General features: G+C 35.0%; 6 protein-coding genes and 2 long non-coding RNA genes across 32 annotated transcripts in view; 3 read left to right on the forward strand and 5 right to left on the reverse strand.

Annotated features, from left to right (window-relative positions):
• Window positions 1-426: 426 nt before the first annotated feature.
• LOC106051158 (peroxisome assembly protein 26-like) lies at window positions 427-10,400 on the reverse strand. Of its 5 annotated transcripts, none has more exons than XM_056027996.1 (8): window positions 10,256-10,400; window positions 8,190-8,464; window positions 7,633-7,773; window positions 6,335-6,437; window positions 6,089-6,214; window positions 4,293-4,509; window positions 2,967-3,098; window positions 427-597 (listed from the first exon to the last, which is right to left on the reverse strand). In XM_056027996.1, the coding sequence occupies exons 2-8, from the start codon at window positions 8,324-8,326 to the stop codon at window positions 512-514; spliced, it is 942 nt and encodes a 313-aa protein (XP_055883971.1). In that variant the 5' UTR covers window positions 8,327-8,464; window positions 10,256-10,400; the 3' UTR covers window positions 427-511. The 5 variants fall into 5 exon arrangements, with proteins under 5 accessions (XP_055883971.1, XP_055883970.1, XP_055883969.1 ...); XM_056027995.1 differs by lacking the exon at window positions 10,256-10,400 and adding an exon at window positions 10,034-10,115; XM_056027994.1 differs by lacking the exon at window positions 10,256-10,400 and adding an exon at window positions 10,016-10,112.
• A 16-nt stretch (window positions 10,401-10,416) lies between these two features.
• On the forward strand, window positions 10,417-41,400 carry LOC106051150 (uncharacterized). Its single transcript, XM_056027977.1, has 17 exons — window positions 10,417-10,644; window positions 12,022-12,105; window positions 12,250-12,432; window positions 14,000-14,048; window positions 15,067-15,162; window positions 15,560-15,627; window positions 15,804-15,899; window positions 16,009-16,104; window positions 16,616-16,741; window positions 17,288-17,483; window positions 17,590-17,648; window positions 24,893-25,021; window positions 26,184-26,291; window positions 27,222-27,327; window positions 29,612-29,700; window positions 30,428-30,882; window positions 33,999-41,400. Exons 1-17 carry the CDS (start codon window positions 10,570-10,572, stop codon window positions 36,976-36,978), a joined length of 4,995 nt encoding a protein of 1,664 aa, XP_055883952.1. The 5' UTR covers window positions 10,417-10,569; the 3' UTR covers window positions 36,979-41,400.
• Window positions 41,401-41,722: 322 nt separating this feature from the next.
• LOC106051201 (homeobox protein Wariai-like) lies at window positions 41,723-66,025 on the reverse strand. Of its 13 annotated transcripts, XM_056027982.1 has the most exons (16): window positions 65,611-65,876; window positions 65,041-65,211; window positions 58,278-58,498; window positions 56,744-56,839; window positions 55,084-55,305; window positions 54,327-54,455; window positions 53,190-53,279; window positions 52,135-52,242; window positions 51,280-51,399; window positions 50,549-50,620; window positions 50,235-50,306; window positions 48,591-48,665; window positions 46,321-46,374; window positions 44,955-45,068; window positions 44,085-44,187; window positions 41,723-42,411 (listed from the first exon to the last, which is right to left on the reverse strand). In XM_056027982.1, the coding sequence occupies exons 3-16, from the start codon at window positions 58,320-58,322 to the stop codon at window positions 42,290-42,292; spliced, it is 1,422 nt and encodes a 473-aa protein (XP_055883957.1). In that variant the 5' UTR covers window positions 58,323-58,498; window positions 65,041-65,211; window positions 65,611-65,876; the 3' UTR covers window positions 41,723-42,289. The 13 variants fall into 13 exon arrangements, with proteins under 13 accessions (XP_055883957.1, XP_055883958.1, XP_055883954.1 ...); XM_056027983.1 differs by lacking the exons at window positions 65,041-65,211; window positions 65,611-65,876 and adding an exon at window positions 65,917-66,025; XM_056027979.1 differs by lacking the exons at window positions 65,041-65,211; window positions 65,611-65,876 and adding an exon at window positions 65,884-66,008.
• Window positions 66,026-69,135: 3,110 nt separating this feature from the next.
• LOC106067843 (uncharacterized) lies at window positions 69,136-75,774 on the forward strand. 4 transcript variants are annotated; one of them, XR_008777768.1, is made up of 5 exons: window positions 69,136-69,287; window positions 70,646-70,850; window positions 72,343-72,470; window positions 72,652-72,770; window positions 72,938-75,774. It is a non-coding gene; the product is annotated as an uncharacterized LOC106067843 (long non-coding RNA). The 4 variants fall into 4 exon arrangements; XR_008777770.1 differs by having other exon boundaries at window positions 70,761-70,850; XR_008777771.1 differs by lacking the exon at window positions 70,646-70,850 and having other exon boundaries at window positions 69,136-69,305.
• Window positions 75,775-84,702: 8,928 nt separating this feature from the next.
• Window positions 84,703-87,743, reverse strand: LOC106078044 (protein CLN8-like). Of its 2 annotated transcripts, none has more exons than XM_013238785.2 (2): window positions 87,589-87,743; window positions 84,703-87,091 (listed from the first exon to the last, which is right to left on the reverse strand). In XM_013238785.2, the coding sequence occupies exon 2, from the start codon at window positions 87,073-87,075 to the stop codon at window positions 86,188-86,190; it is 888 nt and encodes a 295-aa protein (XP_013094239.2). In that variant the 5' UTR covers window positions 87,076-87,091; window positions 87,589-87,743; the 3' UTR covers window positions 84,703-86,187. The 2 variants fall into 2 exon arrangements, with proteins under 2 accessions (XP_013094239.2, XP_055883138.1); XM_056027163.1 differs by lacking the exon at window positions 87,589-87,743 and adding an exon at window positions 87,301-87,457.
• Window positions 87,744-95,793: 8,050 nt separating this feature from the next.
• On the reverse strand, window positions 95,794-104,339 carry LOC106078043 (protein CLN8-like). 3 transcript variants are annotated; one of them, XM_056027099.1, is made up of 3 exons: window positions 104,181-104,339; window positions 101,388-101,437; window positions 95,794-100,000 (listed from the first exon to the last, which is right to left on the reverse strand). In XM_056027099.1, exon 3 carries the CDS (start codon window positions 99,994-99,996, stop codon window positions 99,100-99,102), a length of 897 nt encoding a protein of 298 aa, XP_055883074.1. In that variant the 5' UTR covers window positions 99,997-100,000; window positions 101,388-101,437; window positions 104,181-104,339; the 3' UTR covers window positions 95,794-99,099. The 3 variants fall into 3 exon arrangements, with proteins under 3 accessions (XP_055883074.1, XP_055883075.1, XP_055883076.1); XM_056027100.1 differs by lacking the exon at window positions 104,181-104,339 and adding an exon at window positions 102,508-102,655; XM_056027101.1 differs by lacking the exons at window positions 101,388-101,437; window positions 104,181-104,339 and adding an exon at window positions 102,508-102,645.
• Window positions 104,340-110,080: 5,741 nt separating this feature from the next.
• The window catches only part of LOC106063317 (uncharacterized), a 56,674-nt gene continuing 22,575 nt past the window's right edge, over window positions 110,081-144,179 (reverse strand). The window contains exons 2-5 of the mRNA XM_056027612.1: window positions 138,318-138,384; window positions 136,670-137,108; window positions 122,004-122,214; window positions 110,081-112,730 (exon numbers count right to left, since the gene is read on the reverse strand). Of these exons, the coding sequence (XP_055883587.1) occupies window positions 110,567-112,730; window positions 122,004-122,214; window positions 136,670-136,952 (2,658 nt within the window). The 5' untranslated portion in view covers window positions 136,953-137,108; window positions 138,318-138,384 and the 3' untranslated portion in view covers window positions 110,081-110,566. The remainder of the gene's footprint in view (window positions 112,731-122,003; window positions 122,215-136,669; window positions 137,109-138,317; window positions 138,385-144,179) is intronic.
• Window positions 123,811-128,782, forward strand: LOC129925996 (uncharacterized). 3 transcript variants are annotated; one of them, XR_008777696.1, is made up of 5 exons: window positions 123,811-124,799; window positions 125,107-125,274; window positions 126,451-126,576; window positions 126,922-126,990; window positions 127,351-128,782. It is a non-coding gene; the product is annotated as an uncharacterized LOC129925996 (long non-coding RNA). The 3 variants fall into 3 exon arrangements; XR_008777695.1 differs by lacking the exon at window positions 123,811-124,799 and having other exon boundaries at window positions 124,981-125,274; XR_008777694.1 differs by lacking the exons at window positions 123,811-124,799; window positions 125,107-125,274 and having other exon boundaries at window positions 125,300-126,576.

The following is a 144,179-nucleotide window of genomic DNA, read 5'->3' on the forward strand; positions in this document are numbered from 1 at the left end:
GTCTAGGTCTTAACCTAAATCTACATTAGTAGAGTTAAAATATTGAAAACACATCATAACAGAGCTCTACAGAACATAAAAAAAATGAAAGGGGCTTTATTGGATTTAAATGAATAAATAGTTTTTGTAATTGTCTGTGAAAAAAGATTTACATTTACCACATCAAGACCAATGACCTCCAGTTGTGAAGTGACGATCATCTCATACATGACTTGTCTTCAAGTCCGAAGATTAATGAGGAATGCAGTATTTCCCATGGTTGCACAGCCCCAGCTGTGACCTACAAATTTCGCCACATCCAGCGCAGGCACCATTGTCCGCCGGTGGTAGATTTAGATTTTAGGTTACCTACCCTTGTAGGTACAGGTAATTAAAAATTAACATTACATAAATTTTGTAAAATTCAAGCAACACAGATTGCATGCATATAATTTAAACTTTTAATTCACAAAATGTATAGGTCTAAAGTAGGCACGCTCTATAATACATGTACCTTGTAACAATTTTCTGGTTACTTATTGAAAGAGAATTGTTTCAATCTAGAAATAAAAAATTTCCAAAGTATGACTAGTCTACCAAGACTTGAGACAGGATCGGCTGAAAAAGAAAAACGCAGCTTTGTAAAAATTTTTTCTCAGGTTTAGCTGAAATTTAATAGCATGTAAGAATGAAAGTCTGTAATTTATAAGCCGGAGGATTTCCAGCTACCCGTCGCCTCAGCGTGGCCCTCTGGTGGAAACATCCAGAGGTGGATCTAGACAGGCAAAGAACGAGTAGCGAACCAGGCCTTCTAGCAGGTCTCCCTGGGTGAGCTTTTGTTTTTTTTATCTCACTCGGGGTGGGGATGGAACAAGTAACCTGCAACCCAGTCCAAAAAGTCCGCCACGCCGTTCCACAAAGGGGGTCGTCATCAGTTCCGGATTGCTGGATTGGCGGCCCTTGCACGGAACAGTGGCGGTTACAGTATAGGAATATGAGACAAGCTCCCCGCAGTTAGCGCTGTCCCTGACACTTATAGCGGGTGACTTAAGACTCGGGGACGGTACGCGGCACGGCCCGGTCTGGCCCAGTCAATCGATATGGCCGTCTACCGCTGGGTGCCCTCAGACAGGACAGGGGTGAAGAGCCCCATGTCCAGGCCTGGTGGTTGGATAAAAGCCTTTCTAACCATCAACGGGATAATGGCGCCTCCGGCGCCGATTCCCTACTGGACTTCATCGAAGGTAATTTATAAGATACCAGTAACAAGATAAAAACAAAGAAGCCTATTTTCTGCTTAATTATTTCAAAAATAATTTAGTAATTAGTTATTAATTCAGCACTTAATACAATTGGGTGACTAGATTAAAATAGGTAATTTATTAGCCATAAGATCTAAATATAAAAATGTATAGTACACAGTGCCCTGATAACACTAGGACTTGATGAAATGAAAAACTCAGTAAGCTTCTCCTTCATTGTCAAATATGTTAGTTTGTTTTGGATGTTCCTTCAGAGTTGAAGATAATCTACTTCCTAGTCCAAACCTCCCAAAGGACGACAGGAGATGGTTGCAGGCAGGGTAGGAACCAGAAACCATCAAGACGCCTGAACGACAGTTCAGCGCACATACCGAACGACCAGGCAGCCCTCCACAGATGAGCACAATCTGATTACCGGTATCTATGAACTTGAAGATGGCAGTGTATTCACACATTGCCTGGTTGGGCCTATTGAATTATTGTCTCCTTTTTTTTTTCTTTGTTTTCAGCTATCCTCAATGAAGTATATGGCTCCTTTTGTCTCGAAAGGCAATGGATGCGCCCAAATGAGTCACTGGTTTTGGCTTAATCTTGAGACGGGGCAGAATCTGGTGTGGCTAATCAAGCCAATTCTAGAACGGCAGACTTTGCTACAATTCGTACATGTGTATGCCTCTGATTCAGGGCTAGCGGACAGGGCAGCTTTCTTTTTTTCCCTCTTGATTAAGGCCGCTTCAATTCTTTTGTTCTCAGCAAGGGTTGTCCCAGCACGCAGTCTGTCTCCATGCACTCCGGTCTTTGGCTATGTTTTCCTACATACTTTCGCTGATGCCTGTGGCTCTCATGTCTCGCTTGCAGACATCTCTATATGTTAGTCTTGGGCGGCCCTTGGGTCTGACTCCTTCCACAAGCTCAGCATATAAGATATCTTTCGGGATTCTACCATCTGGCATGCGGGTGACATGTCCGAGCCAGCGTAATCTTCTTTGTGTCAGGAGAGCATACATGCTGTTCATATTGGCCAATCTCAAAACTTCCTGATTGGAGACATGGTCCCTCCAAGAGATGCCCATTTATGCGTCTCAGGCATATAAATTTTGATATAAATGAGTGTTCTAAAGCATGTTCAAAGAAGTTATTGTACAGAAATAGTTGAAAAAAATTGAAATAGAAGCTTCTAAACTACACACTACCTTAGATATGATGCAGTTTTGATACATATTTGAGATATTTACCATCTATAATGGAAACCGAACACTGAGCGTGTCCACACTTTATATCATTATAAACCACCTCTAGTCCTATCAACAGAAAACCAAGCCTAGAAATGAGTAATTTTGTATTCATTTGTGCTATGAAATGCTTCTAGTTATTTACTTGACTTCCTCTTTTTTTTATATTTAAAATTACTTTTGTAAAGCACATCTCTGGTCAAATCTCATTTCTGTGTGGAATAGGGAGTATCTGGGAAGAGGTTTTAGTGCTGCCGTTATACACTCAGAAAACACAACTCATCCAGATTGAGATTCAAACTTGAGCTCCATTGATAGAGCCACTCAGCCACACATCCAAACCTGAATAATTGGAAACAACATGCACCTTCAATTATAACCATTTCCATGAACTGACTTGATACCAGCATCTCAAATTTCAAGTGAAACCCATTTAATCCTCCAGTAGGAACCTAATCAAAACCCAAGTAAACAAGATTTAAAGGGATCTTACCGCTCTGTGTTTGTATGATGGCATAGAAAGCTAACATGCCCATGATGATCAATCCTATGGATTTCTGTGATTCCACAAAGGTTCTGGCAGTAACAAAGATTGTCTTGCACAAGGTTGTCAACATAGACACTCCTGAGGCAAAATAAAAATGTGCAACAGTTGATTTTCCTTAAGCCAAATGCAGAATACTTAAGCCGTTAATAATAAGGCTTGTCTTCAAGTCTGAAGATTAGTGAGGAATGCACTATAAATTATAAATATAAATTAAGCTGTTAAGTTGTATTGAAAACACATTAGGATGTCTAGAAGCTCATTAATGCAAGCCATTTAACATTTCAATCATATTTTGATGAGGACGAGGCTGTGCCGGCGGGACCAGCGTCTGGTCTTACGACTCCGGACCGGACACGGAAGAGTGCGACGGTGCATGTGCCGGAGGCTCAGGGTTGGAGCCAGGGAGGTCTGCCCATAAGGAGTATCACCAGAGAATGCCGACCACGTCCTCCAAAACTGCTCTCTTTACCAAGAGGCCAGTGTGAGACATTGGCCCCAGGTCACCCCAATAGAAAGAAAACTATATGGAGAGCTCCCTGATTTGGAAACCACTGCGCAGTTTATCTCATGTATTGGTCTAGTCATCTGAACACTCCAACATAACAATGAGAACGAAGAAGAAGAAAAAGAAATCATATTTCCTTATTGTCAACAAAGTATTCAATTCAAACATTCTTGAAAGCAGAAATTGTTGTCGTGGGTCACTCGCCCACTTACAGGGGAAATACAAAATTTCATAAAAAAATATTCAGAAAATAGAAAGAAGATACAAGCAAGATCCAAAAGAAGAGAAGATAAGCATTATGCATAGAAGAGCTCAAGAGAAGGAAAGACAAAGTATTCAAGACTGTAAGACAGAAACACTAAATTGAAGATAAGCAGTAAGGATAGAAATTTCAGGAAGCAATTTATATTGATTTAGCTATCAGTGTGGGCAACAGGTTTATAACATGTTACATCGATGCTCTACCTATCCATTCATGATAGACATATTCTCAAGATATAATGAATAGAATTTTAATTGTTAACTGAGATCTAATCTTTATTTAACCCCTTCTTTTGACATATCAAGTTGAAATACTGTAGAAGATGCATTACAATGTGTCCAAACTTCCCCTTTTCAATCCATCACAGATTTTAAGATATAAAACTAAAATTAGTTTTACTAATACACAAAAGGAGAGTATCTCATTAACAAATTCAAAGTGGTAACGAAAGAAACCTTAAGCAAATTATAACACTTAAAATACCTGTGGACAGTGTATTTCTCACCTTTAGATGGTAGGTCTGCAAAAGTGCTTCTACTTTTGTCCTTCTGGTTTCTAACAATATTTAAATTACATTTTGTGTCTGTGTTTGTATCTGTGAGGTGAAATCTAGCTTTCTTTTCCTCCGCAGGAGAAATTTCCTGTATGGAATGGTGGCCAGGATGCATTGTTTCCTTAAAATTTTCTAATGGCAACGTTTTAGGAGATTCAAATCTTCTTGCCTAGAAGTAAACAATTTAATTGAAGATGAAATGGTCTCTAGTAATCCACCTTGTTAAAAGATGAAACGCAGACTTAATTTATTATACCCCAGAACTACACAAGTAATGCTATTTGTTACAATGGATTTGGGTGGTGAATACATCTAGATAGATATTTTCAGAAGTTAAATCTGGTATGCTGGAGATATTTAATTTCTGGTACTAGAAAATTTTACAAACTTTCTAATTGAAAAGCTACATATAGAGAAGACAAGCTTATTTCAGGGTTAAAAAAATCAGTATGTTCAGTCCATAAATTTCAAGCTTCATATCAAGTCTACTACTATGGATATATTATTTAATTTGGATTATAATATATATTAAGGCATGTTCTATTTTTTTCATGATTTCTACTTGAAAGATTCAAATATTTTATTTCATAACAAGGAACCCCCTTATTGCTTCACCTAAACAAGGATTTCCCAGCATACAACTGGATTCAAAGCTTCCTGTTTACATTTCTATGGCAAACTTGATGAGAACACCACATGATATTAGCACATTTTAAAATCTCATCTACAAATGACTGTTTACTTTAGCTGCTTAGTTTTCAAATTTATATTTCTTTTTACATGCTTACATTTTAATTGTAGTAGTATAGGCTGATAGGCCTACTAGATTTTATCATAGCGAGTGGAAGGGACATAAAGACGGCAGGAGAGATTGAGTTGAGATGACTAACTCCAGAGAGAAGAAAATCCTGAATCATTTTACGAGCAGCCATTCTACTGACATTTTAAAATCACTTTGTTCATGTTTCAAAACAGGCTGACTGCTCGCATGGTATGTACTTCAGCCTGTCATTATGATGGTCCCAAGTTTGAACTCTGTTCACTTCCATTCCCTGCAGTCCAGTAGGACATTTGCACACAATGTAATAATCCTAGTTTCTGAAAGAATGTCCAAAACTTATAAAGCAATAACTAAACATGAATGGGGAAACTATTGATTTAGTCTGCAAGTATCAGTATACGAAATCTTTTCCAAAATCTTGTTAATATTTATTCAAGCACATTAAAACTAGAGTATTTTTATGAAAATGAAACCGAACATTGCTATTTTCATTAAACTATTATTAAATTTTCCAAATCATGGTCATAAAAGGATTTCCTGTATCTTCTTTGTCAGGATTAATCCCAGAATCCTAAAAATGTCTATTCCAATCAATATGTTAATTCGACATAAACAGTTGCAGAAGGCACTCTAAATTTTTTTTAAAATAAATATTCAGAATATCTTGTTGCAACAGACACATTCAATGTATTAATTCTGTAGTATTAATATTGTAAGACATCTCAACACCAGGATGTCTGCACTCTGGACAGTCTCAATCTTCTTATGTTCAAACCCTTCCTACTAACATTCGCTGCTGTCCTGCGAGTACTTTATTCTTCATGTATGAAGGACATCTAAAACATTGACAAACAAGGAGATGTTGTTTTTTTTTCAGCTCAAGGATTATTGTTCATTTCGAATTTTTCATCAAACTGCGACATGTTTAGTAAAACTTAAGTAAATAAACAAACAAACACTTAATTACTTGTGGTAATTTTTGAAGTGCTGCCCTATCTGAATCACTGAGGGATGGACAGCTGTTAATAACTTCTTGTAATGTTTCATAGGATCCAGTTGGACAAAGAATGTGATGGGCGTAAATTCGCACAACCTGTTCAAGAGATTCATTACACAACTAGCTCAAGTATTTGGAAAAAGATTCGTTATGACAGAATTTTAAGATTAAAATATTTATTTTAGCCTCTTGAAAATATAAGAAAAATGATCTTACCTTAGAACACTGACTGTGATTCAAATTTTGTGGATTTTTCAACCACGTTTGTACTAGTTTGTGACAAGGCAAATATTCCTTTACATGTGCATGGAGCAGGATACTGCAGGAATACAATAAATATCTATGCATCTTAAACAATTGTGAAAGCTTCACTTTCATTGCTAAAACAAATAAATACATTTTTCTTCCCATGTGCTAAAAGATTGTGAAATTCATTTAATAAATTTGTATAAATTTTAAACTTAAATTGACCAAGGGACACGAAAATAATAATCTTCATCTCCCTCTCTACCTAATAAAAAGTACACATGTAATCAGAGCAATCAAAAGTTATTCTCTTATTTCAGACGTTAAGGTCAACAAGTTCTATATTTTTGCCAGACAATGGTTTATTAGAATGTTATTTGATTAGTGCAATGTTATGCTACCCTTAAACTCTTTCTCTCCTAACTGACGATAGGTACCAATGTTGATTTAACACCATTAAATTAAATTAATTTTTGGTTTTATAAACTTAAATTTGTGTTATATAAAAAGAGCATGTGTTCTTCTATAATTATATACCTAACATAACATTTTCTGATTACATACAAAAAAAAGTTATTGAAGTTAAATTATAACAGGGTAGTGAAACACAAAGTGGTTTGAGTGCTGAGAGAAGTCCCAAAAAGCCTGTGGAGTCTGGGAGCGCATGAGGCACCCTGACCGTATTTCCCCATGGTGGAGGCTGTCCAGGCCTGAGCAAGCTATTATAGCACAGTGCAGGACAGGCCACTGTCCTGTTGGCTCATATTTCTCGCGGCTATGGCCAAATTTTGATTCATGGTGCCCCCGCTGTGGGGAAGAAGAGGTAACCATGCCTCATATTCTGTTTGACTGCCCCAGACTTGCTGATCTCCGTCTCGACAGGTCTGGGAAACCCAAAATTCTCAACCTGTATGGCGACATTTATACACTACGCAAGACAGTAGGGTTTCTTTACAGGGCTTTTGCAAGAGAGGATTTGAGCCTCTCAAACCCTCACTCTAATGGAGTTTGATGATGATGATGATGATGAGTGAAACACAAATGAACAAAATGAATAGTTTCATTGGAACATGGACAATAATTATGGAGAGAAAGAGTTAACAGATATTATATAATCAACTACTGAAGATAAGTGGACAGAACATTTTCATAATGGAAGTAAAAGACATGATGGTCACAAGTATTGAAGCCTGTGACTAAAACTTTAAAGTCTAGGATACAGATCAACCTCCAAACAGAAAAAAAAAAGATACTGGTAAAAAGTTTACCAGACTTGAACAATTCTTGGTGGGCAAAGTTCAATGCTCCCATATGTGTCAATGATAAAGCTGATCACATGATGCCAATTGTCTGTTTCTGCCAGTGCCTGGATCCCTAGTGCTATGGCAGCTTCTATGACCTCTTCATTGCTGTGGAAAGAAAGAAATTTTTGAAAGTTAAAGGGCTCAACAGTTTACAACCCAAGTTGCATCTGACAGTAAAAAAGAAAAAAAATTTGTATAGAATAAATTTCTTTAAACTTGACTTTTCCCATATAATTATATACAGTACCTGTATATAGCCCTATAACTAAAACAAAAAAAAAACTTAAACGAATCAATGAATCAAAAAATTTGTAGAATTTCTTTACTTATAGAAGTTATTTAAAAAAAAAAAAAAGAAAATTATTGACTCCATTGTACTTTTTTGAAAAAATAAGGATACTCATTTGCTTTATGTACCGTATTTTCAGGTTTTCATGCATTAAGTCTAGTCCTTCGTGTTTTTTGTGTTTCGAGATTTCAATTGTGCTGACAAACTAATGGAAATTGAAGCAACAATATACCTTTGATGTTGATGTTCTGGCTCAAACTTTGCTGTTTTTATAACATCTGCACAAGCATAAAAACAATCAGCAAATTTAGCCATAACAAACAAGTCCACTGCATCTGAAAGTTGCTTGTTTAAATGTAACTGATTCATTTTGCTAGACTATTCTTGAGAAAAGCATACACAGTATCATGCACCCATCACCAAAAAAAACAGCCTTCTAAAACTTGAAATCTGTTTTCTAGAGCTGGAATCTATTCCATGTAGGTAACAAAAAGTTTAATGTCCTGCCTGGAGAAAACAAAAGATAATATCTGAAAACCTCATAAACTTAATAAGCTAAATAAAACTACAGCTTTTCAAATTTAAACAAAATTTCCAGAGTATAATTTTTTACTAGAAAGGCAATCTTATCTTATAAATAACAGAAGTTCCTTCAAAAGACAATATAATTTTGTCCTACGTGTTAATCTTTTTGTACATGCTAATTAGTGACGTAAATTCTGCTAAATAATTTGTTTCCTGTCTGAATCAGGCAACCTGTTTCAAGCTCTCATGGCACCAGGGAACAAGACGATTTTGTACGAATCAGTCCTAGAATAAAAATATGCCTTTATCTTTGTGTCTTCTAAGGTTTTGTTTTGCATGTGTAAGTTATGTTTCAGTGTTTTATTTATTATTAGTACTTCTGTCCTCGAATGTTTCTAAATTTAGTGATTATACTAATGGTGTTATCTAGTCCAGTGTTTTCCCAAACTTTTTCTTTAACAGAACAGTTTGCACAATCAGAGAATTTAGTGGAACACTATTATTTCCTATTTGTTTAGGTTTTAAAAAACAATAATTAAACCACATTTTTAATTTAGCATTATTATTTTATTTCAATTATAAAACTATAATGAAATAAAGACTTAAACGGGAAAAAAATAATGTTATGACTTTGATGGTATTGTGTTCTTAAAGAATATATAAAGTCTTGATTCCAGCTCAATATTGGTAAGCTGAATTATAATATCTCCTGTGGTTTCTAGCTTTGACTTTAGCAACATAGAAAGGACAAACCCATTTTACCATCATAACACTTTAGTTTTGATGTTTTGTACAAAACATGACATAAACAGTGCTTTTGCTGAATTTTGGATGCATTTTAGATCAGTTCATAGTGATGGTATAGTTTTCCTTTTCTTTTCTGCATTTACTTAGAAACTAATTAATGTGTAGTCTACACTAGGCCTAGGGAAGAAGGAGCATTTCTACAAATTTGTCCTTGCATATGATATTATCATATGGAATATAATGGAACGAGGAATGTGCCTTAATATTTGTGACTTTCTGAGTATTTTATTAGATTTTGTTTTTTTTATTTGAAAGTTATGCCTTTATGATTTATGGTTAGTTCAGTGTTTTTTTTAATAATTTATGTATGATTGCTACTTTACTTTTAATTTTGAGTCTTCTCTAATAACATTATTATTTAGGCTTTCTAAATACAACTGTTACTGTATTACAATTATGTATGAAGTGAAATAATGAATAAAAATAATAATGAAGTCCATTTGGGCCATTGGCATTGAAGTAACATTTAATAATTTCATTTGTCATAATTAAAACAACTTTTAGATTGAAGTTTTACTTTAAACTAGTTTAAGTTTAAACAAGTCTTTGGTCTTTAAACTCTTTACTCTTTCAATTTTATTAAGACCATTTATTTTTTTTAGCCTAAATTTAGGGATTATTTCTTATATTATATAATACAGACTATACTATTAGGGCATGATCCTTTACCATATTATATCTAGATATCTATTATCTATATAGATCTATTCTATAGTAGTATATTACTATTAGATCTTATATTACAAAATCATAAGTCATGATAAGTTGTTGGACCGATAAAATCTGCCATTTTAAAAGTACAAATGTCACATGACTTTTCTTTAGTTCTATTTTTATCTTAGGCTAACGCAAGATCAAGATTCTTTCTCTCAAAACTCTTGAATTTCTAATCTGAAAACATCTAATCGATATAGATCTAGATCTTGAACCTAGATCTAGCATACAAATGTATTAAATGGTTCATACTTTAAATGTCATGCCTAAAATAATCTGCAGATCTTTAGCATAAGTCTAAGTCTCTACTATAGATCTAGATCTATATTATATTATATAGACTCTAAATAGTGTCAAGAAAAATCCTGAATATTTTATTTTTGCGAGTCATAGAAAGTCCAGATCTAAGGGAGCCTACTCGTTAAACCAAGGGCGGAACCTAAACAAAATGGTGACTTCAGTCGCTATTTGTTTAGAGTCTAGATTAGATTTAGCTAGTCCAAGACTCTAATCTTGGTGTTCAAATTTGTCTAGCAAACCGATAATGAAATCTCTTGAACATCACAATGGCTAACTTTGGAAAAGATTTACAAGACAGATGTGTTCACATACGCTCGGCGGAACAAAATGAACATTTCACGGTAAATACTAAATTTAATAATTTAATATCTAATACTTAACTTAATAACTTAATAAATAAATAGATATCTAATTACTAACTTTCTAGTCTCTTAGTGATAGTGATGTCTTAGTCAATTAGTTGAATTAGTATGAATTAGTGACACTTATTCTTAAGTCTTAGTCAAGTAACTAAATCTAAAACTTAGTTAGACTCTTACTTAGACGACTTTTACAGTTTTAGTAATACTAACTATACTTGCAGTTGCAGATCTAAAACGTAGTTTAGTCTAGATTCCCTAGAAATGCCTAGATCATAGTAGATCTAGACTAGACTCTAGTCTAGAAATTTTAATTTTATTTTTTTATTTGGTGACGGTTTACAAAAAAACTGCAAGCAGATTCTTATTCTGCAACTAAGTTTATTAAGTCTAACTAAAGGACTATAAAAATAGCTGTATAATCAGTGTATACATTCCTTTGAATGACCACTGAGCTGTCCACTCATAGTCAAGATTTTATTTTAAAATAAATTGGGTTACTTCATGCTCCTAGAATTATATTCAATATTCATATTGAACGCAATTTTTGTGCTTTCCCCTTCAGTGCACACAGAGCACCATCATTGAACCCCACTATGTAATTGCTAATAAATTATGTCTGTGTTAATTAAAAATTATTTAGATTGTTATTAAAATATTGTATAGGAATACAGCCATTTTTATTGCCAAATAGTTGAAGAATAAGAATCTGCTTTCAGTTTTTTTGTAAGTTTAAACCTTCACCAAATAAAAAAATAAAATGAAAATTTGACCTAGATGTAGTTCCCGAAAGTCGGTGTCCAGTTATAAGAATCTACCATAGATCAAGTAAAAATCTAGTTAAATTTTTACCATGAGTATGAGTAATTGAGTTATGATATGATTATTATTTACTATGATTACTAATTTTATGATTATCATAATCATGATTATGACTATGATTAAAATATTTAAAATTAATTATTAAATTTAAAAAGTAGGCCTAGATCTAGATATACATCTCATCACATCATGATTGACATGCACATGAAACATGATCATGAAATGATTATGACATGATAATTACCTAGCCTAGATTGGTTAGATGGTCATATCTAGATCTATACAATCAAGTAACTATTTAGAATTTAGATCTACTAGACTAGATAGATCTACTCATCTAGTTAAGATAGTTACTGATAGTTTTACTTGTAGAAAGTCTATTTGTAACTTTACAATCATACAATGATTATCATTATTATCATCAGTTTCATTATGAATATTAATTATTATTATTTTGAATTTTCATTCCTCATAATATCTCTCTCCATGTATTATACGTCTCTAGAGATTATTTATTTTCCAAATTTTTGTGTCTAGGTTTACATAATATCTGTAACTGTTGGATCCTATGCATGGACAGTGAAACATCGTTACAGCGAATTTCATGATCTTCATGAAAGGGTAAATCATGTTTTAGGTATAGAAAATCCATTAGTACTAAAAACAAGTCACAATGACCCACCCCATACTACATATAATGTAGTATTTAATTTAAGCTCTTTTCCTTCTATACTAATGAACAAATTTTGGTTTCTCTTTGTATAGCTGTCAGCAAGCTACAAACTTGACAAAACTCTCCTACCTCCTAAAAAATTATTTGGAAATCAAACAGAAGCTTTTATCAAAAAGCGTCAGAAGGAATTGGAAATCTATTTGCAGACTATCATCCTTTGTTTGGCTCAACACATTCCTTCAAGTCTAGCCTACTTTCTTGATTTTGATAAATATGTAAGTAAGCTTGACTAGCTTTTGATAATCATTGGTAAAGCAAAAATAGAGAAATATACTATGAAGTAGGTGTGTGTGTTTCTAGAGCAGCCAATATAAACAAGAGATTAATATCATGTGATAAATTTGTATAACATGCATTTTTTTTTAAGTGCAGTTGCCCTTTTCTTATTTTAGGTTGTTAGTTTTGATGTTTATCATATTCTATTCTGATAAATGAAATGTATAGATTTTTTTTTTTTGCCAAATGTATTTTGTGTAGCATAGAAAAAATATTGAACACCCTCTAAATATGCAGTATGACTAGACCAATATATGAGATGAACTGCGCAGTGGTTTCCAAATCAGGGAGCTCTCCATATAGTTTTCTTTCGATTGGGGTGATTTGAGGCCAATGTCTTATACAGGCCTCTTGGTAGAGAGAGCAGTTTTGGAGGACGTGGTCGGCATTTTCTGGTGATACTCCACATGGGCAGATTTCACTGGTTCCAATTTTGAGCTTCCGGAACATGTGTTGTCGCATTCTGTTGTGTCCGGTCCTGAGTCGAAAGATTAGACGTTGGTCTTGTCGGGATAGCTTATAGTAAGCATCATCTTTCTTGTGATTTGGATGGGAGCTCGTCCATTTCTCATTTATTTTATCTACTATTAATTTCTTCATTTCTTCTGGATAGAGTGCAGAGTTTACTTGTGAGTTTGTTCTCCCACTCTTGGCGAGTGTGTCAGCCTTCTCATTTCCTGCTAGTTGTATGTGAGCTGGTATCCATTGAATAACAGTTTTTTTGCTGTTGTTGTTGAGCTTTGTAAGTGCTGATCTGAGGTTTTTAATATAAGGGGAATCAGAGTTTTGCAAGCTTTGGAGGGTTGTTTTTGCGTCTGTTAGAAAGACAATCTGACTGTGAGGGGAACTTGGATGATTTGCTAGCATGGTAGCAGCTAGTGCTAGTGCTTCCCTTTCTGCTCTGTGACTGTCAGAGAGCTCTCCAGTTGCAAAGTAGCAGTAGCACAGTTTCAGTCACATTCCAATAGTGTTGCTAAAATATATATTAAAAAAAAACCAAGCAGCTAAAAAATAATCGCCTCAAGGATTTTTAGTAGCTTGAAAAAGTTTTCTTAAAATTTATTTTGTATTTATACCACATTCATTCACCAGCCAGATTAGTAATTTTAAAATACCACTTGCCAAAATAAATTGAATAATAGACTGAAATCTAATGATATCCCTGTACATTGCAATGTGATGACTAAAGTAGGTTATACAAATATAAACTTGGTTACTGTTCTTTTTCTTCTTTGTTCTCATTTTTCTTATATCTGAGTTGAACTGTACAGTAGTTTCCAAATCAGGCAGCTCTCCTTATAGTTTTGATTCTTTAAGGGGGGGGGGGGTTGGGGGAGGGCCATTGTCTTGTAGGGCCTCTCGATAGAGTAATATAGCTTTGAAGGACAGGTAACAGTTCAAATTTTATCATGTTAGCTAATACCAGTTTCTTTTAGAAATTGATAAATTTATACAAATATTGTTCTTGTGTTCATATTAAGTAACCTTTTTAAAATCTTTTCCTAGGAGATCCATGGAATTACTCAGGCTATGGCAGAGGATCTCTACAATAGAGGTAAAGATGATTGAAACAAAAAGCATAATTGTGTCATTTTTTTAAAATTATTATTATTATTATTAGATTGTGAATGTAAAAATACTTGGTATTTTTTTTTTATAGTAAATAATTTATGCTATTTAAGGGACAGAAAGGTAGAGTGATTAAGGATTAAGCTGTAGACCTGTGGGATTTTATTTTGGATTTTAGATCTGGACCTAAGCTGAATTTACTTAGCCTAATCTCATCTCTGCCTGTGGTCCCTTCTGGGGCATAGGCCACCTATCAGCCTTCTGTAGGCATCTCAATGCTGGGCGAGTCTCTCCAACTATCCTCATGTCTTGCCCATCTGCTTGGCATCTGCTTCCAAATCGCGGCGCCATGTATTCCTGGGCCGTCCCCTCTTCCTCTTTGCTAGGGGGTTCCAGGTTAGGTCTTGCCTTGTTAGGTTAGGTGTGACCTATCCATCTCCAGCGTCTCTGAAGGATATCTACTTCAATGGGCTGCTGCTTTACTCTTTGCCACAATTTATCATTCGACATCTTGTCTGGCCAGCAGACCTTAAGAATCTTCCTCATAGGTCATAATTTTTTGTGTTCAGTAAGCTCCTTATTTGTGAAAAAAAAATTTTTTTTTACATTTTCGTCCCCATCTGTTTCTAAATACTCTCATAAAAATGTCAGTTAAAAAGTAGAAAGGTAGCTGTAGTCTGTTTGGTTAACGTTTTCTACTGACCAGTAACCTTTAGTATATTTGCTGTACAGTCTCACCTAGTCTGAAACCCAAATTCTTTGATGATGTTTTCCTCATCTAGTTTGCAGATATTTTGTCGAGTAATAGTATTTAGCCTTAAAGAATAAAAGAAAACGAAGAATGCATTTTTAGTGTACAGTATTCACATTTTTGAATCTAAGTGAGGAGCTTTGGTCTTTGCAATCACTGCCCTATAGATGAGATTCTGTTATAAATCTTGTTAGCTAAATAATTGTTCTACATTGCACTAATTTGTCACCATAATTTATGCATTCTGTTATAGGTGAGAGTTTGTTACAGACCAAAGATCAGTATGAAGTCACTTCACTCCAGCTTTACTCACTTACTGAGAGACTTAAACTTCCTGAGCCGACATGTGGTAAGGAAAACTTCTTTTAGAACAAACCAATCATTTTTATTGCCCCCCCCCTCCCCCATCCCCTTTTCCCATTCACCAAGATACTTTAACTTCCTCGTCTTTATTGAGGTCAAAAGTCTCTTTCTAAACCTCCATTTAAATAAAAAAAATTTTTTTAATGAAAATCCTACATTTTAATTTTACATCTAATCCTTAGGAGAGTACAAGTCATGGAAAATAACACTGGTTTGATTTTAACTTTAAAATTGTATTTCTTGTTCTAAAAATGGTACATATTAGTGATCATTGATAGAATGCAAAGTTTAGGAAACTTATGTTTAGTGTTATTTCTTTTTATTTTATGAAATTTTGTTACAAAAAATGATTAATAACGGGGTGTCTTTTTTTTTTTTTTCAGATAGCGGTGATCTTAAGAAAGATTTAGGCCATATTCTTGACTTCATTACCAGAAGTAAACATTTAAAAGTAAGTTATCTGCTACCTTGTTCTTACTCTGGTGTTAGAAGTGTGTCACCCTTTTTCCCATGTATGTCTCAGAATAGAACTATGTTTTTATCCTAGACAAATACAAATGACTTTATTTTTACTCAATACGCTAATATGTTTTATCTGGGTTTTTTTCTTGCATTACATTTGTTTAGGTCGTGAGTGGTAAAAAACCAGTTGGCACTAGTAATATTATTATGAACAAGCTGCCATTTGATTTGACCTTGTTTAAGTCATTGCAAACATTAGAGGTAAGTAAGAATGCAGAAATATTTTAAAAAGTATTCAGTATCAAGAAATAAAAAAGCAAATAAAATTTTAAGTTTTTCATAAATAATTAACTTTTTTTTTTCTCCATAGATCACTGGGTGTAATTTTAGACTCATCACTGGTCTTGAAACTGTGAAGCAGACGTTGACTCGATTTGATGTGCATGAGTCATCATCTTCTTTAAAAGTAGGTCTATACTCTTTTTTTTTTATTATCACATAAAAATTGATACTTCATCTTACATTTCATGGAAGTTTTATGGAATAATTATCTTTTCGTCACCATATTTAACCCCATGCATAAAGATTGCAGGCATCCCAGCAGTCTTTGTTTCTGCAAGTCAGTAAGGTGGAGATCAATATAAGTAGTTAAAGATAACAAACATATAATTGTTTATATTAGCTTTGGCATTAAAAAAAAATGAACATTTTCTTAGATGTATTGTTTTGTGAATTTGTTATCAATGAGTAACACTTAGGCACCCCAACAGGAGTCTTGGTTTGCTTCCTTTTGGCCTAATTGACATCTCTAATAACTATTACCACCTGGGCAACACATTAAGGCTAAGAAGTGATGCTTGGGACAATATTTATATAACAGTATTTGAAGAATAGGTAATAAAAAATATTGCGCATAAATTAATTGCTTATTTATGTAGTAGCACTAACCTATATACATTGGTCTCGATGATTTCTAGGAAATCTTATTACAAGATGCACCTCATTGGAAAGCAGAAGATGGTTCTTTGATTGTTGGCTATTGGGACTTAGTGGTAGAAGCAGATTTGAGTCGGAACTCTTTCTCGGATATACCAGATTGCATTGTAAGTTTTAAATTGAAGACAATTTCTTTGAAAAAAAAACAACTGCTTGGTTATCTTTCAAAATTTTGAAATCAAAAAGGTAATGTATTTTCTTAATAATGTTGACAATGTTAGTTTATTTTTTAAACTTTTTTCTGGTGCAAAAAATGTGTTGCAACATATAAGATAGATATAGATTAACTTTTGCATTCCACTGAAAGAGACTGAATTAAAATTTTGTTTTTCTCATACTCAGGTGTGCTTTTATAGGATGTTATAGCAGCTTGAAAAACTTTCTTAAATATAGCCTACAACTTAGTCCAGAAATATTCACTAATTTAATTTAGACCAGAGAGTAATTAGCAGGTTAAGAAAACATGACAATACTTTAAATGAAAATTCTAACCATATAACTATAATAGCATTGTTTAATTTGTAAAAAAATGTACAAAGATACATTTGAGAATTATAATTTTATAATTATAATTAGTGAAATTTCCCAGCTATAGCATCATAGTATCAAATAACTAGGAATGTAAAAAGTGACACATATATTTCTACCAACAGCAACTGATGCCAAATATTGAAAAGTTGAATTTGGGCGACAACCTGATTGAGAGTATTCAAAATCTGCAGTGGCTTAGCCAGCTTACTCATCTGGATTTGAGTCACAACAACATCAAACATGTGGATTCACTTCACACAAAGATGGGCAATGTCAAGGTCGTCAGAGTAGCTCACAATCGCTTGGAGAGTCTCCATGGTAATGTTCCTCTAGATATTATAGAACCAAACTAGAAGTTTGCAAGCTGTGAACTGCTAAAAAGAGTTGTTTTTATATAAATTTTTTTTTCTCTCCTACCAACCAGGTTTTGCAAAACTTTTCTCGCTGGAAACGCTTGACGTGTCATTCAACAAAATTGCTTCAGTAAGTGGATAAATAGATTAAATTTTCTTTTAAAAAAAGAGTACTGTCACAGATTACATTATAGAATTGTGTGTACATTTCACATTTGAAAGAAATATAAGCCCTCGACATGAGCCTCGGGATTTACCCCTCAAATTTAGACACTTGACAGCACAGCAGGATTTACCCAAGGGACGTGATTATGATGTTTGAAATCTATTGGTTAATTTGAAATTAAACAAAGACATTTTTTTAAAGAGTTAGCGCCAGAGAATTGGCGGGGGTAAGAAAGTAACGCCAGTCGATAAAATAATTGGTTAGTAGACAGTCACGTTTCTAAGAGCTCTGTTTGAAAAGCCTCTGTAATATGTTTCATGCTCATTGATTTGTAATTTGTACATAAGCTGTACTTACGTTATATTTGAATAAAGTTCCAGAGTTTTGTTTTATCAAAGAATCGTCAATTGTGATTCTAGATCGTCATTTTTTAAAACTATTGAATTCAAGTAAAATCCCCGGCATAACAACACATCGTACCATCTTCATGTTGTTACATCTGGCACTCTCCGACTAATAAAAGTCCATGGACAACTTTTAACGAAATTTATTCAAGATCTAGGACCAATTTCTAAAACTCTTCAAAGGAACTTCATTCTTATTTAACGGAGGACAGAATTTCTGTGTTTAACAGGTCAGTTGGTTATCGATAATTCTTTTATAAAGATTTTCGTTAGAGTTACGTCTAACTCACGAAATCCATTATTATATGTAATTGGCAAAAGGAATAAGACCAATATACATAATAACTGGCAATATAAAAGACCAGTAAAGCAAATAACTGGCAATATAAAAGACCAGTAAATCAAATAACTGGCATTATAAAAAAGACCAGTAAATCAAATAACTGGCATTATAAAGAAGACCAGTAAATAATCATTTGTGCAGCACAAAGTAAACAGAAGACCAGATTTAACCAACTGTTAAACCAGTAAAAAGTACTCGGCTCAATAGATCTATATATTCAATCATACGACTCCAGTAACTACAAGTCTACTGTCAAGCATTATTAGCAAATTGAGGCTTCAAGAACTTTGTCACTGGATCTATATTATTATTATATCTGAGATAAAGCCAAAATCCAGATATTGAACATTTTGCTCCAATACAAGAAATTAACAAAAGTTAAATATGGCCTCCAGTTCTAGAACACAACGACTCTTCGAATTGATAGAATTAGCCAAAGAAAAGCAAATCACAAAGCCATACCAGTGGGCAGAGAAATAAGAAGAAAAAGAATATCAAGAGCAAGAATCTGAAAAACAAAGGCAAGAATCTGAAAAACGCATGCAATTAGAAGAAAAAAAATTGCAAGACGCTGAAAAACAAAGGCAAGACGCCGAGAAACAAAGGCAAGACGCCGAGAAACAAAGGCAACATGAAAAAGAAAAAATGGAATTCGAAAAACAAAAGAATGAAAATAAAGAAAGCATTCCAATTCAAGGTCACTCAAATATGTTTGACAAATACAGATTAATGAACAAAATATCGGCTTTCAACGAAAACATTGACAATATGGACTCGTATCTCATAAGATTTGAAGAAATAGCTACAACATCCGGTCTACCTGAAGCACATTGGTCAAGCTCACTCCTCACCCTTTTGACTGGCAAAGCTGTCAACATTTGCTCACAACTGTCCATCAATGAACGCAGCACTTACTCTGATATCAAGGAAGCTCTACTGCGCCAATACGGAGCAACTTCAGCCAACTATAGAAAGAAATTCTATAATGAAAGGCCACAGCAAAATGATGATCCTCAAATTTTTGTAGCTAATATGTCAATGTGGTTTGATAGATGGGTATCCATGGCAAAAATAGAAGAAAGTTACCAAGCTCTTCGTCAACATATTATTATCGACAACATCACCCATGCTCACTCAGAAGATATTCAATCCTACATTATTGAGAGAAATCCTACTGATATCCAGACATTAACCAAGATCATCAGACAATATAAAGCAGCCTATCCAAACAAGTCAGTCAAACCATCTGTTGAAGAAAATTTTGTCTGCTTTGCTCAAGACAAAAATGCAAGATATAAGTCAGATGACAAAGTCAAATGCAACAAATGTCATAAACTAGGGCATTTCACGTCTCAATGTCGCAGCAGAACCACAGAATGTTCATTTTGCCATAAAAAGGGTCACCAAACTCATGAATGTTGGAAAAAACAGGCAGTCTCCAAAAATCCAAATTTTGATAGACCCACATCACCAACTCAAAGATACAGCAATAGAGAGCAATACAATCTCAACAAAGCACCTGGAAACAATAAACCAGATAACAACAAACCTCGCTACAGAAGTCATTCACAGGACTCCAGACCACAATATATGCCAAACAGAAGCTCATATGACAGAAGCTATTACAATGAGCACTCAACTATGACAGTCATTGCAAAGTCCAATGGTCTCAAATTTTATCCAGGCTTTGTAGGAGACAAGAAGGTGGAAGTTCTTCGTGACACCGGAAGCACGTCCACATTAGTACATGAACGCTTCGTACACGCAAACCGTTTCACAGGCAACCACGTCCAAGCCACTGCATTCAACGGAACTGTCAGCAAATTACCTGAAGCCATCATTTATGTTACTACACCATTCTTCAGTGGTCAAACAAAAGCATTAGTAACACCCAATCTACCAGTGGACCTAATCATTGGAAACATAGAAGGAGTTAAAGAATGCACTCCTCAAGAACTTACTGAATGGACAAATGCCATAGAGCAAGGTCAAAAATGTTTGGCAGTAATGACAAGATCCATGTCCAGACAACAAGAACATTTGGCACCTGAACAAGTTAGCCAAAATAATCACATGGCTACCTCAGTTACGCAAGTTATGCAGAAAGCAACAGAACCAGTTACTAGTCCAGTAGCCAGCAACAATCAAGAACATTCAACATGGACACCCCCAGTTACATCAAGCCCATCCCTACCGGTCATAAGTCCACCTCCAATTCCCGAATGTCCATTGTTGAACTTTGAAGAACAAGACGACATGCCCAGAGTCTCTAGCAATGATACAAGAACTCTAACTGGTCAAACTGAAGTCCATCAAGACAAGTCATATTTCACACATGATGACTTCAAAGAAGAACAGAAACGAGATCCAACATTGCGAATACTTTATCAGAAAGCTCAAGCAAACAAACAGCTGAATCTACCAAATAAACAGATGGCCTCCTGGTGAAGAATGCCATGCACAAAGACAATACCATTCAGCAAATAATAGTGCCACAGAAATACAGGAAAGAAATACTGGCAACAGGACATAACATTCCACACGCCAGCCATATGGGTGTAGTCAAAACTAAAGCCAGAATCCTCAAAGAATTTTATTGGCCAAGTATCATCAAAGACGTCAAGAAATACGTGAAATCATGTCATATTTGCCAAGTCAAAGGACCTAAGAACAACAAATCACAGGCACCTATTCAAGATATGGAATTGACAGACAAGCCATTCCAAAAAGTCTCAGTTGATTTGATTGGTCCTATGCCAGTAGCTTCAGCAAGAAACCATCGATATGTCCTGACATTGATTGACACATGTACAAGATGGACAGAAGCAGTACCTCTAGTCAACATTACAGCGCTTGACATCACCAGAGCTTTGTCAGAGATATTTTCCAGAATTGGTTTCCCAGAAGTTATCCTCTCTGACAGAGGCACACAGTTCACAGCTGACATTACCAAAGACTTCATGAACATGTACCACATCAAGATGAAGTTCACAAAGCCATATCATCCCCAAAGCAACGGGCTTTGCGAACGATTCAACGGTACTTTGAAGAGGTGCATTTCAAAAATAGCACGCGACAATCCGCAGAATTGGGACTTATTGCTACCAGCAGCTCTGTTTGCATACAGAGAAAGTCCTCAAGAAACCACAGGATTCTCACCTTTCGAGATGGTTTATGGCGCCAACCCACGAGGACCGATGGCAATCCTCAAAGAAGCTATTATTCGCCAAAACTCAATCTCATCAGAAACCAAGACAGCGTTTCAACATGTGCAAGATACCAGAAACATAGTCATATCTGCATGTGAAAAAGCAAATGAAGCCACAGCCATAGCAAACTCCAATACCAGAATGAGAGTCAATAGAAACAGAACACTGAAACAATTTGAACCAGGAGATCAAGTATGTCTGCTACTACCAGACAAAAGCAACAGACTATTCATCAAATGGCAAGGTCCATTCTCCATACTCAGAAAGATAACAGATGTTGACTATGAGATAGACATACGCAACAAAAAGAAAATCTATCACGTCCACATGTTACAAAAATATAACACAATAACAGAAGGTACCACAAGCCCAGAACAAAATGAAAGAGCCATATCATGTCTTGCAGTCATACCAGAAGAAGATGAAAACGACACGTCCGAATTTGACGACATCAATATGCCACAAACAACTACCAAACAAACTGAATTTTGGCAAGACATCAAACTCAATTCAATGACACCGCAAAAGCAGAAAGAACTGACTACCATTCTCAAAGAAAATTCAGACATATTTACAGATATTCCAGGCAAAACGTCAATTGCGGAACACAATATAATACTTACTGATTCCAAGCCTACAAAAGCAAGACCTTATCCATTACCAGTACACTACAGAGACTTTCTTAAACAAGAAATTAACCAACTATTAGAGCAAGGAATCATTGAACATTCCAACTCTCCATATGCTGCACCAATAGTTCTTGTCAAACGGAAGCAAATGACAACTCCAAGAATGTGTGTCGACTTCAGACAGTTGAATAAAATAACCCAACTTGACTCATATCCTATGCCAAATCCTGAAGATCTTATGACCAAATTTTCAGAGGCTAAGTTCTTCACCAAAATAGACCTATCCAGAGGTTATTACCAAATACCAGTCAGACAAGAATGCAAACAGTTTACGGCATTCACCACAGCTTATGGACTATTCCATTTCAACTTCATGCCATTTGGTCTAGTCAACGCCAGCAGCACCTTTAATAGAGCCATTCACAGCATACTAGGCAATCGCTCTGACACAGTGTCATATATAGATGACATTTGCATATTCCATAAGACATGGAACGAACATATCAAAGGACTACAAGAAGTTTTCAGCATACTGAAACAACATGGTTTTACCATAAAGCCTAGTAAGGTAGAACTAGCCATGTCAGAAATATCCTTCCTGGGTTATAAAGTCAGCTACAATTCGCTGAGACCTCAAGAGAACATTATTCAACGCATACTAGACATCAAAGTCCCCACCAGTAAAAAGCAAGTGAGAAGTATTTTGGGTCTGTGTAATTTCTACAGACATTTCATACCAGGTTACACAGCACTCATAGCTCCATTGATTGAACTCACTAAGAAAGGACAACCAACGAAAATTCCATGGTCTACAAAGTTACATACCACTATTGAGAACATTAAAGCTGAATTCTCAAGAGACACTATTCTCAAACTCCCGAATCCAGAGAAGCAATTTTACCTCGCCACAGATGCTTCATCTTCAGCTATAGGTGCATGCCTAATGCAGAATTACCAAGACACTTCACAGAAAAGCCAAGAGACTTTGCACCCAGTATTTTTCATCAGCAGGAAATTGTCACCAGCTGAAACCAGATACTCAACCATCGAACGGGAATGTCTAGCCATTGTATGGGCCATAGCCAAGTTCTCCAGATATCTACTAGGGGCTCATTTCACACTCCTAACTGATCATGCACCACTAGCATTTCTGAACTCAAAGAAGTTAGCGAACAGTTGTTTAACTCGTTGGAGTCTACAACTCACAGACTACCAATTTGAGGTCAAGACAATTCCTGGACGTGAGAATGTCTTCGCTGACACACTTTCCAGATGTATTTAATTCTTAACATAATTGTATATATATTTTTCTTCCACAGGTGTAGTATATCAGTTTTGTATTGTCATATTTTAATTTCATCATAAGGCACCATGAAGAGAAGTAACCTATTCAATTCAAGATTTAATTTATCCAAGTATTATGCTTTGTACAACTTTTGATATTGTTCATGACAAGCATTGTCTCATTTTCATAACCACTTGAATAGTGAGACAGGTGTTCAAAGTCATCAATAATTTTATTCACTGCATTTACATTTTTTTTTATTATTGTTGTTATCTCCAAGTTGACTTTATTTTGTCATATGTTACCTCAACCATTTTTCTATAATTTCATGTATGGTATTTTGTGTATATTTAAATAATTTTAATACATATGAGCATTTCTATTACCATACAAATGCTAAATGGAGGGGGGGGGGGTAATATGTCACAGATTACATTATAGAATTGTGTGTACATTTCACATTTGAAAGAAATATAAGCCCTCGACATGAGCCTCGGGATTTACCCCTCAAATTTAGACACTTGACAGCACAGCAGGATTTACCCAAGGGACGTGATTATGATGTTTGAAATCTATTGGTTAATTTGAAATTAAACAAAGACATTTTTTTAAAGAGTTAGCGCCAGAGAATTGGCGGGGGTAAGAAAGTAACGCCAGTCGATAAAATAATTGGTTAGTAGACAGTCACGTTTCTAAGAGCTCTGTTTGAAAAGCCTCTGTAATATGTTTCATGCTCATTGATTTGTAATTTGTACATAAGCTGTACTTACGTTATATTTGAATAAAGTTCCAGAGTTTTGTTTTATCAAAGAATCGTCAATTGTGATTCTAGATCGTCATTTTTTTAAACTATTGAATTCAAGTAAAATCCCCGGCATAACAACACATCGTACCATCTGCATGTTGTTACAAGTACCTATGAAACAGTATGGAAATTGGCCAAAACTTATTGCTAAAAAAGGTTTAAAAGTTGTCCAGGGTGGTTGATTTAAAATGTAACATATTTCACACTCGTTAACTGTAGGTCATAGATACAGATGATCATTACATCATCTGCCTTATAGACCACAAGGTCTGAAAGGAGAACTTTACTTTAATTTATATTTCACTTAAGTTATTTTAATTCTACTTGGTTTTCAAATAATCGCTGAGTCTACATTTGTAAGCATCAACTCAGAGATAAAAAATTGCATCTTGTAAAAAATTAATGATCATTGCTTACAACTCGCTATTTTGTAAGCCATTAATATATGGAGCTTTGCTTTGAGAGATTTTTTAGTTTACTTACACATTGAATGCAAAACTTTAAAAAAAAAAATCTTGTTTTTGATTTTCTAGATTGATGAGCTTCGCTATGTCAGTCAACTTCCATGTGTTGAAGATTTGTTGCTGGTGGGCAATGCTGTAACGAATGCCTTAGATTATAGGACTAAGACATTGGAAATGTTTGGCGATAGAGTGAGGGAAGTAAGTATTGGTGTGCTCTTTTTATAAAACAAAACTGTGTCGAGGAGATACACTTGACACATACTTCATCAAGAGGCCCAAACAAGACTCTGGCCCCAAAACCCTCCTTTAGAAGAAAAACTATATTGAGAATTGCCTGATCTGGAAACCACTTCACAGTTCATCTCATCAAAAGGATTACTGACCTGAACTCTCTGACATGAAAAATGAGAATTATGAAGGAGAACACTGACACATCCTTGTTATTAAACTCTTTAACTCCGTAATTATTTTCCCACGTTCTGACAGATATGTTCATTTTCACATTTGTACATTCTACCCTCTTATGATAAAACTTCAATAATATTTTTGTTTGTAATCAGGAAACGTTACTTTTGGTATAGCATTATAGGACAATGCATGCACAAAATTAAAGTTTATAAAAATAAAAATTAATTGAATTTAATGGGGTCAAATAAACAGTATCATTAATTAGGAGAGAAAGAGTATAGATGCGTATTATGACATACCATGTGACATTAAGATGAAAGATGTTTTGTGTGACATTTAGAGACCAAGACACGTGTTGTTACTGGTCGTCGACTTATAGCATCAAACTGCTGGCAGATAACTAAACGTTGCAGGCTTAATATATCTTAACCAATAAAAATGGAAAAAATTGAATAACTTACTTTTGTGAACGAAACTAAATATAACTTTATTTATAATGTAGACAAAATCAACTTGTGATACATGAAATAAATGTACTAGACTTTAGTAATAATATTTCTTAACAAAATGTAACTCACTTCAATAGCACAACCTTTCAGTCTCATATTCATAACCAATCGCTAAGCTCTTCCCACCGTGTTATAAAAATACACACAAACATTCCATAAAAACAAATCAGTTGACATTAAGTTACATAGGCACACACTTTGTTTTGGTTTTTAGTTTGGATAGAAATGGCATAGAAAAAGTTGAAAAATATTTTTCCACTTTGAATTATGTTAAAGTAAGAAAACTATAATTAATTTAAATAAATTGAAGCTTATAATTCATTTAAGCAAACAAAACTCTATTATAACAGACGTACATTTTTGTGTGTGTAAAATACAGTTTGAAAAAAAAAATCAACTGAAAAGCTAATTTAAAAAAAAATAAAAACTTGTGTGTTGAACAGATTGTACTGGACAACCAGCCCCCAGATCAAAAAGAACTGGACACGGTTGCTGTGTTGCAAGCTTTACGTAAGGCCAAGGATGTGAAAATTACCAAGAGGCCTAAAAAGGTATGTAGATCTGTATAGGTGAATCTGTGTAGATAAATCTTATGTTAGCCTATGTAGATCTGATTAGATAAATCTATGTAGATCTGATTAGATAAATGTTGATCTGTGTAGATAATTCTATGTAGATCTTTGGAGATAAAACTGATATCTGTATAGAGAAAACAAATCTTGTCTAAATGAAAAATACATGTATGCTTGTTTTTCTTATAAATCCCCTTTTAATCAAACATGGAAATAAAATGTATCATTAAATACAGTCACAGTTGTGTCCTGTTCTGAGAAAAGTGAATAAAAAATAAAATCAATTTGAAAAATGTACAAGTTTTCTTGTTCTTTTTTGTTTCAAGTTTGGATTTCCATATATTTTCTCTAACACTAATTTCTTAATCAAGAACTAATGAATTATTTCATTAAAAGATTGTTAAGTTTTTGAATTAGCATTGCTAATTTGTTCTGCAATTTTCTCAGTATTCTCAAAATAGTATTCTTAGTTCCCACATCAAAGAGACCTTGCGTCATCAAAATTATTTTAAAGAAAGTTTACTTTTAGAAGATGTTACTGGGTCAGACAGAAGCAGAGACAGGCTTGGCTTGTTTTTAATTTCCATTGAGTCTTCTGTCTTGTGTTCATGCCAAGTATGAATGAATGATTTCTAAGTGGTAGTTAAGAATGCTTAGTATTAGAACTTATGTTTTGAAAGTTAGGGAGTAACCTGATCATTGTGATGGAAAGCTACAATGAGGATAAAAGTCTAGTGACAAACCCAAATTAGATTTCATAAAATAAAATTTGTTTTTTAATTTGCAAGTACCTTGAAAAAAAAAAAATCACAAACAGAACAAGGTATCAAACTGTTTCACGAATTTAAATTTAGCAATTATATATTTATTTTGTTTCTTAAACATTTTGAATTTTTATACTGTCTTTAGAATCCATCTGTTGTTAGTCTCTCAGAGTATGGTCAATGTTCACCAACCAACTCCCTCAATAGTACCAATGAGGGCAAAGTCAGCAGAACTGAATCTCCTTTGCCTGGTAAATCTTTTTTTCTAATTTGTGTCTGTGTTTGCGTGTGCATAGAATTAAAATTTTTGTGAACTCTGGCTATGTACATTTTTTTTCTAGTTGAGATATGAAATATCAGAACATGTTCAAATAGCAACAGTGATTCTTTGCTATAGAATAATGAAGGCTATTAAAAAGACCTCAGAGCATATAGACAATTTATTTTAACACATAGGAAAACTAAATCTAGATTTAGATGTGAACTAGTCTTGGGAAATGTTCAGTTTGGATTCAGCCTAATGGGAAGATGCAAATGCCATTTTTTTTATATGAATTTAAAATATAAAGTGAAATAAAAACTTTTGTTAACATTAGCACACAATACGCATGGCATTATAATACTCAAGATGATCACACTTCACTTATCACACTAAAAGGGCTTGTACTAACAAAATGTTCACACTACACTTTTCACCCTAAAAGGGTGCTTATACTACACAAGATGATCACACTACAATTATCACACTATAGGTGTTTATATTACACAGGATAATCACATAACACTTATCACAGTAAAAGGTGCTTATACTACACACTTAAAACACTCTTACTGCACAAGATGATCACATTAAAAGGGCTTGTGGTACACAAGATGATCACACTACAATTATCACTTTAAAGGGCTTGTGGTACACAAGATGATCACACTACAATTATCACACTAAAAGGTGCTCTTACTATACCAGATGATCACACTAAAAAAAACACTCTTACTGCACAAGATGATTACACTAAAAAAACACTCTTACTGCGCAAGATGATTACACTAAAAAAACACTCTTACTGCACAAGATGATTACACTAAAAAAACACTCTTACTGCACAAGATGATTACACTAAAAAAACACTCTTACTGCACAAGATGATCACACTAAAAAAACACTCTTACTGCACAAGATGATCACACTAAAAAACACTCTTACTGCACAAGATGATTACACTAAAAGGGCTTGTAGTACACAAGGGACTTACACCACTCAAGCTTGTGGGTGAAAATAAACTGCATGAAGATTACATTTTACTAAATGACAGTCATCTCATCATCTCTGCCTGTGATCCCTTCTGAAGCATAGGCCACCAACCAGCTTCCTCCAGGCATCTCAGTTTTGGGGCGGATGAAGACTGACATCCCATTGGTACATAAGAGCCTGAAGCTGTTGGACCAAATAACAGCCGACCGTAGAGATGTCACCTTCATCTGGGTCCCCTCCCATGTTGGCATTGAGGGAAACGAAGCCATAGACAGAGAAGCAAAGAGAGCCCTAAATCATGCTGAACCCAGGTTCCCTGCTTGGACCTGAGACAAAGTATTGCCTCTGCCACCTATAGAGAGTGGCAGAACCGATGGGAGGCTGAAACTCACAGTAAACTCAGGCAGATTGTGGCGGATGTCAGGTGGCGGCCCACATCTAAGGGTCTGACAAGGCGTGGTAGCACGACCATGTCCAGACTTAGGATTGGCCATACCTACATCACGCACTCTTTTGTGCTGAAGAGAGAGGAGCCCCCACTTTGTGAGTACTGTGACTCTCGCCTCACCGTGGAATATATCCTCGTTGATTTCCCCAGATACCAGGATGTCAGAGAGAAATATTTTAGAGCCACTAATTTAAAAGCACTATTTGATAATGTTGACCCTCGGAAGGTACTGGGCTTTATCCGGGAAGTGGGGCTATCTACGAAGATCTGATTTATGAGTTTGTGGACATGTACTATTTACATTAGATTTTTACCAAATAATTAAATTTTTACTACCTTTACTATTTTAACTGTGAATAGACCTTGATTTTAATGATATGACTGTATAGAATCTGGCCCTTGTTGTTTAGAGAGAGAGTAGTCCTTAAGGGACTGCAGGCACGACATGGCCTAAATTGTGCCGATGTGCCTCAAATCAAACCAGGCATCTCAGTTCTGGGCGAGTCTCTCCAACTGTCCCCACTTCTTGCCCATTTGTTTGGCATCTTCCAAATCAAGGCGCCATGTATTCCTGGGCCTCCCCCTCTTCCTCTTTCCTTGGGGGATTCCAGGTTACACCACTCAAGCTTATGGGTGAAAGGAAGACAGCATTACTGAATGACAGTCCAAGTTGAAAATCTTTTAAGAGCTCTACAATAGCCCATCAGCTCTGCCTCACTACCTCAGTAACAATGTCAAGAAACTTTTTTTAAGTTTCACCTATCTAGGTTCCTTTAAAATATGCTGTTTTCTATTATTCCTTATGTAAGTAATTTATGTTTTTTTTTTATGACAGGTGTAATCAGTCGGTCAGTTCCCTCAGCTTCCGACTGGTCTAGAAAAGAGCAGCATGGTGTTGTACGCAGTTCCAGCCCCTGTAGTCAGGTAATACAGAAACGGCGTGAGACTTTTTAGTTAATACTTTATATAGATTTCTGCTTTGACTTTCTGGACTTACTTTCAATAAATTGGTTCTGAACTATGGATCATGCAGGATATTTCCCCTAATAAAATGTTAGCTTGATCTGTGTTAAAGGCTTGTTATAGGATGCTTGTTAGACAAACACTGTGTTGTCGAGATCACTTGATGATATACTAACAATGCATGAGATGGTCATGCTGCAATAATGCAGTTTTTATTAAATTATTATCTTTTTTTTTAATCAAATATGTAATAACACACCCAACAAAAGAAACAAAAAAAGAAAGTATTGAATGCGTGAGAATATTTAATCCAACATTAGAAGGGGGAAACAACCATATGTTCTAGCTATACCTAAGTCCAAAGTGTCTATAGTAAACAAAACATGAAATGGTCCTGTGTCCTCACTGTACCTAAGTCCAAAGTGTCTGTAGTAAAAAAAACCCATCTCTTTACTATTTGAAATCCTCTGTGTAATGACTTATGTTTATGCTATTTCTGCTACCTATTTTGTATTTTTGTTAACATCGCTACCTAAGTGTCATTCATTTCTGCACCAAAGTCTAATTCTATTTAAATGTTATCTCCTCTTCTATCTTGATTAACCAATTCAAGTATATAATTATTATATAGGGGACATAATGCAATGGAAGATAATTAATTACTCAGATAACTATATTTTCAATTCAGGAGTCTATATCATCACAGAGTGATGTCCATGAGGCGGAAGTCAGTCATGATGGTCAGTCTCAGCAGCCACCATCTCAGACCAATGCTGAATCTTATTTCAACACTAACAACAATAGTGACAGTGATGGCCTCACTGAAGTTTACGCTCATGAACTTGTTCCAGAGGCACATCCGTTTGACTTGAGCTCTGAAAACCCTGCCTCCTATACGTATAGCCCACACTTGTCCACACCCAAGAAAACCTCTAATGTGGGAGAAGTCAGGTCTCCCTTAACGACCGGCACGTCACCGCAACCAGCATTAGTCTTAGCCTCTGCCAAAGCACTAAACTTAGAAACAGTGTGCAGCCCAGCGGTAACAAAATCAGGCTCCGAACCACTGGAACCAAAAGCCATCATTTCAAGTTCAGATCTGTCACATTCACTTCCTGCTGTCACTGGACCTTCGGAAAAGAGGTCTGTTTTAGAAAAGGTATTATTTACTTGCCCATTTGTTCCTATTCCTCTAAGCATGCTGGCATCCAGTTCATATCTCATGAAGATGGACAGGGTTTTGTATGAACATTAATTGCTGTTCCTCCTTATTTTTAGTGTCACACGAACACCTTTTTTTGACATCCTGGTTTTATTATTAAACAAATATTTTAATCCATAGACCTTCATGGACCTACAATATTTAGGCATTCTTATTATTGACAAATCTAATGATTAAAAACATTTGGTTTAAAGTAATTAAATATACATATGTACAAGTGCATAACAAAAGTGGTCACCTATATAAAACTAAAGTAATGAGTAAACAGAAAAAAGGTGTTTTTAAATTTCATCTTTATTCTAATTTTAACATTAACAATAGTTTATACTATGAGCCTTGAAATATAATTCTTATCTGAACTTCATTTCTTTTCTACCCTGTGTGCCCAATTTCTTTTCTTTTTTCTTTTTTTCTTTTTAACCTAAATTTCTTTTGAATGACACCAAGCCTTAACGAAATTCCAATGTTATCAGCATAGAACGCATGAAGGGAAACCTTGTATACAAATATTTATAATTGTGGTAATGGCCTACCTTGCAGCATGAAAGCTGACAAAGTTGGTGATTTAAAGCCATTAAAAAGATCAGAACTAAATTACTAATGGTCTCTGAGTTTCTATGTAACAATATATGTTTACAAATTTATGGTGGGAAGCGTGGTCGAGAGGCCAAGTGCGCTTGAACTTGGCTTGGCTTGGCTACCTAGAAGGGGGCTCGAGGTTCGACACCCGACTCGGGCAGAGTTGTGTTTACTGAGCGCCTAAAGGCAGCACGGAAAACCAACTCCTAGATACCCCCTCCCCCCCACTGGTCCACAAATGAGATTGGACCAAAAGCGCTCTGAGCATGCTATAAGCATGAAAGTGGCGCTATATAAAAGCTATAATAATAATATATAGAGCTTCAATATAAAAAAAATTATATCTATCTATATATATATATATATATATATATTGTATTTTATAAAATACATTCAAAGTACTTTGTCATACAGATATTTTATCCTTGTTTTTCTCTCACAATGTATTACATTCTTAACCAAAATTCATAAAATTATTTTTTACCTACTTAATGAATGTTTTTTCAAGTCAATTTGTTTCCCAATTAGGAAATAAATATACATATAGTGGTCATCATCACTATTATAATTCAAATTATATTTTTTTTTTAAAAATGAAATTTTAATTCTTATAATCACAATTTAAAAAAAAAATTTCTTTCTTTCTGTAAGCATTTAGTTCTGATGAACTATTAAGTTACGTGTCTAATTTATGTTAGCTAGAGCGGAAGTTCATGTAAAGTGGAATAATTTTTGCTGAAAAAAATTGAAACATCTCTATTGCTCCTTGTTTATTGCTTCTATAAAAAAAAAAAAACAAGTTACTTTTACATTTTTATTGCTGATAATGAACCCATTCTAAGCACCAACCTTTGACATTTTTTTAGGAATACAATAAGTTACGTTAGAATACACTAGGGGAGATAGTAAATATTGATGAAGGTTATACCTTATGGCTTAAAAAAAATAATGGTAGCTGGTGTCATGAATATCAGTAGATCATTGTTCATTTAAAGCAATGAGAAGATTAGTTACAAGTTTGTTTTAGTTTTTATGAGAAAATTTTCATTTTCTGTTATATAAGTTTAAAAATTATTTTTTTTTACATGAATGGTGATGAAAAAGTGTTGATAAATTTGTTTTGTATTACATAAAGTGACAAAATATGCAGGTCACAGTTGGGGCTGTGTAATATTGCATTCTTCCTTATTCTGTACAATACAATCCCTGTCTAGACATAATAAAACACCTCTTTAAGAACTATTCTGCTTTACTGGTGGTTACTGTAATTACACCATCTTGACTTAACTTGACTTCCAGTGGAGGGTCACAACAGTATTTTGCCATCAGACACTGCTCTGGGTAATTCCCCTCACTTGTCCTTGTTCCACCTGGTCTCCTCCGTGTTTGCTTTGGTCTCCCGGCATTTCTCTTCCCCTGTGGGTTCCAGTCCAGAGCATGTTTTGCAATATTTTCCTTTGTTCTTGGAATTGAAGGCCCAATCCAGTCCCCATTTGTCTTTTACTAACACAATTTTAGTAGGATTATAGAACCAAAAGTATGGCTTGTTTAACTATTTTTCTATGAAGTAAAATACAATATCAAATTAAAAACTTAACTTTAAAAATAAAAATATATATAAAGGTTAAAATAAACTCGTACCTTCAATTGTTTCAAATCAAATTTATTTGTTTTTACTTGTATAAAACAGTTTTGGATATTATTTATTCCTTTAAGTTAGAAATCATCAAAGTGCCTATGACTCTTAGTCACTAGCTACTTTAACTCTTTATCTCCTAACTGACGATACCAGCGTTGATTCCACCGGAATGTGGTAAATAATTACGGAGAGAAAGAGTTAAAGAAGAGCTTGTACAAGCTCATTATTTAGACAGACTCAAGTTCTCTGATGATGTTCTTATTTAGCTCAGAGATTCTTTCACTCTTTAGATCATTGATAGAGAACAAAATATTTTTTTTGGTTAGAAATCTTCACATGCCATGATCCTGAATCACTAGCTCCTTTTACCTATCAACCAATACTTATTTGTTTTGCACCTCTCAGCAGGTTCAAACTGTTTCTATTCAAATGAAATTGTTGTCCTATCCATGTGAATAATTATTCTTCTTAGTGTGTAAGAATTTAGTCTCATCAATATCTACTAACAATTGAGTCAAATTACACAAAAAAATATCTTTATCTTGAAATAAAAGTTTAAAAAAATTCAAACATTGCAATAACAACTCCTCCAAAGTGAGTCTTGGAATATTGTTATAAGAAAATAAGTAATGCGCTTAATTGAAATAAGAAAATAAGTAAAGCGCATCAATTTAATAAACTCATAACTAACGTCAGGACATTTTTAAAAAAACTTTGATAGTCATGATAAGTTAATGTTATCAATGTTGTCATATTATAATAAAATAATTATGTAAACATTATATTCATTTTTACCCAAAATTTTATTTCTACATCCAGGAAGCTGAAGCTAACTTACAATGTATCTGACTTGCCGACAACTTCATCAGAGAACTTTGTTGCTTGGCTGAGTACCCAACTGTTTGGAGACATGTCGCCCACTTTCCACCCTGGCAAAGAGAGAATGAGAAGTGAGCAAGAGTCTGTCCTGGACATTCTCTGGTGCTATGTCGAGCAGCTCTCCAAGCCTAACCATCTTCACCCCTGCTGCGTTGTGGTCACCAAAAGTAAAATTTTTATCGAGGAGTTGGTCGCCATGCAATCCTGTTATCCCGCAGTGCCAGTCTTGAGGCCCCTTAGTATTATGCCCATTGGAAACATACAGCAAGTAGTGATTGGTCCCTGCCATGCCTATCTAAGACTGGAGGAAGCCTTTGTTGGGAAGTGTGGCACGTTCACCCTGTTTGCTGTGGAGTCACTGGGTCTGAGGCGGTTTTTGTCCAAGCTGCAAGAAGCTTGTTTACATCTACACACCACTTGCTGTCCTGAGTACGTCAACCTAAGTCATCAGTCAGATCTCTTGGATGAAGTCATCACCCTGGAGGAGAAATGCTTTGGGATGCCCTCTGACAGGCTGTCGATTGTTCTTCTTATTAGGGTCAAGGACACTCCTGGTTTTTGTCTCTTGGTGCTGTCAGAGAATTGTGTTTACTGTTTGAATCCAGCGCTTGTTCATTGGCCCCCAGCATCATTTGAAACTGACCCAGAAGAGTCAATGAAGTTTGAGGTTTGCCATCAATTCTCTATTGTAGATGCTATTTTTGATATCAAAATTCATCCCATTCCAGATTGTGAAGTGGAAGACTTTAGAACACCTGGATCAGGCCTAAATGTTGATTTTAAGCCTTATGAACTGTCACTGGAGGTCTCTTTTCCTTCCGATAGGTCCAAAAATATCTCTACAAACAATTGCAATGCATCGTCACCCTCCTCTGTCCTTGACCTTGGTCAAAGAAAGAACACTAGTATCTGCTATATGTTCCCATCTTCTGCTCACAGAGATGTGTTCTTGGACAGACTTACCTGTTTAAGAGCAGAACAAGCCAACAGAATGTCACCAACTGTCAGGGAGGAGCCTGAGGGGGGGAATGAACTGCAGTCACTAACAGATAACAACCTTGTGGGGAAAGTCATATCTACATTGGCGCCAAAACGTTTAACATCAAATCATAAAGATTTAGGGGTAAATATGACCAAACTTGAAGTCTCTGGCTCTACAAATCCATTAAAATTAATCATTAAATCTTCAGAGACTGAATCAGAAATAGGAAGTCTGTGTTCAAACAAGTCAAATTTAAGAGCTGAATCAGCAAGTAATAGCGATGAAACCTACCAGGATGATACAGCCTCCTTGGACAGGGAATTGTATTACTCTGCCTCTCCCAAAGATGACCTTTCTGTTTCACCAATGTCCAACTTTTCCAGGGCAAGCATTAGTCCTCCAGCTGGGCAGCTTCAGGGGCAAAAAAAACCTATTGCCCTTACCTCTTCTCAGAAACTGACCTCAATCAAAGCTGATTCCCTGCCGTCTAGTTTTGATTGGAAAGAATATTACTTCCAGCCTGCGCACAGTCAAACGTCAGAGAACTTTTCCGAGAATGCTGCTTACCCTTCCTCTTCTAGGACAGCAAGTATGAGAAGTAATCTTCTTATCAAGATACCTGGAGTTTTGGAAGACCTAGAGTCCAGTGCAGAGTATAACCCTACTTCTTTAGAAGAGACAGAGCATGAGCTTTACCTTAGGCAGTGCGTCAGGTCTTATGACCTCATCAACCCGCTTCCCCGGAAGCTCAAGCCTCTCTGCCTCATGAATGGGAGAGAACTGCTTCAATTTTTCCGCAATGTGATTGCTCAAAACTCAGCTGACTACACTGACAGGCTGTCTGAGGAACTTCACCATGTCTTGTGGTCTGTAGTCATTCCATACACAAACCCTAGACAGGAAATTGTCACTTTGATCATGTTGAGTACCCATAACATTTATCTGGTTTCTGACACCAGCCCACAGCCGACCCCCAAGTCCAGACCTTCCTGGATGACGCATTCACGCAATCGTTCTGACTCTGCTATTTCATGGACATCTCAAAACTCAGGGTACGTCTCATCTGGGAAAAAGCCTGTCACCTCCTATTTTGTATTCAGGTACGGTGACCTGCAACAGGTTAATATCGGATTGTTTGACCAGTGTGTTAGGCTTACAGGTAATAATGAGAAATCTGTCTTTACCATAGCCACTAGGGACAGCACGGTTACTGAAGTCTTCATCCGGAAACTGAAATATATTTTATCATTTAGAGTTTCCTCCCCTATGGTAGACAAAAGCAAGACTGAGATTGAGCAAGACTTCTATGGTTCGGCCCATCAGCGGGTGAAGTCCACTCTGGATGGCATGGTGTATACCCACCCAAGCAAGGTCAACTTTGTGTATCCTGGAGAGGATTCTGTACATGACATTCTATATCTTGTGAAGGCCAAAGTAACCAAAGGTGTCTCTCCCAAGAATGCACCCTCCTCCTTATGGTTCTACATGCAGTGCTATCAAATTTTGGCAGATGAAAGGGGCTCGGAGAGAAATGTGCCCAGAACATTTATTGTTACCCAGACTCACATTTGTCTAGCGGAGGAAGACTCTGTGACCTATCCTCTCCCAGATTTTGTAAGGGGGTTGCCAGAGAACCCGTGCCACGAAATGAAAGAGTGCCGCTCTATAGACTGCTTAAAAAGAGTCACACTATCTCATAGCAACTACCACTTTCTCAGCCTGACCTTCTCAGAGGAAGTGGAGGACATAGTGGTTGATGTCTCTGTTGAACACTTTAGTCCTGCCAGTAAAGGACGGCTGGACATCAACCCAGAGTTCACTCTTAAATTCTACGTACAGAGCTTGAAGGAGAGAGACAAGTGTATCAGGGTATTAGAAAAACTCTGGAAGCAGCTCGTCTCCCAGGTTGGTCTCATTCTGGATGTCAATAAAGTTTGAAAAGAAGGTAAACGCGGCTTTGTGTATCTATTTTTTTTTTTAAAGAACATTCTCTTGTCTGTTGTAAACTGATAATGAAAACTTGGATATGAAATTTGACACACATACGCTTATAGTTTCCTCAAAAAACTTTATGGCTTTTGAAGTTTTTTTTTAAAAAGTAATTTGTAATGTTTTTATTGATATCAGTTTTTAAATGATACCAGCTGACTGTAAAATATGAAGCTTTGAATATTTATACAAACAACTAAAAGATAAGATGATTTATTTGCAAGTTAGACCTGATTGTTGTATCTGAATTTACACCACATTTGTTGGTCTAGAGACATGAACAAACAAAAATCTCGTTTAAATTATTGATTATAGTCGCAGTTTTAAGATAGTGTCCATGAAGAAGATTCTCACGCTAAATGTTTTGTATAAAAACTTATTCCATATTAACCTGTTATTGTGAGAAATGTTCCATTAGCATTTAGCTTCATGATCAATATTAACTTTTTTTTATTTTACCTCTTAGGAGACGTTTTTAAGGATCATTTTGTTATGGATTTATTTCTTTTTAAAAGATAATTTCTTTTTTTTTTTCTTTAAAAAACAGTGAGAGTCCAAGCACAAAAGTACAATCTATATTTGTTTTGAGACGTGTTTTATCCAATGACTTCTTGAGATTTTATTTCATGATTAGAAATTGGTTTCAGTTGCTTGTCTCCCGTGAGTCTTTCACGAGTTTTGTTTTGTAAAGCCTCATACAGAATTTATTGTTGCGTAGATTAGACTGAAGAAATGGACAGAGGCTGAAAGAGAATGTTTGATTGTGTGTTTTACTTTATGTTAATTCTGTGATGAAACTGTGATACACTTGTGGTCAGGGCTGAGAATTATTGTATAATCTAGCCAGAGTGTCAGATATGTGAGCACCAGGGAACTGCTATAATGCTAAATCGTTTGACAGAGCTGTATTAATATCATCACAATGGCTCTGATATGATTGAACACTATTGATAGATGTCTGGTCATGAAATGGATTGTTCAATGAACTTCAGCTCATTGAGTACTTCATGTTTCTTTTTTTTCTTAGTTTGAATCTTGTGTTATTTGTTTGGCCTGTTTCCCCCTTCCCATCACACAGACAAGTCCACAGTAAACATGGTAATATACCAGGGTCATTCTTTTTTTTATTATGATAATGAATGCTTGACTAAAGTGTTTTTTTTTTATATAACATATAAAGTTAATTTTAAAAATAAAAAAAATCTAAACTTTTGTTTTATTCAGAATACATACAGTTTTTTCTTAATTTTATTTTAAAGAGTACTTAAAAGATGCAATCTTAAAAAAAAATAGCATTAGAACTTCATAAATGTATGTGTGATTTTTTGAAAAGATTATCGTTTTAGATGTTTGAATTTCACATGTAATGCCATTTGTCATGATGTAAATAAACTTTTTTTCAGTCATCACATTTCATGAACAATAAAGATTTAATGATCATATTCATGTATTTAAATAACAAAGTAACAGCTTCTAACTGCTTTAACATTTTGTTTTCATGAGGAGTGGAGATGTCTTTGTGTACAGTAGTAAATAGTTTCAGGCAGTGATTGTCCTCTTCTTTGGTATTTGTGTCATATGCAGTAGTTCCTCTTTAATCCTTACCAGTATCCTTCTGCTTACATAGGTGAATCCACTAAGTAGGGGCTGTGGCATTTTTAAAATACCGTATATCTTAAGGCTTTAGAAACTCCTGATTCTTTGGTATATCTTCCTTATTTAACATTTGATAATAATAAGAATTTCATTAATAGAGCCTGTCAACAAACAAAATGTAGGCTCAAGGCACTGTGATAACATTACAAACATAAACACCAGAGCTAAAGGGACAAACTAATCTGTAAAAAGTTTTTCTTGTAGTGAAGCATGTTGTCTGTCTGAGATCATTGGGGAGTGAGTTCCAAACCTTTGGTCTGTGTACTGAAAAAGCCAGCAGACCTGAAAAATCCCACAAACTAACTTATGAAAGAATAATTTAAACCTTTGGTCTGTGTACTGAAAAAGCCAGAAGACCTGAAAAATCCCACAAACTAACTAATGAAAGAACAATGTGGCACAACTGAAAGATATGAGTCCTTTGCAAAAGTAGAGAGGTTGTAGTATATAATTTCTAGTCTGAATGTCAAACTTTCACACCTTCTGTTGTAAATACATTGTCCTAGTTTGTTGCTTGTTAACGACATTACCAATTTGATAACACAACTTAAAGGCTACATTATGTAGACTTGTGTTGCACAATTTTTGATAATTCATCAATGCATATTTTTTTCTTGTTGTTAAGCTTTAAGAAGGGAGTTATGTCCCATTCTGTACATGTGATAAATATCTAATGAAATGTTTAGATTGGTTCAAGGATTTGAACAACTTGGTACCATTCTGAACTTAAAGGTAAACTCTGATGGTTTAGACAATTTTTGAAATGTGTTTTAAATTACAGATTAGTAATATATTATTCTTTTAATTTTATTTTCAATAATAACTTAGCAATTGATGTTTTTCTGATGTAATTTTTCTGCGCATCCAAAACAGTCAGATTTTTACTGGGTTCCTATGTGACGTCAGAGTAACCAAATGTGTAGCCTACATATATGTGACCAGGTTGTTAATAGTAGTCAGACTCCCAGTCTATTTACTTTTTCGGCAGGGAGGAGTGTGAAAGAAAATGCTTTTTCCCCCTAGAGTTAGTTATTATAATGCTTTGAGATCTAAATGATTGTAGATGTAAACCTAGATCTCAGTAGTATTGACTGTTAAAATACTATCTATTATACATACCTATAAAAGATGTTTGTTTCTAACAAAATAAAAAAGGATGTATTTATATATGTTTATTTTTCCCTCCTTTGACTAAAATCTTCATAAAAGTGTCTACTTTCATTTTTTAAAAATTTTATTGACTTATTGTTTAATGGAAAACCATACAGTAAAGTTTACATGCTCGTAATAGAAATAGATCTTGGTCTATGCTGTTAAATCTAGATCTTAAAAGCAAAGAAAAAAATAGGTGTTGAGAAAAGATTTACTTGCTTGACTATGTCAGTGTGTACTTTCTTATCTGAGCATTCAGCAGACTACAAACAGTATCACATGGTCATCTTGTCATGACCAACTACACATAGCCTACTAAAGTTAGCTAGCCTTACACTTACCAGTTTGTTAAAATCAGTCAGACACTATCTAGTTACTTTTTGGGACAGGGAGGGGTATGGATGAAAATATTGTTTTTTTCTCGAATTGGTTATCCTAATTCTATTAAATCTTATATATTACTGTGCTAGTGACTAACAAAGCTATGGACTAGGCCGTCACTAAGCCTAACAGCCCCTGTAAGAATGAAGCAATACGATTGGTTAAATCTAGATTCGATTTCAGTATTTTTGGGGGAAGGGACGTATGCTAGGCCCAAAAACAAAGAGCCCAATTTTTTTTGTCAAGAATTTAATGACTAATTTATTAAATGTAAATGTTTCTAAGCCTTTAAATAAAAAGTGGTAAAATGTTTACTATTACAAATGTTCAAACAATCCAAATATGTCAATAACTCAAATTTAAAAAGCCACCAGAGTTTCCTTTTAATACACTCGTAGGACGTAATCATCTTCTTTTTTGAAGTAACGTCTGTATTTTATAAGATAAGATAATAGCTTGTGAAAAAGAAACCAGTCCAGTCTGATCAAAGCATTATTTGTATATGTTTTTTTTTTCTCTTCAATTTACTGTGTAAATGATTTGGTGTTTGAAGACTATGATTTATTAGACAGATATTTCTTATCAAAATGCATTGAGAGTTTTAAAGTGTCACCAGTGAATTTATTTCCCTACAAAAAGTCTCCTGTACAGATTGATTTTATTTGTAGACATTTAGTTCATCTAGGAGACTTGAGCAAGTGTGTGTGTGTGGGGTGTAGCTTTTAAAATTGCCATTATTTTATAAAGTGAACAAAGCAATGAGTATACACGATTTTTTTTATATTTTTTTGGTTGTTGTTGAAAGAAATGACTTTATTGATGGGACTTTAAAAATGTAAACAGCTGAAGGTATTTCACAAAATGTTACACTCGCAGTTTAAATTCTTGTAATTGAATGAACTCTTTGTAGGATATTAGCTGACCAAAGAAATAAAAATTGATTGTGATATGATTATTATATTATGGTGTAAGCTCTTTCTAAAGGGCAGAACTAGTATCTAGAAACAAAAGTTACTTTCCCAAGTAGTTTAAACATAGTATGGAATCTCGTTGTGATCTATAAGTCATTCTTTTTTTTTTTTTGCCTTTTATTATTCCTGCAATTAAAATATTACTTCACCATTGTCACTTCAAATGTGAATATTTTTTTAAAAAAACTGAAATAAAACAATGACATGACTATTTTTGTGTTGAAATAATGTTTTTTGTTTTAAATGTTTGGGATGTGATTATTTTATGTCCTAGTCCAAACCTGTCGCATGATGGCGGGGATGGTAGCAGGCATTTGTTTGAACTCAGGACTATCAAGATGACAGTGTGGTGGGCATACCATACAACCAGGTAGCCATGTTTATTTTTTTTTAGAATGAGATCAATACTAACTTAGTATTGATTGAATTGGAAAACATTTGAGTTTGTAAAACCTAGAAGATTTATGTGAAGCTTAGGGATAGGTTGAAATCTTCATAAAAGAACTAAATAAAGTAATCATGCATTAAGACACTTCTATGTCAAAACACGCCTTTATTACAGTAAGACCTGCAAATGAGGTTTAACTTCATATTTACAACAACATGTTGTTCTTAAGAAACACAATCTCATAACTAACTAAATAGAACAAAGTTAAACATTGAAATAGAAATATTCTGAGATCTGAACTAAAAATTGTGAAACTGTAATGAAATAAAAACAACACTTCAATACAAGCTGATAAAGTTTTTGAATATGCGTTTCACTGTCTTCAAATTGTATAAATGTGAACTGAAAACACAAAACCCAATCTTATTTAGAAATAAGGTAACTTACAAAGCAATAATTGATTACAGCTATTTACAACTAGTACATGAGAATTTTAGTAACAGCTAGTTATATTATAACAATGTAGGTTTTTATATTATCTTTATTTTTTTTTCCCTATAACACACTATAACAAGTTTTTATCTTATTTTTTGTTCTTACTGATTGCCATTATCAAAATGAAACAATCCCCACCCACCCCCTTATCTAATAATAATAAGGCTTGTCTTTTAGTCCTAAGATTAATTAATATTATTTACATAGTTTGAAAATGTCATAAAATGATGCAAGCTGAAGAGTCTTGGGCTGAAGAGTGATCTTTCTTTTGTTTGTCAAATATTGCTTTCATCACGGGCGTGCTTTTGTTCATTCTGGCCACAACGTAAGCTGTTTGACCTGTTGAGCAAGAGGGGGAAAGTTGATGAGCGACTGTAACAACAGTCCTATCCACTGAGCTGTATCTTTTCATGGCGATGAACAAGATGAATATCAGAGGGGAAAAGCTGACAAGTATAAAAGTTCTAAGTATTGTGGAGACAATAAAACAGACTTGAACTACTAGCCAGAATGGCTCAGTCCAACGCAGCACTTGCAAAGCTAAAAACAATTTGGAAAGTCAAAAGGAAGAGCACTCAGAACAAAAATAAGACTGATGCCCTTTTTGGTAGTGGCAACTTTCTTGTATGCTTGTGAATCATGGTCTGTAATTGCAGAATTAGAGAAGAGTGTCCTAGCCATGGAATCACAATTGATGCTACAGAGGGTCCTAGCCATGGAATCATGATAGATGCTACAGAGGGTCCTAGCCATGGAATCACGCTTGATGCTACAGAGGGTCTTAACCATGGAATCACAATTGATGCTACAGAGTGTCCTAGACATGGAATCATGATAGATGCTACTGAGGGTCCTAGCCATGGAATCACGATTGATGCTACAGAGGGTCCAAGCCATGGAATCATGGTAGATGCTACAGAGGATCCTAGCCATGAAATCACACTTGATGCTACAGAGGGTCCTAGCCATGGAATCACACTTGATGCTACAGAGGGTCCTAGCCATGGAATCATGCTTGATGCTAAAGAGGGATTCTAGATATCACCTACAAAGACTGCACCACAAATGGGAAAATACAAAACCAGATCACAATGGCTATTGGTCACATTCTAACCACTGTCAAAAACGCAAACTAAGACTGTGTGGCCGTATCATGAGGTCCACAGGGCTTGCAAAGACCATTATACAGGGAACAGTAAAAAGAAGAAAAAGGAGATGCTGACAAAAGAATATCAAATATATCAATAAATGGACAGGTCTGTCATTGAAAGCAACTCTAATCCTGGCAAAAGACAAAGAGAATGGAGAGAGATTGTCAACAGATCATGTGTGGTATCCCACTGGTCCCAAAAACTAAAGGACAAGGTAATGGTATCAAGGCCAGACAAAAATACTCTTGGTGGGAATAAAGCAAACTAACATATATATATTTCCAAAATACTTCACTTCACTGCAAAAAATGGTTGAGTCCTATGGAACTGAAGCACTACGGCTACATTATATGCCATGGGTAGTAGTTTTGAAAGATCAAATATTGAATGTGAGCCCTAGTTTGAGCATAGCTGATGTTGCACGTACATTTCTTTCACAATGTGGGGCTAAAAAATTGTAATCCCACATCTCCAGAGAAATACTCTCATTATTATTATAGCTTTTATATAGCGCTACTTTCATGCTTATAGCATGCTCAGAGCGCTTTTGGTCCAATCTCTTTTGTGGACCAGTGGGGGGAGGGGGTATCTAGGAGTTGGTTTTCCGTGCTGCCTTAAGGCGCTCAGTAAACACAACTCTGCCCGAGTCGGGTGTCGAACCTCGAGCCCCCTTCACAGGCAGCCAAGCCAAGTTCAAGCGTACTTGGCCTCTCGACCACCCTTCCTACATCATATCAGCTCTCCAGAGAAATACTACACTCATATCAATTTACCATGCTATGCTTATCTATATATTTTTGTTAGGTTAAATTTTATAAAAGTTAATGTAATTGATAAATATTGTATTACTGACCAACTCACCTTTTTTGTTCACTAGTTTAGAATCAATATTGTGGTCTAGTAAGAGCTGGGCAGTACTCCCATAGTTCCTCTCTGCGCATATATGTAGGGCAGTGTTCCCCGTCTGGTGAAAGGTTTGACAATGTCATAGAATGATACATAATATTGCTGAGTTATTTGGTTTCAATGTGATATAGTATATAGTCTAATTTAAACTTTAGGAGTTTAAAGGCTTAACCAAAAAGTCATGTGAAAAACAATAAAGATTAATTGCTTTGTTCTACAATGATACAAGCAGTGCTGGAATTTAGTAAGGGGAATCCCTGGACATGACTTTTGTGGAGACCACCTTCTTCAAAATTAAATATAAATGCACCTAACAATTTAAAGTCATATTTATGTAGGAAGAAACTTATTTTCTTTATATTTAATATTTTGTAAAAAATTCTAATTTTTTAAATGTGAAAGTCCTCCTTAAAGGTGAGGCCCTAAGTAGTTGCAGTTTTGTTCTGACATAAATCCATCCCTGGACACAAGACATCATAAGCTAATGAATTTAACATTAAACACATTTTTATAATACATTTTCTTAAGCCATAATTTGCAAATTTCAAGTTCTTAATACTGGCTCATGCTTAGTTTACTATGAAACTGTGTCATAATGTAATATACAAAGCTAATTGAAAGGGATAAGCTATTTATAGAAATCCACACAAATTTGTCATGAATACTTCTTAAATCATTCTGTAGGCTGTGAGATATGTTACAATTTTCTGTGAACTTAACTAATCTTAGTTTTGTCTTCTATAAACAAGGACTAGTATAAATATATTCTATATACCAACATTTCACTGTAACTCATTTAAACCGAAAATCTATACAAAAACTCACAGACTCCTGTCTTTGGTTGATATCAACTCCCTTGTCTAGTAAACTTTTAATCTCTTTGTGTCTTTCATTTTCATCTTCCAACAGAGTGACTTCAGGGAGGGACTTGAGAGGCTCCTGTTTAGAAACAAATAACAATGACTAAATTCTAAGGCTATAATTCCATTTTTTAATAAATATTTTTTGGTCCTTTCAAATTGAAGTTTTAAATTGTGTCTTCATAGATTATGCAGCTAAAATTTGTTTCAATGGGTATTGAAAATAAAATTTTGTTGAGAAGTCTGGTCATGATTGCATAAAAAAGTAAAGTAAAATTCCCATTCAGACCTTAAGATCTATTGTGCTGTACTGTTTCTTTGTCCAATGATTAATGAGCAGGAAGTCATGTGGCAAGCACAATGACCTACAGCCTTTATTTTCTGCAACTAAAGACAGGTACCCATTAGACTCTAGGTGTGCCCTAAAAATTCTGAAATTCGAAATCCCAGTCTTCACCGAAAAGTGAACCCAGGACCCCAGGTTTGGAAGCTAAGCACTTAACCACTCTGCCATCAGGCCCCCCATGATTGCCTAGTTGTGTGATAAGTGCTTCTAGCAGTAGTCACAAAAGTCAAGAGTTTAAACCTGCCTGCTGTCATTGCCTTCCTTTCTGCTAGAGGTGACTTAGATCCTAACCATAACATATGACATCATAGTCTACATTTCTGAAAAAGTGAGATGTGTGGCTGAAAGGTTTAAGCCACTAGGGGTTTGAGTTTGAATCTTGACTCCAGTAGAGTTGAGGGCCTAAAGGCAGCATGGAAACCTTCTCCCTGATACCCTATCCTCCACAGGATTAACAAAAGAGTTAGGGCCACAGTACACTTAGTAAGCATGTAAGATACAAAAGCAATAAAAAAAATATTCCCAGAAATACATAAGACATAAAAGCAGTTTCATGTTTAAGAGAAAATAAAATTGTTACAAATAAAATATTTACAGAATTCAGTAATTGTAAGAGTTAAATCTGCATATGAAAAGAGGTGAAAAGGAAACTAAAGTTTCCCTTTTCAGACCTTGAAATCTATGGGGCAGATGATGTTAAGGTTATCTCTATCTTTGGCCAATAGTTAAAGATCAGGGTGCCATGTGGCTGGCACAATGTCCAAGATAACCATTATGTATGTTGTCTATAAAGAGTTATTAGATCTACAAAAAAACAACCCATTAGAGCTGGATGACAGCAGGGACAAAAGAAAAACAATAAAAAAACACTTCTAAATCTTAAGAAATCCCTAAATAAATCTGCCTTTCTGTTATTGTGATAAATAACAAATCGCATTCTTCACTGGTTAAATTGTGAAACACTAGAGCTAGTAAATTTACTAACCGGCTTAGGCTCATCTTTCACTGGTGCCGGCACTGGAATAGGTTCTGGTTCCTGCTAGAGTTGAAAGTGTACAATGAAATTATCAGGAAATGTTCCCACAACAAAGCATTATTAATATTTCAATTTTAATAATATTAAAGAATAGTGGCGCTTCTGTTCAGTATTTATCACATAAAACAAATTTCAGAAACACTTTAAATTTTTTTTTTTTTTAGCAAACTAAAATAATGAAAAACATTATCACCCAAACCTTTTTTTTTTCTTTATACCAGAAAACATAAAAAAGTACAAAAATAACAGGCCAATAACAATCAATGAACTATATTAAAGATGAGCCTAAAACTTAAGTTTGTATCAGAAAAATACAAATAGCATGGGTGTAAACAACAGTGCATTAGAGTGATGGTTCTTTCAGTGATGACTGTTTTATCGTTATTTTTAAATGTGGCTGTTTCAGCTCATTTCATTTACAAAACATTAAAAATACATTATTTCCATTTTTTATGAATTCATTTGACTTACTAACATCCTAAGATAAAAGATAAAAGCTTCAACTATGTGAAAAAAATATGAAAGATAATATTAATACACAAGAAATGAAAGTTACAAAATGTTAGTTACATCATTAGAAATTTTTTTCAAAGACAATTCTAAATTTTCTTAATTTCAGAATTCATGTAGTTAAAATTTATTATTAAACATTTTATTATTGTCAAATTAGAAAATTACATGTAAAATGTTAAAATTTCTCAAATATTTTTTTTTCACTATAAATATTTGTAGATAACACTAAGTGATGAATTATTTGACTTTATTTACTCTTGTGACTAAATGTTTTAAAATATCAATTAGAAAATTATTAAAAGAATTGGAATTTTGTTAATTTCATTACATATATTTATATATAAACTTAAAATGGTGACAGGTCATTTCATCCCCCGGTCAGTGACTGAGGAGGAAATGACAAAGAACTCCTTAAAATACCACTCACTCATTGACTGACTGATTTGTGCAACTATGTATCAAGAGATTTCTTAAACTATTGAATGGATTCACATGACATTTCATACAGAAGTTCCTTTTAGCTCTTGCTAAGACACGGTTTTGACATTCACAGCATGAACATTGCTATTTACAAATTTTTTTTTGTCAAACCTTCATATTTTGTAATAGCCCAAATCTATTAATCACAGCTAAAAAGTATCTAAGGGGCATCATTGAAGTGTGGCGTGTTTATTAAAAGTTAAAAAAAAACATGAAAGGAAAGGATGTTCTCTCTTAAATAAACACTATATAGCCTGGAAACAAATCAGCAGGTGTAGCCAGTGTATAATGCTAATATTTAGATATTTAAAAAAAAAATTATTTTTAAAAGAATAGCAGAAGAAAATCTAATTATAATTAAATCTATTTAATTATGAGAAGCAAGGCTTGAGATGAATACTAAATACTTTATATTACTTCATACAATGCCAAAGGAAGTAACTATTTTTAACATCCCGGTGAAAGATATTGTTATTGAAAAGCTTTAGCTCTAAACTTTTAAATGCTTTTAATAAATCCTATATGAAACAGTTGTGGTGATACAAGTCTTTAATTGCAAGAAATTAATATTAATATAATGTACATCAAACTAACATTTATACACAAGAAATCCGCTAGATGTTTTTTTTGTTCCAATTGTTGACAACACATGACCGGCACACCTCTCTTGACCATGTAGCACGGTCGGCCACCCACGTCGCACAACAACTGTGTCACCACAATAACATTATTTGATGACTTCTTTGAAAGGAAATATTTCTGTGATCAATTTTTTAAATAATGAAGAAAGAGCAATTGATTTGAATTCCTCATGAAGCAAACCCTATGTTATCAAAACCATTAAAAATTAGTTCCAATCAGAGATGTAACTAAATCCTTTGTAATAACTTATCCATTTAGAATCAAAGATGGCTACTCCTAAATGAAAAGGCATAAAGGTACTGCTCATTATATAAAACTTCATTGTTTGAGAATCAGCGTTGTTTGTTTCATTTTAGATTTATGTTAAATATATATTAAATTTTTTAATTCATAAACTGGGAAAGGGAGGAAACACACACATATTTTTAAATAAAGTAGTTAAAAACCAATGGAGTAACGACAAACTATATCATTTAAAAATACATTGTAAAATATTTAATGAAAGCCACAGAAAATACACATTAACAGCAGGGTTTATCACTTCAACTCAACAAGGATAAGAATCAAAGCACACATTTGGATACCTCTGGTAGCTCTGGCAACTCAGGGCTTGGTGACTTCTCTATGGGAATATCAGGTGTAGGTGTAGGGATAAACTCCTGATCAAGTCATTGAAGGATATAACATGATACAAGAAGCTACATTTATTATATGAATTTGTTCTGAATTTTCTAAAAGAGAAAACTTATAGAACAAACAAACAAAACCTAAAGCCTAAAAACAAGTACATCCAATTCCAGTTGTTTGAAGTTTCAATGAACCAATGTGGTTTTCTGTTCTTTTGTTTCAAATAACAGGTAGGCCTGATGACATGAACATGTCCTGTAGGTCATGTCATCATACCAAAGACAGGTTTGGTATATAGTCAGTCCAAATAGGTAATTCATCTGATTGAATGTTAGCCCAATTTGAATGTTAGTTAAAGAAGTTTAATAGGTCAGTGACAAATCAAAGGGAAGTAAAAAAAAGTGTTTAGGAAAAAAAAATTCTATTTTGATTTAGAGCATAGAAAAAAAAATGTTTATTATATAAAAAAGATATTTTAAATATAAAAAGGCTACAGCTGTTAATTCAAAAGAAAGTTAATAAATGTTAAAAAAGTAACGAATCAAAAGTAGAAATACTGTGGCGCTAAAACTGTACTGCTAATCTAAAAGAAAGCTTTTCACAGAAAAAAAAAGAGAATTAAAAGTGACCAAAAAATAAAACAGAAATGCTTTTTCATTCACATATTTGTTTTATTATTATCTATACTAACGCTTTTCAATGTGTAAAAATGTTTTTTTGTGTGAGATGTAAAACATGAAGAAATGTAGACCACATCTTTCTAAACCTTAACATTATAGAAGCAGATTCCAATAAGGATCTAGACGAGGTTCCAGTGAATTATTCTCAGCACTAATTGTAATATGACCAAAGTCAAGAGAAGAAAAAAGTTTTTTTCCAGACACTGTTCAAGGTATTTGGCTCTTATTTTTTCAGCCAAGAACAATGAAGAAGAGTAGAAACAAGCAATAGACAACATCAAACAATCAGGGCATTAGAAGAGAATAGACACTTTTTTTTGGAGTGGATTCCTGGATGGTCATGTCATGTTAGTTTTTGAGTTGAGGCCTGGATGGTCATGTCATGTTAGTTTTTGAGTTGAGGCCTGGATGGTCATGTCATGTTAGTTTTACACTGCCTATTAGTGCAACTCCGCCGGTCCCAAGCCCGGGTGAGAAAGGAGGAGGGTTTGGCGTGAGGCTAGCGACCCCACCCTGTAATACCACTATTGCTACAGAAACGTCAAACTTGACAGATCTTTATGGAGACAGCTTTGCCTCCCAATGCGCCGAACGGCACGGGAGAACCTAAGTCCTAAAGCTAATTAGTGCAGCAGATCAGCATCCATGATTTGAGTACTAGTGGCAGCCTACCTAGGCTTTAGTGTATTTTCTTCTTACTATTACAATTAGACTCTAGTGGTGTTATTGATATATTTACATGTTGAGTTTCTTCATCACAAGACATGACTAGCAATGATGAAAACTGGTAAATAAACCAGTTAAATGGCAATTGCTGCAGTACTCAATTAAAATGGAAACACTATTTATGAACTCAAACCTACTGTGCGCCATGAAATGAAAAGCATTTCTGTTTCTAAAAACTGTTGGCAGCCCACTTACGTGTTCTGAGTTTATTTCTTTAAATACTACATTTTTCTTTCTTTCAGCTTTGTTTTGGCTGATTTTTCTAGGCTGTTATAGATACAATAAAATCATTTATCTCCCCTCAGCTATACATGTACAGCTGACAATTAGTAATGTTTTATGAAAATATTTCATACAATGCAGAAAATGACTGAAACATACAAATACTATTTACAACAGTTTAACTATATGTCATTGATCTGTAAACTTTACACAAATGATTTAGAAAAACTTTTTATAAATCTTTTTTTTTTGTTTCTCAGAGATATATAAATATATTTATTTTTAACCTTTTTCTTCAGAACAGCTGCTACATCTGTATAGTTTTTCTCCAAGGCAAGATCATGGGCATTCTTTCCATCCTAAGAATAAGATAGAATAAAAAAGTGTACTACATTGACACATGAAATGCGTAGGACATATAAGAATAACACAAAAAACCTCTCTGCATATTCTTGGAGTGTTATGGAGTGTGTGTGTGTGTGTGATGTAATGTGATATAATTCATGTACTGTAATGCGCATATTTAGCTTAGCATAGTTGACAGACTTTGAAAGTGGAATGTAATGACATCATGGAAAGGGGGGGTCAGTTTAGGTTGTTTATATATTATTTTAATCAAATGGCATTATGACTTTGAGGTTACAACATTTATTAGTGACAGCGACTGTGGCCCATTCTGTATAAAAGTTACTTTTAATTGTTCAATGGTCTGGACTTGTCTTTCACATGTACATGCCTGCAGTGAGAGCTTTAAGTGAGATGAGAGTTATACTGAAATTCTTTTAACATTTGTCCTTTAATATATCTTTTGAGATTAAAAGCTTGTAAATAATTGTAATAAGAAATAAGTTTATTTAGTTCACAAAAGAGGGCTTCAAGCTTTGATTCACATTTGGGTGTGAGTTAATACCCCTCCATGATTAGATATGTTGCCAGAAGCCACAACCCAACATATCAACAACTGGTTCAATGTTTAGCATTATACCTTCTATCACAACAAAAAATCAAAACTGCTCACCACATCCCTACTTTCTGCCAGAGCACCCCAATCAATCAACAGCTGAGCACACTGGACCATGACGCCACTGTTTCTTAACTTGGTGTTCTTGATGACTAGATTCAATGCACTATCTCCTTCTTACAGAGACAAAGAAAACATAAATCTTATTATGACAATATGAGAGGCTGAGACATATTTTATTGTGCAATAAAAAAAGGATTAATAAAAAAAGAGGTTCGATAGCTTTTTCAACGCTAGAATATTTTTGACTCTATTTTTGCTTTATCCTTTCCATATTGACAGAAGTTGACACATGCGCACAAAATAATGCCCTATTTTTTAACCCTAAAAGCTGCAAATGGTCAATGCTTTCTAATAATAAAAATATAGCTGCACAACTAGACTGTCACATCTAAATACAATCTAATTTGATATAATCAACCTAATGTATACAATACTTCTGATTCATTAAATAGAGAAATAGGCACTAAGTTTAATTTCAAATCATGGTAAGGTAATTTTAATTACAAATATAATGAAATGTGCATCTTGGATCTTTAGTAAATTAATTGGCTGACAGATCAAGAATTTTGATTGAAATTTAATTTATGATTTAGGATATTATCCAGCTCTGATAGCTAGGAAAAGTCAAGGTAATTGGTCATTGTTAAGATACGTGATACTGTAGTTAATGTTAACCACAGAAACAAATGAGCTATACATATAACTGCTCATACATAGACTGCTAGGTCTCTAAGGCAATTTTTTTATACACTAATGTGTGTAATTAAATGTTTATTATTTGTTTCAATAACACAGTAGGATAATACAATACCAAAACAGAAATTACAGCTATATAAAATATACTCTTATCTCATCTTTCAAATTGGCGTCTGCTCCTGATTCTAACAGCAACAGTAAAGTATCATACACCGGTAGTTTACAGTGAGTCACTGTGTAATGAATGGCACCTGCTCCATGCTGTCAGATAAAAGAAAAGTGACTCAATATCAATAAGTTGAAAACAAAAAAAAAAGTTTTGTATAAGGAAGGATGACATTGTTCACATAGTTCTATTAAAAGTTTCTTTTTAGAGCTACAGACAGAGTTGATTGCTTTAATGAAAACTGTTAATATAATGTCTTTACTGATCATTAGTACAGTGGTTCTCAACCTTTTAAGCTCAGCGACCCCTTTTTACAACCCCTCACTTTTCCACGACCCCCACTCACCCACAGCAATAGAAGAATTGACAAAAACAATCCATTTATCGATGGTCTTAGGCGACCCCAGGCAAATCTTCAACTGACCCTAAGGGGGTCACGACCCACAGGTTGAGAACCCCTGATTTAGTAGTTTAAAAAAACTAGGACCATAGTTTTGCTTGAAAATAATTTAAGTTGTTAACTATGAACATTTTGAAATTGTTTTTTAAGTTCTAGACCTTTCATCTTTTAAATTATTTTTTAACTGGAGGATGTTGTTGACGGTCGTTGACTTGCAGCACCAAACTGTTGGTAGACAACTAAACTGCTGTTGGCGTAATATATCTTAACTAATAAAATTTGAAATAATTTGAATAACATCTTTCCTGAACAAAACTAAATTTAGCTTTTATGATAATATAGACAAAATCAAGTTGATATTAGATAAAATAAATGTACTATATTTAAGTAATAATATTTTTCAACAAAATCTAACTCACTACAATAACACAGCCTTTCAGTCTCACATTCTGGAGTGGTCTGTCCTAACTAAGACCAATGATGACAATGCCACCTATCTTGCATCATTCACAACCATCTTCCCACAGTTACCATAGAAACATACAGACACACTCCATGAAATAGAACAGGGAGCATTAGGTTCATTCAGAAACTAAATGATGTAAAATTTTTAAAAGAAAAACGATGCAGTTGGTAGCATACCTTATTCAGTACATTAGGGTCACCACCAAGTTCTAAGCAGTGCTTCAGTTTTGTCCCATTACTTTCGAGTATAGCTTGAATTATTTCAGGCTGTGAAGGAATGAAAAGAACTGTGATTGTTTTATGACTAAGTTAAAGAACTTACTGTGAAAATGTAACTACAAATGTTATATATAATTTATCTTTGTGTTCATGTCTAACTATAGCACATGTTTCTTACTTTTGTTTTCTGTACAAGTTACAATTAACTTTGGTGTATTAATCATTAACTAAGTTACATTTATGTATATATATATATATATATATATATATATATATATATATATATATATATATAAGTATATTACTATCTCAAAGGTATAATTATTAGAGATATCATTATGAGGATCTGAGACAGGTATGTTTTAGGTAGAGCATCATTGTCACAGATGAACGTGTTCATAATTTATTTTTACTAATATATTAAATATAGGTCATTTGGGAACTTGTTATTAACAATAAAGTCGCATGGAGATAGTTATTGACAATACATCTGATAGACTACTTTTAGCTTTACCTGCTACAAGGTAACATTAAAAGATCACATTGCTTCATAAATGGGTGCTATCCTTAGAACCAACACCATTGTCATGCAACATGGGGGCTCGTTTTATAACTATTGTCCACCAATGGTCAATTTTGATTCCCATTTTGCTGTTTACATCTGCCCTCTGACATTTGATCTCAAAAGTGTATCCAGCAGCTTTTGAAAGTGATCTCCAGCTTATTCCAAAGCGGCCTGCAGCCAGGTGTTCTCTTCTATATCAATTAAAGCAAGTTAGTGCCTAAGCTGGTCTTTAAAGTGTTTATGCAGAGCACCTCTGTTATGCCGACCACCTTTCTACTCACCAAAGAGACTGCCTTTGCCATACATTTGTCCCCCATATGGGATAAATGCCCTGCCCACCGTAACTGTCAGACTATAATATTAGTGATGCATGTGATACCTTATTGAGTCATCATGGAAAAAAGGATTTTGTGGTAGTAAAACTCAAACTGATGACAAGATAAAAAAAATGAAATGACTTAAAAGCTGTTGCTTAGATCCTGTTTGACAGTTGTTTGCATTGTGCACTTATAAAGTGTATAAATACTCACCCCATATTTACTCCTACACTTCTGAAGATAAAGTTCTTTGGCCTTATCTGGTGGGACAGTACCATTTACAATTCCAGCAAGTTCATAGTGACCATTGGCTATTGCACAATCATAAGGTGTTCTGAGTTTCTTTGAGGAATAAAGTAAAGGAGGAAGTTAAACACTGACCAATGTCTCTAACATTTGATTGTGTGTGATGCAATGAGGAAAGTTTAAAGCTAGTAAGTCAAACAAAAAATGTAGATGTAGCTATGAAAGATATTGTGCCTTAGTGATTCCAAAAGAAGAGTTATGGTCAACATAAAAATCTTTATAGGATAATCATGATGAAATATTCTATAGGCCTACCTGGCCTAGTTATGTGCAGCTCTACAGTTTGGGACCAGGAGCTAAGCGGAGGTAAGATCACAGAAAAAGCTTTATCTTCTTATATTATAAATTACAGACGTAACTTCATCATATTAACAAATACACTAGAGATTTATCATTTACTTTGATGGAGTGTGGAGAAGGGAGGTAATACTTAAAAAACAAAAAAACAAACTTTATGGTTCATTTTAATCTTAACCATAACATGATGCCCATTTTATTTAGACTGAATTAAACCTTAAAATATCTAATAGAATTTTTTTCAGCACATTTAACTTAAACTACAAAGGTCGTATGTGTCTCTTTATATCTAATTGTATGGATAACTTGTTTTCTTATAGATCTAGTCACTAGTGTGATCTAGTAGATTTGAATATGATTGCCGAACCTTATTTCTGATATTCAAATCTGCTTTCCTCTCCAAGAAGAACACTATCGTGTCGACATCTCGTGGAAAAACTCCATGCAAAATAACAAGGTGTAAAGCCGTGTTTCCTTCCACAACCGTCTGGGCGTTTATGTCCGCTCCGTGGTCTAGCAGTATACTCATCACCTCGCACACATCTTTCCTTCCGCTTAAAACAGTTGCGTGTAAAGCTGTTTCTCCATCCTAGAAATCAGACAGAAACAAAAGTAGAGTCCCAAACCCAGTGAGAAGATGCGATAAAATCTTTAAAAAATCTTAATATAAACAAAGTATACAGAGATCTATGTGGCGAATGTAATGTGGAGTTTATATGCCTTCTAGTTTTACGTTGCCAGGAAAAAAAAACACCATAAAAACATATAATTTTACAGAGATCTCAGAATAAAGTACTAGTTGGTAGAACAAGAATAATTTTCGAATGTCAAATAAAATTTATTTTCTCCTTTAGAGTCAGCCAGGAAAACCAATGACTTGACCAATGAGTTTAAGCCATTGATTAACATGCATGACTAGATTGACCTAGGGACACGTGCATTTATTTGTTTGTTTGTTTGTAAAATGTTTTACATGTTTCGGATGTTCCTTCAGAGTTGAAGATAGTTTACTTCCTAGTCCAAACCTCCCGCAGGACGACGGGGGATGGGAGTGGGCAGGGTTTGAACCCTCGACTATCGATAAATCAGAACGACAGTCCAGCGCGCAAACCGCACGACCAGGCAGCCATTCATTTAACTTCTTATTGTTAACAAACGTTAGTTTGAAAAATGAAGGTATATTTTCCCCTGTAAGTTCAGTCTTCTCGAAGGTCCCGGGTTCAATCCCTTCCCACAGCCATCTCCCATTGTCCTGCGAGATGTCTGGACAAGAAAGTACATTATTTTCAACTCTGAAGGGACATCCGAATTATGTCAAACATTTGGAAACATTTTTCTTTCAGAGAATGGGCGGAGGAGCATATAAGGACGATAGCAAATCTTTTTAAAGAAAAAATATTTCAGATTTAAAATGACCTGATTGATTTCTGTAATAGATATAACCAATCACTTACATAATACCCATGCGATCACTTGCATAATACCAATGTAATCACATATAATACCAATGTGATCACTTGCATAATACCAATGTAATCACATAGAATACCAATGTGATCACTTGCATAATACCAATGTAATCACATATAATACCAATGTGATCACATATAATACCAATGTGATCACTTACAAAATACCAATGTAATCACATATAATACCAATGTGATCACTTGCATAATACCAATGTAATCACATATAATACCAATGTGATCACTTGCATAATACCAATGTAATCACATATAATACCAATGTAATCACATATAATACCAATGTGATCACTTACAAAATACCAATGTAATCACATATAATACCAATGTGATCACTTGCATAATACCAATGTAATCACATATAATACCAATGTGATCACTTACAAAATACTAATGTAATCACATATAATACCAATGCGATCACTTACATAATAGTCATACCCATGTAATCACTTAATACCAATGTAATCACTTACATAATACCAATGTAATCACTTAATGATATCAAAGTAATCACGTAATACCAAAGTAATCACTTACATAATACCAATGTAATCTGGATCCACGAGGACTAGACTGTAAAAACGTAATGATCTCTCCAAGAGAACTTTTCTGGCACAATATGTGCACATCATTCTAGAGGCAACAAAAGAAACAAAAATATAATCAAGTAAAAACAATAATACATTCAGTTACAAAGGTATTACTATAATATCTGAAGGTTAAATAGAAATTTAAGTTTTCAAACGGAAATGTCCCACCGAATCCTATCAAGAGAACAAAAGGATTGGCATGTTCAGAAATACAGTCGAATAAAAGTGTAAAAAATTGAAGAGCTACTTTTGAAACACGCGACGCTGTTTTTGAGTTCTGTCAATGTTTTACTTTAATAAAGTAGCAACAACTCATTATGTTTGCATTTTATTTCAGCAAATCTTGGAAAATAATCTTACTTCTACAATTTCAAAATCGTGGTTTATCAAATCAACAGTGTAATCATCTTACAGAGGAATGTTAAAAATACCAGGGAATTATGGGAAATAGAACAACAGAATACAAATGAATTGTTCGTGACCTCGTAACTATTTATGTTTAAGCCAACTCTTTACCGTTATCTAACTTCATAAAATGAACGGAATGATATTTTTAGCATTCTTTTTATCACCTTGCAAATTCTTTATGTGCAAAACCTAAGACCTGGGTGGACCCAGGTATCGAAAACGGCTCTAGCGATTTTCTCGAAATTTTACAGCTTATAAAAAAAAGTGGGGAAAAAATACTAGCTAATTAGCCACATTGGTTTGACTTATAATTTTTCAAAATAATATCATCTAAAAATTCAATTTGGTCCGGAGATCTTATCTTCTAAAATACAGAAGTTACTTCAAACTATCAACTATATTTACTAAACGTTAAATCACTGGATAGTCTATGGCGCCGTCTATGGGTTAAATAAGTATAAATAGACGTTCTGGAACGTTTTGCACACCGTCTTAAATTTTTTGTTTGTTTGTAAAATGTTTGACATGTTTCGGATGTTCCTACAGAGTTGAAGATAGTTTACTCCCTAGTCCAAACCTCCCGCAGGACGACGGGGGATGGGAGCGGGCAGGGTTTGAACCCGGGACCATCGATAAATTCAAACGACAGTCCAGCGCGCCAACCGCACGACCAGGCAGTCATCCTGGCTTATGTCTTATGTGGGAATCAGTCTAAACTACTGTCTTTTTACATTTCTAAGTCTGAATCTATATCACTAAACTAGAATGTTATATACTCTGAGTAAATTTATACATTTGTTTTTGGTAAAGAAATGTATAAGGGTGAGAGAATGGAGTTGGGATGGGGTAAAAAAAAGTTCCCTTTTTAAAAAAAATTATCATTCGTTATTAATAGCAAAGTAATAACTCTTTCAAAAGTCATCAGCTTCATAATGAAAAATATTGTCTTAAATTTTTTTTATTTTACTTTTTTTAAAATCATATTTATAGACAGCTTTTTTTTTTTTTAAATCAATATTTGCGATATTTTTTATAAACTTATTATTAGAAGCTTAGTTTAAATTAATACTGACCTGTTCATCTTCATATCCAGAGTCGTGTCCCCTTTTGTTAGACATAGTGGTGTTTTTAAATATCTTATCTGTCTATCCAAACGAATAATGTGTCTCACTTTGATCAAGTTCCATGGTTCGTATTTCCCACCAACCTATAGCTGCATAGCTCCTTCAGTACCGTTTTGGCACATTATTGAACAAAAGAACACACCCAAAACTTGGAGTCTATTGGGCGAACTCTAATTAACAGAGCAGAAAATAAATCAATGTCACATTATTAGGCTATACAATTGGAATTTAAAACGTAATTTCTTTAAAATCGATAACAAACACAACTTTGAATTTTTTTTCAACATTATTTCATCAAGTGAGTAATAAAGTGTAGGGCGTTCCTGCCATGCAATGATTTGTTTACAAGTAGAGGGCATTTGTATTCATTTGTCCTAGGATGTGGAATAAAAAATGTGTCTTTGTGTCTGAGAATTTTATTAGTTCCTCTTTCAGACCTTGCAGTCTATAGAGAGATGATGTAAAGGTCATCTGTTTCTGTGGCCTACGGTTAACGAGGGTGTCATGTGGCCAGCACAACGACCAACCGCCTTTACTTTTCCCTAACTAATGTCAGGCACCCATTAGAGCTGGGTGGACTCAGAAGCGCTCCAAAATCCCAGTCTTCACCAGGATTCAAACCGGGAACCCCGGTTCGGAAGCCAAGCGCCTTACTCCGCCATCGCACCTCCCTAGTATTTTATTATGTTGTGTTTTGAAATGTGTAAATTTTGGTTTAGTGTTTTTATGATATTGTTTGTTTGTTTGTAAAATGTTTTACATGTTTCGGATGTTCCTTCAGAGTTGAAGATAGTTTACTTCCTAGTCCAAACCTCCCGCAGGACGACGGGGGATGGGAGCGGGCAGGATTTGAACCCTCGACCATCGATAAATCCGAACGACAGTCCAGCGCGCAAACCTCACGACCAGGCAGCCACCTACTACTTGACTTTCAGACTTCTCTTCTCTCCAGAGATTGCCAGAGACTTTGAGGAGACAGCTTGCCGACCAATGGGCCGAATGGCGAGGGAGGATTTAAGTCTTCTGTCTTCTTATCTTATACATTACAGACAATACTTTAAAGGAGAAGATAATTATTTTCTACGCATATTCCTGTGTTAATCTAGTCATGCATGTTAATCAGTGACTTAAAATCCACCAAGTCGTTGATTATCCTGGCTGATTTAGACAACTCTAATAGTACTAGGGAAGAAGGAGCATTTGTACAAATTGTTGTAGCATGGAATGATTCTAAGTTTAGTGATTTCCGTAACTCTTTCTCTCCTAACTGACGCTACAATCGTTGATTCCACCAGAATGTGGTAAATAATTACGGAGAGAAAGAGTTAATGGCGTTACTCTTGTCTCTATGAGTGTGCTTTTTTTTTTTTTTCGTCTGTTCTAGTTTCTTTTTCTGTTTTAGGTTTCCCAAACAGAGGACGAATATTCTAATATTAGTCTAAAGAAGTTAAATAGTATTTTAGTTTTATTTTCTTGTCTGATTTTTTAATTTAATGCTATGTTTGAGTTTTTTTTTAATACCACCTCTACCAGTATACACATATCTGTTCACCAGTGTGTAGATCTTTCGACTTAATTTCCGAGTTTCAACTTCAAGTGTTTTCTAAGTGTTTTACAAAGTGTTTTCTAAGTGTTTTCCTAAGAACAATTAAATTTACAACCATTGGCGATTTATTGATTTATAGATATCGGCTCTCAAAATAAAGCTCAGTTATTGCCTCTTAACAGCTCGTGGCTCTTTTTTTTTCCAGGAATTACAAGTCAAAAATCGATTGTGGCTAAAAATGATCACATTTTAGATGAGTGGTTCGTATGTTGATTGTAGGAAAAATAAATCTAAAATTTGAACTATTTCTAAGTTGATAGAGAAGGCATTTGAATTTAAGCCTAGGCTACAGATCTATGTCTAGAATTTCATAACATTAAGAAAAGTTTTTGTTCTGGAAAAAAATTGAGTACATAAAGAGAGAAACAAGACAAGTGATAGGCGTGTGAAATATGTGACGAGAGAAAGAGAGAGAGAGAGAGAGAGAGTTAGAGAGAAAAAAAGAAAGAGAGAAAAAAAGATAGAGAGTTAGAGGGAGAAAAAGAGATAGAGTTAGAGAGAGAGAGAGGGTTAGAGAGAGAGGGTTAGAGAGAGAGGGTTAGAGAGAGAGAGGGTTAGAGAGAGAGGGTTAGAGAGAGAGTTAGAGAAAGAGAGAGCGCGTTAGAGAGAGTTAGAAAGAGAGAGAGAGAGTTAGAGAGAGAAAAAAAGAGATAGAGAGTTAGAGGGAGAAAAGGAGATAGAGTTAGAGAGAGAGGGTTAGAGAGAGAGAGTTAAAGAGAGAGAGAGAGAGCGTTAGAGAGAGTTAGAAAAAAAGAGAGAGAGTTAGAGAGAGAAAAAAAGAGAGAGTTAGAGGGAGAAAAAAGATAGAGAGTTAGGGAGAGAGGGTTAGAGAGAGAGTTAGGGAGAGAGAGTTAGAAAGAGAGAGAGTTAGAGAGAGAGTGAGAGAGAGAAAAAGAATGAGAGTTAGAGAGTGAGATAGGAATGACTAATAAGATAAAAGGAAATAAACAAAGAGTGAGAGAAAGAGAGAGAGAGAGAGAGAGAGAGAGAATGGGATATGAGAGAGAGAGAAACGTCTGAGATATAAAGAGGGTGATAAAGAAAAGTGGAGAGTAGGCTAGAGAGAGATAGCAAGAATATCGTCATAGAGTATGTCTACAGCCTGATAAATGTAACCTACTTTAGCGCACATATTTCCAGCATCCATTATTTATTTATTTATAGTGTTTTGAATTTTTACCAAGCCTACTATTGATTGATCGTTAAACCACAATTATCCTTATCTGAGAAAAAAAAATCTTTGCTTAAACACAATATTTAATGCCAAGGGGAAATCAACGAAAGAAACTATATCAAGCACAGTGATTGCTTCCCTTTTGTTTCCTTATGCCAGCAATCGATCCCCTGATCGCGTGATCACTTCTTAAGGAGATTGATTAACCTTTCGATCAACTGATCGGGCTCCTCTTTATAAGTTATAGTTATTGTGTTAATTATATCGATTTACTACTCAAAGGAAACTAAGACACCGCCGTTCGAACTCATGGACCGAGACATGAAGATTGAGACATGAAGGCCAAGACATGAAGGCCAAGACATGAAGGCCAAGACATGAAGACCAAGACATGAAGGCCAAGATATGAAGACCAAGACATGAAGACCAAGACATAAAGACCAAGACATGAAGACCAAGACATGAAGGCCAAGACATGAAGATCAAGACATGAAGGCCAAGACATGAAGGCCAAGACATTAAGACCAAGACATGAAGACCAAGACATGAAGGCCAAGACATGAAGGCCAAGACATGAAGGCCAAGACATGAAGACCAAGACATGAAGACCAAGACATGAAGGCCGAGACATGAAGGCCGAGACATGAAGACCAAGACATGAAGGCCAAGACATGAAGGCCAAGACATGAAGACCAAGAAATGGAGGCCAAGACGGTCTGCAAAGAAAACGATACCAAGTGAAGTCTCTCGAGACAAATCAATCACGTATACAAGAGACATGGACTACTTTACAGATATTGCATTAGAAATGCCCCAGATAAAGTCTTTCAAACAAAGTATAAAACGAATTTTAATCAAGCAAAATAAAAAAAATAAAAATGGAAGGTTTTATGATTATCTTTGGTTATTTACAAATTTTAAGTCAACGAGCCAATTCTCTACCCTTAACAAGTGGTCTCTATATAAAACAAAATTATTGATTTACGACTAACAGAGCAGATAATCGGTCAATTTTTCGATTAATCATCGGCCATGAATAATTGTGTAAAGTTTCAACTTCATCAGAGAATGGGAAGTGGGAGAAATAAGATTTAAAGATTTGTTTTTGGTGTAATAGGTTAGGTGAGGAGTTTGAAAGACTTGACATTGTCAAACGTTAAATTGAGTAATGGAAGAGCGCACGAGGAAAGGGCGAGTAACTGCATCAATAAATGACATCATCATCATCTCAATGTGTCCCTTTCGTCGTATGGGTGCTGTGACAGTTCACGTAAACAAATTCCCTCCACTTTTCCTGGTCAGCAGCTTTTCTTAGCAGGATATCAAGAGAGAGAGGCTGGTCATTCTTCTACCTTATCCAATACCGATGGGTCGGTATTGAGGGACCCCGATAGATTTGGGTATGGGGCCCTTATAGACTATCCAGACCGGACAGAACCAGATCGGCTCTCTGGTCCATGAGGCTGAATTAACAGGGATAACTCGGGCATTCGAGGCTATTAGAGCCCGAGTGACCCAACATGAAGCTAGCGCCACTACTGTGGTGCTAATCACCGAACTATGACTCCCGATGCCGTCACTGTGGAGAGAGCGTCGAACCAGTGTCGCATATCTTGTACGAGTGTCCCCAGCGCCGAGAGCTAAGGGGGGACGTGTCTGACCAGTCGCTCGACTTGTATGGTAACTACGAGGCATTACGCCGCACGGCCCAGTTTCTTGCCAGAGCACTACGGGAGGCTTGAGTCCTTCCTGCTCTGATTTTTCAACAGGAGTTCATCTCTACCTTATCCAACAAGCTTTTCTTTGGACGACCCTCTCTTACGTGTTATCTCCCCTGTACCTTGGAGGAGGACTTTTGACAGTCATGTCTTACACTAGGACCCAACCAGCTCAGTTACGTGAAAATAAAATTAGGTCACAAACTGCCTCGTAGGTTGCTGAAGAGAAACTTATATTTGAATGTCTTCTCTGTCATTGGTTAATATGCATGACTAAATGCATGACGCGTAGGACGTAATCATCTTCTTTTTTGAAGTAACGTCTGTATTATATAAGATAAGATAAGAAGATCTTAATGTGGTTTAATAAAAAAAAATCTATGAACTTTTTTCTACAATTAATATGGAATCAATAGTTTATAATTTAATCAATTTTCCCACATTCTTTTTTTTTGTTCAATTTATACAAAACAATGCTATTAAAGTCATTCGTAAAAAACAAAACCCCCATTAGGGGCAACTGATTGAGAAAAACATTTATAAGAAAGCCAAAAGCATTTAAGAAATAAAAAAAAAACTGGGTCAGGATTTTGTGATTTTTACCATCACAAAAGGGATACAGGATACCGATTACAGAAACAAAGAGACTGTTGTGGCTCTTCCGCCGTGTCAAATACAAACAATGAAATAAACAGGAGGTAACCTCCAAACACTACTTTTTAACAAACTTTACGTCATCGACGCTAAGTAAAACTTTCCCCCTATTCCCGAAACAAATAACTAAATCCTAATCATGTCATAACAAGACACAAAAACTCCTTTGTTCCCCCCGGCAATGTAATCATTAAATACAATTCAACTATCTGTTATAAACATTTCAAAATGTAACTTTTGAGTGAATCTAATTTGGATGTATACTTTGTTTTCTATAGTTATAATGTTTCGTTTTGTGTAATACACACATTATAAGACAAATTTACTTTTGGATAATAAATAGTATTATTATTATAAAAGAGCGAGTATTCATTCTCTGGCCAGGGTCGAGTTTCGTTAAAGGGAAACAAAATTCATCGTAGTCCCTTTAACAGTTTCCACCGAGGAATTTTCTGGTGATGTGGCAGGTCTGCAGAAGTACCGCCCTCTGACAGGCAACGAGAATGTTCCTAGGAATGACAAGGGCCTTGAAGGTATCTGTGAGGTCAGTTGTTATTATTCCCTCGGTTGATATGACAATAAGAGTTTTTGCCTATAACCTGGGAGAGGTTTATCATCACAATTGTTTACACGGAAGAACGATTTGATTATTTCTATTATTATTATTATTATTATTATTATTATAAGGCAGTCTTTTTTTGGTGAGCTAAAAGGTGATCGACGTAACAGAGGCGCCCCACAGAAACGCTCCAAAGACCAGCTTAGGCGTCAACTTTCCTTAGCTAACATAGAAGAGAGCACCTGGTTGCATGCAGCCTCAGAACGAGACAGCTGGAGGTTACTCATGAAGGCCTCGGGTTGCACATTTGAGACCTAAAGAAAATCCACTGCCGAGGACAAGACGGCGAAAAGAAAATCTAAATTGACCACCTGGGGACAATGGTTATGCTTGCCCTGGATGTAGTAAAATATGTAGGTCACAGCTGGGGCTGCGTAGCCACGGTAAATACTGCATTCCTCACTAATCTTCGGACTCGAAGACAAGCCGTTTTATTATTATTATAATATAAGAAATACAAAGTATAAGTAGCCCAATTCGACTTTTATTTCATGAAATTAAATACCCTCCCGTTAAAGTAGGCCTGAACACAAACCAAGCGTTAAAGTATATCTGAACACCAACAAAGCGTTAAAGTAGATCTGAACACCAACAAAGCGTTAAAGTAGACCTGAACACAAACCAAGCGTTAAAGTATATCTGAACACCAACAAAGCATTAAAGTAGACCTGAACACAAACCAAGCGTTAAAATAGATCTGAACACCAACAAAGCGTTAAAGTAGACCTGAACACCAACAAAGCGTTAAAGTAGACCTGAACACCAACAAAGCGTTAAAGTAGACCTGAACACCAACAAAGCGTTAAAGTAGACCTGAACACCAACAAAGCGTTAAAGTAGACCTGAACACCAACAAAGCGTTAAAGTAGACCTGAACACCAACAAAGCGTTAAAGTAGACCTGAACACCAACAAAGCGTTAAAATAGATCTGAACACAAACCTTATAGTAGGCTTTAACACTGACCGGCCTGAGACGTCACAGCCTGTGGGCCGTGGGAACCAATAGCTCGTTGTGGGCCGTGGAGATCAATGCCTAGTTGCCACGTCTCAGGTCTGACATTCAAGCCTACTTAATGATCGGCCTCGCTCCAACTGCCCGCAAAACCTGCTCCTAATTATTGATATACGTAACAGTAACAGGAATTATTAGGCCAATGTTAACACATTCTCTCCTAATTGACGATACCAACGTCGATTTGACCCAATTATATTAAAATTAATTTTTAGTTTTATGAACATGAATTTGCATTGTGTAAAATGAGCATGCAATTCTGTTTCATTCGATACCAAATAAAACATTTTCTGATTACAAACAAAAAGTTACTGAATCAAAATCAGGGTAGTGAAATACAAATGAGTAAAATGAATAATTCCATTGGAAGATGTAAAATAATTACGGAGAGAAAGAGTTAAATAGTAAATTTTTAAAATAGAAATTATACTATGACACAAACGTATATGGCTGTTACAAACCAGTTGTGATATATCTTCTGTAACACTGTTAACTTACAACTATCACCATATCCTATTAGAACAAGTGTGAATAGAGCAGTCTATATCAGGAACCAGAGTCTCGTATCTATATAATACTTATCGCAATGTTTAGATCACATTAAGAACCACAAACGAATTACTCTTGTCTATCTCATTGCCAGACCTACAACATACTGTCTACAGAGAAGACATAGAAACACTGATAGTCTTCCTAAATATTACAATAGCTCTACAAAGACACAATTCTTTGAAAGTCATTGACGATAAAGAAAAAAAAAAAGTAACACACTATGTTAAGAGAGTCAGAACCACAGATCCGAACCTGACTTCGGTGATTATCTCCCTTGATCTCAACCTAGATTAAAAACAAACAAAACAAAACCCGAGGACAAGATTTCTCGCACTAATAGGTTATTCCCCCTTTGTTCTCTACCAAATTGACGGTATGCATGGTCGACCCAGAAAACTGGGGCTAACATTTTAACCACACATTTTCACCGCAAATATCGATTATTTAAACAAATATGAATAGTAATAAAAGGAACAGAGGAAAAAAAAAACTGGTTGAAAAAAAAATTTAGCCTGTTAATAGGACTCGAGTTTTTGAATCGAAATAACCTCTGAGATTACGAAAGCATTTTCTTTTTCGATTTCATGAATGGATTTGCTTACAGTGAACTGGATATATGTCTACCGATTGTCAATTAAAAGCAGACGTCTACTCAGTGGCGTAGTGGGGGAAGGAGAGGGGAGAATTTGAACCCCCCCCCGGCCCTTCACTGGAGTGGGGCCCCCCAATGAGTGTTTTTTTACATTAAAAATTAAATATTACGCAAAATGTTGGGTCCCCCAAAGAGGTCAAGCCCCCCCCCCGGGCCCCCAACGATGGAAATTTCCTAGCTACGCCCCTGCGTCTTCTTTTGCAAACGATTAGATAATTTAAATGTTAAGGCCCTCTAACTCGTGATTTGTTTACACAGATAGTTGTGTGTATGTAGAAAAAAAACGGGGGGGGGGGCACAGTATTTAGAACTGTTAAAAATCTAAATCCAAACTTATGGATGGCTGCCTGGTCATGCGGTTAGCGCTCTGGACTGTTGTTTGGATTTATCGATGGTCCCGGGTTCAAACCCTGCCGGCTCCCATCCCTCGTCGTCCTGCAGGAGGTTTGGACTAAGAAGTAAACTATCTACAACTCTGAAGGAACATCCGAAACATGTAAAACATTCTACAAACAAATCCTATAGTGAACACTGAGATTTAATTCGGGATTTCTATGACGCAGCTGAGTCCATCCAACTCTGATGTGTACTTGACATACGACGGGCAAGTAAAGGCGATGTGCTGGCCCTCGACCATAGAAAAAGATGATAAGTTTTACATCATCTGCCCTCACAGTTCGCAGGGTTTGAAAAGGTACCTTGTGTGCTTCTATGGTGACGGTGGGAAGAGGTTAACCGTGCATCGTGAATGATGCAAAATTAGCGGATCTGTCGTCAGCGGTCTTAGGTAGAACAGACGACTCAAGATTGCCAGAGTGAAAAGACATGTTTTGTAGTGAGTTGGATTTCGTTCAGTATACCACTTTATATTATTATGAAATCCTGCTATATTTATTACATTTCATCTCAAGTTGACTTTCTTTACATTGCAATAAAAGTTATATATAATATTGTTCACAAAGAAGTTATTTCAAATGTTACTACAGCGTTTAATTTGTCTACCAGCAGTTTGGTGATACAAGTCAACGACACACGTATTACTCAGTTTGATCAAACAATTTCCCCCCCCCCCTTCCATCTTTTTAAAAATGTACAAACGTGTCATGAAAGTTCAAAAGTAGAGATGTTTTTTTTTTAAAGTTTGTAGTTCATAAAATGAACTGTTCATTTGTAAACAATGAATAATATTGGAAATGTATTATTTCTTACAGATCTTACACTTTGATACAGATCGTCAGCTACATATTAGATCGCCTGCTACATATTAGATCGTCTGCTACATATTAGATCGCCTGCTACATATTAGATCGCCTGCTACACATTAGATCGTCTGCTACATATTAGATCGTCTGCTACATATTAGATCGCCTGCTATATATTAGATCGTCTGCTTCATATTAGATCGTCTGCTACATATTAGATCGTCTGCTACATATTAGATCGTCTGCTACATATTAGATCGCCTGCTAAATATTAGATCGCCTGCTACATATTAGATCGCCTGCTATATATTAGATCGTCTGCTACATATTAGAACGTCTGCTACATATTAGATCGTCTGCTACATATTATATCGTCTGCTACATATTAGATCGCCTGCTACATATGAGATCGTCTGCTACATATTACCACGATATATCCCTGTTGGCGAACAACCTAATTCTCTACAAAAGACTTATCGCTTCTAAATTAATAGCATTTGCTAAATAAAACAAAATTACTACTAATTGATTAACTAATTAGTTAATTTTTTAAATTGATTCATGTGTTGACATCGATATTGAATAATTCTGTAAAGTTTCAACTTGATCCGAGAATGGGAAACGGGAGAAATAACATGTTAAAGATTCCACCCAGACAGACTTACAGACAGAGTGAGTTAATATAAACTTTATAATTGAAAAAGTTTCAATTTTCATTCACTCGATAATTTACTTGAGCTAACTAAGACTAACAATGGCTATCGTATCTTATATAATACAGACGTTACTTCAAAAAAGAAGATGATTACGTCCTATGCGTCATGCATCTAGTCATGCATGTTAACCAATATCTTAAATTCTTCAAAGTCACTGGTTTTCTTGGCTGGCTCAGGCAACCCATTCCATGCTCTAATAGCACTAGGGAAGAAAGAGTATTTGTACAAATTTATCCTAGCATATGGAACGAGGAATGTGGCTTTATCTTTGCGTCTTTCTGAGTATTTGCTGTCGAAATTTAATTTAAAAAATAGAGAGAATATATACAAGTTAATAAAAATGCTTTTTATTTTGATTCTGTCTTTACAGTATACAGATGTAGGCCTATAAAAGATATTTTTTTGGTCCTATCAAATGGAAATTAAGTTTGACTACAGTTGTCCACCTCAGCTAAATTAGGCCTACTACCGCTACTTCTGTTATTACAATAACAATATAGATCTAGACAGAGAACACAACGCGTTTCCCGTATGGAGCACGAACATATGCCAAAGGCAGCCTTTTTTGGTGAGCTGAAAGGTGGTCGGCGTAATTGAGGTGCCCCACGGAAACGCTTTAAAAACCATTAATCATAGGCCCCTACGGTCTCGAAAATAATCAAGCCAGATGCAACAAAAAAATAATTATATTAACAAATTAGATTCTCTATTTTTTCTTACAAATAAGATCGTTAAAAAAAACAACAACAATTAAATAAATGCACAATCTTGTTTTGCTATCACGGGACTTTTCCCCATTAAAAAAATCAAAAAAAAAAAACAAAACGAATTTGGTAAAATTTAAATTTCGCCTTTTTAAATGTCTTTATTGAAACTTTAAATTTAGGAGAGCTAGCCGAATTACGATTATTTACAATGGTTACGGCTAAGCCTCAATCACCCAGTTTTGACAATGACGACGTGAGGCATCCTTACCCATTATTATATGGTCTACATATTGATTTAGATATTGCATAGATCTAACCAATGCTACATCTACGTATCTTATTAATGGTAAAACAGTTACACAGGGTAAAATCTCAAAATACGAGCTAGATCATCATCTGATGACATCATCATGATGAAGATCATCTGGTCTAATCATTATGACTTAAATCATTATCATTTTGATTTTATTTAATCAAATCATCATTATCATCGTGATGTTAAACATTAACATTATGATAACTAGATCTAGTATAAGATAAATAAATCATGATTAAGATAGATTAGATCTGTTACTATGGTTAGTCCTAAGTACAGGTAGTGTAGATTTATTTATGTTAGTCGTTCTAGAATAATAGACTGGTTGCCTGGTCATGCACTCTGGATTATTATCTCAAACCCTGTCTGATGCCATCCCTTGCCATCCTGTGGTAGGTTTGGGATATTAAGTAATAAATCTTCATTTCTGAATCATTAGAATAATGTAAAACAAAACAAATAGACTACAAAATAATAGAATAATATTATAATAAACACAGAATGAATAGCAAATTACAAAAGAGTTTTATTGTGTAAAAGAATCTTTTGAAGGTAATAAGGTTCATTGTTAAATTTCAAAGGTAATTTAGTCTCATCTAGATCTCTAATCTTAGTCAATAAATTCTTTTTATTGATTCTAGTGTTCATCTTAGGGAAAAGATGCTGTTGTGTTTGTGGATTTGTTTATTGATATATAAATCTTTTAACCACAAAATTAAACAATGTCACAGTTGTGTTCTTGAAGCTTAAAACTGTTGACTACTTTAAGTATACTTAGTTTATTCACATATGCATAAACCATAAACAAAGTTTGAAGAATGACATTTTGTGTTATGCACAATATTATATGAAATCCATTGAAACTTGTTGAAAATTCAAATGATCTATAATCTTCATCATGTTTAAAATAAGCGTAATGGCAAATTAGGTCTTCTAAAAGCATAATCATTTTTTATATATTTTTTTTTTTTTCAAATTAAGTACATCTATGGTATACCTACAAACCATCTTCTAAACAAGATAAAGCAATTCTTGTTATCCATGGTCTAATCTCAAAAATGATGTTATTGAGAATGAAAGTCCTATTTCAATATCATTTTCATTGTCTTCAAAATGTCTGAAATGGCTAATTAAAATAATACTAGATAATGATTTTTATTTTAAAATGAAAATAACGTATAGCACTGTAGCTATATTTTAGGCTTACTATTTGAACAGAAAAAAAAACAACTTTTTTTCTTGAACAAAAGGTACAAGTAAAACTAAAAAATACAAACTAAACAAATTCATTTTCAACAGAAACATAAACGAGTTTATCATGTCTAGACTATTTTTATGTTCACACTTCACTCAAAAGCCATGATCTTATCTTATCTTGTAAATTACAGACATTTCTTTCAAAAAAGAGAAAACATCCTATGCGTTTCATAGGTCAATCTAGTCATACATGTTAATTAGTGACTTTAAGTCTGCTAAATTGCTGCATTTTCCTGGCTGATTCAGGCAACCCATTTCATGCACTAATAGCAGTAGGGAATATGGAGCTTATGGAATGAGGAATGTGCCTTTATCTTTTTGTATTTGAAGATTATGGTATGTATAATTGCTACTTTACTTTTGAGTCTTTTACCCTGAATGCTTTCTAAATTTAGTGATTTTACTAAAGGTGTTACTCTAGTTAAATGTGAATGTTTGTTTGTTATAAATCTCACTGCTCTATTTTGTGTCTGTTCCAGTTTCCTAATGTTTTCTTTAGTTGAGGGGTCCCAAACAGAGGATGCATGTTTTATTATTGGCCTAACCAACGTTCAGTGTTTTATGAATTATAGCTACTTTACTTTTTATTCTTCTGTCCTGAAGTGTCTCTAAATTTAGGGATTTTACTAATGGTGTTATTCTATTCAAATGTGAATATCTGATTGTTATAAATATCACAGCTCTATTTTGTGTCTGTTCTAGTTTCTTTTTGATCTTATTTAATTTTATCTACAACCTAAGAGAATAAGATGCCTGTAAAGTCTTCATTAGAACTTTTTAGTTTAAAGTCTAGTGCTTGAACACAACAATGAAATTTTTCTGTGCTTATAACCAGTGGTGTAGCTACAAATATGTATAGTATGAAATCTATTTAAGTGAGGTAACTCATACTTTGTCATTACAGTGTTTCACTAAAAATGTATATGTGGATTTTTAAAAATATAATAAAAAATTAACATAATAATCATTTTTTTTAAAGTAAAGAATTTGAATGTGCTCTACTAGATAAAAAACAACAACTGTTGCTCCTTGCTTAATATTATTCACATTTTTGAATGATTTTTTACCTTTTATGATACATGAATTACTATTACAAGTTGACAGTAGGTAGTAGTTTTTATTATTGGTCTCTTTAGGGGTATGTTGTCTGTACAGGAGATTACAGTGATCCACAAGGTCATGGTCTCCTTAACCAAGATATATAGCAAAACCAAAAACTAATAAAATATATTTGCCGCCTTTACCTCTACAGGCATTTAAACAAAAATAATTACAGTTGTGAAGCTGCAAGGTTTCCATGTAATCTATATTATGCGTGCAAGTGTCATTTTAGATTGCAGCTTATAAAGATTAATAGGGTCTATGTTACACTTTTGAAACTTACACCCTGCAAGGTGCCCTGTAAGGTGGATGTCAGGGATGAAAGAAAACTTGAAAAAGCATAAAGATAAGAAAAATAACCTTTTTGACAGAACTATTGTTGCATTATTTCTTAGTTACATAACTTGCTTCATAAAGATGCTGCTAGTTTTTATTTCAAGTGGAAACAAAAAAGAATTGCAGAATGTCATTAAGCTTTTAGTCTCATCTTATACTGATGGTATTAACAAAGAATTTTGTTCAGAGAAGTAATCTTTCATATAAACAATTTATACATATATAAGACTGTGTTCAATACAAAATTCGATTTTTGCTTTTTGTGATACTTAAGATACTTTTTTATCATCAGTTTTTCTAAACCTTATCACTGCATGTATGTAGGGGCACATAATCTAATAGGCTGTATTAGTTTGTTAATCATTACCCCTTTTTTTTTCTTGACTTTCAGGTTGTCAATTTTAAATAGAAAAGAAGTGATTGAGTCTCAATTGTCTTAATACTTTTAATCAGATTGAAAGATATGCATCAAATATATTGTGATGATTACATCTTAAGACATGAGTTACTTTGATTGTGGTGCGTGTTTTTTCTTATTTTTTTGTCTATTTGTTAAAAACATTGTGATTTTTGTAAACAAATTAAAAAAAAAAAGTTTAATGTTTCCAAATATGTGAATAAATTAATCTTATTTGTCAAAATCTTTGATTTTTTTTTTTTCCGAATTCTGTTACAAAAACAATTGACATGTACTTTCCAGAAACGGAGTATCTGAAAAAAGAATTATCTGTCTGCCTTATTGACATTCTGACAAAATTGGTGAAGATAAGACCTAGAGATCCTATCGAATATGTAGCCCTTTCATTGAAGCAATTTAGGGTAAAAATAACTTCATTTTAGTTCAATAATATATTTCTATTTAAAAATAAATAGACTTTAATATGTGCAACGCATATGTTAGTTTTTTTTTTCATTGAACCTTAATATAGAATGTCATTGAATAAATTATTCATAATCCAATTGAAATTTTTTTTTATCTTCCTTAGACTTTGCATCCATTTATAAATCAAGGGAAACAACAATGTGATCTTACATCTGCTACAGAGAATGCACACATTATCTCCCACTTTCAATCTTCATTGCCAACAGAAAGTTATCCTACAAGGTTTACTAGTGTGTTACTCCAAAGGAATTTCAAAAGTTGTACTACTACTACTCTTGATATAGAATCAGAAAGTAGTGCCTTAGAAAGTAGTTCCTTAGAAAGTAATTCCTTAGAATGTAGTGATATTTTTGTTCATAAAGAATTCCTAAGTCAAACAATACTTGAAGATCTATTTGATGATGAGGATTTGAGTTAATTTAAGAAGATAAAACCTTTTTTGGGCAGTTTGCATTATAATTATATTCTACTTTTATTAAATTGGTCAAAAGAAAAAGTTCCCCTTTCAGACTTTGCTGTCTATAGGGCTGATGATGTGGGAGATAAAGGCATCTGTTTCTGTGGCCCATGGTTAACAATGGTGATGTGGCCAGCACAATGACCATCCACCTTTACTTTACCCCAACAAGTGTCAGATACCCATTAGAGTTGGGTGGACTCAGATGCTCCCTAAGATCCCAAAATGAAAAATCTCAGTATTCAAACTTGGGACCTTCTGGTTAGTAAGCCAAGTGCTTTACCACTCAGCCACTGTGCCTCCAAATTTGGTATGGCCTTCGATAAGAAAAGGTTAAAAGTAGCAATTAATAATAAAATTCAAAGTAATATTTATTTTCATTTTTAGACATTTTTGTGTGTGGTGTATGCTTCAGAGTGTGGTGACGAAGGTTCTGGGGCCAAACCACCATGTCATCCCCTGCCATCCTGCAGGAGGTTTAGGTAGGACAATTGGACATAATAATATTCATTTCTGAAGGAAAGCCTTAAAGTCTATTACATTTTTTATGTAGACCTGCTATTTGATAATATGATACTAACTTGAACGCCCTGACTGTTGTTTTTTTTTGTATCACAATCTATCTCTGAAGTCTTTTTCTTAATCCCTATAACACTTATCTTCTATATGATTAATAAATTCATACTTGCAAGATTTTTTCTGGACATTATTTAAAAGTTGATATTTCATTATGGTCTGTGCTGGATGTGTCAAAATATGTAGGTCACAGCTGGGACTGTATAGGCGTGGGAAATACTTCATTTCTCATTAATCTTTGGTTTTGAAGACATGCTTCAAAGTTGATAATTCATGACTCAAAACTATTCCTCCGACATAATCTATTTGATGTTGAATGAAATGAGATGACCTCTGTCGTTGTTATTGCTCATCAGACATTAGCTACTTTCATATTGTATACCCATAACATTATATGTACTAACATAACTTTATTCTAAAGAATACTTTTGAAAAATTGACAAATTATTTGTAATTATTTGTTGCTAGAAAACATACTACTTTTAATCTTTGAGAATAGTTTAACTATGAATTGTGAGCCATTGAAAATTGTATGCCAGGTGTGTAGCAGAACATAGAAAAGAAACTATTTAAAATCATTCATAGGTAAATTGTTTAAAAACCCAAAATATGCATTTAAAGAACCATTGATATCATAAAGTATAGTTCTCTATAAATTTCATGTCTCGATTTAACACAAATTTTATATGAAATTAATACATGTTTTATAACTAATATAAAGGGAAAAAAAATATATTGACATATTTTAATCTTTTAATAATGGCATTATTAATATGTCAAAGTGAATTATTGTTATTTGTTAAAAAAAAAGGTAAAATGCCAACTTAAATTTTTTTTTGGATACATTTTTATATTGTGAAATTTATTTTATATTTAGTTATTTAAGAAAGTATATTGCTGTTAAATTTGAATGATCTTAATGTCAATCTTGTCTATTTGAAAAAAAAAAAGCACACACAAAATAAGCTGGATTGGATGGGATGCTGTTCTTTACCACTTTTTTGTCATTAATTTTGTAAATGTTGTGCATTCAAGTGTATAATCATTTAAGTTATTTGATTCAATGGGAAATGTATCTCATTTGTATTGCTTGTTTTTATTTGAATATACTTTTGTTGATGAAAAAGATGTGCCTCAAATAATATTTTTGTTTATTAAAATTAATTTCACTTTGTTGAAAGGCTTTATTAAGGATTTTTCTTTCTTTTTAACTAAAGAATAAAGAGCAATCTTCAGGAGGATATAAAGAAGTAATGAAAATATTTTTTCTTGTGTTTTTCTTGTGTTTTTCTTTCTTAAATAATAAGTAGATCCAAGTATACAATTAATAATATAAACTATTGATCATTTAATATCTAAAACAGCATCTCATCTTTTAAACTGTTACACTTTTATTACATTTTTCTTTGCCCTATACAACTACAATGACAAAAGTATTTTAGGTTTCAATTGCAACATAGTCAATTTTTTTTACAAAGCTTATACTGACTCACTCTGGGAAGAATCTTGTACACATTATTTCTTCAACTTCCCATTCTCAGATCAAGTTGAAACTTTGCACATTTATTCTTTGCCAATGACAATGCATGAATCAGTTTTAAAAGTTTACTAATTAGATGATCAATTATTTGTTATTAATTAATTTTGTTTTATATATAAAATGTATTATGCTAAGGGGAGAGATGCCTTGTTAAGAGTCATTCAGATTATATGGTCGCAAAAGAAAATAATTAATTAAACTAACAAAAGACTTCTTTTTTTTAATAAGTATATACTTGAATAGCTTAGTGTCCATCTTCCACTGTGGATGATTGAGTTGAAATTCAGACACAAGCAACCTTTCATATTTTTTAAAATTGCTTTTAAAAAAGCAGTTCCCTTCTTTCCGAAATGGTCTATTGATATGAATTACGACTTCATTCAAAATAAATCATGCTATTACATTCAATATTAGCTTCGAAAATGTTTCTTCTTTTTTTTTCTTGCCTCTTGTTTTGTTAGTAATCTGCCCTTGGTCTTTAGGTTTATTTTTTCCACAGAGTAGTTTCCTCTTTCTATTGGCCTTACCTCTTGCCTGACATCAAACTGCTTGTCCATTTCTTTCCAATGGTTACTTTTTAAAATTCACTTTCCTGAAATATTTTCCATAGATCTTTTTTTTTTTTTGTTTTTTTTTGCATCCTACATCTTGACTTCTTGTCAGTAACATAGAAGAGAGCACCTGGTTGCAGGCGGCTTCAGAAAGAGACAGCTGAAGGTCACTTACAAAGGCCGCGAGATACCTAGACGTAGACGTCGAAAAGAAAATCTAAATTGACCACCTGACGACAATGGTTATTCCTGCGCTGAGTGTGGCAAAATATGTAGGTCATAGCTGGGGCTTCGTAGCCACGGGGAATACTGCGTTCCTCATTAATCTTCTGACTCGAAGACAAGCCTTATTTTTATTAGAAATAGAATGTCTAGATGTAATTGTAATATTCTACAATTTGTGCAGACTTCATACCACCTCTGTCCTCTTTTTTTTTAGTTTGATAAATATACCAGTCTTTCTTCCAAGAATCGTTATAAAACTTAGCTGTCATTCCGCTTACTCCAACCTGTCCCTTCTACCTTCTGCATTCTTGAACCCTCAATTCACTGCAAGCAAAATGTCACCGGTGATTCTTTTCTTCACTATGTGCTTGTGAAGTTTGTTCCACACATTTTCTTAGATCCCAGTTTTGCCTTGTCACATCTCTGTTACCCAGATATTGCGCGTTCTTCTCCAATAGTTTTATTGTGTGTTGATTTGACGAACGCAGGTAGAGTTTACATTTCCTCTTTCTTGGAAAACGTAGGCCTACGTAAGTTTTAAGAATAGATACCAAAAAAGTTAAGAAAAAAATATTGAATATCAAGGATAAGAGGAAGTAGAAATGATTTTGGAAAGCCGTTTAGGCAGACGATCTAGAATGCTAATGTCAAATATATCTTCCTTTTGATAAACGTATTCTTGTCTGGCATCAAACTTCTTGTCTGTTTTTTTTCCCAATATTCAGTTTTGTTTATTCACTTTCCTGGAATAATTTATTGACAGAAAATTTTCCATAGATCTATTTTTTCCCTCCATCCTACATCTTTCTTTGACTAGTCAGTAACTAGATCTAAAAGTCTGTCTGGTACTGGCTCCCCACCGATCTCAAACAACATGCTTCATGCTACATACTAGAAGAACATAAGGACCTGTCTGTTCAAAGCTTTTTTTTTTTTTAGAATAGTTTGTCGTTTTGACTCCTGTATTCATGTCAGTTGTGTTATTATAGCATTGAGGCCACGTCATGATTGTTAACAGCGCTTTATAAATTAAATTATTAGTATTATTCCCTAAAGCACTCGTTACCGAGTCGATGCACCATTTTACACAGAACTTCTTGGGCCTGCCTACAACATTAAGATCATTTACGTTGTGTTCTATGTATGAACATTATGAGTTGATATTGACGAAGGGGACATTATGAGTTGATATTGATGAAGGGAACATGATGAGTTGATATTGATGAAAGGAACATTATGAGTTGATATTAATGAAAGGAACATTATGAGTTGATATTGATGAAGGGAACATTATGAGTTGATATTGATGAAGGGAACATTATGAGTTGATATTGAAGGGAACATTATGAGTTGATATTGATGAAGGGAACATGATGAGTTGATATTGATGAAGGGAACATGATGAGTTGATATTGACGAAGGGAACATTATGAGTTGATATTAATGAAAGGAACATTATGAGTTGATATTGATGAAGGGAACATTATGAGTTGATATTAATGAAGGGAACATTATGAGTTGATATTAATGAAGGGAACATTATGAGTTGATATTGAAGGGAACATTATGAGTTGATATTGATGAAGGGAACATTATGAGTTGATATTGATGAAGGGAACATTATGAGTTGATATTGAAGGGAACATTATGAGTTGATATTGATGAAGGGAACATTATGAGTTGATATTGATGAAGGGAACATTATGAGTTGATATTGAAGGGAACATTATGAGTTGATATTGATGAAGGGAACATTATGAGTTGATATTAATGAAGGGAACATTATGAGTTGATATTGATGAAGGGAACATTATGAGTTGATATTGAAGGGAACATTATGAGTTGATATTAATGAAGGGAACATTATTAGTTGATATTGATGAAGGGAACATTATGAGTTGATATTGATGAAGGGAACATGATGAGTTGATATTGATGAAGGGAACATGATGAGTTGATATTGATGAAGGGAACATTATGAGTTGATATTGATGAAAGGAACATTATGAGTTGATATTGATGAAGGGAACATTATGAGTTGATATTGATGAAGGAACAGGATGAGTTGATATTGATGAAGGAACAGGATGAGTTGATATTGATGAGGGGAACATTATGAGTTGATATTGATGAAGGGACATTATGAGTTGATATTGAAGGGAACATTATGAGTTGGTATTGATGAAGGGAACATTATGAGTTGATATTGATGAAGGGAACATTATGAGTTGATATTGATGAAGGGAACATTATGAGTTGATATTGAAGGGAACATTATGAGTTGATATTGATGAAGGGAACATTATCAGTTGATATTGATGAAGGGAACATTATGAGTTGATATTGATGAAGGGAACATTATGAGTTGATATTGACGAAGGGAACATTATGAGTTGATATTGATGAAGGGAACATTATGAGTTGATATTGATGAAGGGAACATTATGAGTTGATATTGACGAAGGGAACATTATGAGTTGATATTGAAGGGAATATTATGAGTTGATATTGATGAAGGGAACATTATTAGTTGATATTGATGAAGGGAACATTATGAGTTGATATTGATGAAGGGAACATTATGAGTTGATATTGACGAAGGGAACATTATGAGTTGATATTGACGAAGGGAACATTATGAGTTGATATTGACGAAGACATCTCAACTAAACAAAATTTTGGGATTCCGGCTTAGAAAATGAAGAGGTATCACATAATTTAATTATTTTATTAAGATAAGATCAATACTGAAATATGAATTTATAATAACTGCAAATAAAACAGATTCTGTAACACGTGGAAAAAAAAAACAACTTATTCGAGCATCCCCATTTGTCATTTGTTTAGGCGATGATAATATAATCACGACACATATGGTTTCCTGAAAGTATCAACCACTATTTGAAACCGAGTCGTAAGTGGTCGTGTGGTTTACGTTTCGGATTGTCGTCATGACGGTACTGAGTTCAAACCCTGCCCGCTACCATCCCCTGCCGTGTTCTGCAGAGGCAGCCTTAGTGAACGGGGCCCCGGGCGAGTCTCATATCAGGGCCACGAATATTTGTACGAAGGGCTGACGGTGACAAAAGATTCTCTTTATCGCGGACCCTGGGGCGGTTTCCCCACTCGCCACCCCCTAGCGCCGGTTCTGCAGATACGTAATGATCGTCCCTTCTAAAAGAACGCCTGAATGTTGCTAAACAAACAATGCATGAAATCAAATCAGCCGGAAGTTTATGTCACATAAAATACTATGGATTGCACCTTACAGAAAGTTTTAAATCACGTGATGTTTTAGGCGTTATCACACTATAGACCTACATAACAATGAAAGCATTAGTCATCTAGCACCTCGTGCTTTCCAGCTTATGATCAAATGCAGTGGCGATGTAGAAAAAGAAGGGGTGGGGGGGGGTGAACAAATCGCGTTTGGTGGTGAGGGTGGCGGTTGCATTTTCCGTCCCTTTGAGACGAAGCTACACTATCCACCCATTTTGTTAGCGTGAACATAATTTCTTTCCTAGACGTAAAAACTTAACTCCCCTGTCCACAAGTGTCTGATATGTATATAACAGGCCAATACAGATCTAGATGTACATCCCTTCAAGTCATGACTAGCACTAGCTAGAAGCTTTTCGAGCTGCTGTGGTTTGTTCATGGTTTGATTGTCTTCTCATTCTTTGCACAATTATTCATTGTCGATGACAACACAGGAATCAATGACGCAATTATCAGCTAGTCGTAATTATTGAATTTTGATTTATTTAGAGGCAATAGGGCTTACTAAACTAAGGGTTAAGGGGGAGATAGGCCTTTTGCAGAGAATTAGTTCGCTAAAATGTGTAAACTAACAATAAAACCTTCTATTTTTACAAGTACTTGGATTGCTCATTGGCTAGCAAGTCGGCCTTCCATAGTGGAGGCTCGAGTTAAAATTCAGAGTCGAGCAACTTTAAAAAAAAAATGTTTTTGAAAAGGGGAGCTCGGTAACCTCCCAGATAATCCGCCCCATTCCCACCATTCCGCCATTGGTCCACAAAAGTGATTGGAACATTTAGCACTGAGCGTGAAAGTCTCAAATGTATTATTGTTACTCTGGTTTAGACCTACTAAAAACTAATTATGATTGATTCAAACTAATTGATGCAACTTCACTCATTATAAGCTTTATGATTGCTTTTATAAGTTTTTTAAAATATATATTTTATTTCTTTACACATTTTATTGTTCCAATCCAATCAAATCAAATGCTACTTCTTCCCTAGTGCTATTAGAGCATGGAATGGGTTGTCTGAGCCAGCCAGGAAAACCAATGACTGGGCAGAATTTAAGTCATTGGTTAATATGCATGACTAAATGCATGACGCGTAGGACGTAATCATCTTCTTTTTTGAAGTAACGTCTGTATTATATAAGATAAGATAAGATAAGTTTGTACGTGTTTAATCCTACTACTACTACTACTAATAATAATAATGATGATAATGAAAAAGAATATTCTCCAACGAGTTAAACGACCAAGTAAGAACGTACAACTTGACGTGGATACGAAGGGACCCATGTGACCTACGTAATTAGTGTTTTTCAGTACAAAATAAAACTTTTTTTTCTTACTGTAACCATATTAAATGACTCAATCTTTGATAAACCATGGACTCATATTTAGGACCGTAAACTTTTGCCTCGTTTAGAGTTACATTTTGGACACCTTATAATAAACGTAATAAACGTATTAACAGATAACCATACACAAATATTTGGACACTGTCGAGTTCCACAATTAAGCTTCGCTGGCCAATTAGAGCAAAGGAAAAAAAAAAGTCTATCTACCCTCTCTATAAGTACAGTTTTATCTTGTGATGTCAGCTACAGCCAGATAGTCCTGATAGACTGATAACTGAAATGTGTTATAGCAGAGCCAGGGTACGACTGGTCAGGCACTGAATATAAATATTGTAGCCATTGGTCGGTGTGGTATCTGATAGTGACAAAATATCAGAAGAACTATTTAAACTTGCACTGTAGCGATACGGATGAATTATTGGATAGCTTAGCGGTTTTCTTCCACAAAGCGTGTAGATTAACTATATTACTATAAGAGTCATGCGCTTGACTTCTGTACCAATGAGTCTTGAGTTTCTGTGGCATTTTACGTCTCGAGAGACGATCTTTTCCCTTCGCAACTTCTTGTGTGACTAAAGAGGCCAATCCTTGATACACAGCTGCGATCGCAGGTTGGGCATATATACCAATGAGTCTTGAGTTAGAATACTGTTAAAGACTAGAAGTTTGAACAACAATATTTTTAGGACCCCACTTGACTCCACCCAACCGAGATCAATCACTTTAGAACGCCTGAACACTGGCCTACAACGCTAAAACCTGTAGGCTGTTTAGACCAATAGCTCGTTGCCACCTCGTACAAACCTGTGACGTGTCAACGAGCTATTGGTCTAAACTGCCCACAGGATGTGACGTAAGAGGTCAGTGTTGAGGCCTTCTGTAACGAATGGTCTGGACCAAACTCTAATGGGGGGAGTAAAAGCGGTTGGCTTTAGTACTGACCACATCACACCCTCGTTAACCGTCTGACATGAAGTCACGTGGGCCTTTACCTCACTTGCCCCCGTAGATCGCAAGGTCTGAAAGTGCCACCTTTAATTTTTGAAAAAGAAAAAAAAAAAGGAAGGGCAAAAATAAATACTTAAGTTAAATGAATGAATGAATGAGAGAGAGAGAGAGAGAAAGAGAGAGAGAGAGACTGAGAAAGAGAGAGAGAAAGAGAGAGAGAGAGAAAGAGAGAGAGAGAAATAGAGAGAGAGAGAGAGAAAGAGAGAGAGAGAAATAGAGAGAGAGAGAGAGAGAGAAAAAAAAGAGAGAGACTGAGAAAGAGAGAGAGAAAGAGAGAGAGAGAGAGAGATGGAGGAGATTAGTAAATGAAAGTCCAAGATAATGAGGAGACAAAAGAAAAAAAAAACATTAAAAAAAAATGGCGAAAGATAAAACATTTCTTTTGTCAGCTATTAGTTTATCACATTAAAGTAAACTTAAATGGCGAAACATTTTTTTTAAAAGTCACTTTGCATTTAAGATCTTCTTCTCGATCTGTAAGTACCTACAAAATAACATCCTTTGAAGAAGTACAAGCATTGCCTTTCGTATCCATAGTTAACAAAATAAATAGGTCCATGTTCACGTGACCCTGCTTATCTAATCAGAATTAATTGGATAGGAGCTGTCCAGAGTACACGAATTAGGTCTTTCCAATCGAAGGACGCTTTTAATCCAGCTTTACTTTGTGTGTGTGTTTGTGTGTGTGTGTGTGCTTGTTTGTTTGTGTATTTAAATACTTTGTTTAGACATTGTATTTATTTTTTTTAAAGGTCTTGTGAGCCAAAGATTAAATTTGGTCTTTAAAACATTTTTTGGAAATTTAAAAAGCTACGTAAAAACATTTAATAAAAAAAAAACGACGAAGGCAAATACAAACCAAGAATGACGATCTGTTTGTTTTTCAAATCTTTAGACATTTTTGTCGCACAGAAGTATTTTCCAAGTCTGAAAATACGGGGGAGTTATTGTCCTTCGAAAACATGTTCCTGAATAAACACTGAATAATTCTCTTGAGGTTTAAAAAAGAATATTTGAAGAAGATTCCACTTAAAAATGTTGACATATTGGTTCACTAATAATGTATTGACATATGGGTTCACTTATAATGTATTGACACATGGGTTCACTAATAATGTATTGACATATGGCTTCACTAATAATGTATTGACATATGGGTTCACTAATAATGTATTGACACATGGGTTCACTTATAATGTATTGACATATGGGTTCACTAATAATGTATTGACATATGGGTTCACTAATAATGTATTGACATATGGGTTTTCTTATTTCCTTTTTAACATTACACCTTCACAGTCAGATTGCTTCTGCATCCTTAATAATAATAATAATTTTATTTATAGAGCGCTGTTACCAAACAAAATGTTGGCTCAAGGCGCTGTGATAACATTACAAACATTACCACGAGAGCTTAAAATGACAAACTACAAATGACAATGACAAAATGACAAAATACAAATGACAAACTACAAATGACAAAATACGAATGACAAACTAATCTAAAAAAGTTTCGTCTGACGATTCTTTTCTTTTCTAATCACCATCCATCTTCGTCCCTTCATTCTCTTCATCATCAAAATGTCTGACTCGAGACTTGTTTTGGGGACCCCTCAACTCAAGAAAACATTAAGAGATTGGAACAGACACAAAATTGAGCAGTGAGATTCATAACAAATGAATATTCACATTTGACTAGAATAACACCTGTAGTAAAATCACTAAATTTAGAAAGCCTTCAGGACAGAAGACTCAAAAGTAAAGTAGCAATTATACATAAAACACTGAACCATAATCTTCAAATACAAAAACAAAATTTCATAAAATACTCTGAAAGACACAAAGATAAAGGCACATTCCTCGTCCCATATGCTAGGACAAATTTGTACAAACACTCCTTCTTCCCTAGTGCTATTAGAGCATGGAATGGGTTGCCTGAGCTAGCCAGGAAAACCAGTGACTTGGCAGAATTTAAGTCATTGGTTAATATGCATGACTAAATGCATGACGAGTAGGACGTAATCATCTTCTTTTTTGAAGTAACGTCTATATTATATGTTAAGATTATTTTGCATGTACTCGATACTTGTTTTGCTTGTACTCGATACTTGTTTTGCATGTACTCGATACTTGTTTTGCATGTTACAGACATTCTATCAGACAATGAACATTACGAAAGCCTGGTTCAAATCTACTGAGGGATGACGGGGGGGGGCAGTGCTCTAACTCGGGACCACCGTGAATATAATTATAAGGTAATAAGAAGCTGACATAGGACTCTTTATTTTATTTACCACATTATACTTACACATTTTGTTTTTGTTTTTGAATTCCGGAAAAGCAGGAAAATGGCACTGTACTCCTTGCATTCAATAAAAATGTAATGCTCGTATTTTTGTTAAAAGTCGAATATTTCTTTGAATGCTGTCCCCTTTTCTAAGAAAATTTATAATGTTGGAAAGTGGAGTTTCGAATTTCGTGATTTTTGTGGGGACGTTCATGAGACCACGTGACATACGTCGGGGAAGTGAAGGCGGTTGTGCTGGTCACATGACACCCTTGCTAACATGTCGGCCAAAGAAAAAGATGAGCTTTACGTCATCTGCACCACAGAAAGGGGAACCTTACCTTAATATTCCGGTTACATTTTTTAACATAGCCATCTAAGACCTACATATGTATACGTTGTAAAGAACATCCGGGCCACTGTAATGGAGGCCAGCACTAGTCACATCATTGACGGTTGAAGCAGTTCCGTGACTTCCGTCTCTCTCCCCCCCCCCTCCCATTTCGTTCAACTAGTCCCTTGATAGTGTTACTGAGAAAAAGGTAATAGAAAGGTTGGCTCAGAAAATGCTGACAATTAATTATGAAGAAAACACCCATTTATAATAAAAAGTTTATTGACCATATACAATTTAATGACGTATTCTTTATACATATAAATACATAATCAATTTTCATTCATCTGTAATTTATTGCAGGCAATTATGCAAACCAGTATCACTATGTATCAGTTGCTAATTGCTATGGTCTAAATATATCACAAATAATATGAACATTATAATTGTAACACCATCTCAAAATGAATATATTTCAATGCATTAAGGCTAAATGATTCGCTGTAAGATGAAATTATTTCAGTGAAAGATTCTGACATTCCGCTCCACACACTAACATAAACACACACACACACAGTCACTCGGCCAATCACTCTCAATAAAAACAATGGCTTGCAAAATAAACCCTCTCACTGCCTACATGTTCAATTCTTATTCGTAGAAATTAAAAAAAATATATGTATACATTAACCAATTAAACAGCAATTAATGACACTTTACAATATCTCAATTATAAAATTATGCTTACACCGCCGAGTCCGATGCAAGTCACGAGATAGGCCTTCATAGAGATTAAAATCTATAAATACCAACCAAGGCCCAATAGTTTCAGGGAGGTTACTGATATGGTTTCTGAATCGATAGACAAGGGATGGGGCCCAGATGAGGGAAACCCTTCGTTGTATGAAATGTTTCATTGACATTAAAGTGATCAGTTATGTACATAACCAATTCAACATTAGTGCTGTATATTTCAACCAGTTATATCCCCCGAGACAATGGTCCGTATGATGGGGAAAAATAGGTAACAGAAACAATCCAAATCAAATCGCAGATGGCAAAGCGTAGAGATATTGATGTACCCATAATGGCTACCAAGAGTCAAGGACGAGGGGAAACTTAGACAATCTCCAATACAAGCCTGAAATAAGAATCAATACAGGACAGGCATGATCCGAACTCGTGACCTTTAGTTTATCGTCCTCGTACTTTCCCTACGACCACTTAAGTCAACTGTAAGCCTGTTGCATGCAAAACTATTTATGACAAGTAAGTAAATGTTTCCAAACGTGATACCACTTACATGACAACATTAACTGTTATAATTTCCTGTTACACATAATTAAAAAAAGACACGAACATACTTAACTAAATACTCCTAAAATAAATACACAATCAAGAACAAATATAATAACTTCACAATCGGATAATTTCTCCAAATTAACTTCCTTTCTAACTGTAGACTGTCTGTACGGAAACGGGATACAAAACAAATGTTTAGACAAACTTCCTGGTTTTAAAGCAAAGTTAGTCCCCTTTACTCTTTGTAATTAGTTCCAACATAGCAGATCTAAAAGGAGTAACAAAAAAAACACGGCATCACTCAAATGTTACACTTTTTAGTTTGGACCATAAGTGATATTTTGAACTAGCTTTTTTAAACTTCTAAAGCAGTCCTGAAGAGAACGCAGAAGAAAGTAAATTAAAAATATCTACGTCTCATTTCCGGGTCACGGAGACTGATTTGTTTCATTCCTTTTTGGATGCTAACTTGTCCGTGTTTTTTGTTTCCTGGAAATTCCAATCCACCGGGTTGAAGAGTTGCTGTGTTTTTTTGTAGCCCCAGTATGGCGTCATCAAGAAGGTGACCAGAACGAGGTTGGCGTAGAGCAGAGTCAAGAGGGGCACTGGCATGTGGTGCCAAATGTTACCCCAGTTCTGATAGGTGACGTACCACAGGTAGCACTCTACCACGCTCCTCAGGTGGAAAGTGTGAACCAAAACCATTTGGTTGACGAACCAGGATCTGGAGTTCTCCATGCCGGCTTTCAGGAGGACATAACACAGGCAGGAGAAAGGAGTGCTCATCTCGAGTATCATCCCCTTGCTCCCGTAAGAGTAATTGGCCTCGTAGTAGATGGCCAGGCTGTAGGCCGTCAGGGCCAGGCTGTGGTGCATGATTAACATCCTGGAGAATGTCCCGAAAGCGATGTCGGAGATGACGACGGCTAGGATCTCGAAAAGAAAGAAGCCGACCGAAACACACATGGCGAAGGCGCTGGTGGCGGTGGTCCCGAAGACAACATCCCTGTCCAAGTTGGTGGTCTTGAATATGGCGTAGACGCCCACGATTAGACCGAAGAATCCGTACACGCCCCTGACCACAGCCAAACACATGAACACCTTGTGTTTAAACACCAGGGCCCTGAACGCCGGGAAGGCATTGCAAATCGCAAGTGTGATAAGAAATATGAAGGAGACGAAGGTGAAGGCTGCCAACACCACTTCCGCTTTCACTTTCCTTGAGGTGTAGTCCAGCTTCAGAAGCGATGGACATAAGTATTGTAATATTTCCTCTTCCGGTATGACCCTGGTCACTTCTGCTGAAGACGTATCTATTAAACTACTAGTATTCATAGTGGGCTTCAAGTTACTGTAAAAAAAAAATGAAAGGAAAAAAATGTATTATCATTCTGAAGTTCAATATTTATAACAAACATAATAATGATTAAAAAAGATTACCACACAGCACGTTGCTATTAAAGAAAAATTCAATACAATAATATCAATAAAAGTATCTTCTGAAACAAATATGCAAATTAAGTAAACTTAAAATATTATAATTGATTACGACGTTTCAACCTTTCACTATGTTACTCAAAAGTGTGTAGCACACAATCGTATAATTGATTTCGATGTTTCAACCTTTCACTATGTCACTAGAAACAAACAGACCACGGTATGAGAATTTATAAACATCTGAAACACAAAGTAAGTGTATATTTAGCTATTCAAAATACCCGATATGTTTATATATTGCTGTAAAAAAAAAACCCTCCGTATTACATCTTTGTTAATATGTTAAACTTATATGCATATACTTATTTTTGCTAAAAATTATAGAAAGTTATTTTGTTTTTAAATAAATACCTTGGAGTGAACTAAAAAAAGTAACCAAGATCAATCAGTGCAAGGAAGACACGCTATTATACGTTGTCAACGCGCATTATATAGCACACAGATACATTCTTATTTAGAGGTCACACGACGTCACGGTGAAGCAGTCCAGATCTAGGTCAGCTTATCTCCCCCTCACGTGCAGGGAAAGTATTTGGCTGATTGATTACAATCAAGGGTTCTCCAGTTTAGACAAAACTTATCACCACTTCATATGGGCGGTTTCAATGTCGGAGATTCGGGAGAGGGGGGGTTCTAAAGTATTTTCCGGAAAGTCCCATCCCCAAGACAATTCGCTATTCACTATTTTTTTTTTGGGTAGGGGGGGGGGGCTGAATTTACAGTTTTATAGTTGTAGAAAAAATGATTCAATCGCACTTACTAAACAATTGAAGTCACGTGATGTAATACGACTACTTTAAATTATGGGGTTTTATTTTTAGAGACACCGGGAAAACACATTGACAGGGGAGGGAAATCTCCAGGATCTCCGCTTCCATACCGAACTTTCTTTTTTTTTTTATGGCACCGTTGTTTGGAAGTAGGCCTACTTGTAAGATCTTACCTTATCTTATAAAATACAGACGTTACTTCAAAAAAGAAGATGATTACGTCCTAGGTCAATCTAGTCATGCAAGTCAATCGATTTCTTAAATTCTGCCAAGTCATTGGTTTTCCTGGCTGACTCAGGCAGCCCATTCTATTCTCTAATAGCACTAGGGAAGAAGGAGCATTTGTATAAATTTGTCTTAGCAAGGAATGTGCCTTTATCTTTGTGTCTATCTGAGTATTTAATTAGGTTTTAGTTTTGTATTTGAAGATCTGAAGTTCAGTGTTTTATGTATAATTGCTATTTTACTTTCAAGTCTGTTATCCTGAAGGCTTTCTAAATTTAGTGATTTTACTAAAGTTGTTACTCTAGTCAAATGTGAATATGTTTGTTTGTACATTTTTTTTTACATGTTTCGGATGTTCCTTTAGAGTTGAAGATAATTTACTTCCTAGTCCAAACCTACCGCACGTCGATGGGGAAGGGAAGCGGTCGGGTATGAACCCGGAACCATCGAGAAGTCCGAACGACAATCCAGCGCGCATATCGCACGACCATGCACGCATTCTTGTGTTAAATGTTTAATTGTCCTACCATGATCCTACGAAAAACAAGAAGAGATTCTTGCGCACACTCCATTGGCTTCCTGTGAATGCAAGAATACAATACAAGTTCATTGAACCTTACAAATTGCAAACTTCTACAGCTTTATATGTTTATATTTTTGTTACTGTTGCAAAGTTTTATTCCAGCACTTTCGTGACTTTAAAACTAATAAAACAAAAAGCGAATCTTGGAATACATTTCAGAACTCTTAAATCCATAAATTCAGCTATAATTATTTTATAAATTGTAATAAATACACACTATTGCTAATCTCATCAGATGGATTTAGCAAAAACCCAATCAACCTTCTTTGTTCTCAAGTAGGCTCTCTCCCTTTTCAATTTCAAAGCACCAGACTCAAGCGACACTTGTTGACATACTAATTTCCAAAAGTATGACCTCACCATAATATTCCCAATTAATCTGTACGATTTAAATCTTATTTTTTCCCCATGACGTCACAATTCTATATCACAACCCCCCCCCTTTTTTTTTAAATAGTGAGTTATTGGAGATTTTCACTATTAACTTAACAATGTCAAAGACACTAAACTGCAACGTCACTGTTATCAATTAGAAAGAAAAAGAAAACGCATTGAAGTTTTTGAACTTTAATATTGACATCTTACTGGTAAGTTAGCGTGTAGTGGTTCATCCTCGTATCAAATATTTCTTTATTACCGCTAGTTAGTTGCCCCATTTGGCTTTTAACTAACTTTGTAAGTCATAGATTGAAAGTCTAGTGCTTACTCCATGTTGAAATTATTCTGTCCTGTAAACGGAAGCGTTTAGAAAATTTGATTCTGCACGGCTAAAAAGTGCACAAAAATTGTCATATACCCATAGACATATATATATGTCTATGCATATACCTTTAAAAAAACACAATCACAGACCTATATATATATATATATTATATCTAGACTGGACTTATTCTTTAACACTACAACAAATGTCGAGAAAAACTTTTTAAAAAAAAGGTTGAAACAAGGCGTTGTTTTGTAAAGTAGTTATAAGAAGTAAAGTTGTTTTTTTTTTCAACCCTAACCTATGTAACACATATTTAATGTTTAGATCTAGAGCTAGTAATTAAACATCGAAAGTAAGAGCACTCTCGTCTCATAATTATTGTTTTGCATTATCTGGACCAGTTTTTAAAAAAAAAAGGGGGGGGGGGGGAGAAAGAAAGTATCTGGGTAAATTTTACCGTAATTGTTTTTAAAAGCGTTAATAAAAAAAAAAGGGAGAACGACCTAAATTCGATCTCATGACTCCAACCTCATTAAGCCAATATTCTAACGACTCTGCTTGTGAGGAGTGTATGAAAAACGAAGATTGATTAGTTATCTATTGTTTGTTTCAAACTTACTTTAATGCGGCGACGTATAAAGGGGACTAAATCAGATTTTACCACCATCTCAATCTAGTACAATTTCTTTTCCCATATTCGAGATACCAAACAAAATAATTAATTACCAGTAGTTAAATAACTAATTGGTTATTTTTAACAATTGATTCTTGTGTCGTCAGGTAAAAGAAATAATTGCGCAAGATTTCAGCTTGATCCGAGATTGGGTGTCAGAGAAATAGGAGACAAATAAGCTTTGTAGAATAAATAATACTGTGAAAACCACACTTTAATTAAACTTGGTCTGGAAGTGATTCTGTTATCTATGTCTAGGAAGCTAGTTTTCGGTTTTATATGTGTATGTGTGTCTGTGTTTTGCTTGTGAATATAAAATATGAAAATAAGGGCGCTCACAGTTTAGAGATCTAGTAGGTTATAGATTTAAAAAAAAAGCTTATCTAAGGGGAAAAACTCTGCAATTACAACTATATCTCTCAATATTGTAGAAGTAATTTCCCTTATTCGATATCAAGTAAAATAATTAATTGACTTATAGGGTAATTTTTAAAAAATCGATTCATGTTTTTTTTTTATGTACAATAAATAATTGTTGAAAATTTCAATTTGATCCGATTTACATGTGGAAGAAATAATGTGACCATTTATATAAGGGGGTCAAATCTCTACATAATTAGCCAGTAGGTATCTGTGAATACAGAAGCATCAATTTCACTAGTTGGTACTGAAACGAAATAATTTATTACCAAAAGCTAATTGTCTAATTTGTTTATTTTTTAAAATTGATTCGTGCCTTGTCTATGCTAATGAATATTTGTGCAAAGTTTCAACTTGATCCAGGAATGGGCGTGGGAGAAATAACGTGTACACTCTTTTTACCAGACAGACAAACATTGCCTCCCTCAAGAGGCATGTCAAGTGATGTCACCCTACTACGACACTAATGACATTAACAGGCCTACGTTGATGTCACTTCGGAAAAAAATTGCAAGACTTTAGCCGAAGAGAGGAAGTTTTTTAAAATTATTATTTTCTTCCTCAATTCTAGCATCACATGTTGAGACATTCAAGTGTGGATACACAAATTCAATAAAACTTTTATAAATTATATTTATAGTTTCACTGGAGAACCCTGACATTGACCCAGTTTCAACACTTAAGATCTTGAGTGGAGTATAGTAATATAAGGACAAGACAATACTGAGCAAATAGATGCTACTTTTGTGAGACTTTTTAAGGCTTTTGACCAAAATCACCACAATAGCTTAACTTGGTTAAAAAAAAATATTACTGTATAACTGGTCCATTACATTAGTGCATTTAAGATTTCTTAATAGAGAGAGAACAGACTGTAACAATCAAATAATAGTTAACTCAGGTGTACCTCCAGGAACAGTCTTTCCGATGCAACCAAATTACATTAGCGCAAGAACAAAAGTTAGACTATTTGCAGACGATACAAGATACATTACATTTTACTAAGAGAATTAGATGAATTACAGTAATGGGAATAAAATTGGAGCATGTCTTTCCACCCAGAAAAAAAATGTCAATTACCAAGAGTAACAAAAAATCTAAAATAAATCAACACCACTTATCTCATTCATGGTAAACACAAACTAAAAACTAAAAAAAAAACTAGGTGTACAAATTATCAAGTGTCGGGGTTGTATTTTTGCGTTGTACGCACCGGTAGCCCTAACAGTTTATAACTTAGTAGGCCTACGTTACTTAAGTAAACAAGTGAACAAGAGAACAATTAAACAAACGAACAAGTTATGTCAATCGGTTAACGTATTAACGGTTAACAACAAACGATTACATAACAAAAAACTAAGTAATACGAAGGCGCACAATGCTAGCGATACACTCACTCTAGGCTCACGCTGCCCACAGTCGAAAACGGCCCGTGCACAATGATCAAGTATGGCCCATACAACACAACAGTCTACGCTCAGATCAAGCTTGACTATCACAGAGTCCTAAGCCCAATACAGGGGAACAATCTCTATATTTTAATTCTCTTCATGGCTCAACCATTCCTGACACCAAGAAGTGGAGGAAAGATCACTCTTTTATTTCTGCAAGTCGCACTAGAGTTACTCCACGTAACTTTAGAGGCGAAAAAAAAAAGAAAAGGGGGGGGGGTGGAGAACAAGTAATCTACTCTGTACTCACCCGTCACTAAATAACAGGGCCGGACTTAATAATTTTGGGGCCCTATGCGAAACGGATTTCGTGGGGCCAAGTTTGGGTAGGGATACGAATAATAAGTGAGAATTAAGAGTTTGTTTAGAAAATAATTCGTCTATATATTTACTCATTCTTTACTACGTACATAATTACTTTACGAGCCTTGCGTGTAGCAAAGTCATACAGTACATCATTATAATTCTGTTTCCTACATAGATCACGCTCAGTAGCAAGAATTACTAAAATGTTTCAATATATCTTCGAGAATTGTTTACCTCAAGTAATTCTTCATTAGTTTGAGGCGCGAAAAGCTTCTTTCACCTGATTCCACAATTACGGGTATTGCATAATGCCTGTTTTTTTTTTTTTTCAATCGCGCGTAGGATTGGCGTTATCCATATTGAATGACACCCTAAAATGACAATTTTTCGTCTATATATTTCAGGAGATTTTCATGAGTTTTCAAAAGATTTTAATAATTACCGGAGATTTACAGATTTATATATATTATGCAATTTCAGGAGAGCTCTAGGAGCGCCTGGTAAATCAGGAGACCGCGGGAAATCTGTTATAAGTTATAAAATGGTTAAATTTAATAATTTACACCTAGAATTAGCGCGGGTTCAATGAAAGTGCGGGTCCCACTGCGGTTGCATAGGTTGCAGTGGCCTTAGGCCGGCCCTGCAAAAATAGCGGCGTATGCTACGCCGTGGGTCGACTAGTATAAAAAAGAAGCTCCATCAAGAACCAGCCACCCAAGCCAAAACATAAACCAAAGCGTTAGGGTTCATTAAAAGAATTTGTTTTGTTTTTTTACAAATCAAACAAGACCATAAATCTAAAATTTTATTTACCCTATGTTAGGCCAGTATTAAATTATGTCGTCCTCTGTTGGGGACCCTTGAACTGAAGAAAATATTTTAAAAATTAGTACAGACACAAAACAGAGCGTAAGATTTATGACAATCGAATATTCACATTTAACTAGAGTAACACCTTTAGTAAAATGACTAAATTTAGAGACCCTCCCCCCATGGATTGGGTTTCCTGAATCAGCCAGGAAAAGCAACGAGTAGACATGGATAACCTACGTACAGAACGTAGGTATCTTCTATTTTGAAGTAGAGTCTGTAATTGATAAGATAAGTCTTAAGAACGTTGACTTCTAAACAAATGAGAAGAAAATATAAATAATTAACACACATACACACACATTTAGTTTAGCGATAAATGTCTCCAGGCCACGTGACACAGAGTCTGTAAGTCACAAGATAACGTTTAACTCTTTCTCTCTGTAATTATTTACCACATTCTGGTGGAATCAACGCTGGTATCGTCAGTTAGGAGAGAAAGAGTTAATCTTGTTAATGTTTATTTTACATGTTTCGGATGTTCCTTCAGAGTTGAAGATAATTACTTCCTAGTCGAAACCTCCCGCAGGACGACGGGGGATGGGAGCGGGCAGGGTTTGAACCCTGGACCATCGATAAATCTGAACGACAGTCCAGCGCGCAAACCGCACGACCAGGCAGCCATCCTACATTACATTGATACGGGAGACTTAGATCTAGACGAAGTGAGATCTAGATCTATAACGCATAACGAATGGTCTCGGATGGAGAATAGCCAAACAAAAACATGCTGGTAATAATTTCCTACTGCAAGAGACTGTACACTCAACAGAGAAAAGCTCTTAGCCTATGCATAGGAGTTATCATCCCCATTCTGAAATCGACATCATCATTGCTTTGACCAAACGATGACTGGTTATTATGTTAAAATACCCATTAAGTCTTACTAAGCCAAATTTAGTATTTAAATTTATTAAGTTTTTTTTTTTTGGGGGGGGGGGGGGATGGAGTTATTCTTATCCTATCCTACAGATGCTGCTTGATGATTAAGTCCTACGCGTGTTCCTAGGTCAATCTCTAGTCATGCATGTTAACCAATGATTTAAATTCTGCCAAGTCTTTGATTCTCCTAGCTGGCTCAGGTAACCCATTCCATGCTCTAATAGCACTAGGGAAGAAGGAGCATTTGTGCTAATTTGTCCTAGCATATGAAACAAGGAATGTGCCTTTTTCTTTGTGTATTTCTCTGAGTATTTTTATTAGGTTTTGTTTTTGTAATTGAAGGTTATGGTTTATTGCACTTAAACCCCAACGTCGCTGCTATATACGAAACTTTTCGGACATTGTTTAAATACTTTTATGTCAGAATTTGCCAGAATATCTAGAATCTCTGAAATAACCAGAAATGAATACTCTTATAGTAGTGGCTAGAAAACAGGCCAAAAATATCGAATCTCAAAAGTACACTCGGAAATGAATGTGAAGACGAAACAGTTGTACTTGCAAAGACCTGTGTGTTGAAAAAGAAGCTATACGTCCAATGTCCATTGAATGTTGCTAAAGTGTAGAGAGTGTACAAAGACCGTTAGCAAATCATTAATAAAGCTCGTCTCTGAAAATTGAAGAATAGTTCAGTATTTCAAGCAGCTATGCAGTCCTGGGTCTAGTATTACATAAATCCGGTGTCACCAACTACATTAAATGAATGTAACTTTGAGATCGTTCAGAAAAAAAAAAAGTTCGATAAAGCCTTTCAATAAACTGTACAACTAAACGTTTGTTTACAATAAAATGTTACTTATAAAGTGTCATCTCCGAATTGTAAACTACAGTATTACTGTCAACTATTTTATAGTAAATTATAGAGAAAAAACAACAACAACACTTCTAGTACTTACACACACACACGTGTTACTTAAAGGAGATAATGAATATTTTCAGTATATTACCTCCCTTACTTTAACAAAACAAATAACACCAGTTACAGTTACTTATTTGAAGCCACTAAATAATCCTATCAGATACCAGTAAGACAATAGAAAGAGACTAGAAATTGAGACACAAAATAACAACACAACAAGCAAAAGAAAATAAATAAAAAAAAAGCTTATTTAAGGGAAAGCACTGCACAATTACTGCCACATCTCCAAATGCTGCAATATTCATCCCCATTTTTGATATAAAACAAAATTAATTCATAACCACTATTTTTTTTTTTCACATTGATTCATGCACATGGTCATGAACAGTGAATAGTTGTGCGAAGATTTAACTTGATCTGAGGATGGGAAGCAGGAGAAATATATATATATATATATGATATAGTCAAAAGGACAAGGCTCAAACTAGATCGGGCTCTTGGGATGCCAGGAGGAAACTGATTTCGTGTCACAATATTTTGCCCCAACACGACACTGGAAGGGTAGCAGACAAATATCATGAACAACCCTAAAGTGTATGGCTGCCTGTTCATGTGGTATGCACTCTGATTGTCATGAACATGGTCCCAGATTTGAACCATGGAGTTTTAGGCTAGGATGCGACAATTTTCAACTCTGATGGAACATTTGAGATGTATAAAACAAACTTTAAAAAACAACACCACAACAATATGCATGAAAATATTGTCTACTTTAATTCTAATACCTACAAATAGTGCTGTACAACTGTCTACTTTATTTATTATAAAAAAATTTCAAAATGAAAAAGTTTTAAGGAGAACATATTTATACATCAAAAATAAATTAATTATTGAAAAATAGAAATTACCACACAGTTATGTTCATTTGAGTATTGCTACCAAGAATATCAACAGCTAAATATAAATATTGGTACATACATTTTCATAAAAATTCAGTCACATACATCTCATGACTATCATTGTTTAGGTTGATTCTAACAAAATACAAAGGTACCAAAGTTTGTAATTTATATGAGTATTTCCTAGAAAGACAACGTCTTAAATCCAGATATTCAGCAGAAAGCCTATTCAATTAGTGTGTATACACTTCTGACACCATTAAGTTTGGTCACATGTCAAGTAAACAAAGTTCTAGCTGCATTTTGACGCAAATGTAAACAACAGTAAATCTCCTTCACCCAATTCAGCTCTCATCCAAATTGGAAGAAGACACAGATATCACCACACTACAAGTGACAACTCAAAAGTTTGTGGATAAGCCAGTTTCAATAACTTAGTCTAGACGAATTCCAATACAAAGTAATTACAAAGTAACAAATGTTATACTAATACCAATGACATATGTAATTACAATTGATTACATGAATAAATTAATTACAATAATACAGTCAGGCTAATGTAAGTAATAAACATTTTAGAAACCAAATTTTACTGTAGTGACTAATTTATATTTAATGCACATTGAGCCAAGTCTAAGTAGAGATGCCAAAATTTGTGAAAGTTTGAATTCAGTGGTAAATAGTAAATGATATTTTAGACACACTACCATACATGTATTTTGTTCAAAATAATTTATCATCAGTGAACTTATATTACCTTGCACATAGAATAATTTAAAAAAAAACAACATACAATAAACTTGAAATAAATTTCTTCATCAGATATTTTTTGCTTCATAATAAGCAAGACTTGTGTTTTTTTTCAATATCATTTGAAAATCAAGTATATTGGATTTTATAAAATCAGAACAATAACTTCAAGTTTTCTTAACACTAGAGATCAGATAACACATGATGAGATGGAAACCTGGACTTGAGCTATGGTTGGAATGACATTGTATACTTAGGAGTGTTCCCTTTCTAAAAGCAACTTGTTGTAGGTTGCCCAATCATTAGAGAGATGTGTGAACGCAAGAGCATCTTAGCGACTCATGAAAATCTCAACCTCTAAATGGATTTAAACTTCAGACTCTAGGCTGGACAGCCAAGCACTCAACTCTGCGACCACATCCCGCAAGTTTAAAAAATTAGGGGGTGATAAACTATAAAAATAACCATCTTTTATTCAAATCTTGAGCCGAAAATGAAATATTTACAAACGCCTATTTGCAAAAATTGTATGCAACAATTAGAACAATTACAGGCATTGACCAAACAATCAAAATAAATAATGTTTAGCTCAGAACTAAAAATAATTAGACATGGAAGGAGTAAAAAGACATGATAGAAGAACATGGTGCTTCCAGAGCAACTAGTGCTGACTTGATTGTGTAAAAAAAGAGTATTTTAGGACTTACTGAAAACAGGTATAAACCCTATTCCATGTTATTGCTAGAAAATTGAACAGCAATTTCTAACCCTTTCTTTCTTTACAGATATAAAAAAAAATGATAAAATATTTTTCAACAATAGCATTTTACTGACATGGTACAAATTTTAAGAGTAGTAACAAAATTACCTGCTCAGGTTGTGTGCTCCTGATGTTTTGTATGTGAAAATGTACAAACAACTGTAACATTTCAATATGTATGCTCACTAAGAGTACATCAACTATTGTGGCTACTAAGCATTGTAAACATTTCTTATTAGATTTGTAAACTATTAAGCTATGACCCTGCATCCACACTCAAATACAAATATAAAAAAAAAAAAAGCAACAACCCCCCCCCCAAAAAAAAACAAAAAAACTCAATAATATCAAACATAGATTTGGGTATACAATGAGCATTAGATGTATTCATGTTATTGTAAAGCTATTTTTACATCGATAATAAACACTCTTTAAGTCCTTAACTACTTAATTAGATTATTTTAAACATTTTCAAACAAATCTAAAGATTATTTAGCAAGTGTAATCTGGAAAAAATACTGCATCAAAACAAAAGCTTTAAGTATAAATAATATTTTCAATTATTAGATAAATATTTTTGTTCTTTATTGATAAGTCAACACCAAGCAGTAGAAATAATAATTGTTTTATTTAAAGAAATACTTAAGAAAATAAATATTGCAAAATACACTCTATAATAAAACATTTGTAAAGTGATGAAAAAAAAACATAGTTCTTATACAAAATGTGTGTCGAGACTGTAGTCGTAAGATTCTGTTTTTGAGACAGCTATGGTAAACTCTCTCAATTGTGAAGATTTTGACTTCTCCTGCAGGACAGCATGGGATAATCCTAATATCAGACAGAGCTGAAAATTGGGACCATCATGAATATAGTTAAAAGCTCACAACACATTATCAAGGAGCTATCCATTGCCATATTTAATAGTTTGTATAATGTTCCACTTTACTGTTTAAAATATCAATTGCAATGAAGAAGGATTCTAGGCGTCACAGAGAAATACCGCATTATAAACATCGAAAACCGAAACAGGAACACAAAGGCAATTGGGCCCCATTATCTTATCTTAACTTATATAATACAGACGTTACTTCAAAAAAAGAAGATGATTACGTCCTACGCGTCATGCATTTAGTCATGCATATTAACCAATGACAACTGTCAAAAAAAACCCCCACAAGTTAAGACTCTAGGGCCATAATAATCTGTATAATTTTAAGGGTTGGAAGTCCATTTAAATAAAAATATGACATGCAATTTTGTTTTTCTAATCTACTTGTATGCTATAGATTTACATTTGAGTTATTTTTTTCCCTTAGCTCAATATATTCCTTTTAATGCTTGGAAAACATAAAAAACAAACACAAAAAAAAAAAAACCCGGTAATGTAAAAGAATTTAGAGCCCATGGTTGAGTACAAGACTAGAAAGTTAATATCCACAAGAAAGAAAACAAAAAGAGAGAACGACAAGAATCAACGAAAAAATAAATATTTTGAAGACATTTTTGAAAGTGAAAATCTCAAGCAAAAATACAAAATTAGCTTATAAAAATAGAACCCTGAAATTATAATGAAGAATGAGTATATAATAACTCTGAAGTTATAACAAAGAGTAAGTATATGTATATGACTAGGTTAGCACAATTCTTAATCCGTTTTCTTCACTGAGCCATTGCTTGTGATACCGTCTGTGTTGCGCTCCTCTTGAAAGTTCCAGTCCACAGGGTTAAACAGCTGTTGCGTCTTCTTGTATCCCCAGTAAGGCGTCATGATGAAGGTGACGAGAGTCAGGTTGGTGTACAGCAGGACAAGGAGAACAGTCGGCATGTTGGAGTAAATATTTTCCCAGTTAAAGTATGTCACCACCCACAGGTGGCACTCCACCACACTCCGCAGGTGGAAAGTGTGGACCAGAATCATCTGGTTGATGACCCAAGCCTTGGAGTTTTCCCATCCTGCTTTTAACAGGACATAACACAGGCAGGAGAAGGGTGTGCTCATCTCCAAGATCATTCCTTTGCACCCAAACGCATAGTTAGCGCCCAGCTTTACAGCCAGAGAATATGCAATCAAAGCTAGCCCATGATGCAAAATGAGCATCTTGGAGAATGTCTTGAAAGCTATATCAGACAAAACAACAGCTGTCAGTTCAAACAGGAAAAAGCCCACAGTTATGCACATGGCAAATGAGCTAGTAGCATTTTTACCAAAAACAACATCCCTGTCAAGGTCAGTGGTCTTAAAAATAGCATAGACCCCAATGACTATACTGAAGAAACCGTAAACACCTCTGACGATGGCTAGGCTCATGAAGATTTGGTGTTTTAGTACCAAGGCCCTAAAGGCAGGAAATAAATTACAAACAATCAAAGATCCTATAAATAGCACTGTGACAAAAATGAATGCAGCTATGATGATCTTTATTTGGATGACTCTGTCTGCATAATCTAAACTGAGTAACTTTGGATCAATATACTGTAGTAACTCCTCATCCTCAGTGACATTAAAGGTCCATAGATCTACTGATATTGCCATTTTCTTCATATATCTAAAAATTAGAAAACGAAAAAACAACGTTGGAAGAATATTTTGTGAACAGTTAATTGACATCGTTAAATATCAATAAAGACAAACTTACATTTATTAAGTGCTAACTTTGTTTGAATAATAATCTCAATACTTATGCATTGTAAAAAAAAAAAGCTTATGAATAGGAAAATAGCAATGACCTAAAATGAAATCTAGGACACAAGCTCTAAATGCTGTTTTAAAATATTTATTGCTTGACTTAAGTCGTAAAATGACTAAGGCTTCTTCCTCATTCTCATTGTTATGTTGGAGCATTCAGATGATCAATATACAAGATGAACATCGCTATGGTTTCCAAATTAGGGAGCTTTCCATATAACTGTGGCTTATCTCAAAGAATATTTTCTTTTGTGGCTATAGAACCATATTTTGAAGAGGCATTCTTGTCCAAATAGATCACATGTCAAAGTAGCTCCAGAATGTTGGAAGAACCAATCTCTTCTGTTAGGCTCGTCTTTTGTGTGTTAAATAAGATCATTGCTACTTTACTGTCTATTTCTAGTCTTGCTACCACTTCTCTTCTCTGTATAGAGCAATGTCTTACCAACAATATAAATCTATATCCATCAGTTTTAGTTTGATAACATCCAAATAATAGAGATATTATAATTAAATAAAATTATAAATGTTTTCTTTTTAATCATTAATGACACATCCATGTGACACACCCATCTGTTTGTGAATAGAATTTAATACCTATAGCAAACAATATGTCAATACCTCTAGATTTATGAGGCATAGTGGTTAAGTGGTAAAGCGCTTGGCTTCTGAACAGAGAGGTCCAGGGGTTGAATCCTAGTGAAGACTGGGATTTTTTATTTCAAGATCCCTAGGGCGCCTCTGAGTTCACCAAGCTCTAATGGATACCTGACATTACTTTGGGGAAAAGAAGTGGTTGGTCATTGTGCTGGACACATGACACCCTCATTAAGTGTGGGCCACAGAAGCAAATGACCTTTACATCATTTGCCCCATAGATCGCAAGCTCTGAAAAGGGAACAGTCTAGATTAATAAATCATTGCTGAATATAATTAGCATGCAAATATGGCCAAAAAAAATATGTCAGATGGTACAAAATATTAAATGCACTGGATTTGTATATAACATTTCTTTTTCAAGTTTCAAATTTAATCAACAGACAAAACATGATTATGATTCCTTGTTAAACTATACGTTTCCCTTCCACTCAGAACTATAGTTTAATTGTTTATTTTTAACAATAGTTTTCTCTCTATCAAAAAGCATCAAGAATTAAAGAATGAATATTATGCTGTCCTTAAGCCTAATGAGCAGTTAGGACACAACAAATAAAATGTTTACCAAAGAAACAAAACAGAAAACTTACTCTACTCTGTCAACAAGAAATACTTTTATAGAGTCATCTGTTAATAGTTCCTGATTTGAAAATAATGTAAATAAATATGTTAATGTCATTATTGAATGAAGCATTAAGATCACTACAACACAAGGCAGTACTGTACAATAACAATTTGATCTAAACTACAAATAACTATTTCTAGACTAAATCTAGTAACTATTCATCAAGTGAATGAAAAAGATGTTCTCATTTATTGGATAGATCTACTCAGAAGTGTAGAACGTTAGCAATCTACCGGTGGTGTGGGACAAAGTTATGATGGCACATTTTTTACTTTATTGTTCAGTCACTGGTTTCATCTTGATCTAGATTTTATAACTATACCTCTAGACTCTGGTATTTTCATTTAATTATGATTCCTTTTAGTTTTAGTTATTTCTGAAAGAATGCACTGTTTCTTGTCTTTTGTTATGTCAAAATTTTCAACTCAGGCATCACCCTAACTGGCAAAGCATAGCGGAACATAGCTGGCATCAGATGGCCTCTGAGATAAAACATTTGGAGAGCTCTCACAAAGGCTGCAGGAAAAACATTTGAGACTCAAAGAAAAGCAATTATTGAAGACAGGCAAAAAAAAACAGAAAGAAAACCTAAATAGACAGCCAGCGACAATGGTTGAAAAAAGTGATGTGATTGTCAGATGTGACAACAGGAAAAAAAAAACTAGAACTGATGCCTATTAGTCAATCAGACAATATTACAGGAAATATTGGATTTGAAGAAAGTTAAGAATAATTAACTTTAAGTAATGCACTTAATTGACTTAATGTGACTTAAGGTGGTAGATCTAGATGAAGCTCAAGTGACACTACAAGTGTACCCCTTTTCCTTTTCAGAACTTGCCTTCTATCATATACTATGGGGTGGATGATGATTTTGCCAATGGTTAACGAGGAGGTTGCCATGTGGCCAACTAAAGTCAGGTAGCCATTAGACAAAACTAGAACTGGGTGGACTCAAGGGCATCTTTAAATATCAAAATAAAAAATCAAAAGTGACAAAAGCCTGCCCTTGGAGACTTGGACTCCAACTTGGAGAAAAATTTAACTAATAATAATAACCTAAGCATCTATTTGCTCACTATTACCTAAAGCATACACCTTTTAAAAAACCTAGATGAAGAAGAATAAACTAAGAGTCTAGATCTAAATATCCAATCGTGTAAATCTAGCCAAAGACTACCAAAGCGTGAAACTTTTGACAGTGTTGACATAAACAAAGTGTTACATTGGATTAGTTAGTAAGCAGTTTGCAGCAGTGAAAAAGGAACGTAAAGTATAAGTAGACGTTTTTTTGTATAGGCTAGTGAGGTAGATCTATTATATACGGTTGTCAGCTGCTCTTAACAATCTCATTTTTTTCCGCTTTATTCAAATTGGGTGTGGATATTGTTTAAAAATCGTTTATGCATGACTAGATTGACACATGTAATGCATAGGACGTAATTATCTTCTTTATTGAAATAACGCCTGTAATTTATAAGATAAAAATGTGGGTAATTACCAAAATCTAAGTGCCAATGGACATTAATCCACCAACACTTTAACACTTCTAAAAAATCTGCACAGGTCTAGTCTAGTTAAGTCTAGTAGGCCTACTTTCATATGTATTCAATTGAAAGTCACCAAAACGAAGAAGAATATTTTATACGAACAGTAACACAAAAAGTGGAACAAGAGAACAACACTGTGTGAATCAAATCAGTTTAAACGTCGCGATTCTCTTCCCTACTTCTACCCCTCCCCTCCTCATTAGAGCCCCACTCTCTCTTTCTGGACGACCTCTTCCTTCTTTTCATAATCAAATTTTATTGGGTGAAAAAAGAAATTCTTAGTTTAAATTACTTCTTTAAAAAAAAAAAACGCAAGTTGGTGAACTTGACATCATAATACCCAAGATGTTGTGGTTATCTTATGTGTGTGTGTGTGTGAGAGAGAGAGAGTATGAGAGGTAAAAAGAAAAGCAGGGATAAGGATAAACTGTAAAAGCAATCTCAATTCTCTTCCTTGCTTGTAAGGGAAAGCTGAAGCCCATTTAGGCAACCCCACACTGCATACTATGAAGAAAGGGGAGATAATTGTACTAAAAAAAAGGCGAGCAAAATAATAATTTTTTTTTAAATTTTAAAAAGTATTTATGGAAAGAACAGCACAACTACTACCATATACTATAAATACTGTAATATTTATCCCCGTTATTCTGTATAAAATACAATTAATCAATTTCCATTAATTAATTAATTAACTGGTTAATGTTTCTCTCTGACTCTCTACTTCTCTCTCTCTCTCTCTCTCTCTTTCTATCTATCAATATCAATATCTCTATCTATTTATCTATCTATCTATCTATCTATCTATCTATCTATCTATCTATCTATCTATCTATCCACCCATCCATCTCTATCTATCTATCTATCTATCTATCTATCTATCTATTTATCTATCTATCTATCTATCTATCTATCTATCTATCTATCTATCTATCTATCTATCTATCTATCTATCTATCTATCTATCTATCTGTCTGTCTATCCATCCATCCACCCATACATCCATCCATCCATCTCTCTCTCTCTTTATATATATACTATATACAGAGCTTAGGTTGTAAGTAATTGTAGAATTGATCTTGTTTTTTGTTTACTAGTAAATTTTCTTTATGAAAGTGATGGTACGAGCGGAATATTTACACAGCTGATACCTAATGATTTGATCTTAACAACTGCAAGGTACAAATGAATACTTTTCAATCAAAACTTACCACTAGTTTTAAGAATGAAAGCGCCTAATGCACAGTGTGTAGGCCTAAATATTTTAACTCCCTCAGTTGGTTAGACGCCCATCGACCTTAAAGAAACCATTAACAGCTAGATGATCTATCACATGCACCCTCTGGAATGCAAGTGTTGACACGATATCGCAGCTGAGATGCATAGATTAGATAGTATTTTTGAAAAAGGTCATGTTGCCTAATCTACATTAGGGGAAGTAATGCATGTCTATGTTTACAAAAAATTGAATTATTTCCCTTGGATCCTTAAAAAAAAAATAAATTTACTAATTCTAGAAATTTGTTGATATGCGTTTTTCAGGATGCGTCGTATGAACGACGTAACGAACTATCTACGGTCACTTGCCACTGAAAGATGAAAAACTGGTCGCCTCGATTTTCTTTATTTGGATGTCATCAAACCGTTCATCAGAGCAGCGTACATAGGTGTTGCCGACTAGGCAGACATAGTCCTTGACCACACCATGTGGAAAGAGATGGCGACAAAGAAAGAGATCTCTATCCGTGACCTGTCCCTTGACTTTCGTCGTGGGAGTGTTGTGACAATTAGAGCAGCAAGATCTCTCTACATTTCCCTGTCACCAGTTACCACGCTTATGCGTGTCTAACCTTATTCCGCGTGAATAAAATGACTATAAGTACATCATAAAATGCAAATTTTACTAATAAAAATAAGGTCTAAATCTACATGCATACTAAATCTACGAGTTCAAAATCCAAAGAATTGTCACAGGGCTTATTAAAGTTTGTACTTGTGGGATGATTGCTTGTTTAATAGGGTGGGCCTAGTTTAGAAATATCTTTAAAGTGAGTCTCTAAATTAAAAAAAAAAAAATGTTAAGTTCAGATTTCAACTAACGAAAAAAAAAATAAAAATAAATGTAAACAGTGGACTTAATTGCAAATGGTGGTATCTCTCGAAATATTCCACGGGAGGCAGAGGCGGCCTTAGCATTGCGCGGGACCCTGGACGAATGTCATTTCAAGGTTACTAAAATTGGTAGGATGGGCTGAGGGTATCTCGCCCCCCCCCCTGCCCTTCCTCTCTGCGGTCCAGGAAACCTGTTGGAAATGTATACGGCTTCATGGCCTTACAAGGATGAACACTCATGGATAAGTACGACAATCTTTCTCATGAATTTGATAATTTCATCTTATAAATTTGGTTATTGTCACCGCATGGGTTAGCGTGACATCGGGTTCTTTGTTTAATGCCGTCGTGACATCATGTCAGGATTATTGCCGTTTCAGCAGAACTCATTCTTCACAAACATTCAGACAGTTTACTGTAAATGAATAAGAGAAACTTCCTCCTAGCGGACATGATACGCTTAGTTCAATAAATATATCTTCTGACACCACAGGGTTAGAATGAATACGACACACAAGTTACTATCGATGAATGTAGAATTAATTGGCACTATCGATGAATGTAGAATTAATTGGCACAATCGATGAATGTAGAATTAATTGGCACTATCGATGAATGTAGAATTAATTGGCACAATCGATGAATGTAGAATTAATTGGCACAATCGATGAATGTAGAATTAATTGGCACAATCGATGAATGTAGAATTAATTGGCACAATCGATGAATGTAGAATTAATTGGCACAATCGATGAATGTAGAATTAATTGGCACAATCGATGAATGTAGAATTAATTGGCACAATCGATGAATGTAGAATTAATTGGCACAATCGATGAATGTAGAATTAATTGGCACAATCGATGAATGTAGAATTAATTGGCACAATCGATGAATGTAGAATTAATTGGCACAATCGATGAATGTAGAATTAATTGGCACAATCGATGAATGTAGAATTAATTGGCACAATCGATGAATGTAGAATTAATTGGCACAATCGATGAGTTCCATGCACAATACAACCTACGATTCTAATCTACCGAAACTTATCATGCTGCCCATTCCGAACAACAGGTTATTTACTGCCTTACACGAGTACACAACTGGCTACTACCTACTTTCAAAAAATACTGACTGAGTGGTAAGCCAATAACTAATTAACCTTAGACAGGGTCAGCAGAGTTCGTTGCACATGTTTGCTGTTAATACTAAATTCACTATCTCTAAAACCACTACAATTCGGGGTTCACTAAATGCCAAAAATTATGAGGTGACAGTTGTCAATTTACCGCGATATGTTGGGGCACCGCTGCTGACTGTTTTTCCACAACAATCCATCCACATTTCCCGCTTCTCTATCTGCATTCTTTTATTATTCTCGTGTTCCCCTAGCAGCAGAAGGCAAATACTGAAGAGTAAATGAAGTCCGTGCGTTACGTCACGTAACTGTGTGTACTCTAAAGTGCATTACGTCACGTAACTGTGTGTACTCTATCTGATCGCTAAGTCTCCTAACTCGTTAAAAAAAGAAAAAGCAAGGCCTATAACTGTTGATATTTTCAGCAGAACTGAAGAACTGAGATCTATTAATAGACTGCGAATAACCGATTTGCCCAATTACCTCCAGGAAAAAAAAAATCATTTATTTTTTTTGTCTGCTTTCATTTTTTTTAAAATTTAAATCTGGTAAATGAGAAGGGCTAATTAGAACTTTTGGTTTTTAAAGTTTGAAAAAAAAAATCCGTTACTAAATCATTTACCTGGTGAATAATCTATGAAATTAAAATATTGGTTACTATTTACGTAGTGAGTAGTCTTAATTTCTTGTTTGTAAGTCCGTGAGATACAAACGCCTTAAACCTTTTACTAAATTATTGACCTAGTGAATAATCTATGAAATTTAAATATTGACATTCGTCTATGCAACGAATAGAATGGTCTTAATTTCGTGTTTGCAAGCCCGTGAGATACAAACGCCTTCTATTTGTACAGTTCATGGGTTTCAACTGCACAACCCTGTACGGAAAAAGTTTCCACAAAAAAGACGGGCTTTTAACCGAGTTCTACTAGTAAGGAAAGAAGAGTAAGATTTATTTCCTTTCAGAAAAAAAAAAAAAAGGGAGACAATTTTAATGATCTTTTCACACCTTCAATTTTCTTAGTGTATTTGTCTAGAATGAGTTTTGTTACCTCCCATCTTATAATTAATTCAGTATTTGGTCAAACCTTCACTAAACCATTAACCTGATTCTAATTGGAGTTACTAACAGGGGGAGGGGTCAAGGCGGACCACTGGCACATCAAAACCGAGGGCTTCGGGCGTCATCTTTCCTTTAGTTTGTTGAACCGTTGGGGGCACCACACATGAGACTGCGACCGTTGTTCTCCATTCCTCTGTCATTTTAACAGTTTATCATCACAAAGAAGATATAAGACAACGATCACAAAAACAAACAGACACAAAAAACAAAAAGACACAAAAAAACAAATAGACACAAAAACAAATAGACACAAAAAAACAAATAGACACAAAAAATAGACACAAAAAACAAACAGACACAAAAACAAATACACACAAAAACAAATAGACACAAAAAACAAATAGACACAAAAAACAAATAGACACAAAAAACAAATAGACACAAAAAATAGACACAAAAAACAAACAGACACAAAAACAAATAGACACAAAAACAAATAGATACAAAAACAAATAGACACAAAAAATAGACACAAAAAACAAATAGACACATAAACAAATAGATACAAAAACAAATAGACACAAAAAAACAAATAGACACAAAAAACAAATAGACACAAAAACAAATAGACACAAAAAAACAACAAATAGACACAAAAATAAATAGACACAAAAAAACAAACAAATAGACACAATAACAAATAGACTCAAAAAACTTTTTTTGGGGGTTCCAATGTCAATTAAATCGTTGGACAAAATTTAACTGAGAGACAGTTAAATTCTAGCGACATTCTATTTAACTATTTATTTGATTTTATAATGCGTTTTTTGGTCAAGGTTGCTCAGTACTCACTGGTCTCCATGATAATAAAACTTGTAATGTCTAAGCTTTTTAGGCGCCAAGCAAACGCAACCCAGCTGAGGTAAGGATTGGAACTCAAGCCCTCTTGATAGGTTTATGCCATTCAGCCCCACATTGCCCCACAACTCAAATTAAATGGCATTTCTTTTTTTTTTTCCAGGCTGACATCATGTTCTAAATTAAAAGTGTTTAGTAAAAATAAACTTGTATGTATAGACAATGAACATTTTTTTTTAAAGATTTATATTTTTAAAAATTACTTGAAAATTTTTAAAGAACCCAATTTAAAAATTCATGGGAGGAACTATAGGGGGCCGCCTCTGAGTTTGCCTGATAACACGAGCTCCTTTTGTAATATTGAGATATACAAAATTTAAACATTTATTAAGAGGCCTAGAGAAATTCTGATAACTACAAACAAAACGTCATCATCATGGTAGAATAAAGATCAAGTATTTCCTATCAGACATCTATCTATCTACAGGGTCAATAATGTGAAGATCTTCCGTTTTTTATGGAGGGTGCCAAGTGACCAACACATTGACCAACACATTGAGGAGCCGCAATGCTTTACCCAATTAATTCCAGCTATCCATTAGAGTTGGGACATCTATCTCTCATATTCACTGGATTCAAACCACGCCCCTTCCCCTAATGGTAGATAGGCCTTACACAATGTCTTCTTTTAGCATTGCACAGTGGAGAAACTTTACATATAAAGTACTAACTATCATCATCAGAATCAGAACACTACTATAAGTAACGCTCCCCTTTTCATACCTGGCCATCTATAGGGTAGATGATGTAAAGATCTTCTGTTTCTGTGGCCCACTGTTAACGAGGGTGTCATGTGGCCAGCACAACGACCAACCGCATTTACTTTCCCCACAGAAAATGAACAGCAAATATATTTATACATATTCTTTTTATTATTTATTCCAATTGAAAACATTAACAATAATAAAAAATAATAAAAATAATAACACTCTGATTGGAGTAAATACGTCAACTTACTACAAATACCAAAGGAAGTTCTCGAGTCAACCTATTATCTACTCTAGATAGACCTATTTTAACTGACAAGAAGGTGGATTTTAATTGACCAGATTTACTCTTTATTACCAAAAAAATAAATAAGTAAAAATCTGCAATGTACATTGCATCACTGTACCATCTCATACTATAAGAAAAACTGAAAATGAAAAAAAAAAAGTGCTAAAAATAGTAACATGTGCCAGGAAGGATAGTAACAATTGACCTCATTAACATATTCGCGGTCTTAAAAATCCCTTAAGAAGATTTTCGTTGCCTGCCAGAGGACAGTACTGCTGCAGACCTGCTACAGCACTAAAAATTCCTAAGTGGACACTGTCGAGGGACTGCAATAAATTTTGTTTCCCTTTAACGAAGCTTGACCCTTGGCCGTGCAAAAAGAATGAAAATTAATTAATTTCTACAATAACAAGAATTACTAAACTGGCTATTCGATCATGATGGCTGAGAATTGTACTTTCAAATAAATTGCATGGAGGCCTACTCTTCAACTCAATTATCACACTCTGTGGCAGAACATGTTTTTAAACATTTCAAGTTGAATGCCAGACATCTTGCACGTGATTACGTTGACATCTGGTGACAAATGATTAGCACTAATTGTTATACTTGTGATTAGCACTAATTGTTATACTTGTGATAAGCAAACTGCACAATTTTTTTTTTTTGCCTTAAGAAGCAAAGTTTAAAAAGTGTCCCTCAGTTTTAGATACACATTTTAAAAAATTTAGTGGCCTACAATGTTTCAAGGGAAATCTAAAAAAAGTGATTCATCGTTTCAAATGAACATTTTATTAAGTGGCCTACAGTTTCAAATGAACATTTTATTAAATGGCCTTCAATTTCAAATGAACATTTTATTAAATGGCCTTCAATTTCAAATGAACATTTTATTAAGTAACCTACAGTTTCAAATGAACATTTTATTAAGTGGCCTTCAGTTTCAAATGAACATTTTATTAAGTGGACTTCAGTTTCAAATGAACATTTTATTAAGTGGACTTCAGTTTCAAATGAACATTTTATTAAGTGGCCTTCAGTTTCAAATGAACATTTTATTAAGCGACCAACAGTTTCAAATGAACATTTATTAAGTGACCAACAGTTTCAAATGAACATTTTATTAACAATAATACCCCCCCACTATTTCTAATGAAAACTTTCAAATGTGGGCTACAGTTTCAGATGGACAGTTCAGAAAGGAGTCACAATCAATTAGATGGACAACGTCAATTAATTGCATAGTATTCCTTAGTCACAGTTAAAATTGTTTTTTTTTATTTTGCAGACCTATTTTAAAAGTTCTTTGAATATATATTCTTCGATTTTCTTTCAATGCAGACCTTATCGTCTTTGATTATACTTTCTTAGATTTCATTTCTAAACTTTTCTCTGATCTTTTTTCTTAATTTTCTAACAGCAGCAAAGGCCGCAATTCTAATTTGTCTGTTCAGTAGTCCGTACACGATAGGGTCCATTGCGGCCGTACTGGTAGCCAGGGCCGAGAAGATGACCAGAAGATCAACTTTCAATTTATCTCTCCAGCCAGAGGTCTCTCTCATATACACCACGAATACAGGCAGGGGCGCCCATAAGCAGACACAGGAGCAAAACAGGAGGCCCACCTTGAGAGCAGCTTTGAGCTCAACGCGGCGACGCCCCTGCTCCTTGTTTTTAGGGTTCATGAGGCACACAGCGCCATCAAACTGACCGGCAGAGGCTTCTGTCTGAACCGTGACATGCACGGTGCCGTCCATCTCTACCACCTCGACCATTTTCCCGTCCTCTATTTTCCCGTTTATTGTTTTCACGTCTGTTGGTGCCCCGGCAGCAGCACTGGCGTTATCACTGGCATGGACTATGCTAATATTTTTCATTGTATTCTTTGTGTCTTTATATAAACTTAGGTCAGTATTAGAGATCAGACCCGATTGGACTAATTCTGCATTGAGGGCATGTTTAGGGGTAATACAACTAGAGCTTTTGAAAGTTTCTTCTTTAGACCCATTCAATGAGATGGCTTTCTTCTCACTAAGGGAGGATAAAGTATCCCGTAGAATAACATTATTTGTGAAGTCTGCAGGCACAACTTTTGTTTCCATGGATACTGTCTTGAAATCTAAGTTATTGTCTACATTTCCCAGAGTCTGAACAGATGAGTTCTTGGTTGTGCCATGCGCAGACTCGGTTTCTGGGAAAAGTTCGTTTACGTTAGTAACGACTTTGTCGTTTCCGGAAGATTCGTTTAAAGTCGATGTTTTACGGTTTGAACTGCTCTCTTTTGATTGGATAACTTCATCTTCCGATGTAGAAGTGTGTTTATGGATGACCTCAGAGCATGTCACGTGACCAAAGACACCTGAAGCGCTCCGGCTGTGAGTATCAGCAGCCGTAAGTGTCGTAGAACGAAAACCGTTTCTTAGATTGGAAGGTGTGACGTGGATCTCATCTAAATGTTTCTGCCTATTGTCAAGGAAAAGTATTTCTCTAGGCGAATCGAACTTTGAATAGTTGATAGAAGGACGCAATAAAATACTAAATTCAGACATGGCTCGACTAAATAAAGTTTTACTGCTTTTGTTTTCATCTTTGAGTTGAGAAAAATTGCTATTGGAATCGTTCCTCGAGGTAATATTGCGAGTTCTACTTGGAAGCTCATTGATGCATTGATTGTTTATGAATCCGTGATAGCTAGCTCGTCTAGATGAAGGCCAGTGTTGGAATGAATGAAGCGGTGGATCTTTGAGGGTATAGGCTGAGAAACGCGAGGAGGAGGATGTGTGATGTATGACGTGTGAGATGAACGGTGAATCAGGTCTGGCTAAACAACTCAAACCTGGCGCTGTTTCATTGAGATAGATTCCAGTCTGGAGATTTTTTGTAGAAACGGATTTACATTCTTCGAAACCTGCATCTCTTTTGATTGTCTTCTCCTTACTAATAGTTTTTTCCAGAGAGTGCTGCACGTCACGATTATCGCTCCTATTTATCTCTACTGCTGACGAATTTTCAGCAATGACTTCAAGTTCCTGCTTGCAGAGTTGATGAATATTCTCTGCATGTGTTTCATAATGTTGTATATTCAAGTTCGTTTTCAAGTCTTCGCATTCTCCAACCAAAATCATACCAGCAGGACAAGTCACTTCGTCGGTTTGGTGTGGGCTATTATGCGAACACGAGCCCCTGCTGTCCGTTGTCTCAGTTTGCCTACTGACCTCATCGTTGGCAGCGTGCTTGCTCTCCTGTGCGAGGAAGTACTTCGCGTTGTCTTTCGTGGTCTTGGAAACGTCCGCCCCACAGCTGGTCACCGGCACGACTTGCGATGGCTTCACCTTGGCCCTCGAGTGATGCCTCATCTTTCTGCTCTGCTGCCTCAGGACCAGCACGATGAGGCTGTAGCTCAGGGCAATGGCGATGACGGAGATGGTGGTCAGTGGAAGCTCCAGGTAGAGTTCCAAGGCTCCCCACTTGGTTGGCACGTCGGTATCTTCATGTAGACAGTGCAAGTACAGAGTACTGTCACACAGATAGCTGGGGGAAGTACACAAAAAAAAAGTACATGAAACCAAAGTGTAGCGACTAATCTTGAACAAATACAAAACGCACAAAAAATGCATACAAATGCAAGTATTAAATACACATATACGCACACATATAGGGTATATAATAATCTATTGATATAGATAGATACATATTTAAGTTATAAAAGTAAAGGTGGGATGCATGGCTGAGAGACCGAAACTACCTGACTACGGCTTGGCCATCTAACAAAGGGGCTCTAGATCGAAACCCGACCCCTGCAGATTTGTGTTTGCTATAGACAGCACAGAAACCTTCTCCCAGATTTCCCCGCCCGGCTCCAAACTGGTCTACAAAAAGAGATTGGACCACTGCGCATGAAGGTTACATTATATAAAAACCATTTAAAAAATAAGTCGATGTACCACTTTCAGACCTTGCGATCTATCAGGGAAGATAATACAAGGCTCATCGTTTGCTTTGTCTAACCACCGTTTACTTCCCTCACCTCGCGTCAGATAGCTGGGTGCACTGGCTCAGATAGCTGGGTGCACCGGCTCAGATAGCTGGGTGCACTGGCTCAGATAGCTGGGTGCACCGGCTCAGATAGCTGGATGCACCGGCTCAGATAGCTGGGTGCACCGGCTCAGATAGCTGGGTGCACTGGCTCAGATAGCTGGGTGCACCGGCGTTCTAAAACAAATCCCGAAGCTCAAAATCCCAGTTTTCACCATTGTTCGAACCCAAAACCTCTCGGTTCCAAAGCCAAGCTTAACCCTTTAACCACCACGCCTCTATACATAATATAGTAATCGAAGTGGAATTGTCCGAGAGGCTCTATTTCTCTTTGTCCGATAGGCTCTGTTCCTCTTTGTCCGATAGGCTCTGTTCCTCTTTGTCTGAGAGGCTATATTCCTCCTACCACCACATCAACGGATTTCTATACGAACAGGCCTGACATATCCCGAAGCTCAAAATCCCAGTTTTCACCATGGTTCGAACCCAAAACCTCTCGGTTCCAAAGCCAAGCTAAATCCTTTAACCACCACGCCTCTATTGTCCGAGAGGCTCTAATCCTCTTTGTCCGAGAGGCTATATTCCTCTTTGTCCGAGAAGCTCTATCCCTCTTTGTCCGAGAGCTATATTCCTCTTACCACCACATCAACGGATTTCTATAAGAACTGGCCTGACATTAGCGTAATCTTTGATCACGTGATCACACAGTATATAAAGAAAAAAAATTAAACAACCCACAACGTTATTAAATAAAAAACAACAACACTATTTCCCTAGCAGAAATCCTTGTGGCTCATTTTACTTTTCAATTATTTCGTTCGCTCAATCCAACTGACCTACTTTTCTTTCACTCATTCCTCATTAGCCTCCCTTTACGCTTTCTATTTACATAAATTGAACTTTACAAACAAAAAAAAAAAAAAACGTCTTAAAAAGTTGCTGAATAAATGGTAAAAATAAAATAAATAAATGAAAAGCAATAACATTGATATAAGCAAGTAGGCCTATCTATTACAATTATAATGCTTTTTATGCTATTTTATAAGTGAATTTATTAGAGAATTTATCGCAATAACTTTACCATGTTAAACAAGCAAAAAAAAAAAGAAAAAAGAATGCTTTAAAAAAACAACAACAAAGGTTATTTATGGGAAATAACCACACAAGCACTGCCATATATATATAGATATATATCAGTAATGCAAGATTTATCTCCCCATTTTCTTTATAAATCAAAATTAACTTATCACTGCCACACAATCACTGCCATATATATAGATATATATCAGTAATGCAAGATTTATCTCCCCATTTTCTATATAAATCAAAATTAACTTATCGCAATTAATTTATTAAAACTAATTGGTTTTTTTTTTTGATTGATTCATGTCTTGTCTTCGACATTGAATAGTTGCGCAAAGTTCAACCTGAACCCAGAATGGGAAGTGGGGAAAAATAGATATACATTTTTTTTACAATATGTACATTAAAAGTCAATCGATTATCGCTATCTTAACTTATCTTATAAAATACAGCCGATTGCACTTAATGTTTTATATGAGATCATAGGCTCTCAACTGACCTTGACCCTATCAAAGGACATCTTTGACTGACTACTACGCCTCTTGGTCGTCTGTAACGCCTGGCTGGCCATTCTGTTTTTACATAAATCGGTAGACGTAAATGATAGTACTATGCCATAAAATAAGACGATACGACTAGACGATACCACTAAACGATACTGCTTTGTGACAGCTCTAGACGATTCGACTAGGCGATACCACTAAACGATACTGCTTTGTGACAGCACTAGACGATTCGACTAGGCGATACCACTAAACGATACTGCTTTGTGACAGCACTAGACGATACGACTAGACGATGCCAATACCACTTATGGTTGTAAATTCTAAAGCATCGGTACCTTATGTTTTTCTTCTGTGTAAGTTCTGAGTGAACACTTGAATGGCTAGACCAGTGGTTCCCAAACTTGCTTGACTCGAAGACTCCCTGGAAGTCGTAGTAGACCACTGGGGGGTCTATATAAACCACTTTGGGAATCACTTGCCTAGACTTTTGTCGTCCGATTCACGTTAGTCGTATATTCGATTTCTAAAGTATCGCAGTCTATGCACACTTGAATGTCAAGGACTAGTCTGTCGTAACTTTCCCGTCAGTCGTACATTTTAAAGTACGAAACTATATTTCTGTGTTGTTTCTTTTTCCTTTACCAAACTTCCATGCTTGGTGTTTAACACATTGAAATCTAGTTATGGTGGCCAAGAATTGGTTCCTAAATCTATTTCCAATAATTAAGTAACTCAAGCGACGAACGTTGAATGAGTTGGACAGACTCGCCCACTTTCTAATACCCTGCACACATGCCCGACTGCAGCCCGACTGGTGAGGATCCCAGGCCCTTAGGTTTAGCTGCCAATCACATGACAACTAACCCAACTATCATTCACTTCATGTCACGTATTTTGATAATAATAGACAAAACTGATTTCTAAAAATCTTTTATGTGCCACGTGACAAAGCAGAACTGGTTTACCATAGACATGCACAAGAATAGTAAAAAAAAATATGCAAATTTAAACAATCTAAATTTACATCCCACAATGCAATAGAAAAAATAAGTTGAACACATTTAAAATTCGAAATGTGATGCGTCGGAAAATTAAAATCCGAAACGCTCGAAAGAAAAGAAACAATATTTAATTGACGTTCTGTTGATAATAAATGTTTAATGGTTACATTCACGAGTATTCATTAGCAGACCTGCTTTGAGTTTCATTAAGTCTTGTATTGTTGAACTCAGTGTTAGTGCACCTAGAAGAAGAGCCATTAGTTAAGTCAACAAGTGGTCACGATTATGGCCGATTCGGGTCTAGAATGTGCTAGATTTTGCAAATCAAACATGAACATAAAACTATAATGCTATTTAACTTTAGTTGGGCCAATATTAGAATATGCGTCCTCTGTTTTGGTTCCCTCAACTCAAGATAACATAAAGAAACTAGAACAAATACAAAATAGAGATTTATAACAAAGGAATATTCCAGTTTGATTAGAGTAACATGATTAGTAAAATCACTTGCGACACTTCAGGACAGAAGAATAAAAAGCAAAGTAGCTATAGTACATAAAACAATAAAGGACATGTAATGACATGTAATAAACGCCAAATTACGGTCATGCCATGAAGTCTAATTCCCACCAGTGGCGTCACAGGGTGACACCGACCCTAGTGACGCCACTGATTCACACTACGTCACTAATCCAAACTCCGCGAGCTCGTTTGAAGAAAAATATTAGATCTATTATTTGAAAGAATCAGTAGCTTACAATGACTCGCATTGTCCAGAATCAGGGTCCAGTGACCTAATTAAAGATAGCATAACAAACATGAAAGCTTTAAGTTCTTGTTGTTTAAACTAAGTGGAAAAGTCAGTGGCGTAGCGAACATACCTATAGACTTTCTTGCCCCCCCACCACCTTAACGCCACTGGAAAAGTACGGGCACATGTTATATTTTTAGCTGCTCGGTGGCCTGGTGGCCAATAAGTGGCCTTCATGCTAGTGCATCGCAAGATAGACTCGAGAACCAGAGTTTGAGTTCTACTGTTTTACTTCCGAAACTTGGTGCAATAGTTTTCAGAGCCCTATGGCGCAACTAAGCGAGACCAATCGTTACGGCAGGCCTCAAAAACAGACCTATGACATGGCAACCTGTGGTCAGTGGAGGCCAATAGCTCGTTGCCACGTCGCAGGTTTTTGTTTACGCTGACTACAACGATTGGTCTGGAACTAAGCCCCTTGGCAGATCGAGCAAAGTGTGTTTCGCATATGTCATGTGGTATCTCTCGCAAGACGTTGCCTTTTAGCTTCTCATATCACTAAAGAGGCCAATAATGTCAATAGGCTTAATATATCGACTAGTTTGGCAGCATTATGTTTGTTGTCAACTCTGGTAAGCATCTGAAATAGGAGAGCTAGAGTACGTAGACTCTCCTCGTAAAGTACCGTAACATCATTGGTGTCTCTAGTTTGAAGACAGGTGGATTTAGCTTATTTCTTCGCAAGCACCCACTTAAGTTAACATTAACGAATGCTTGACAAGTATCATTTTGTGTAAAAAGAATCCCTTTGTAAAATAATAACTAGATATTTTTTAAAATCATTTTCAGTGCCATGATTCCGATTAAATCGCAATGTTTAAATATGACTTTATATCTGGGAACACAAGAGTTAAAATGTCATAAGAGCACAAGAGGTAAACGTAGTCCAAAACGCAATGAACATTTAAAACAGCGCCCACAGCAACAACAGCAAGTTTATCTTCTGAATTAAAGAGTTACAAACATGAAGAAAGAAAACAAATGAGAATTTGATTCATAAAACTTTCAGTTCAATAAAACATTGATGGAGTTGTCTTTTTTAAAAAAGAATGACAGACAATACCGGCAATTATGACAAAGTTAAAAAAAAAAAAAGAATATAATTTGGCATGAAAATGGAAGACTGATCGAATTAGAATCTAAGTTAGTAGGTTTTAGGGTCGTGTTGTATGTAGGTCGTGTTGTATGTAGGTCGTGTGGTATGCAGGTCGTGTGGTATGTAGGTCGTGTGGTATGCAGGTCGTGTGGTATGTACGTCGTGTGGTATGCAGGTCGTGTGGTATGTAGGTCGTGTGGTATGTAGGTCGTGTGGTATGTATTATTTGTATTGCACCTAAAAGTGTGGAATAAAAACTGTATAGACTATAGGTCTAGAAAAATTTACATTTTGTAGGTTTTCAAATCGTGCGGGATAAATGTTTTACAGGTCTTAGGTATTATAAGATACAGGTTGTGTGTTATTTCAAACCCGTACAAAGTAGGCTGTGCAGTTTTTAGGATGCATTAAATTCGAGTCGTTTCTTTTTGGCTCCGATTTGTTTTTTTTTAGGTGGTGTATACTGTAAACCAGTACTTTGAACGCCTCAAATTATGTGATGATAAAGTTTAAAGTAAGGCCTTACCGAAAACATTCCAGAAAACACGAATCTACCATTGTAGTCCTTCTTTGTGTAAATCTACTATTGTAGTCTTTCTTTATGTAAATCCATCATTGAAGACTTTCTTTGCGTAAATCTACAATTGAAGACTTTCTTTGCGTAAATCTACCATTGTAGTCCTTCTTTGTGTAAATCTACTATTGTAGTCTTTCTTTACGTAAATCTATCATTGAAGACTTTCTTTACGTAAATCTACCATTGAAGACTTTCTTTGCGTAAATCTACCATTGTAGTCCTTCTTTGTGTAAATCTACCATTGCAGTCCTTCTTTGCTTAAATCTACCATTGTAGTCTTTTTTTACGTAAATCTACCATTGTGGTCCTTCTTTATGTAAATCTATATACCATTGTAGTCCTTCTTTATGTAACTCTACCATTGTAGTCTTTCTTTACGTTAACCTACCATTGTAGTTTTTCTTTACGTAAATCTACTATTGTAGTCCTTTTTTACGTAAATCTACCATTGTAGTCTTTATGTAAATCTGCCATGGTAGGCCTAGTGCTTTTTTTATGTAATTCGACTATTGTAGTCTTTCTTTGTGTATATCTACCATTGTACTGTTTCTTGTTTAAATTTAAATTGACAAAACTTTAATTCTTAATTTACTTCTACAGTATACACATTTTATGTGCGCACTATAAACTTTCAAAATGGTTGATCCATACACTAAAACAGAACCATACACCGGGGGGGGGGGATACAATACGACAGGGCGATACAGTTCCAGATAATGTGCAATGAAAGCGACTCACACATATTAAACTATTGATGTGATTGTCCTCCCTGGCACGAGTACACTTTTTCTGCAGTTTAATATCTCAAGTCACCCAAGTACGTCACGTAGACCTTTCCACTACCAGAACATGCTCCAATCTTATCATCAATATTTCCCAAGCTCTCACAATAACAAGCTTGATTGCACAAATATGGGAATCATTTGAGGGTCTCGCCGTTCTTTACACGAATGCACACGTTTTCGAAAAGTGCTTACTGGAAAGTGCATGGTAATGAAAGTCATAGGCGGAACAAAAGATGGGCAACATTGAGAAACACATAACAGCAACGGAATAAACGTGCTCAGAATCCGAAGATACTAATAGAAATAAATAAAAAAACAAAAACAAAAAACGCAAAACTATCTATTTCTATTTAAGAACTTATATTGTTCCATTGCTAAATCACCGCCAAATGTAACTGACCAATTTTTGGTTTATTTTTAGCGATTTCTTTTTGTCGTAGCTTCATTACTGACCAGGGCGAACAACTCTTTCAAAATGGACAATCAGATGACATGAAAACATGCGTAGTTTCTTCCCTTTATTCACGGCTAATAATAGACGGCAAATTACGGTCATGCCATGAAGTCCGATTCCCTCTACGTCACTAATCCAAACTCCCCGACCTCGTTTGAAGAAAAATATTAGATCTAGAGTGAAGGGGGACAAATGTGTTGAATAGAAGTGAGCTGGCATGAAGCTTCAAGTTTGTCTGTCTGATGTCTATCTATCTATCTATCTATCTATCTATCTATCTATCTATCTATCTATCTATCTATCTATCTATCTATTTATCTGTCTGTCTGTCTGTCTGACTGTCTGTCGGTCTGTCTGTCTGTCCGTCCGTCCGCCCGTCCATCCATCCGTCTGTATGTCTGTCTGTCTGTCCGTCCGCCCGTCCGTCCACCCATCTATCTATCTATCTATCTATCTATCTATCTATCTATCTATCTATCTATCTATCTATCTATCTATCTATCTATCTATCTATCTATCTATCTATCTATCTATCTATCTATCTGTCTGTCTGTCTGTCTGTCTAATTGTCTGTCTGTCTAATCTATCTATCTATCTATCTATCTATCTATCTATCTATCTATCTATCTATCTATCTATCTATCTATCTATCTATCTATCTATCTATCTACAAATGTAAAAATATGCAAATTGCGAGACTTCACATTACCTCGAGGGTTACTAGCTCATGTATAGTTCAATGCAGTCCAGTAGGGCGCCTTTATCCCGATTGTCCGTTTGAAAGGATTTTATCCAACGGCCAGGCGTGGACAGGGAGCTCTTCAACCCATGTCCTGTTGGAAAGTTCCGCAAAGTCAGTGACTATAAATGGGTTTGGTCGTGTCATAAGCGTGGCGCGCCGCGCTCCGGATCCGACTTCTCGCTACAAGCGGCCAAGGGCAGCGCTAACCACGGGGAGTTTCTTCCTATTCCTATACTGTAATTGCAACAATAACCGTGAAGAACCGCAAATCCAGATGCCAAGTACTATGAAGGTCCCCTTTGTAAAACATGACGGCCATTTTTTGCAGGGACTCTGTTCCATTCTCATCACGAGTGAGATAAAAAAAAAAACTCGTCAAAGGTAACCACACGGCGGCTCGGTTCAGGAGGCCTGATTCATAAGTCCTGCTTTAGGAGGCCTGGTTCAGGAGGCCTGGTTCAAAAGGCCTGGTTCGTTACCCGTAGTTTCACTACTAGACGTGTCCCAAGAGTCGCACGATGAAGCTACGGGAATCCCCCAAACAGATGTATACAGAAAGAACGATAACTGATTCATCACATTTGCCCGAAGTTCCAATTGTATTGACTAGCACCATAGACAATGAAGAAATTAAACAAGCAACTGGAGTACTTGCAGATAGTAAAATGGCATTTGAAAGTATACAAAGCCAGTTCAATTTGGTTATTCGACCTATCTGCTAATCGGACATGCTGCTTTTTTGACCAATTCTTTACCCAAACAAATCCTATTATCTGGATGCGATAGATTTGGTCCCAATAAAAGACTGTTCCGATAAACCGAATATCATTGTAGATATCTCGAATTAGGTTTAGTGTGTCTTTGTACTTTTAATAACCATCATTAATTAAATTATCTTTCAAACCATGCTCTATAGGGCAGATTTAGCCAACACAACGACCAACCGCCTTTACTTTTCCTCCAACTAATCAGGGGCGGACTGGCTATTTGGGCATTTGGGCTAATGCCCGGTGGACCGGTACTCAAATGGGACTAAAGGGCCTCATGAATGCAACTACGGCACGCATTAAATTGTTAAAGGTTTAATAATATTATCATATATAAGGGACTATATGGGCCTCATGTTAAAAACATCTTTTACAGACTACAGTATAAATAATACTAATTTAATCTAACACATTTTCAAAGATAATGTAATAGCCCACATCCGTTGACAGTGCTATTAGTTGGCTTCATCTTTTTAGGGCCTACAAACATAGCGATTAAAAAGCAACTTAAGGCCAATATATTTCTTATAGAGATATAGAGAATGCATACAGTTATCGTTACATTATAAAAAAATAACATAATGATTTTGAGAACAGATAGGCCTATAATTGGAGGCCCATCATATGATATACAATTTATGGGCTGTACTGTACAGAAATGCCTGGGCCTATTTTGACATCCAGTACGCACCTGCAACTAATGTCAGGTACCCATTAGAGCTGGGTGTACTCAGAGGCTCTCAAAGATTCCAAATTAAAAATCCCAGTCTTCACCAGGATTCGATTTTATTTTATTTGAAGTTTAATGATGGAAGCATTGTCTTATAAAAAACATATATTTTAAAAATGTTTTTTCTAGTTATATTTTGTTTTCACGCTCCAGTTTTTGTTTTCTACGAGACGTGATCGCTTTAGATGTTATGAAGAAAAAATTAACCATCTCTTACTTGATGGATATAGCGCTCAGCAAGATGACAACTCCGCAGGTGACACCGCAAAAAATCATCGCTCTCCAGCTGGCCTGAACTTTGGACACGGAGAATGGCTTGGCGATGGCCTGGTATCGCTCCACACTCAAACCCAACATAAGCAGAAGTCGTGCCGCCTCTGTTGAGGTCCTGACAAACAGCTCCACGTTGTGGAAATAATGGGGGATAACTGAGGAAAAACAGAGATTCGACACACCATTGCGCTGTTGGTAACACAATATTATAGGGTTTGTAAAAATACTTGTAATTTATGGATTGGTCTCCGGCATAGTGCGAAAGGCAGGCATTCTAATTAATGCCTAGTCATTCTATAGAATATATTTTAAAATTTGCAAATCTATCGAGCTAATAAGCGAATAAACTAATTAAATTCGATAATTAAGATAGAGAAATTAGGAACAAGCAAATATATCTGAATAGCTGATAGGAGAAAACTCCAGTACTAGAAACTCGTATGCCTCGACTGAACGGGTAAACCCGTTTTCATAAACTTTTATTTTCTTGGCTAAAAAAAATGGGAAGGAACATGTTTGACAAATATCGAAATTAATCCAGTAGATCAGTGTCAGATTTGTAATACCCAGAGAATGCTGACCATGTCTTTCAAAACTGTTCTCTTTATCATGAGGACCGAACAAAACACTGGCCCCAAAACACACCAATAGAAAGAAAACTGTATGGAGAGCTCCCTGATTTGGAAACCACAGCGCAGTTCATCTCATACATTTATCTAGTCATCTGAACGCTCCAACAGTTCATCTCATACATTGGTCTAGTCATCTGAACGCTCCAACAGTTCATCTCATATATTGGTCTAGTCATCTGAACGCTCCAACAGTTCATCTCATATATTGATCTAGTCATCTGAACGCTCCAACAGTTCATCTCATACATTGGTCTAGTCATCTGAACCATCCAACAGTTCATCTCATACATTGGTCTAGTCATCTGAACGCTCCAACAGTTCATCTCATAAATTGGTCTAGTCATCTGAACGCTCCAATAGTTCATCTCATACATTGGTCTAGTCATTTGAATGCTCCAACATAATAATGAGAACGAGGAAGAGGGAGAAGTGATACCCACACTAAGGCCCGCAGACCGAGGTTCATATCACATCATATCATACATATAATGTACTCGCCATCAAGTTAACAAATAACGATTAGAGATGAAATGACATGAACATTCTCAATACAAATGATCAAATCATCTTGTCATAGTGTCACTTCAAAGTGTCTCAATTGAATTATGCACTGACAAATAAGATCTTTGCGTGCAAATGACCTTTACGTTTCCCAATTTAAAAGAAAATGGGAAGTAACCCTTGATGTCTAACCATAGACATATATATATAGACTGGACGATAAAGTAAAAATTATTATGGGAAACATTTGGGAAAAGATAAGTTTGTATGAGTTATACAGCAGTTATGAGCAGTGTAAAATTAAAAGTATTTATAGTTTGTTTTTTTTCAGCCATAACCTATATACCCCTAGAATTCTAGATTTTATATATGCCATGTTTTTTTTACTATTAAATTTACATAATTAAAATAATTATAAATAGTTTTAAATACTAGATTTAGATCTATATAGTCTCTATAAATACTATAGTAAAAAAATACTACTTACTACTAGTACTGTACTGCTATACTATACTATAAAGTATAATTGTAATCTGTATAGTCTAGTCTATAGTCTAGTATATAAATAGTCTAGGACTAGATTGTCACTAGATCCATAATCTATACTTACACCATGGAACTATACTAATGGAACAACAGCTCCTAGTTTTTACTAGGGGAGTGCCGTCGCGCATCATTTTCACGCATGGTGCAATATGGAGAAATTCAGGAGGATGCAAAAGAAGAAATTTACTCCTCCAGTCACTTGGACTGACCTTCAATGAGAGTAAAACTTTCCTACGCTTTATTTTATTAGATCTCTAAAAACTTCATCCATTTTCTCACAATGTTTTGTGATTTATAAAATTTTCCTGAATAAGGGATCGTCACAAAAGTTATTTTTTTAAGGCCACCCCATTAAAATAGCTGTTTTCAGTACTTTCACATTTGGGTATTTTACACAAAATCTGGATATTTTTTTATGTACATTAAATCATTATCATCTGTCCCGCGTAACTAAATCCTCCACTTTTCCCGGTCACCAATGTTCTTAACAAGAGAGAGAGGCTGGTCCATTATTTGCGTAGTCCAGCCAGCTTTTCTTCTGACAAACCATTTTTCGTTTATTCTCTTAAAGGATATTTTTTTAAAAGTTAGTCTTACAAAATACAATTCCAAACCAACTCATGCAGTTATCGTCTTTTCACAGTAGGAGGAGTCATCCTTTTTGCCAGCCAGAGTGTTAATTGGCAAAAGTAAAAAATTCATTATTTTAATTTTTTTAGTAAATATTCACAACTATATCTTTTATATAATAATATATTTTTTTAATAATAATATCTTTTATATAGACATGCTTTAATATATCTAATAAATGATTAACGCGGCCCTACCAATATGGGTATATTAATACTTAAATCTGGGTATTTTAAATTTCGAATGCGCATTTTTAAAAAACCGAACTTATCTATAGATCTCTTATATCTAGAATAATCTAGATCTACAACACCCAGACTTAGACTATGGTTCTAGATCTATTTAAAAGATATTTTTTTAAAAATAACTCAACAGATCTAATAAAGTCATGATTTCCACTCTATTTTCTCTAGATCTAGACCATACATGAGGTCAATATGAATGTTTATAGATCTAGTATCTAGTCTACGTCTAGAACTCAGATCTATCGATCATCATCATGACTATAGTATAGTATAGTTGACTATAGACTGAGACTCTACTATAGTCTATAGACTGTATTATACTGTAACTGTATTACTAGTATTATATTAGTGTATAGTGACGGTAATTATAGTCACTATAATCAATAGTGTATTGCCTGTAGATCTAGTACCTGTACTAATATTAGTAGATGTAGATCTATAATAATAATACTTTTTAATAGTAGAAAGTAGATTTATAATCTATCTAATCTAGATCTAAATCTAGACTTCACTTTCACATCACATGATTATTGATACAGACAGTGAATGAAACGAATGCAGTGATTATATTTAATATATTATAGTTTATACTGACTTATAGCTCTACCAGTTGATTATCATCATCATCATCTGAGGTCATCTCGAATAATAATCTAGACTAGTATGTCAATGTCTCTATTAAAATAATTAATATCATCAGCCATATATCATTTTAAATATTAAAATAGTAGACATAGATTTCTATATTATAAATAGATAGATTAGATCTGATCTATAAAATATAATTTTACAAACTTTAGAAATGATTGATTTTATTTTTAATTGATCAGCCTTCTAGACTAGATCTAGCATCTCTAGCTAGACTCTAACCTGTAGTTTGTAGATCTTGGAATTGGATCGAAATTCACCTTCCTAAATTGTCTCTAAAGTCTGTAGCTGATTTGAGAGGCCCAACGAGGCAAGAGTCTATTACTATTAGTACTCTAGGCTGTCTCTTGATCTATCTAGTAGGCCTACTTAGTTAGTGCATTAGCCTTAGCCATAGTGTAGTCAAATCTTGACAACTAGTCTTCTAGATCTAAGCTTCTAGAATAATTAGATCTAAATCCAGTTTAGATTTAGAATATAAAAGTATTTTACTAGCTAAAATACTAAATCTACTGATCTAAATTCTAGATAGATATACAATATATAGATCCAGTTTAGATTTGGAATATAAAAATATTTACTAGCTAAAATTCTAAATCTACTGATCTATACTTAATATTTTAGATATTATATGACATCTACAAAAATTATTATTAAGATATAATTATAGAATCTAGACTAGTTATTTATGTACATAAAATATATAAATAAAAGATAAAATTTATGCAGGCCTAGATCCCATAAATTTATAATTGATCCAGATCTATCAGTAAAAGTTACCTTCGATGGGAAGTTTTACCCAATCTAATCTATACAAGACAATTTATAATCCATGCCTCGCGTACACCCCATACATTAAATAATAGTTCCCATTCCATGCCATGCCCAGACCCATGAGTTCATGAAATAATAAATGATGTGGTGTCAAGTTGGATCTATCCCCTGAAATTCAGCACTTTAATATAAAACTCTCATATCTAGTTAATTATTTGCTATGACACTCTGATCAACTTGGACTTGTGTGATACATATATGTTTCTTATCAGATTTAATGAATGAAGTTTTGGTGCATTTTAAGGCTACAAAAGTATCATCAGGTGCATTCTAACCATTGGTATTTTTCCTGGCAACATTTCTATTCTAGTCTGTGATAAATTATAAATTTAAAAAAATGTTTGTAATGTTTCAGTTATTAACAAGTAGAACCATGCCAACCAGTTCTGATGATGTACCAGAATGGCTCAAGGATCATACTTATACTATTTCTACTCTCTGGGCAGACATTAATAATATTAGCATCCATTCAATATTTATTGTAAGTACTACTATACAATTTTTATTTTAGTTATCTAAAAGATGTTTTATGAAGTGTGATTTTCATGGTCAAGCAACATCCAAATATCGGGGGATGGAATTTAACATTTTTCTCTAGTTTTTTTTTTATAACACTCTTAAGCAAATTCATCTTTCATGAATGCCTAATATACTTGGCTGTTGTGCAGGCCATTCCTTTACAATAAACTGTTAGATGAAATTAGGCAAAATTATGTCTGATAATTTGTATGTTTGATACAACAATGTATTCAATTTAATAATATTATTTTTTAATTTTAATGTTTTCAAAAGAAATTAGCCATTATGCCTAATTGTATAATTACAGTTATGTTTGGAAATGCAAGAAAAAGGCATGCATTCCTGACAAGTCAATGATTGGTTGCACCTCTTAAAGGTAAGGTACTGCAATTTTTCCCTATGCACTTTTCTCATAAGCTGAAGTACTTGTATTTTTGAAAAACTAGTTTTCCATGAAAATGTAAATCATAATATATGTTATAGTTGCTTTTAGATGAGTGCAATGTCCATCAAATTAACTGAATATCTGCCTTCACCTTTAGTAATAATTCATAACTATTAAGGTCAGGGCCATGTCTACACATTAACGCAGTAGCTCCTTTTAGGTACAGACTATTTTTAGAATAGCAAAATTATATAATTATACTTAATAACATATATACGTTTAGCATGGTCAACACATATGTCACACATATTTTTATTTTTTTAAAATCCTTTTATTTATTTTTATAACTAGATAACTTTCTGTTATGAGAAAAGATGAGATTCTTGGACTCCTGCATAGCACCACCAGAAAGGAAAATCCCATCATGTTGCAAAATAAAAGTCTTGGACCAATTTTAATTTAAGATATATATATTATACTGTAAGCTCTATACATATTTATGTATATCCTGTCATTCAGCCAACAGGTTTGGATTTAGTATTTCTTTAAATCTGTTTGATATTGTACTTGAAAACTATTAATCTGAGCCCCATTAAAACAATAGGGAGTGCAGTGAATGAGTGGTAAAGCACTTGGCTTCTGAACTGAGGGTTCCTGGGTTCAATTAAGACTGGGATTTTCAATTTCAGAATTCATAAGGCTAGGGATACATGGCAATAGTAAGGAATAAGTAAAGGCAGTTTGGGGATCCATGGCTGAATGGTTAAGTCATGGGTTTGAATCTCTGTGAAGACTCGGGTTAAATTTTTTTTAGATTTTTGGGTGCCCCTGAGTCCACCTAACTCTAATGGGTAGCTGACTTTTGTTTTGGAAAGTAAAGATGGTTGGTTGTTGTGCTGGCCACATGATGCACTGGCCAAAGAATCAAATGACCTTAACATCATCTGCCCTATAGATTGTGACGTCTGAAATGGGATTTTTTTTCAAAAGGTGGTTGGTTGTTGTGCTGGGTACATGACACCCTCGCTAACCATGGGGCACAGAAACTGATAAACTTTATATCATCTGCCCCATAGATTGCAAGATATGTAAGGGAAATTTTACTTTTTTAAAATTAAAATAAGAATCTATCAAAAGTAAACATAAAATATGGTGCATTCTCCTTAAAACTAAAACCTGGTGCGAAGGTTTAAAATGTTGGCAAAAAAAAGCAACATCATATATTCTTAATTCCCTTTGCAAAACTTACTGAGAAGAACATGCATGTTGTTCCCTCATAATTTTCTTGACAGAGGAAATCTTGTTTATATTAGATTTGAATTAAGCAAATTAAGAAAAAAATTATAATCATTATTTCAAATGGTTGTATCTAAACCTTATGAATTATTTTTCCGTTATAAGTATATTGAGATTAATGGATAATCATGAAATTGTAAAATAATTGCTGCTATCATTCCATTGACTAAAGAACCATAATTTTTTTTTTTTTAAATTAATTTCAAAATGATTTTTTTCAAGCATAGAGTTCACATAGATCTGTGAATTTTTTTTTTTATTTGACTAATGCTTCAATTTTATTGTATCATATTAGTTGTTAATTTTTATTACCCAGAATATTTAAAAAATGAGTACACTATTTTCATGTAATAATGTAACTTGGTATTCACACAATACTCAAAATACACCATAATCTTTAGGCCATACAGATTTGTATAAATTAACTTGTTTAAATACATTGTAAATGTATACTGTTTGGATAAGAATAAAGTTTTTCTGTAGACAATTATTGTTCAAGATTTGTTGATGCTCCTGCTTAATCAATTATATATACAGGTCATTAGTTTTAACACGTCTGATAATAAATGACAGTACAAGTTAGTGAATGAAAATTGGTCATTATTTCAGCTGCTTTAGTCCTACATCAATGTGAGGTACCAGTACTTTGATTGTGTCATGTAATAATTTAAAGCAATATTTTGAAATGAATAGTCTGTAGAATTGACAGTAAATACATTTAAGTGATGGGCTGTGATCTGCGTGAATTGGGAGCTGATCATGTATTAAATTTGTGTTTTTGATCTTTACTTCAAGTAAATGTTAATGAGCAATTAATTTTTAATGAATAAATAATTTAAAAATAAATACAAAAGAACCATAAACATCTACTTTAGTTTAATAATTTTTTTTCATCAGAACAGAATTTCCAACTTTGCATTCTTAAAATAAAATATAATTTATTAAGAGTAGAGTCAGAACACAAAATCATAGTTTTAAAATATTAAGTAAATTAAGCTAAGCTGTGATCTCTTATAAACATTTGTATATAGACTATACACAATTTAATTATTATTTTTCATCAAATTGCAGGAACTAGTAAAACCATAGTCAATGAAATAGTAATACTAGTAAATGAGATAAAAGTAAACTAAATATCATCAATGCTATTGAAGCCACACTTGTTTTTTTTTTTTTATCTAGTTTGGTGGACTGCAATTAAAGTTGCTATTAATTTTACTGATCGTCTTAGCTGAAGTGCCAGTGTCGTCTCTTTGAAACCTAAGCTTATTTTCTTGGTAACTGGAAGTCCAGATATTTGGAGTTTCATTTTAAGCACCTATACTTTCCGAAATGGCATTCCGATAGGCTAAACCATTTGCCTAACATGTCATGCACGTAAAGAGGTACCACAGAAATGCTTAGGCGCCAACTTACTTTAACTGACATAGAATAAGAGAGCACCTGGTTGCATACAGCTTCAGAACGAGACAGCTGGAGGTCACTTACAAAGGTGTGGTATACACCAATGAAAATTAATTGCCGAGGGTAGATGGCAAAAAAAAAAAAACTGATTCTACCACAGGTGGACAATGGTTATGCCTGTGCTCAGTGTGGCATAATATGTAGGTCACAGCTGGGGCTGAGTAGCCTCTGGAAACATAGCATTCCTCATAAGTCTTAGGAATCAAAGACAAGCCTATCATTTTTGTAGCATAGTTTGTAGCTTCTGTAAATGCATGAAATGCCGACACAAGTCCTCTGTGAGTTTGATGGATTATAAACATCTTACTTCTTTGCCTTATATTAAATGGTCCTTCTCTCTGTTCCTCTAGGTACTTGCGTTTATCTAAATATCATTGATATATCGTAACATGTCATCAAAATAAAAGATAGAATCTCTGCAACTCGTGTACAAGTCAGAAGTCATCAATCACACTTGCCATTTAAAAAATAACAATTTAGATTAGTCAAATTAGTGACTTATTATTCGATTCATTTAGGCCTATAAATTTTTTATTTGAATATATAATGATCCTTTACACTTTGTGACTTTACTAGTATACTTTGGAGTAGACTTGTTGAGCTAAAGTCGGAAGTACACATTGAGTTTTACTGTGATCTACTAGATTACTAGATCTAGATCTATATATATATATTATATAGTTATATTGACGTAGAGAGAGTATCTCATCAATAGTATCTGTCATATCCGATCGTGATCAGTAGGCGGCTGCAGGTTTATAGATCTATTCCATGACAAAAACCCTGGCTAGATTTAGATCTACTGGTCTAGACATCTAGATCTAACTAGAATTAAACTAGAAAACTGAATTAGAGAAGTAGCTTTCTGGATCTAGAACCAGAATCTATATTATTAATATTAGATCTAGTTGCGTCGAACGCTTAATTTTTGGTTGTTGTTTTTAATAAATGCACATAAAATACATTGTATTTTGGCAATAAAAATACCCAGTTGGTAGTCAAGTAATTCTAATAATTAATTAATGAATAGTACTATAAGTATTTGTTTTAGATCTATCAGATTCATATGACTATGACTTATTATTTATACTTATTTTGTATCGTTCGTCCAAGAAAATCTAGCTTTAGATCTATTTCATTTTAGATTAGGCTATAGTTGTTTTTTTTTTGGTCATTTTTTTTAGGCTACAATATTACCGAGATGAACTTTTTCTTTGTTTCCCACGAGACATGTATGCCTATAGCCTAGTCCTTTCGATAATAATAATAAAAAAACGATTAGAAATGCGTAGCTTGGAGTGTCAAAACTGTATTAGGCCTCCTATTTTTATTTTTATTTCGTGCAATTTAGTATATCGTAACAAATACGCATTTAGCGGAACGGTAGAAAGGTCTTCATCCAGATTTAGTGTAAATAAACCAAACACAGAAACACTGAAAGATTGTATTTTCGGAATTTAGATTCTATTTTTTTGAAAAAATGTGGCATTTTATAGGGTGGTCGAAAAAAATAACTTTTGTGACGATCTCTTATTCGGGAAAATTGTATCTTTTATATCAGATAGTCAGAAAATGGATGAAGTTTTTACACATCTAATCAAATAGAGCGTACGAAAGTTTTACACTCATTGCAAGGGACTGACGGAGTAAATCTCTTCTTTGGCATCATCATGGATTTCTCCACATTGCACCATGCGCTAAAATGATGCGCGACGGCACTTCGACTCTCTTTGGCTTTGTAAAAAACTCGAAGCTGGTGTTCCATTAGTATAGTTCCATGCTTACACTAGATCTAATCTATAGTCTGCATGCATAGATGTTAGACTGACTAGTTTAATAGTTAGTAGTAAAAAGTATGAAAAAGTATTAGACCTAGTTATTACAAATATTAGTCATATTTATTAGAGTTAGGGCTAATTTTCTTTGACTTTTTTGACTAAAAACGAATTCTAACAATTTGAATCGATAAGACGACCGCCATACATTAATAAAGAAGCCATGTCAACAAAGATAGATCCACATCACAAACCTATATATATTTGCCTATGTCTATGATTATGAAACAAAGGCAAAATACTGGGAATATGGCAGTTTTGTACTTTTCAAAACTAAAGATCATAGTTATATATTGGCTGAAATGTTAGTCCTAGAATTTATAGCTCAATTGCCGCCATTTTTTTTTCACTTGATATAGTAGGCTACATAAAACATATTTGACTTCCCCCAAATAAAAATAACTTCCTACTTCCAGTCTATATTTATTTATGTCTATGTGTCTAACTTTTCTATAACTTGTAGTCGTCTGTTACTTATACCCCTTTAATCCACCGCTAGATGGCATTCACTTATTACACATTCTGAAACACTCTTCTCTAGCTTTGCTTTTTAGCGGCCCCCGTAAGGGGAAAAAGCCGCTATTAGGTTTGTGCAAAATGTCCGTCTGTCCGTCTGTCCGTCTGTCCGTCTGTCCGTCTGTCCGTCTGTCACACTCAGATCTCGAAAACTAGAAGAGATATGAAAAATATTATTTCATCTTTAAATCCGGCTTGAAAAGTTTAGGTGCAACGGCTACTTTTGGTTTTCTAAAAGCAAACCGTTTAATTTATAAAATTAATTATGCAAGCGATTTTTTCATAAAAATACACCAATTCTAAAACAATTACGTAAATGTAAGGGAGGCAATGTTACAATATGCTAACAAAGATGGACAATTTTTGTGTATTTTCAGTATCACTAAGTCAAATATATTTTTAAAATGTACAGGAAATGTTTACAACAAATACAAATAATAGTTAAAGACGTTTTTTCTGGTCAACTAGCTGCTAAAATTAAAAGAAAACATTTCTGTTTGTTTATAAAGGCTAATAATGCACTTTGTATGTAAATATCACGCACATTTTTTTAAATGGACTTTTTATGCAGCGATTTTCGTGCAGTAGCGTAACGTCGCAACATGATCAGGTGCTAAACCAATTCCTTAAACTTTTTTTAAAAATCAGATTTTATTTATTTTTTGTTTAGTGCCCCCATCCGAATAAAAGAAGCTTATTTTTGTGCGTTTTGTCTGTTGGTCGGTCTGTCCGTCACGATTAGATTTAAAAAACTAGAACTCTAAAAGCTATTGAAAATCTGATTTACCCTTTAATGTTCCTCCCATAACATCTCAATAGTTTTAAGTATCTAAAATTGATTGTTCCGGATTTTTTTGTGCAAAACTAATCAACGCCAACAAATGTTTGTTTGCTCTTCTAACTTATATTACATTCAATTTCCATGCTTAAACGTTGCAAAAACACATTATCAATAATATGTTGTTCCGTTTTTTATGTAAATAGCATATTAATGCTAAATCATAATCTCTATACTGACTTATATTTCATTAAGTGTAAAAATGTTCCGGATATTGTTTTATAAAACATGAATTATGCCTAATGATTGTTTGAAATCGCATAAGGCTTTTAAAAAAAGTAATTTACTAGAATTGATTACTGAAAATTACTTTTTAGACATTTAATTTTCTTGTAAAACATAACATAGAAGTTTTGTAATCGATAAAGAAAGTTCCGGATTTTGTTTCTTACAAATCGTCGCCAGAAATTTCCGAATTTATTTAAAAATCTACTAACGCCAAATAATTGTTTGAACTCCCTCTTCTAATTTATAAACAAATAATCTTCTCATTTACGAAATAATGTTTTTACGGATTTTTATGAAAAATATTTTAACTCACTACTCTCTTACAGTACATTTAACTTTCTACCTTAAACATTAAAAAATCTAATTATCGTAAATATTATGTTCCGATTTTTAAGGAAAACAGAATCCAAACACCAAAGTAAGGTATGAAAATCTCTCCACGTGGCTGTAGTACATCTAATTTTTATACGAGACCATCCAAAAAATTTAATTAACGGTATTACATTTATCTGAAATTCTCTTTTTCTTTTACTATTTATGCAAACATCCGGAACAATCTATTATATAAACTTTTCAATTGTGTTCCTACCTAAAAATTATTGCGATGTTTTGAAACGTAAAATAAAGGTTAATCAATTTTTAATAACTTTTAGTTGTTTTTTTTATATCAAGATAACGGACAGACCGACTGACAGACAAAACGCAAAAACAATGTGGCTTTGATCCTTTTTAAATAATATCTATTAGAACTCAGTGCACCAATGTCTATGAACCCTCGTTAAATATCTCGTGTAAATAAAGACATTTTTTTTTATGGTACCGGTACTAGCCTATTGTGAGGTAATGGAATTTTTTTTCTTTGACGTCATATGAATGGACTCTTTAAATGTAATGTTAAAAGAACGCACTCGGTGCACCAATGTCTATTAACCCTCGAAAAAATTGCTTGTATTAATGAAAACATATTTTAGTCTAACTAAGCCGTGTGACGTAGTGTTTTTTTTTCCTTTGACGTCACATGGAATGAATTCTTTAAATGAAATGCTAAAAGAACGCACTCGGTGCACCAATGTCTATGAACACTCGAGAAATGGCTCGTGTTGATAAAGGTGATTTTTAGTTTAGCTAGGCCTTGTGACGTAGTGTTTTTTTTTTCCTTTGACGTCATATGGAATGAATTCTTTAAATGAAATGCTAAAAGAACGCACTCGGTGCACCAATGTCTATGAACACTCGATAAATGGCTCTTATAGATGAAGGCGATTTTTAGTCTAGCTAGGCCGTGTGACGTAGTGTTTTTTTTCCTTTGACGTCATATGGAATGAATTCTTTAAATGAAATGCTAAAAGAACGCACTCGGTGCACCAATGTCTATGAACACTCGATAAATGGCTCTTATAGATGAAGGCGATTTTTAGTCTAGCTAGGCCGTGTGACGTAGTGTTTTTTTTCCTTTGACGTCATATGGAATGAATTCTTTAAATGAAATGCTAAAAGAACGCACTCGGTGCACCAATGTCTATGAACACTCGATAAATGGCTCTTATAGATGAAGGCGATTTTTAGTCTAGCTAGGCCGTGTGACGTAGTGTTTTTTTTTCCCTCTGACGTTATATGGAATTAATTCTTCAAATGAAATGAAAAAAGAACTCGGTATAGTAATGTTTATTAAGCCTCGTTATGTGACTCGCGTTTAAAAAAGGAATGATATCTTGATTTAGATCTAATCTAGATTTTTTAAACTAGATCTAGATTTTTATTACAGTATATCTAGATCTGGATTTATATTCTAATTAAAATTATTTTAGGGTCTAGATCTAGAATTTCTAGATCTAGTTTAGACTAAAATAGACTAGATTAAGATGTAGAATTTCAATTTCTAAACTTAAAGTGTAAAAAAAAAGTGTAGATTTTCATTTCCAAACGTTTTGATCAATATTGTAATGTTTTAATATACTAAAACTAATCTACTATTTTTTTATTAAATTTAAATTTAAATTTACGGCAAATGAATCTTTGAAACATTATTACTTTTGACCATCGGATGGCTGCCTGGTCGTGCGGTTTGCGCGCTGGACTGTCGTTCAGATTTATGGATGGCCCAGGGTTCAAACCCTGCCCGCTCCCATCCCCCGTCGTCCTGCGGGAGGTTTGGACTAGGAAGTAATTATCTTCAACTCTGAAGGAACATCCGAAACGTGTAAAACATTTTACATCAAAATTAAATCACCTCTTGAATATTATTTGCGAATATGCAGATCCGACAGGGATCCGACTTCGACGGGGGCCGCCTCTGAGTTTGTGTAACACAAACTCTCTTTGTAATCTTGTTTGTTTATTTGTTTAAAATGAATAATGTATTTTAAATGTATACTTTTGCTAATTCTGAGTTGAAACTAGTAAAATAATAGATATTTATTCTTTTTAAAACAGCTAAGCTAAGCTAACAACCAAAACGAACTAAAACAAAATAAAAAAAGGATGAATGTAAATGTAAATATAGGCATACAAATGACATATGTAAACGTTACCATGTTTCGATACTATCAATACTGAAACTAAAATACATCTACCGCCCAACCAGAGTGGAACTTTTTGTTACATCTGTAGCATTAATTAGTAGTCACGACACATTCGCTTTTACTGAAGCTTTACCGTTTTTGAAAATGTTACTTCATGTAGTAAAACATTTTTTTTTTGGCCAGGTCTGTTTACTAACAGGTTTAGATCTAAATATTGATTCCAAATGTATTGATTTTGATTGAAGTTGAAAATGTGTCTCATCATTACTCTAATGAATGCATACGTTGATTAAATAAAAACAAAATGGATTCAGAACTATCTCTGTGTGTGTGTGCGGCCTATTGACGTACCTTTATGTTTGTGTGTGTGTGTTTGGATGTAAGGCTTATTAGCGTACATGTGTGTCTTCGTGCAGCCCATTGGCGTGTGTGAGATTGTGCGGCTTACTGGATTGTGCGTGAGGGTGTGCAGTCTATAGGCACTCGTGTCAGTGCAGTACAGGCCTCGAGTTTAAATCAAGATAGGTATCATGTCGAGAAACTATTCTAGATGGACTTGTAGGGCTTAATTTTAAGGGCTTCTTCTTGAAATTACCATCTAGAGGACTTTATTTGGAAAGATTTACCAAAGTACGCTATTTAGAAATGTCACCTACAAGGAGTTTTTTTTTAGTAGGAGGCTTATTTAGAGGGTCATCTGAAAGGCGCTATCTAGTAGGGAGTTATTTATAGGTCATAACCTAGCCAAAGACAAGCCCGTGCTGCTGGAAGCTAACTGGTTTAGGCGCCAGTTTATTTAAAGGTCATTATTTGTAAATAGACCTATTGAAGCAATTATTTACATTTATGTTATTCCCATGCACTTGTCTACATCATTTCATTTTTTGTTATTCCCATGCACTTGCCTATATCGTTTTTTAAATAATATGAATTATAAAAGACACATTTCCAAAGGATGAATTTATACTTACCTTTTTCAGTTCGTTCAATGTGGTTAGCATAGAGTCTTAAGGGAAGCAGCAGTGCGCATGTCAGGAAGTCCACTACCCCTATACTCATCAAGTACGTGTTCATGGCAGTTCTCAGAGACGGCGTGTAGCCAATGGTCGCTGTCATTAAAGCATTCCCAGGCACTCCAACAGCGATGGTCAAAGTCCACAGGACGAGAGAGAATACAAAGGTTTCATTGGACGGCTCTTCTAAGGGCACGTTTTTCCAAACGTTGCCATGGTTACCCAGGGTCACGTTTTGCATATTGTAATGTATCTAAATGCACTGGCATATGAACGAAATCTTAAATGTTGTAAACTCAATTCCTGTCCATTCATGCAATGAATGTATCCAAAATTCTGGACCATCTTTATCAATTTTAACAACAAAAAGCCGGATCTCCATTGGAGAAAATAGCATCTGAAATTAAAATATGTATTATTATAATTAATGCATATATATATACAAACAGTGCTATTTTTGTGAAGGTACGCACCGGTACCCTTTTCAAAGTGGGAAAAAATTATATCACTTTTCTTTCATTTTAACGTTTATTATTAATTAATTAGTAGTTAAAAATTAGGCAATCCATCACTGAGTACCGGCACCTATTTTTTTTTTTACTACAAAAGCACTGTATATTTATATGTTTTTAAAAATTTCGGTATTTTTTTTTCAATATAAAAAAAAATCTAATTAAAATTAAACAAGTAATGACTTCGATTCTAACAAAAAACATTCTAAAGTTTGTATAACATATTTCTGTAGTACAATTTTGGTAGGTTTACGGTTCTAAAAAATAAATTTAAAATAAAAATGTTGTTTTATGTACAATTTTTTAATTTTTTTTTTATAAATTACTACGCTCACACTGTACTACATGGATCAGTAAAATTCAAGAATGGTGTGAAAACATACATCCGGTCCATTGAGGAACGATTGGTTACGTGTGCTTCCAAACAAATGTTTCATTAACATCTCTTTTGACGACCTCGTGACCTACAGAAGGAAGAATGCGTCTTGGTTAAATAAGCTTCCGCGTTTGGTGACAGTATGTTGACATGTCATGACCAGATTGGCGTTGGCAGTCGTGAGGGATTTGTCACGTTGTCTGCCGCGCGCCTTTCGATGACTCGTGGAAACAGCGCCCCCAAGTGTCACAGCTCAGAATAGTGTCCCCGAGTTACACGGCTCAGAACAGCGCCCTAAGTGACAGTGCTGAGTCGTTCATTTAGAAATGTATATTAAAGAAACGTGTGTCCTGTTCTGCCAGGCCATTTTTCACTCACGAGTAACATATGTCATTGGAGGCAAAGTGGCTGAGGGGTACAGCGTTTGGATTCCGAAATGGGGGTCCGGGTTCAAATCCTGGTGAAGACCGGGATTCTTCATTTCTTTGATCCACCCATCTCTATAGAGTAGGCCTACCTGTCATTAGTTGGGGAAAAAGTAAAGGCGGTTGGTTGTTGTGCTGGCCACATGACACCCTCGTGAACCATAGGCCAAAGAAACAGATGACCTTGACATCATAAGTCATATAGACCACAAGGTCTGAAAGGGAAACTTTTTTTTTTCAACATATGTCAATCACTTGTAGTACCAGCAGAAAGTATCTTTTAAAATTCAAACCTGTGAATCTCCCGCGTCCTGCTGCATGAAAATGTAAGAAATGTTGCCAACTCATCTTGATATCATCCTAAAATAAAACAAACAAATAGTTAAATTACTTGTGATAAATGCTGCAACTTATACAAAAAACAAATGAAAATCTTAAAAAACCTGGACATATAACTCATTTTAAAAAAATACTAAATTGAAGCATTGATTAATGTTATACATGCAATCTCATTAAAAAAAATATATGTATAAAAAAATGGAATGTCTTTTGAACTGATTATTAAAAATTAAAAGTGCGAAGTATTTTAAGTGACTGCAGAGACTGGGTCCTTTTAACTCAGTCATTCCCAAACATTTTCCTTAACGGATCATTTCGCACATTCGGATTTTTTTGCGGAACACTTCGCACGTTCTGAGTATTTAGCGGAACACTTTGCTTATATTTTTTTTCAGAGATTAAGTCACGTGGTGGCCTACTAGTTAATTATTCCACTCGTTCGTGGAACACCTCTTCAGGCCTCGCGGAACACTAGGGGTTCCGCGGAACGTAGTTTGGAAAATACTGTTTTAGCTCAATGCACTGACACTAAGATACACAAAGTCATGCGCGCGCACATACACTGTCATTCCCACTCACTCCTTTCTCCCCCCCCCCCCTTTTTCCTATCACACAAGCACAATAAATACAAACATCACATAACTATTTAAAAAAAAAAATAAACTTGCATTCCCACTTCCGACATCAATGATAAAAAATCGTGATGCAGGGTGTTAACGGGATCATCTTCTTGATCTCCACATTTGTCTAGGTCAGGCCTGATTATGGCCGTACATCAATGAACAAGTTTGCAGATTTTCATAGGTCAGTGTATTCGATTTCGTCTTTTCTGCTAGACAACGGGAATGTATAATAAAAATTTTAACTGATAAAACAAAAAAAAGAGGAAAATTTTTGTGTCTGAATTTGATGCTGATTAGATTTATGACGCGTGATAAGAAATGTTGAAACATGCATATGATGGAACCATAACAAAATTCCTTTTATGACGATAAGATAATTATGTACGTTGTGGATAGAGGGGAAAAGGGGGGGTGTTAAAAAGTTGCGAAATTCACCTTCATCCCCCACGCCTCTCTCCAAATATTTCCTTTTAATAGAATAGTCTGGCGTGACGTTAAAAATCTCTCCTATAATCTTATAGGACGCACTAATCTCGCATGACGTAATAATCTTATTGGGAGCACTAATCTCGCATGACGTAATAATCTTATTGGAAGCACTAATCTCGCATGACGTAATAATCTTATTGGAAGCACTTATCTCGCATGACGTAATAATCTTATTGGAAGCACTTATCTCGCATGACGTAATAATCTTATAGGACGCATTAATCTCGCATGACGTAATAATCTTATACGACGCACTAATCTCGCATGACGTAATAATTTTATAGGACGCACTAATCTCACATTACGTAATAATCTTATAGGACGCGCTACATTCATAAAGTAGAATAATTAAAGTCAGATTTAAACCAGATGCCATTATATAAAGGACAATGTTTATAGAGAGTATTTTAACATTGCTAATACGATAATTACGATTAATGTGTCTCCATAACAAGCTCTTTGTTTTTGGCTGTTGTTACAGTTTGTTTTTTACACCAAGAGCTCAACACATTGAAAGACTTCGAGATAAACATAACATTTGTTGTCCAAGTCTAAGAGATTACTAAAAAAAAGACCGCATCACCTACATTCTACAAAGACCGCATCACCTACACTCTACAAAGACCGCATCACCTACATTCTACAAAGACCGCATCACAAACATTCTACAAAGACCGCATCACCTACATTCTACAAAGACCGCATCACAAATATTCTACAAAGACCGCATCACCTACATTCTACAAAGACCGCATCACCTACATTCTACAAAGACCGCATCACCTACACTCTACAAAGACCGCATCACCTACATTCTACAAAGACCGCATCACCTACATTCTACAAAGACCGCATCACCTACATTTTACAAAGACCGCATCACAAACATTCTACAAAGACCGCATCACCTACATTCTACAAAGACCGCATCACCTACATTCTACAAAGACCGCATCACAAACATTCTACAAAGACCGCATCACCTACATTCTACAAAGACCGCATCACAAACATTCTACAAAGACCGCATCACCTACATTTTACAAAGACCGCATCACAAACATTCTACAAAGACCGCATCACCTACATTCTACAAAGACAGCATCACCTACATTCTACAAAGACCGCATCACAAACATTCTACAAAGACCGCATCACCTACATTCTACAAAGACCGCATCACATACATTCTACAAAGACCGCATCACCTACATTCTACAAAGACCGCATCACCTACACTCTACAAAGACCGCATCACCTACATTCTACAAAGACCGCATCACAAACATTCTACAAAGACCGCATCACCTACACTCTACAAAGACCGCATCACCTACATTCTACAAAGACCGCATCACAAACATTCTACAAAGACCGCATCACATACATTCTACAAAGACCGCATCACCTACATTCTACAAAGACCGCATCACCTACACTCTACAAAGACCGCATCACCTACATTCTACAAAGACCGCATCACAAACATTCTACAAAGACCGCATCACCTACATTCTACAAAGACCGCATCACCTACACTCTACAAAGACCGCATCACCTACATTCTACAAAGACCGCATCACAAACATTCTACAAAGACCGCATCACCTACACTCTACAAAGACCGCATCACCTACATTCTACAAATACCGCATCACCTACACTCTACAAAGACCGCATCACCTACATTCTACAAAGACCGCATCACAAACATTCTACAAAGACCGCATCACCTACATTCTACAAAGACCGCATCACCTACACTCTACAAAGACCGCATCACCTACATTCTACAAAGACCGCATCACCTACATTCTACAAAGACCGCATCACAAACATTCTACAAAGACCGCATCACAAACATTCTACAAAGACCGCATCACAAACAAGGAGATTAAAAACAAGGACCACAACAGTCATTGGGCTCCAGGATGACCTGCTGACCACTGTCCAAAAAAAAAAAAGTTTAATTGAAAAATGGCCATATTACAAGGTCCACAGAGCCCGAAAAGACCTTCCTTCAGGGAACAGTACAAGGAAAAAGAAGAAAAAGAAGACAGGGAAAGCGATGGGAAGTCATCAAAGAATTGACTGGCCTGCAATTGAAATAGATTCTAGCCAAGGCAGAAGATAGACTGGAATATAGAAAGACAATTGACGAAACAACAGACTGAAAGCTAGTGGAAGGGGAGGCAACTGTTTATCTCCCTTTCAGTCCAGTTCTCTCCCCTTTGTTAATTGACGTAAAATAGTAATTGAATTTAATGAGTTTACTTTTTAAAGGCTGCCCTAATATATTGAATCTGTGTAGCCTAGGTTTTTAAAAGACTTTATAGATTCACGCTAGGTAATAACAATAGCATGCGTGTGTTGGTGTGTGCCATTATCTACACATTAATTTTAAATTTCGATGGTTAATTAATGTTTTCTTTAGAATTGTTGCTTTGGCTCGAAGCACAACAAACGAGGTCTTTATCGTCTGCTAATAAATAGTCGATACTCATTCAGTAGTCGAAGCATGAACACTTCCTGCATCACGCTTCGTTGACATCCGGGCACTCTCTCATGCAAAGATTATCCCGGAAATAAAACCTTTGAATTAAGCTCTTGAAATTAGTGTTTAGAGTTTCCGCAAGGAAATCATCACAGATAAATTGACAATCAGACGATTTAAAAAAAAATTAAATAGTTTCGCGCATGGCATCACAGATAAATTGACAATCAGACGATTTAAAAAAAAATTAAATAGTTTCGCGCATGGATGGCTGCCTGGTCGTGCGGTTTGCGCGCTGGACTGTCGTTTGGATTTATCGATGGTCCCGGGTTCAAACCCTGCCCGCTCCCATCCCCCGTCGTCCTGCGGGAGGTTTGGACTAGGAAGTAAACTATCTTCAACTCTGAAGGAACATCCGAAATATGTAAAACATTTTACAAACATGGTTAAATCAACTAACCAGTTTTCAAACTCTCCAGTTCTGATGATAATAATAGAATGATAGGAATAATCACTTGAATGATTTTTTTAGACCTTTTTTTTACATTGTTTAAACGTCTTCATTAGTGACGTAGTTATGATTGCGTTTCTTCCATTACATAATAATAATAATTTTATTTATAAAGCGCTGTTAACAGACAAAATGTAGGCTCAAGGCGCTGTAATAACATTACAAACACAAACACGACAGTTCGGATGACAGTTAATCTAAAAAAAAGTTTTAAACAGATAGGTCTTAATGTTCTTCTTAAAAGTGGTGTATAATATTGAAATATAATGATCTTTTTGTCTTATAGTTATCAGAAGTAGTTCAATAATATTACATCCTACGTATATCCATTCATGTCAGTGTATCTCATCTCTGCCCGTGGTCCCGTCTGTGGCATAGGCCACCAACTAGCTTCATCAAAGCGTCTCGGTTTTGGGCGAGTCTCTCCAACTGTCCCCACGTCTTGCCCATCTGTTCGGCATCTGCTTCCAGATCTCGGTGCCATGTATTCCTGGGCCGTCCCCTCTTCCTCTTTCCTTGGTGGTTCCAGAAGAGGGCTTGTCTTTTAATGTTGGTTGAAAGCTTGCGATGGGTGTGGATCCAGCTCCAGCGTCTCTGAAGGATATCCACTACAATAGGCTGCTGCTTTATTTTTTTTGTAACAGTTCCGCATTCGAAATCTTGACTGGCCATACGAGTCTTCCTGAGGGAGGTATTGAATATTTGTTCTCATGGTGGTGATGGCGGTTCTCCAGGTCTCTGCTCCATAAAGTAGTTTTGGCTTAACAATGGCCTTGGAGAGCCTGACCTTGGTGGTGGTGGTTCTCCAGGTCTCTGCTCCATAAAGTAGTTTTGGCTTAACAATGGCCTTGGAGAGCCTGACCTTGGTGGTGGTGGTTCTCCAGGTCTCTGCTCCATAAAGTAGTTTTGGCTTAACAATGGCCTTGGAGAGCCTGACCTTGGTGGTGGTGGTTCTCCAGGTCTCTGCTCCATAAAGTAGTTTTGGCTTAACAATGGCCTTGGAGAGCCTGACCTTGGTGGTGGTGGTTCTCCAGGTCTCTGCTCCATAAAGTAGTTTTGGCTTAACAATGGCCTTGGAGAGCCTGATCTTGGTGGTGATTGCGGTTCTCCAGGTCTCTGCTCCATAAAGTAGTTTTGGCTTAACAATGGCCTTGGAGAGCCTGATCTTGGTGGTGATTGCGGTTCTCCAGGTCTCTGCTCCATAAAGTAGTTTTGGCTTAACAATGGCCTTGGAGAGCCTGACCTTGGTGGTGGTGGTTCTCCAGGTCTCTGCTCCATAAAGTAGTTTTGGCTTAACAATGGCCTTGGAGAGCCTGACCTTGGTGGTGGTGGTTCTCCAGGTCTCTGCTCCATAAAGTAGTTTTGGCTTAACAATGGCCTTGGAGAGCCTGACCTTGGTGGTGGTGGTTCTCCAGGTCTCTGCTCCATAAAGTAGTTTTGGCTTAACAATGGCCTTGGAGAGCCTGATCTTGGTGGTGATTGCGGTTCTCCAGGTCTCTGCTCCATAAAGTAGTTTTGGCTTAACAATGCCTTGGAGAGCCTGACCTTGGTGGTGGTGCTTACGTCCTTGGATCTCCCAATGTTCTTCAGCTAAGACAGGGCTTCTCGAGTTTTACCAATGCGGGTTCGAGTTAGTATGAATATTTATTTATCGGAATCTCAGTAGTGCAGCAAGGTACCGTAGAGTCTACGGCAAGGC

The sequence above is a fragment of the Biomphalaria glabrata genome, chromosome 4, assembly GCF_947242115.1.
Source record: "Biomphalaria glabrata chromosome 4, xgBioGlab47.1, whole genome shotgun sequence".
Lineage (NCBI taxonomy): Eukaryota > Metazoa > Mollusca > Gastropoda > Planorbidae > Biomphalaria > Biomphalaria glabrata.

What these genes read in the sequence shown, in the direction of transcription:
- LOC106051201 (XM_056027983.1), bottom strand. Translation starts at nt 58,322, where the DNA reads ATGTCTAACAAAAGGGGACACGACTCTGGATATGAAGATGAACAG. An exon ending in CTGGATATGAAGATGAACAG is followed by an intron (nt 56,840 to 58,277) that starts GTCAGTATTAAT and finishes TGTTGCCTCTAG; the next exon opens with AATGATGTGCACATATTGTG. An exon ending in ACCCTAATGTACTGAATAAG is followed by an intron (nt 52,243 to 53,189) that starts GTATGCTACCAA and finishes TTTATCTGACAG; the next exon opens with CATGGAGCAGGTGCCATTCA.
- LOC106078043 (XM_056027099.1), bottom strand. Translation starts at nt 99,996, where the DNA reads ATGAAGAAAATGGCAATATCAGTAGATCTATGGACCTTTAATGTCACT.
- LOC106078044 (XM_013238785.2), bottom strand. Translation starts at nt 87,075, where the DNA reads ATGAATACTAGTAGTTTAATAGATACGTCTTCAGCAGAAGTGACCAGG.
- LOC106051150 (XM_056027977.1), top strand. Translation starts at nt 10,570, where the DNA reads ATGGCTAACTTTGGAAAAGATTTACAAGACAGATGTGTTCACATACGC. An exon ending in TTCATGATCTTCATGAAAGG is followed by an intron (nt 12,106 to 12,249) that starts GTAAATCATGTT and finishes CTCTTTGTATAG; the next exon opens with CTGTCAGCAAGCTACAAACT. An exon ending in TCGCTTGGAGAGTCTCCATG is followed by an intron (nt 17,484 to 17,589) that starts GTAATGTTCCTC and finishes CCTACCAACCAG; the next exon opens with GTTTTGCAAAACTTTTCTCG.
- LOC106051158 (XM_056027996.1), bottom strand. Translation starts at nt 8,326, where the DNA reads ATGAATCAGTTACATTTAAACAAGCAACTTTCAGATGCAGTGGACTTG. An exon ending in CCAAGAATTGTTCAAGTCTG is followed by an intron (nt 6,438 to 7,632) that starts GTAAACTTTTTA and finishes GTATTCCTGCAG; the next exon opens with TATCCTGCTCCATGCACATG. An exon ending in TGCAGACCTACCATCTAAAG is followed by an intron (nt 3,099 to 4,292) that starts GTGAGAAATACA and finishes ATTTTGCCTCAG; the next exon opens with GAGTGTCTATGTTGACAACC.